Genomic DNA, 144,179 nt, shown 5'->3' with positions numbered 1-144,179 from the left:
AAGACCCGCACTGCTGAGGAGCTCAAAGCTCAGGTGGCTGAGTCCACCCACCATGGTGACTATGCGTTCAAGTCCATTGAAGAGGTCCGCCTGCAGATGCAGACGACCATAGACCTTCAAGCGAAGGAGGTGGCTGCGTTGAGATCTGACAAGGCCGAGCTGCTTAAGAAGATCTTGGCGCAGGACAAGGACATGGTGGCAATGGTCGAGGAAGCCAAGACAGCGGCGGCGGAAATACGGGCGCTTCAGGACCAGTTGCGGGAGTACCCTCAGGTCAAAGAGGCGGCTGAGGAAGCCGAGCATCTTCGTGGGGAGCTAGAGACGGCCAGATCGCAAGTTCGCACCTTGCGTGAGCGTCTTCTGGAATCCTATGATCAGGGGGAACAAGCGACCAAGGACGCTGTTAAGCACGCCTGGGAGAGCCACATGTCAGAGTATGATCTTGGGTGGTTCCAGCGGCGAATGGAGCACAGTGCCGCTGTGTTGGCTGCTGAACGTCTTGGTCAGCCGCCCCCTGAGTTTGTATCATCTGATGACGAGGACGATGCGGCCGCCCCCTGATTTGCTTCCTTTCCTATTTTTTTAAAAAAAATTTTATTCAAGCGTTCCAGTGCCTAAGGGCAAAAACAATTATGTTGTAAAGTTTTGGCGCTGATGGCGTCTGTATCATTGTGCCTGCTGAGCACACAACAATTCTCTTTCTTTTTCCTGGTCAGGAATTCTGAGCTACTTTCACACGCCTTTCTACGGGCGTTGTTTTATAAGTAAATAGATTTTTTGATGTTTCTCCTATCTCGCATTTACTTGCTCTTCATAATTTGATTATTCCTTGATCAATAGGCTTAATAGGCTTAATCAATAGGTATGGTTGCCAAGGTGCATCCGAGTGTACACTAAGCACGTTAATGCCGCAGGCAACTGAGTAGGCGCTAGGCCCTACTTTGGTCGTCACTTTCTTTGGCGAGCGTGTCCATAACGATATTGATTGGCGCAAGTCAATCAACAGGTATGATTGCCGCTAGACATGCTCGTCAAATGGACTGTACAGCCAAACGTTCGTGCCACCTAACTTTGAGCAAACAACCTTTGTTTCGAAGTTAATCGTGCCGCTGAACTTTTGAGCGGACAACCTTTGTTTCCAAGTGGTTGGTGCCGCTGGAAACTGAGCATGCGCTAGGCCCTACTTTGGTCGTCACTTTCTTTGGCGAGCGTGTCTATAACGATATTGATTGACGCAAGTCAATCAATAGGTATGATTGCCGCTAGACATGCTCGTCAAATGGACTGGCCGGCCAAACATTCGTGCCGCCGCGCTTTTTAGCAAGCAACCTTTGTTTCGAAGTTAATCGTGCCGCTGAACTTTTGAGCGGACAACCTTTGTTTCCAAGTGTTTGGTGCCGCTGGCAACTGAGCATGCGCTAGGCCCTACTTTGGTCGTCACTTTCTTTGGCGAGCGTGTCTATAACGATATTGATTGACGCAAGTCAATCAATAGGTATGATTGCCGCTAGACATGCTCGTCAAATGGACTGGCCGGCCAAACATGCGTGCCGCCGCGCTTTTTAGCAAACACCCTATGTTTTAAAGTTTCGAAGTTATACAATTAGGCTTTGTTTCGAAGTTAATCGTGCCGCTGAACTTTTGAGCGGACAACCTTTGTTTCCAAGTGTTTGGTGCCGCTGGCAACTGAGCATGCGCTAGGCCCTACTTTGGTCGTCTAATCTTTGGCGAGCGTGTCTATAACGATATTGATTGACGCAAGTCAATCAATAGGTATGATTGCCGCTAGACATGCTCGTCAAATGGACTGGCCGGCCAAACATTCGTGCCGCCGCGCTTTTTAGCAAACACCCTATGTTTCAAAGTTTGTTCATGCCGCTGGGCTTTTGAGCGAACAACCTATGTTTCAAAGTTGTTCATGCCGCTGGGCTTTTGAGAGAACAACCTATGTTTCAAAGTTGTTCATGCCGCTGGGCTTTTGAGCGAACAACCTATGTTTCAAAGTTGTTCATGCCGCTGGCACGTATTATGCTGTACTGGTCGGCCAGCGGCTTGCTTATATTAGGAGGGTAGTTGGATAGGTGATCAGCCTACAACTTGGTGCTAATCTGGGCCACTACTTAGGCTTCAAACAATTAGTCTTGCTGAGTTTTTGCTAATCTGGGCCACTTCTCAGGCCGTCATACAATTAGGCTTTGGTTATGCATTGGAGTGTATATGTTTATATTCATTGTGCGAACAATAAATATTACGAAACAAATAGAGTAGTATTATTTATAACTTTGCAAGGCGAATTTAGCCGGTTACAAAAGTAATTACTACCCTACTATGACCATTAGAGGCCGCCCCTTGGGCAATGGATCGTGGTAAGTAAGACAAGGCTTAGCACATATCTTAGAAGAAATATTTCTTGAGGTTGTCGGCATTCCAAGTGCGTGAAATAGGGCGGCCTTGCATGTCTTGAATGCGGTAGGTTCCATCTCTAACTTCATCATAGATCTCGTAAGGTCCCTCCCAAGTGGGCGTCAGCTTACCTTGTTCATTTGCTCGTCCTGTGGACTCCATTTTTCTGAGGACAAAATCTCCCACTTTGAGCACTCTATTAGAGACTCTCTTGTTGTATTCTCTTGCCATCCTTATCTTGTACAGCTGTTGCCTGAGCGCTGCATTTCCTCTAACCTCGGGCAGAAAGTCCAAGGCTGCTTTCATTGTCTCCCAGTTAGCATTTTCGTCATACAGCATGACTCTCAACGTTGGCTCACACATTTCTATGGGTAGGACAGCCTCGGCGCCATAGGCTAGCAAGAAGGGTGTTTCACCGGTTGAATTCTTAGCCGTGGTGCGGATGGACCATAAGACATTTGGCAGCTCATCAGCCCATAGACCTTTGGCTTCGTCAAGCTTCTTTTTAATTCCTTCAGAGATAATTTTGTTGAACGCCTCAACCTGACCATTGGCTTGGGGTCGTCCGACTGATGCAAAACAGGTGTGTATACCGTGATCTGCCAGCCACTCTTTCAGCTTAGGCGTCTCAAACTGGGGCCCATTATCGAAGACTATAGCCTGTGGAATCCCAAAGCGAGTCATGATGTTCTTCCAAATGAATGCTCTCACATCAGCAGTTTTTATGTTTTTGAGCGCTTCTGCCTCCACCCATTTGGTGAAGTAATCTACGGCAACGATGACATAACGCCTTCCTCCTGGTGCGGTCGTGAATGGGCCTAGGAGATCCATCCCCCATTTAGCAAATGGAATTGGGCTTATAATGGGCGTCAGAACTCGTGCCGGTTGATGTATTAGGTGAGAAAAGCGCTGACATTTGTCACACTTCTTGACCAGTGAGATTGCGTCCTCCTTAAGGGTCGGCCAGTAATAGCCGGTTCGAAGTGCCTTTTCAGCCAAAGCCCTTCCACCAATATGCGAGCTGCACAACCCCTGATGAAGGTCTTCTAAAATTTCCTGCCCCTTCTCAGGTGTTACACATCTTAACAAAGGACGGGAGTAGGCCTTTTTGTAGAGGGTGCCGTTCCACATTTCAAACCAAGAACATTTCTTTTGAAGTTTTGCCGCTTCCCTTGAGTCTTCGGGCAAGAATCCATTCATTTTGAAGTTTACTATGTCATCCATCCATGTGGACGTTCTGTCAAGAGTTTCCACTTCCATTTGCTCAACACTTTTGTGCTCTTTTACCTCCCAGAACACGTGCCGAGGGGTATCACAAGACGCGGAACTTGCCAACTTTGACAGGGCATCAGCTTGGTTATTTTCCGAGCGAGGGACTTGCCTTACTTCAAAACTTTTCAGTGGCTCTACTTCCTGATGGACGGCCTGCATGTATTTGACCATAGTCGGATCCCTAGCTTCGTAGGTCCCATTAACTTGGCTCACAATCAGTTGGGAGTCAGATAGTGCTACAATCTCCTCGGCGCCTGCCGCCTTACACATTTTAATGCCACAAAGTAGGGCTTCATATTCGGCTTCATTATTTGACGCCTGGAAGTTAAATCGCATAGCATATTCAAAAGTATCTCCTTCTGGGGAGTGACAGATTATCCCTGCTCCACATCCATTCTGTGTGGATGAGCCGTCTACATACACTGTCCACACTGTGCTTGTATTCTTGGCAAAGTCTGGCCTCGTCATTTCAACAATGAAGTCGGCACATGCCTGCCCCTTGACAGCTTTCCTCGGCTCATAGGTGATATCAAAGGCGTTCAGCTCTATTGCCCAATTCAGCATTCGTCCTGACGCCTCCAGCTTTGTGAAGGGCAGTTTGAGCGGCTGATCGGTGTAGATCACTATTTTGTGAGCTAAGAAATAAGGACGGAGCTTTTTGCTGGCCATGAACAGAGCTAAGCCAAACTTTTCCACTGTAGGATATCTAACTTCAGCATTTTGAAGAACATGACTGACAAAGTATACCGGCATCTGTATTCCCTCCCTCTCTGTCAGTAGAACGGCACTCAACGAGTGCTCGGACACGGCGAGATACATGTACAAAGTCTCTCCTAGCAAGGGACTAACAAGACGAGGCAAGGTGTGTAAGTGCTCCTTTAATCTGACCAATGCCGCCTCGGCCTCGTCCGACCATTCAAACTTGGCCTTCTTTCTGACAGATCTAAAAAAGTAGTGGCACTTGTCTCCAGCCCTGGAAAGGAATCTGCCCAGGGCGGCCAAGCAACCTGTGAGCCGCTGGACCTCCTTCACTATCTTTGGTGAGCTCATATCAATTACTGCCTGGATTTTGTCTGGGTTGGCTTCAATTCCTCTTTCATCAATCAAGAAACCTAAGAATTTGCCTGCCGTCACCCCGAACACACACTTCTTAGGATTCAACCTCATGTTGTAAGCTCGAATAGTCTCAAATGTCTCTCTGAGATCAGTAATATGCGCCGCCCTCAGCTTACTTTTTACGATCATATCGTCAATGTAAGCTTCAATATTCCTGCCGAGCTGCTTAATGAACACAGTGTTAATAAGACGCTGAAAAGTGGCCGGTGCATTTTTTAACCCAAACGGCATCACCTTGTAGCAGTAAAGGCCTTGTTCAGTAACAAATGACGTTTTCTCCTGGTCGTCAGGCCACAACGGAATCTGGTGAAACCCTGAGTAGGCATCCATAAAGCTCATCATGGCATGCCCCGCTGTGGAGTCGACGAGCCGGTCAATCTTGGGCAATGGGAAACTGTCCTTTGGACATGCCCTATTGAGGTTGGTGTAATCAACACACATTCTCCAGGTACCATTAGGTTTTTTGACGAGGACCACATTAGCAACCCAGTCGGGGTACTGACTAGGCCTGACGAACCCAGCCTCCATCAACTTCTGTATTTCCGCGGCTGCCGCCTGATTTCTATCTTCCCCATGGTTCCTTTTCTTCTGACGAACCGGTTTAACGTTTGGGTCCACATTCAGCTTATGGACGGCCACAGCAGGGTCAATACCCGGCATTTCGTCCACCGTGAAAGCAAAGATATCTTCAAATTCTCTCAAAAGGTGGACCAATTCTGCCGCCAGCGGGTCGTCAGGAGAAATCCCGATGGGCACTACTCTGTCAGGTTTGTCTGTGTTTAAAACCACATTGAAATGGGCCCCAACAGGCTCTGGGCGTCTCTCTTCCATGTGCCCTGCTGAGATAGTTAATGTTTCTTTGACGACCTTGGGTTGCGTGTCGCCACATTTTCGTTTGTTGCTCGACGTCCCTTTCTCTTCACCCGTCCCCCATGCTTCTGGACTCAAGGTGGTTAGGTAGCAATCTCTAGCTTGTTGCTGGTCACCATGTATAGTGCTGACGCTCCCATCGTCACAAATGATCTTAAGAAGCATCAGATGAGTCACAATGACAGCCTTTGCCCTGTTCAACGTGGGACGCCCCAAGATGATGTTATATGCCGTCAGATCTTTCACTATGAGAAAACGGACATCCATTTGCCGAGATTCCTTTTTATTTCCCATCCTCAGAGGAAGGGTAATTATGCCGACTGGGTGGATGACACTACCTCCGAAGCCTATAATGGGATAGTGGATTTTCTCAATTTTTGAGGGATCATGTTGCAGCCGATTCAAGCACTCTAGACTAATTATGTCCGACGAACTTCCTGTATCAACCAAAATACGCCTAACCCTTAGGTTAGCTACTTTTAACTCAATTACCAAAGGATCGTCATGCGGGGTGGAGATTTTCCCACGGTCGGCCTCGCCGATTTCAACTTTTGGAAACGGGTCAACTGTGGCCTTGCCGGACAGCATCACTTGTCCCAATCGCTTGGCATAATCCTTCTGGCCCCTCATGGTCGGCCCGCCGGCGGCCAATCCTCCTGAGATGACTGCCACGCACTCTGGGTCGGTACGATTCCCATCTTCCTCCGAGGGAGGGGATTTGTTTTTCTTGTAGAAGGGTTTGCCAGAACCTCCCGTGTTCCTGCTGATATAACTTTTTAAGAACCCCTTGGTGGCTAGGCCATCCAATGCCCTTTTCAAGCTCTTACATTCATTGGTGTCATGCCCAATGTCACTGTGAAAGTGACAGTACAGTTTGGGGTCCCTACTTTCTGGTGGTGACTTCATGGGAAATGGACGATCAATGTCATATTTGGACCCGACGTCCATCAGGATTGTGTACATGTCTGTGTTATACTCGAAACGCTCCCGATCATAAGTTCTGGGCCGTTTCTGACCTGCCGCTCCGGGGGCCCTGTCTGATTCTTTTGCAATAGCCCACGTCCCGTTAGGCCGGTTCTTCTTTTCAAATTTCTCCTTTTTTGCCGCTAGCTCGGCGTTATCACTTCCTCTGGGGTCTTTCGGGACGCTGCAAATCTCTGTTGCATGAATGAAGGCCTCCGCCTCATCCAGCACTTCTGCCATTGTTCGGACGCTTTTCTTTACCAGATCAAACTTGAAAGAGCCCTTTTTAAGCCCTCGAATGAAGTTATCGAATGCAACACCATCTGGCAAATCCGGAATTTGCCCTGCCTCTAGATTGAATCTCTTCACATAACTCCTCAGGGACTCGTCCTTCCCTTGCTGAATCCTACTCAGATGCATGCTCGTCTTCTTCTCTTCCTTGTGAGCCATGAACCGAGTAGAGAACAATAGCTCGAGCTCCGAAAAAGAGCGAATAGTTCCGGCTGGAAGTCTCTCGAACCACTTAGAGGCTACTCCTTTGAGTGTGCCCGGGAAATACTTGCACCAAGTTGAGTCAGTTGTTCCTTGGACATACATGTGATGCCGGTAAACCAAGAGGTGCATGTCCGGATCTGTGGTACCATCGTAAGCATCAATGTTGGGCGGCTTGACTTTGGGTTCCCTCGGGGCTCTCATGATAGAGTCTGCAAAAGGGGTGGTGTGCCCTAGGGCCATGTTGGACACCCCCTCCTGAATGTGATATACAGGGTCTTGACGCCTGGAGTAAGGTAGCCGCAGGGAGGACTCGCGTCCGCGAGTTTGACGGGTTGGACGGGTGGCCCCTGGACGTGCCTGGCTCAGATGCGTATAAGTTGGATGAGGGAGAGGTCTATCCGGCATGACGGGGGTTGACCCGGTGTCAGAAAGTTCCGACTCAGAGTCGGGCAACTGCTCTGCGCGTGGCTGCTCACGTCCTCGGGACGTTTCTCCGACCAGCCGCCGTGGCATTCGGCGTGGTAGGTAAGACATGGTCTGATTTGGCTGACTTGTTGGCGGCTGTCTCCTTAGGTCCTCGCCTGTCAGCCTGGTCCAGACATTTGGGGGGCGTAAAGAAAGTGTTGGCCTATTGCTTGCCGGCCTCTCATGATTTGCAGCCACAGCAGTGGTGTAAATCAGCATACTCTTCTGTACCTCAGCATTAACTGTCTTCCCTACATCAGCTTGGAACTCAGCCAAAATAGCCCGAAGAGCACCCACAGAGACAGGCATATCAGGGTTCTCCTCTATTACCGTATCCACCCGAGGATCCAGGTGTCCTCCAGGAGGGGTGCGATTGGCCTGGTCGTCCTCCTCACTGAGCACCTCTACCTCGGCAGTGTGACGAGGGGTGTGCCCGGCCGCAAATGTACGTGCGGCATCTTCAGTGATTCTTGTGGCCGGCGTATGATGTTCAGTCGGCATTTCTCTTTCGAGGGGTGGCCGCTCTACGCGTGTAGGCCGCCCAGCATCGTTGTCCTGTCGTTGATCTTCCATGTTACCGTACCTCCCCACAGACGGCGCCAAATGTTGTGGGGTTTTTCCGGTGAGATACCTGGGAGGTTTCTTGGTAACTTTTACAGATTAAACAAGATTGTATTTTTATAGAGAGAGAAAGTAGAGAGAAGGCAGAGCAGCAATTGCTCTAGAATGTATTGATTGTGACCCCTTTTTCTAGGGAAGTGGGAATATTTATAGTACTAGGTTTTTGGGGGAATGACCTAATATTCCCCTTACATGATTGGCTGGGGAATGGGAGGAGGACACGTGTCCTTTCTCCTTACAATTCTCTGGTCTCTTTTGGCAATAGTGGGCTGTTTGGGCCTATTGTGCTTAGTCATTCACTTGGGATACATACTAATTAAGCCCCTTTCCAGGTATAGGTGTTATACATACATTTATACACACTTAAATACATACATTGTAGATACCTAGATTAATACTCATGCCTCGGAGTAGACTTCGTATGATTTCTGCTTAGGGGGCGCAATACGTGCCATGTGTCACGTCCTCATTGGTACACGAAGGCACGGTAATTTTGCCCACAACAGGAACCATGACGGCCCAAAAACCAAGTATAGAAAGTTCAACAATTTCAAACATAATTAAAGTATAAATGAAATAGTTCAAAATACGAAAACATGCAACTCTCTCGATCATCCCAAGCCACATGATTCCGATCAACCACCTGCTATATTATTCTACTCCCCATCAATGCAAGTGCAAATGATAGATCATCATAGGGTCATTAAGGCAAAGGCCATGACCAAAACACACAAAGCACGTAGTTAACAAAAGCTGAGTACTTACAAGAATAGAGTGAAATAAAACTAAAACATGCATCACTCACTAAGTACTAGTCAACATACGAAAGCCATATAATAATTAACAACCAATCATGAATACAAGACTCGACTCATGACTCGACTCTTGACTCACAATTTAATTAGAATAAGCTTCGAACGGGCCAAAAGAATGTTCCATAAAGGAAAGGTGATGGGAGCCAACCATACACCAAATAATAAATAATAAAATCGGGCCATACCGAGTGTCGGGCCATACCGACGGAATTCCTGCGCATAATATAAATGAAACAACGTCTTGTATCATTAGTATGAGTACGAGCTTTCCGGCAAGACTCCCCCAATTGTTCATACTCAAGGTATATACGTTCCAAGAGTTTTGAAGCTTGTTCAGGTTGCACTTTACGTTTATTAATATTTTATTAAAGGTTAACACAAGACTCGACAAGGTACACACATACAATTAATAAACGACAACCAAACAATCTTATTTTAATGCTTTAGGACTTGTGATCAACCAAGCAAGACTCTTGTGAAATTACTACCATGTTCCTCCTCACCAAAGTGAGATTCCACATCATGCCCATTAACATGAGGGTTGTTCCCTTGCACGATATATCCTAATTCATTTCATATAAAATATTCCCAACTTAACCCTACATTTGCGGTGGCTTACGTGAGCTAACCCTTCACATGTGGTAAAATAAATAGTACAACGTGGTACGAATAATTGGCTCAAAAGTATGCTAGACATCCCGTACAATAGCATAAGAATAAATAATTCATCCCTTGCATGTGAAACAAACCATACATGCATAAATATTGAACAACATGATTGACAATGAAATCCATACTCACAATAGTCCCAACATGCTTGTTCAACCAATAAATCAATAATTCCAATATAATAATCCACATGATCGTTCACCAAAACAAATATGAATCCACGAAGTTCACATAATATAATTCACATCAATAACAATCATGTAATGTCCCTTGATAAATAGTGTGGTCGCCCTAGACTTGTACGTACCTTGAATATCTAAGCGTAGGGGCCACTTTGCAAAACGATCGCTTACATAGAAATCACCTCCTATCATCAAAATAATGAAACTTTAATTATTTCCATGTTCATTAAATTTCTAGCAACTTTATAAAATATAAAACCTTGTTAAATAATTAGAATTCAATCGTTCTTTAATGAAATAATCGTCTCAATTTGCAAAACTAATCCCTAGTACGAAAACATACTTTTTCCACCCTTAAAATCAATAAAAATTGACACTTTGGACCTTTTTATAAATCTGAAAATATAATTGATTATCATAATTAAATTAGTCACCTACTTTTGCTAATCAATTGACCCATTAGGTCTAGGTTAAAACCCTAACTTGAATTTCTCAATAAAACCAAAATAACATCACAAAAATAAATTCTTTATTACATAAACAAATCTGAAAATTCATGCTTTAATAATTAAAATACGCCTCATGAATCAAAACATATAAATCCTCCAAATACGGTGTTCATAACCGATTCCCAGCATTTTAATTATTCAAAACAATAATAATAATGTAATTTAAAATACGGAATTGAAATAGAATAGGTAAGGAAGAAGAGAATTATACCAATCCGGCCTATATCACGGAACAATCACGACTTAATGTGATTGGGCGAAAGAAGTGAACAAACGGAACAAAGCAACACACACACACGCCTTGTGCGTGTGCGCGCGCGAGGGGTAACGAAGAGCAGGGCAGCAGCGCGCTGGCGCGCGGGACGAGAGGGCGCGAGGGCGCTGGGCGCGCAAGAGACGAGAGCGAGAGGGTGAGGGACGTGTGTGGGCGCTGGGCATGAGCACGCACACAGCAGCAGCAACAGAACAGCAGCGCAGGGCACTCGAGTGCGCGTTGCGGCTGCGAGCAAGAGAGGGAGTGGGCGAGAGTGTGGGCGAGCAGCGAGGGCACGGCAGCACACGAGGCACAACGAGTGCTCGTGCTGTGCGTGCGGGTGAGCCGGACAAGAGAGGAGAGAGAAAGAGTGTGGGGCAAGCAAGAGAGGAAAGGCTTAATGAAAAATAAGGGGGATCATTAATGAGGAGAGTCCTATTTATAGGCTCTCATATCCCTAGTGGGCTAGGCTTGGAAATTTGACATTGGGCTTAGCATTTAAATGATTGGGCTAGCCTTAAGCTTAGAATTAAATTCTTTTGATTGTGCTCGATTAATAAAACGAGTTGGACTTTTCATTTAAAACCCAAACCTTTAAAATTACTTGCGACCCATTAAATTTCCCAACTCGAAAATTAAATTCGTTTTGTAATTAATTAAAATAATAAATATTCTAATTAATTAAAATACATTTAAATAACATTTAAATGCGAAATAAATTTTAAAAATCATAAAATGCTTTATAAATATAATAATATAAAAATACGAGGTATTACACTCGATCACCTCCATAGCTCTAGTCACGACAAGTTGCATGAATCTCCCACTAGAAGCAGAATCCAAAATAAGCTTAGAATCATTACCCAGACCATTATAGAATTGTTGAATCAAGAACCACGGTTGCAGACCATGGTGTGGGCACTCTCTCTGTAAATCCTTGAACCTTTCCCAGACCTCGAACAAACTCTCATCTGCCTGTTGAGTAATAGAAATAATCTGGCTCCTCAGACGAGCTGTCTTCTCAGGTATGCAGTATTTTACATAGAACGCAAGGGCTAAAGATTTCCAGTTAGTAATTTTCATAGCCGCTCGATTGATCCCATTGATCCATAACTTTTCTTTTCCACTCAGAGAAAATGGGAAAAGCATCTCCATAGTATGTTATGGGATCACATTCTTCTTCTTGATAGTAGATCAATATTGAATGAAAGACTATATATGGAGATTAGGGTCTTCACCCTTTTCCCCGCCAAACTGATGCCTTTCTTGAAACTGTCAGCATCAATGGTAGGCATGATTGCCTTAGGTAGCACATATAGACTTGGCTTAGAGTAGTCCGTAAGCCTCGGTTCTAGCACGTCCTCATCACCCATATCTGAATCTCTATGAAATAGATCACCAACAATATGTTCAGATTCAGGATCAAAATAGTCTCCCAACTGTTCAATAGATCTGCGTCGTCTACTAAAAGTTTGTTCGGGTTCATGATCAAATGGAAAAATATCACTAGTATCTACGGTCCTAGGCATAGACAATCAAAACTAATAAACAGTTGTGAGATCCGATCTCAAGGAATGGGAGTCCCTTGAGATATAACAATAATCTAGAACAAACAATTATAATAGAAAATAAAACCGTTTCCCCGGCAACGGCGCCAAAATTTGGTAAGTATAGTGGTAAGTATTCCCGCCTGTCACGCGGCTGACCCCGGGTTCGTTCCCCGGCAACGGCGCAAAAATTTGACAGGCGAAAGTCGTATCATCTAATCAAAGATAAAACTAATTCCACTAACCAGGTAGCAAGGGAAGTCAGGATTGAATCCACAGGGAAATGACGTTCTTTCTATTACTAAAATAAGGTCTAGACTATCGGGAAACAAGAGAATGATATGGTAAGGATAATAAAACTACAACGATATAAGTTAGATAATAAAAGGTCTAGGGCATAGGTTCACCAATGAAAAACAATCCAGGATGATAAACAATATTAAAATATCAATAAAACAATTAATTAGACTAGCATGCTCTCTCGAATCGATACTAGTCATAGGCTCAAAATTAACAGGCTCTCGCTATGTATTAATCCCAATTCTACCTATGGAAACAAGCCTAAATATCAAATTGCATCTCTCGAATCTTAATTTGATATTGCTAGACTAATACAATTAGACCTGCGCAAATCTAATCGCATAGTAAATGAAACCAATCAATAGGAATTAACCAATAATACCAACAATCAACAACATTTAATCATCCCTTCATATTAGTTCATGGATTCCCAAACCCTGGAATAAAACTACTCACACATATTTGAAATAAGCAAAACAATGTTAATCAATGGAAACATAGTTAGGGACAATTAATAAAGCAAGTTAATGGATTGAAATTGAATAAACAAGCAAAGAATTGAATTATTACCTAAACGAAGAACGAACGAAGAACTAAAAGGTTGAAACTTTAATTGAGAATAAAATGAAAGTGTTTGATAATTTGAGAGTAAAATAACTAAGTGCAAAATAAACTAAGTCCTTAAAAAGTAGAGAATAAGATGTCTACAATAAACTAAGGGTTTTGTTTATATAGTCTTGCCCAAAGAAAATGATTAAAACGATAAAAGAAGCCGCTCCGCACGCCCAGAGGTTGTCGTCGCCCGATCGGGCGGATGGAAAATGCTCAATAGCTGCTGCAAACTGTAGACACCTACTTTTGTCCCCATTCCCGAAAGGGAAGGTTCGATGATGAAAGCATAAATCTCCACTTGACAACGCATCTCCTATAAAATAACGAATCTCAATTCCCCTTTTCATTTCACCGAAACCTGCTATTTATAGAAACCTGCTATTTATGGAAACCTGCTAAAAATAGTAACTGTCATGGGTAGTTGTTAAAAGTGGCAAGTCATAACAGATAGAAACCTGTCAGAATTAGGTGTTGCACTCCAACATAAATCCTAAATGAGATAGAAATTGCGAGAGAATCCTATTCCTAATATGATTCGAAAGTAAGAGTCACGTATTAATTAAAATCCTAATGAGCCTAGAGTTCGTAACGGGCCCAGACGCATCCCGTCACAAGGTTAATACGCACTAAAGGACTCAATTAAATCTCAAATACTCCGGATTCTAGGAATCCGAATCTGACTAAGAAAAACAGCCCAGACCCTATTTTCAACGCCTGGCTCTGGGCGCCGAAAATACCTGGTACGTGTTTTTTCCTAATTCCTCGTGGATTAGAGTTCTGCAATTCTATCTTTCCACGAACTCTTTTCTATAAATAGGGCCTTAAGTTCGACGTGAAAAGGACAACAACACACAATTATATTCTGAGTATTGACTCTAAACCCCTAAGCCTAAGCCTCACGCTGCAAAACTGATCACGCGTTCTGTCGCAATCGATCCATAAATCGAACAGAACGTATCCCGTCCCATAATTTGAGATTCGTTAAATAAAAGGAGAAATAGCAAAGTCAAAGTGGTTAGTTTTCTGAGAACCGTGACGCACCTCTCAAAGGTGCGTCGTAATGTGTCCGTTTTCCATGGTTTAATTGCTTTCCTCGCCCTTTTATGAACTGTTAAACTAACTAAAATCTGATTGTTCGATCACGCTTAATAAATATGATATTTTTGGGAAATTGGATTATCATGCTAGGTCCCTTAAAACAATCTAAATCAGATAATCGCGTTCGATCTAGTACTATATGTTGCATATTGATAAAATCAACTCATATTAGTTTAATAATTAACGCATGTCCCTTCAATTATTTATGCTGAGCTAGTAAGGATATCCTGCCTCTGGAGTTATCGAAGAGCGAGTACTCCTCTTGGTAGTTACAGTCCCCCGAACCCTCAATCTCTACCCTGCGGGTGTACGTTGAGCGATCCCCACCACCAGGGATCACAAGGGAACGTACGGCCGTCGTGGTCAAACATAATTGCACTCCCTTTATGTCACGATAACCGGATTTTGTCAGTTTTTCTCATTGTCGTTAAAAACTGAATGGCGACTCCTATATTACTAGTAAATTGGGTGTAAACTCATAGGAAATCCAATTACACTTGATTTGACAAAAAGAAGCGTCACACCCACGAGGGACGAGGTCACGCAATAGCCTCGTGCTTTTTCGACCCCCTCACAGTGGCGACTCCCCTGGGGAAAGTGAAGGAAATACTCGTGCTTGTAGGTAATCAAAATAGCCGAAGGGTGAAACGATCCTACCCCGCGTTTATTTCCCCATCAAGTTGGGACGACCTGAAAATCAGCATATTAATGTGAACGGACAGAACCGCATAACGAATCTCGGCTCCCTCAGGAGTTGGGACTAAGGATACCTTTTTCGCCAGTAGGGGGGTGCACACGCCGCGCATGTTGCCCACTCGGTACTTGTGCAGGTAGTACACCTATCCCGAACCCAATCGCTCGCTCATTAGGTCCCTCTCGCCTGCATGCCCCCTTGGCTTGCACTTGCGGGTTGGCCTTCTGGGACGAAATTCGTCTGTTGAAGGCACTACCTCGACCGGGGCATGTGTCGGATCTGCGATAGAAGCGGTACCAAGCCAGGCGCAAATACTACCCATAGAAGCCTATCATAAACTACGTGACATATTTAATTTTCAAATCCATGTTTGTAATGTAGTTATGTGTAGCGAACTATGTGACTATGTTATGATTGTGCGTACGAATAATGCTAGACAAATAATGCTAGAAAACCAACGACCTTAAAAATTGCCCAAACATTCATGAACCAATTGGCCAAAGAGTTATACCAAAATACGTGTTCCGCAAGCCCGAACGATCGCCACAAAAATAAGCGACGCTCGGGATGGCCTGTAACGAATCCCACAAACGCTGCACAACGCGTAAAGGACGTTATTACGCAAGCATGCAAAATCGAAGTCGCATAAACAAAAGTAGACGCAAACAGAAAACGAGAACCAGCCAGGGACGCATTTTCAACGCCCCTGGCTGGGCGCCAGAATTTCTCACGCCCTACGCTGGGCGCTGAAGTTGCTGCTTGGCCTTCTGGTCAGGTGCAGCAGCCTCGGTGCCCGCGCAAAAGGAAAATACGTAGCACAAAAAACCGTTCGTAAAAAGAATTGCTACGAGGGCGTATGAAAAGGCACTCGATTCTAAAAGCGACTTGTAGAAAATAAAATAACTCTTTGTGTCGTTGTTAGGCCTCCTATGACGACAATGTTCGGCTCCAAAACCGAACATGCTAATTAAATGACCTTGAATGTCACATGGGCAAAGTATTCAAAAAATGATGTTCAAATAAAGTTTTCAAAGAAAAAAAAAATAATGTTCAAATGAAAAATAAGTAAATCCGAGTCTAGACTAGGCTATGCCGAAGTACAATCTAAATCCTAAATCTTAGTTGTCTTATCCATAGAATCGGTCCTTATACTTGGTGTTGTTCTGCAAGCTAAAAGGTTAAACCATATTGAGTCTCCCTTCCTAACATTTAAATCAATGAGCACCCATATGTAATTGTCATCCCTTGCTAGGAATCCACGGCCCCAATACTCTCTCTCACCAATAAAAAGAACATATTATAGTATTTGCAAAATGGGAACGGTCACATTCTGGAAATCATTCCCCCATAGTCGCACAACCCCCAAAGTGAACCTAAGGTGTTAATACCATTGGCAAAGAAAAAATTAATGGCCCCAAGGCTTATAATCACATTGGGTCACGACTATCATAGTCCTCTCGAGTCACTCGTTCCTTGAAATACTACTAAGTACGGACTAAAATATTTTCCATGAATGCAACATGACCAACCATGAGAATACCCAAATCGGCATACCATAAGGCTACCATTGGGGTAAAGCAATACACACTAAGAGAGAAGCCGCACTAATGATTCTAGTCTTGCAAAAATAAAAATTCGATCTCCCCAATTAACTACCTTGCCAACATTAAGCAAAATGGCGCATGACAAATGAACACCCAAGGGTTAAAATCTAAAGTGTCAACCAACGAAAGTTATGGTCCAATTAGCCCAAGTCTGAGAGTCGCTTGGTCAAGTGTTATAGGCTTACGCCACGTCATTATTTTGAGTCTAGGCCACCTCCTTGTATTCATACACGGGTTATAATCAGAAAGATTAATGAAAGTTCGAGTCTAAATCACAACTTCTAGTTAAATCCCGGAAACCGGAATCTGAAAAGAAGCAAAAAATCATCTTCGATGTAATTCTTTCGTTAAATTTCAATAAGGTAAAAATAACATTTTGAATCTACGCTATTTGCACATTTTAAGAAACGACTAAATACGCTTGCAAAGTAAGACAATTTAAAGGTCCACCCTAGGCCAACAAAAGTTAAAGGTCCACCCTAGGCCTACTAAAATTAAAGGTCCACTATAGGCCTACCAAACGAGGCTCATTCGGTCTCGCCTCGTGACTCAAAGACCACAACCATCTACCTTTTAGCCTAAATAAAAAAGGGGGGAAATCCCAAGCGAAAAGAAAAAAAGAGAAAAAGAAAAGGGAGAACGAAAAAGCGAGCCATGGAATACTTATCCCGTACCTCCCAAAGTGCAACATTTACCCAAGTAAACGAAGGAAAAGAATTGAGTCAACCAATCCAAATCATAAAATTCTACGATGTCTACCCTTTCCAATCCTTATGCTCTTAGACGCCTTCGCTCTGGGGTCCCTGTTCAGCCCATTTAACCCATCCATGTTCTCATTGCCATAACCCAAGAAACCATTACCTCAACTCTTGTTTTTGAACTTGTTATCAACCGCAAACCACGCACGGCCATTGACACGTGCGTCATGCCCATTATTTCCAAAGCCCCAAAACCTGTTCTTACACCACCATTAGCATAATGACCATATAACTTGTGTGGATACATCCTGTTGATATACCCTTGAGCCGTCCCCATACTACTCATTGGCATTGATTGATGTAAACTCGTGACACTAGCTTGAGGCTGCAAATTGTGAGTCCTAGCAGATATAATCCTCATGCTTGACCAATGCCTATACAAATTATCCTATCTCATTCAACCCATCTTTCAAACCGTCTTGAGTCACGAGTAAAAAAGGAAGACAAATGAAAAGTACAAAAAAAAATGATAAAAAAGCAAACTTTGCAAAGCGCCTTTAAAAGTTCGTCTAAAAAGAAAAAGAAGCATTCACCAAAAAAGATCCTCCCATAAGTCATTTTCAGCGCCCATAGCTGGGCGCCGAAATCTTTAGCGCCCCAGCCTGGGCGCTAAATCTCTCTGCTTGCTAAAATTTGTCCAGAAGTGCTCGTCATTTTATCCGCACATGCACGGAAAAATAACGAACACTTGGAGGGGTACAGCACGTATTCAGATATACGTACCACCAAAGAAATACATGTACTCAATCAAAAAAATGTAAAACAAATTTTTGGCTTACGGCAAAGCAGCAGATTAAAATAATAACAAACTTCATTTATTCTACCGTTTCAAATAATATGTTTTCACCTCAGAACATACTTATCGAATTCGGCATTCTAAGAAACCATTTCCTAGGCTAAGAACTACGCAAGACCTGATTCCAAATTAAATCTATTTAAGGCGGATACGTAGGCAATCCGTGATTCGGTCCAACCAATTTGCAAAAATATTAAAGCCTATAGAAAAACAAGAATAAAAATAGAAGTCCCTTATTGAAATTTAATTACTTGCAACCCAAGTCGAAAGAAAAATTTAAGTCAAAGGAAGAATCCAAGTCATCAAGATGCCAAAATTAATGAGCACACATTGAAAAATAATAAGGACACGTACCCTTGCCAGAAGGAGCACTCACACTCCTAGGCACTTAGCCAAGACTCAAAAGATCGCTTTGCCTCAATTGAATGGGGGCTAGCGCAAGCGTCCATGACCTCTAAAGTACTCGACTTGACCCTCCCTAAAGCGAACTAACTCACTTAAAGACCTTCTTTTACCACTAGACATAGTCGTTCGCTTAAAGACCTTCTTTCACCACTAGACACAGTCATAGTCGCCAACAAGTAGTAAAGGCAGTAAGCTTGCAATGAAGAGGATTGTTCTACGGCATCACCCCATCGTTCCTTCGAACTCAGGGCACCCGTCCATGGTAATTCAAATGCTTGCGAATCCCCTTTGAAAAAAAAACAGACATTGCCAATAGGACTCGGCACTTAACCAAGGCTCACCCTACTCAGACATATGACACGGGCATCTAAAATCGAAATCTAAAAGCATCATTAATGGGAAGACATAATAGCAATTGGGGGCTAAAAATTGAAAATGAAAGAGTGAGGGAAAGAACTAAGTATACCTTGACCTTTTGTACAGACATACACCAAGTAAATCTAAGTCAATTTGAAAACGGTTTATATTCCCGCAATTCTGGAAAAGACGGCCCTAAAAGCCTAAAGCATATGCCGAACGGGCACAAGTATATCTTGACGCCTGCACCCTGGCTTCCAGCAAATCCTTAGACAGCATTCCAAAAATCGTAACAGTATTTTGATTCACTCGTGTAATCCTGTACGAACCCTTCTATAAGTCAACCTACTTAGGACACCTCGGATTGTACACAGTAGGATTCGGATTTTAAATAATTTTCAAAGACTTTTTTCGAACATAATAAAGTGTCGTTGATTTAAGCTAAATATGCGTTTATCTCAATGTTGCAAGTGAGCCAAAAGATTTCCAAATATGATTATGGGTAAAGAAAGGCACCTAGCTTTTGGACAAGGCACACTTCAACATGTGACTACCTTGACCATTGCAATGTCGCACAATACGACATTTACAAGAGAAGCAGCAAAATCACTACTCGAACGTACCTCGCACTATACGAGTCTGGTTCAAACTATTCATGATCCATGTCACCATGAATGCATAAAAACGTATGCAAAGCATTATAGCACTAAGCTAATCCCGTAGCTACAATTGGGGGCTTGAGAAAAACACTCTAAAAAAGCTCAAAATGACGATTTCATCACAAATTCTCGACGCTAATGCTATACATACATCATAGGGGCACAATCCTAAGGTTTGATCGTGTAAAGCGAACCTTAACCCCTCCCAAATTCTAAAGCACTACTTAGAATATATGAAGTCACCCCACTATCAAGGGTAACTGTAAATCGCGAGTCACCAAAACTCCAATCAAACTACTGCACATAACGCTCGCCCTACAAGCGCCCGTTACACAGTCTACCTCGTTCCAAAGCAAAAGCGAAAGAAAAAAATCAAGGATAAGAACTGCCAAAATATACCCAGAAATCATTTTCAACGCCCAGAGCTGGGCGCCGATATCTTTAACGCCCCAGCCTGGGCGCTGAATCTTTCTGTTAGCCAAGTTTTGCCCAGATATAAAAATAAGAAAGAAACACCTATGAATCCTCGCATCGAATGAAGTAATAAGCCGTGCAAACCCACGCAGAAGGTGCTACACTTGTTCGAGCACCTGAACGAGGCGTGATGAAGTACTCCAATGCAATGATATCCCCACACCTGGAGAAATGTTCTAATACATGTTGTTAGGCCACACAAGCCTACGTCGCACCATAAGTTCAGCCATCCCACGGTGCAAGTCTAAAAAACGAGAGTAAGGCATATTGCACTAATGTAGGCACGACCAAGAGCACGTGTAAAAGAGGCAAAGACTACTTATCGCCCAAATTCAAAATGCAAGCCACACGACTTCTACATTAAGGATTAAAGGTAGCAAAATATTACCTACCACGGAAGGGATAGCTCGCACCTACACGAGCGGAACCCCAAGGCATCTTTCTCGAAAGAACCTACAAAAATCGTACTCCGAAAGGAAGCATCCCAACATGCATACTTGGGGGCTCCAAGCTACGAAACGACCATAGCAAAAAAAAATTCGAAGCAAATGTTTGAACAATCGGAAGGGTACGATGTTTGAGCCCACTTCATGAATGGGCCTGAACCCTATCAAGCTTCTAAGCAAACTATTCAAAATCAGTCATTGCTCAAAAAAATGATTCAAGCAAACTGATTAATGGACCGCACACAACGGCCATTCTATAAACGCTAGTTCGCACATACATATCATCATTCTAAGTATCGAACATTCACGAATGCGTTCAAAAGGACAAAATATACAAACAACAAGAGCGGTCAAAGTCTTACGCCTCAAGGTATGTTCCTCGGGCCATATAGACTCGCCCAACTATCGCAATGACTGTACGCCTTAAGAGCAACGGTTCCTTAAAATAAAAACACCGTAGTCCACCAATCGGCTACGGCTTCTCAAGAAAATCATCACGTTCTAAAAACAAAGAAAAAAACAAAAGAAAAGAGAATACATAGAACTTCCAAGTGAAATAAACGAATGAACAAGAGGCCAACTGTGTCATCAAAAGACCAGCCCAAGCAACACTTTCAACGCCCCCACCTGGGCGTGAATTATTTCAACGCCCAGGCCTGGGCGCCGAAAATGAACCCAGGCTCAAAAAAGGCCCTAACTTCTATTGGGCCCTGCCGCATCCATTTGACTCGAAAATTGCCAATTTCCTTACTGAAAGTTGCACCTCACGACTTTGTCAAGAGTAGCACACCACTACGAAGATCGCTCGCACTTACGAGCACGATCCCAAACACAATCAAGGACATTACAAAATGCGTATCCCCAAAGAACCTCTTTGACAAGAACTGACCGCCAAGCACGAGTACTTGGTGGCTCGAAAGGAAAAAATATATCTCAAAAAAAAAGGTATGCAAAGTTAAAACAATATTCCCAGACTACGCTGTACAAAGTCCCGTGTTTGGATAATCTCAAAAGAAAAAGAACCGGTTTACGACCTCAAGACAAAGGTCGCCGTTGATACTTATACATGGTCCCCCAATCAAGGACCCAAGTAGTGGCGAAATTGAGCCGAAAAGACTAGCTCAAAACCATGAAAGATGATAACCACAAGACAATGGTCCGTCTAAGCACGTTGTCAACCCACATTCAGGTTGCAACTAAATCCGAGCATCCCTCGAAAGAATTCTCTCTTGCAAGAATGAACAAAAGAAATTCTCAAAAAAAAAAAAGAAATCACAATGAACAAAAAATAGAGACTTGCCCACCTCAATCAGGCAAGATCGCGCCGCGAACCACGCAAGTTCCGAATCAAGGGAAAAACGAATTCAGGGATGTCCACCATTAGCGGACAGGGTTCGCCCACCTTCAACGGGCGGGGTCTGCGTCACTAGCCGCACAGGTCCTCAGTTTTCCAAAAATGAAATTTTCAAAATTCAAAATGAAACAGGCTCGCCATCTTCAGCCGGCGGGGTCTACGTCACAAGCCGCGTAGGTCCTTATTTTCAAATTTCAAAAATAGATTCGTCCACTTCTATCGAACGGGGTGTCCACCCTTAGCGGACAGGCTCGCCATCTTTAGCCGGCGGGGTCTGCGTCACTAACCGCGCAGGTCCTTAGTCGCTACAGCGATAACCTTTATCGGTTTTCCCTTTTTCCAAAAATTAAAGGATCGGTTTTCCCTTTTTCCAAAAATTAAAGGATCGGTTTTCCCTTTTTCCAAAAATTAAAGGATCGGTTTTCCCTTTTTCCAAAAATTAAAGGATTGGTTTTCCGTTTTTCCAAAAAAGAACGATGTGATTGGTTTTCCCTTTTTTCCAAAAATTAAAGGATTGGTTTTCCGTTTTTCCAAAACAGAACGATGTGCTGGATTTTCCTTCGTTTTAAGTCCTATAAAAAAACAAGGGGGTTTTCTCGTTTAACTAGCCTTGAAAATGAGAATCTTTAAAAACATTTTTACCTTGTGGTTGGGCTTGGCCAGGCCCAATTACACTTTATAGCTTTGATTTCGAAAACATCTGTAGCTACTCCCAATGACAAAGTGAGGGAGTTTCTACGCACCTTTAGATCCTTCCAATGACAAAGTGAGGAAGTTTCTATACTATCCGTTGACAAATCCCAATGACACGTGAGGGATATGTCGACACTTCAAGTCATGACCCTTAAGTCAAATGTTATCACTCGGGGGCTCGTGAGACCCTCGCAAAACAGGTCACCATGACTTGTGTGGCGCACTCCGTCCAATACTTTGACCATCGTCTTACTCCAAGACTCAATCAAAGTGGGGGCTAACTGTAGACACCTACTTTTGTCCCCATTCCCGAAAGGGAAGGTTCGATGATGAAAGCATAAATCTCCACTTGACAACGCATCTCCTATAAAATAACGAATCTCAATTCCCCTTTTCATTTCACCCGAAACCTGCTATTTATAGAAATCTGCTATTTATGGAAACCTGCTAAAAATAGTAACTGCCGTAATGGGTAGTTGTTAAAAGTGGCAAGTCATAAAAGATAGAAACCTGTCAGAATTAGGTGTTGCACTCCAACATAAATCCTAAATGAGATAGAAATTGCGAGAGAATCCTATTCCTAATATGATTCGAAAGTAAGAGTCACGTATTAATTAAAATCCTAACGAGCCTAGAGTTCGTAACGGGCCCAGACGCATCCCGTCACAAGGTTAATACGCACTAAAGGACTCAATTAAATCTCAAATACTCCGGATTCTAGGAATCCGAATCTGACTAAGAAAAACAGCCCAGACCCTATTTTCAACGCCTGGCTCTGGGCGCCGAAAATACCTGGTACGTGTTTTTTCCTAATTCCTCGTGGATTAGAGTTCTGCAATTGTATCTTTCCACGAACTCTTTTCTATAAATAGGGCCTTAAGTTCGACGTGAAAAGGACAAAAACACACAATTATATTCTGAGTATTGACTCTAAACCCCTAAGCCTAAGCCTCACGCTGCAAAACTGATCACGCGTTCTGTCGCAATCGATCCATAAATCGAACAGAACGTATCCCGTCCCTTAATTTGAGATTCGTTAAATAAAAGGAGAAATAGCAAAGTCAAAGTGGTTAGTTTTCTGAGAACCGTGACGCACCTCTCAAGGGTGCGTCGTAATGTGTCCCTTTTCCATGGTTTAATTGCTTTCCTCGCCCTTTTATGAACTGTTAAACTAACTAAAATCTGATTGTTCGATCACGCTTAATAAATATGATATTTTTGGGAAATTGGATTATCATGCTAGGTCCCTTAAAACAATCTAAATCAGATAATCGCGTTCGATCTAGTACTATATGTTGCATATTGATAAAATCAACTCAGATTAGTTTAATAGTTAACGCATGTCCCTTCAATTATTTATGCTGAGCTAGTAAGGATATCCTGCCTCTGGAGTTATCGAAGAGCGAGTACTCCTCTCGGTAGTTACAGTCCCCCGAACCCTCAATCTCTACCCTGCGGGTGTATGTTGAGCGATCCCCACCACCAGGGATCACAAGGGAACCTACGGCCGTCGTGGTCAAACATAATTGCACTCCCTTTATGTCACGATAACCAGGTTTTGTCAGTTTTTCTCATTGTCGTTAAAAACTGAATGGCGACTCCTATATTACTAGTCAATTGGGTGTAAACTCACAGGAAATCCAATTACACTTGATTTGACAAAAAGAAGCGTCACACCCACGAGGGACGAGGTCACGCAATAGCCTCGTTCTTTTTCGACCCCCTCACACAAACTGATCGCCCGATGGGCACCGGGAGACTGGCACGCGCCCGATCGGGCGCGTGCTAAATTCATAATTCTAGCCCGACGGGCGAGTGGCTGCCCTTGGAAACACTGTCGAGTCAAGGGCCCGATGGGCACCGGGCGACGGGCGCCCGATCGAGCGCGTGTTGAAGGTGATAAATCTCCTCTCGCTCGCCCGAGTTGGATTCCTTCGCCCTCCATTCGTAGGGTGTAACACCCCTAAAATTTGGACCTTTTATATAATAAAAAAAAACCCTATTTTTATTTCATAAAATCATCGTCCAAACCTTGGGAGTGTCACTGCTACATTTATTCTCCATAGAAAATAAATGCAAAGCAACAAAATAATTTAAAACTATTAAAGTCAAAATTAACTAAGTGGTCTAAAAGGTGGCCCATAAATTATTACAACCATTTCCCATAAAATAAATAACAAAATCCAACTTAAACTGAAATATAAATTGTCTCTTGACTAGGTGGTTATTCTAAGCGTCTCCTCACTCATAGCCAAATACCTTTGCCAACCTGCAAAAATAGATAGAAAAGAGACAAGAGAGACGACTCCCAAAAATCAGAAAAAACTGAGTAATTCCAACTCCATCCCGTAAAATAAAATAATTTTATTATAAACAATATGTTAGCAAGTAAAATAAATATACACGAACGAGAATAATTTAATAATTTAAATTATTTAAATTATCACATATACAAGATAGTAAAACAAATAGACAAACGGTCACTTATTAAAGTACCACACAAGTCCGGTCCATCTATTAACTAAGGCATGGATAACGAACTCTAGTAGGCCAGGACTAGTCCCTGCAACCACCCACTTCACTCACATGTAGGTCGGGGCTGGCCCCTGGAACCACCTACGATATTAAACAGCTTATGTAGGTCGGGGCTTGCCCCTATAACCACCTACGATACCCAGAATGTTTGTAGGCTGGGGCTTGCCCCTATAACCACCAACTGCAACAACGGTTCCCTAACATCACCTACTCTACGGTCAACAGTGTACGATTCTCACACGACCATCACTATCTCAATCAATCAAACAATTATTTCCATAAAATAACAATAGTAATAGCTTTCATAATTACACATTATCACATAACTATCACATAGTGAGCACATAAACAAGTCCAAAATCATTTTCTTAAGGGAAGCTAGATTGATGGACATTGAAAATTACCTTGTGTGCACTAATTCAAATTAATAGCCTCCTTGCGTAAGACCTAGGTATCCTTTGCCCACTAAAACAGATAACATAACCCTAAGTTAGTATACTAAATAGGAGAAGTAGCTAGTACTTACTAACATATAGGATTGATACTCTGTTAGAATAGTTCTACTCTCTATGATAGCCTTAGTAACCATACAGTATGGGAGTACATATTCATTCGAAAAACACAAGAAATTAAGACGCGTTACTCACAAATACCAATATGCGAAAACGAGAACATACGTGGAAACAACGAAACATTAAAAATATACACCAAACTACTAGTTTTTCTTTTAATACTTTACTTCGTATGAATATATATATATATATAATGTTCCAAAAATTGTGATGTAAAAAGAGAAACAAGTCCAAGGTAAGACTATGTTTTATTTTAAAAAAATAAAAATAAAAATATATAATATACATATTTGAGTAATTTATGTAAAACTTGTGTCGCCCATATGAATCTCATGCGAGAAGAATGAAGAGGAGGAAGAAAATAGTCCAAAGTGAAGTATCGTCAGAACTATCGAAATGGAGCACTAATAGGGCGGCGCTATCGTGAGATAAGGCGCTTCAATGGTGGTCGAGCAATAAGGAAGCAAGGTTATATTAATAATAATTAATTTTCCTTTTTAATTTACTCAACATACATGTAGCAAAGTAAGGAATGATATTGTCATAGTTATTATTTGAAGAATTTATGATACAGTAATCTATGGATAAAGAGTTTGTGATAGGAACTTACCCAATGCTATTGTTGGCTGATGGAGATGGTGGTGACGGCTAAAAGACAATGAGGGCTTCTTTGAAATCAGTGTTTTTCAAGGCATTTTTGGGTTTCTGGAATATTTATAGGTGGGATACTTGGGCTAATTAGGGTACTATTTATTCTAATAATTTAGACTTTAATTCCAGAAAAACAATAAAATTTGAATATCATTATTCCTCCCTTTTTTAAAAAAATTAATAAAATCTTTGTTTTAAACCATTAAATAAATTTAAATTACTAAAATTATTTATCAGAAAATACTCTAAAATTTGGGGTATTACATCTACTCCCCCTAAAAACAAAGTTTGTCCTCGAACTTTAAAGTTAGTTATGAAGAAAATAACTAATTTAGCGAATCAATATGTAGGTATATATTCTACCCCCCTTAAAAAGAGTTTTGCCCCCAAAACTCTAGCGTTCCTTTTCATGTTGTTTGTCATTCTTAGCTTCAAAAGTGTTAAAACCGCATTTGTTCCATTCTGCCCATCTTTCTTTCTTGGACACTCATAAGACTTATGTCCAATTTCTTGACATTCGTAACATATAATTTGGTTACCCTTGCAGTCGTAACCCGGATGCTTCTTGTCACACTTCCTACAATTGCGTTCTCTCTTAATATAAGGTTGTTGGTGTGTTTTCTCTTGACTATGATAGTAGTTGTTGTTTTTCTTGTAGCCATCATCTTGCTTGAAGTATTCACCACTACCACTACCATTAACATTTCCTTCATAGCGAGGTTTCTTATCATACCCCTACTGATTGGAGGTTTCAGCATTGCCCCTCTTCTTGTGCTTATTCTTTACCTCCTCTTCACGTTTCAGGACCCTTTCAGTGTTGCAAGTCCTATCATATGCTTCCTGGAATGTTGCAACTGAGCCAGCTGCTATCACTTTTTTCTGGATCCTGAAAATCAACCCATCTTCAAATTTTGAGGCCTTAGCTGTCTCATCAGGCACCACATTGCGACAAAATCTAGCATATTCATTAAACTTGTCAGCATATTCTTGCACGCTCATGCCACTTGTTTGGTTGAACCTACTGAACTCATTGTATTTCATTCTCCTTATGTGTTCAGGAAAGAAACGTTCCTTAATTTCCAACTTGAAGGCATTCCACTCAAAGTTCTCTTGATTTCTTAGTGTAGGACCTTGTCTTTCCCACCATAAGTCAACATTTTCGCGTAAGCAGAAAGTTGTTTGATCCACCTTTTGAGCATCAGGAGTACCAGCAGCGGTGAAGATCTTGTCAAAATCACGCACCCAGTTCTCAACCAACAATGGATCTTCCTTCCCCATGAATAGTGGGGGTTTTAGTGCGGCTAGCTTCTTAGCCATGGTAGCTTGCGGGTCATTGTCAACATAGTTGGTGTTATTATTTTGCACTTGTTGTTGCAGCAACAACCCCATAGCCTGGTTCATTTGTTCAAGGTTCTTTAACCTAGCAACAAGTTGTTCTGAAGTCTCAACCATTTATTCGTTTCTCCTTCGAGATCTAGTGTATACGTAATCAATCATACGAATTCCTACAAAATACATTGGTGTTACCACCATTCACATTTACACGAATTTCCATGCATGTCACCAACAACTATAATCACGTTTTTATACACTAGCATCACTATTACACGTATTTGCTCCGAGCACCTCATAACAACATAAGTATATAACTTACGTTAACCATTTATTCTCATAGAATTGCATTATGGGTAGCATGTTATAACCATGTCAACCTCACATCATCATAGCAGCTATATATGATACAATAATCGTGGATGAACGTTGTATATAACATCCGTTTCAATTTTTAATTCGCGTAGTCTCCTCCAATATACATAAGGGTTGGTATGGTTGGGCTCATTCTTCAGTTGAGAAATTACCTTTCTCAAGGTCACATACATAACCAGAGAAAAAAAAAGGAAATGACACATAGTAGTACTTGCATCAAGTACTTCACATATTTTCACATATTCGTGTGCTACTCTCACGGCTTAATTATAACTTACTTAATTACTCTAATAATCCTATTTCCATTCACCTTAATCCACCCAATTCAATTTATTAATCCTAAATCTTGGTTATTCAATTTAATCTTAATATAAAACTCGACACTAGGATATGAAGATCCTAGCATCAACAAAACCGAAACCTAAGCTCTGATACCAATTTGTAACACCCCTAAAATTTGGACCTTTTATATAATAAAAAAAAACCCTGTTTTTATTTCATAAAATCATCGTCCAAACCTTGGGAGTGTCACTGCTACATTTATTCTCCGTAGAAAATAAATGCAAAGCAACAAAACAATTTAAAACTATTAAAGTCAAAATTAACTAAGTGGTCTAAAAGGTGGCCCATGTTATGAAATTAGGGAGAAAGGGGGGAGAGAGGAAGAGAGAAACAGACGGTTATCATCTTATTCCAATCAATATAATATGTACATACACACACTATATAGGATAAGTGTTGTGGGCAAAATTACCGTGCCTTCGTGTACCAATGAGGACGTGACACATGGCACGTATTGCGCCCCCTAAGCAGAAATCATACGAAGTCTACTCCGAGGCATGAGTATTAATCTAGGTATCTACAATGTATGTATTTAAGTGTGTATAAATGTATGTATAACACCTATACCTGGAAAGGGGCTTAATTAGTATGTATCCCAAGTGAATGACTAAGCACAATAGGCCCAAACAGCCCACTATTGCCAAAAGAGACCAGAGAATTGTAAGGAGAAAGGACACGTGTCCTCCTCCCATTCCCCAGCCAATCATGTAAGGGGAATATTAGGTCATTCCCCCAAAAACCTAGTACTATAAATATTCCCACTTCCCTAGAAAAAGGGGTCACAATCAATACATTCTAGAGCAATTGCTGCTCTGCCTTCTCTCTACTTTCTCTCTCTATAAAAATACAATCTTGTTTAATCTGTAAAAGTTACCAAGAAACCTCCCAGGTATCTCACCGGAAAAACCCCACAACATTTGGCGCCGTCTGTGGGGAGGTACGGTAACATGGAAGATCAACGACAGGACAACGATGCTGGGCGGCCTACACGCGTAGAGCGGCCACCCCTCGAAAGAGAAATGCCGACTGAACATCATACGCCGGCCACAAGAATCACTGAAGATGCCGCACGTACATTTGCGGCCGGGCACACCCCTCGTCACACTGCCGAGGTAGAGGTGCTCAGTGAGGAGGACGACCAGGCCAATCGCACCCCTCCTGGAGGACACCTGGATCCTCGGGTGGATACGGTAATAGAGGAGAACCCTGATATGCCTGTCTCTGTGGGTGCTCTTCGGGCTATTTTGGCTGAGTTCCAAGCTGATGTAGGGAAGACAGTTAATGCTGAGGTACAGAAGAGTATGCTGATTTACACCACTGCTGTGGCTGCAAATCATGAGAGGCCGGCAAGCAATAGGCCAACACTTTCTTTACGCCCCCCAAATGTCTGGACCAGGCTGACAGGCGAGGACCTAAGGAGACAGCCGCCAACAAGTCAGCCAAATCAGACCATGTCTTACCTACCACGCCGAATGCCACGGCGGCTGGTCGGAGAAACGTCCCGAGGACGTGAGCAGCCACGCGCAGAGCAGTTGCCCGACTCTGAGTCGGAACTTTCTGACACCGGGTCAACCCCCGTCATGCCGGATAGACCTCTCCCTCATCCAACTTATACGCATCTGAGCCAGGCACGTCCAGGGGCCACCCGTCCAACCCGTCAAACTCGCGGACGCGAGTCCTCCCTGCGGCTACCTTACTCCAGGCGTCAAGACCCTGTATATCACATTCAGGAGGGGGTGTCCAACATGGCCCTAGGGCACACCACCCCTTTTGCAGACTCTATCATGAGAGCCCCGAGGGAACCCAAAGTCAAGCCGCCCAACATTGATGCTTACGATGGTACCACAGATCCGGACATGCACCTCTTGGTTTACCGGCATCACATGTATGTCCAAGGAACAACTGACTCAACTTGGTGCAAGTATTTCCCGGGCACACTCAAAGGAGTAGCCTCTAAGTGGTTCGAGAGACTTCCAGCCGGAACTATTCGCTCTTTTTCGGAGCTCGAGCTATTGTTCTCTACTCGGTTCATGGCTCACAAGGAAGAGAAGAAGACGAGCATGCATCTGAGTAGGATTCAGCAAGGGAAGGACGAGTCCCTGAGGAGTTATGTGAAGAGATTCAATCTAGAGGCAGGGCAAATTCCGGATTTGCCAGATGGTGTTGCATTCGATAACTTCATTCGAGGGCTTAAAAAGGGCTCTTTCAAGTTTGATCTGGTAAAGAAAAGCGTCCGAACAATGGCAGAAGTGCTGGATGAGGCGGAGGCCTTCATTCATGCAACAGAGATTTGCAGCGTCCCGAAAGACCCCAGAGGAAGTGATAACGCCGAGCTAGCGGCAAAAAAGGAGAAATTTGAAAAGAAGAACCGGCCTAACGGGACGTGGGCTATTGCAAAAGAATCAGACAGGGCCCCCGGAGCGGCAGGTCAGAAACGGCCCAGAACTTATGATCGGGAGCGTTTCGAGTATAACACAGACATGTACACAATCCTGATGGACGTCGGGTCCAAATATGACATTGATCGTCCATTTCCCATGAAGTCACCACCAGAAAGTAGGGACCCCAAACTGTACTGTCACTTTCACAGTGACATTGGGCATGACACCAATGAATGTAAGAGCTTGAAAAGGGCATTGGATGGCCTAGCCACCAAGGGGTTCTTAAAAAGTTATATCAGCAGGAACACGGGAGGTTCTGGCAAACCCTTCTACAAGAAAAACAAATCCCCTCCCTCGGAGGAAGATGGGAATCGTACCGACCCAGAGTGCGTGGCAGTCATCTCAGGAGGATTGGCCGCCGGCGGGCCGACCATGAGGGGCCAGAAGGATTATGCCAAGCGATTGGGACAAGTGATGCTGTCCGGCAAGGCCACAGTTGACCCGTTTCCAAAAGTTGAAATCGGCGAGGCCGACCGTGGGAAAATCTCCACCCCGCATGACGATCCTTTGGTAATTGAGTTAAAAGTAGCTAACCTAAGGGTTAGGCGTATTTTGGTTGATACAGGAAGTTCGTCGGACATAATTAGTCTAGAGTGCTTGAATCGGCTGCAACATGATCCCTCAAAAATTGAGAAAATCCACTATCCCATTATAGGCTTCGGAGGTAGTGTCATCCACCCAGTCGGCATAATTACCCTTCCTCTGAGGATGGGAAATAAAAAGGAATCTCGGCAAATGGATGTCCGTTTTCTCATAGTGAAAGATCTGACGGCATATAACATCATCTTGGGGCGTCCCACGTTGAACAGGGCAAAGGCTGTCATTGTGACTCATCTGATGCTTCTTAATATCATTTGTGACGATGGGAGCGTCAGCACTATACATGGTGACCAGCAACAAGCTAGAGATTGCTACCTAACCACCTTGAGTCCAGAAGCATGGGGGACGGGTGAAGAGAAAGGGACGTCGAGCAACAAACGAAAATGTGGCGACACGCAACCCAAGGTCGTCAAAGAAACATTAACTATCTCAGCAGGGCACATGGAAGAGAGACGCCCAGAGCCTGTTGGGGCCCATTTCAATGTGGTTTTAAACACAGACAAACCTGACAGAGTAGTGCCCATCGGGATTTCTCCTGACGACCCGCTGGCGGCAGAATTGGTCCACCTTTTGAGAGAATTTGAAGATATCTTTGCTTTCACGGTGGACGAAATGCCGGGTATTGACCCTGCTGTGGCCGTCCATAAGCTGAATGTGGACCCAAACGTTAAACCGGTTCGTCAGAAGAAAAGGAACCATGGGGAAGATAGAAATCAGGCGGCAGCCGCGGAAATACAGAAGTTGATGGAGGCTGGGTTCGTCAGGCCTAGTCAGTACCCCGACTGGGTTGCTAATGTGGTCCTCGTCAAAAAACCTAATGGTACCTGGAGAATGTGTGTTGATTACACCAACCTCAATAGGGCATGTCCAAAGGACAGTTTCCCATTGCCCAAGATTGACCGGCTCGTCGACTCCACAGCGGGGCATGCCATGATGAGCTTTATGGATGCCTACTCAGGGTTTCACCAGATTCCGTTGTGGCCTGACGACCAGGAGAAAACGTCATTTGTTACTGAACAAGGCCTTTACTGCTACAAGGTGATGCCGTTTGGGTTAAAAAATGCACCGGCCACTTTTCAGCGTCTTATTAACACTGTGTTCATTAAGCAGCTCGGCAGGAATATTGAAGCTTACATTGACGATATGATCGTAAAAAGTAAGCTGAGGGCGGCGCATATAACTGATCTCAGAGAGACATTTGAGACTATTCGAGCTTACAACATGAGGTTGAATCCTAAGAAGTGTGTGTTCGGGGTGACGGCAGGCAAATTCTTAGGTTTCTTGATTGATGAAAGAGGAATTGAAGCCAACCCAGACAAAATCCAGGCAGTAATTGATATGAGCTCACCAAAGACAGTGAAGGAGGTCCAGCGGCTCACAGGTTGCTTGGCCGCCCTGGGCAGATTCCTTTCCAGGGCTGGAGACAAGTGCCACTACTTTTTTAGATCTGTCAGAAAGAAGGCCAAGTTTGAATGGTCGGACGAGGCCGAGGCGGCATTGGTCAGATTAAAGGAGCACTTACACACCTTGCCTCGTCTTGTTAGTCCCTTGCTAGGAGAGACTTTGTACATGTATCTCGCCGTGTCCGAGCACTCGTTGAGTGCCGTTCTACTGACAGAGAGGGAGGGAATACAGATGCCGGTATACTTTGTCAGTCATGTTCTTCAAAATGCTGAAGTTAGATATCCTACAGTGGAAAAGTTTGGCTTAGCTCTGTTCATGGCCAGCAAAAAGCTCCGTCCTTATTTCTTAGCTCACAAAATAGTGATCTACACCGATCAGCCGCTCAAACTGCCCTTCACAAAGCTGGAGGCGTCAGGACGAATGCTGAATTGGGCAATAGAGCTGAACGCCTTTGATATCACCTATGAGCCGAGGAAAGCTGTCAAGGGGCAGGCATGTGCCGACTTCATTGTTGAAATGACGAGGCCAGACTTTGCCAAGAATACAAGCACAGTGTGGACAGTGTATGTAGACGGCTCATCCACACAGAATGGATGTGGAGCAGGGATAATCTGTCACTCCCCAGAAGGAGATACTTTTGAATATGCTATGCGATTTAACTTCCAGGCGTCAAATAATGAAGCCGAATATGAAGCCCTGCTTTGTGGCATTAAAATGTGTAAGGCGGCAGGCGCCGAGGAGATTGTAGCACTATCTGACTCCCAACTGATTGTGAGCCAAGTTAATGGGACCTACGAAGCTAGGGATCCGACTATGGTCAAATACATGCAGGCCGTCCATCAGGAAGTAGAGCCACTGAAAAGTTTTGAAGTAAGGCAAGTCCCTCGCTCGGAAAATAACCAAGCTGATGCCCTGTCAAAGTTGGCAAGTTCCGCGTCTTGTGATACCCCTCGGCACGTGTTCTGGGAGGTAAAAGAGCACAAAAGTGTTGAGCAAATGGAAGTGGAAACTCTTGACAGAACGTCCACATGGATGGATGACATAGTAAACTTCAAAATGAATGGATTCTTGCCCGAAGACTCAAGGGAAGCGGCAAAACTTCAAAAGAAATGTTCTTGGTTTGAAATGTGGAACGGCACCCTCTACAAAAAGGCCTACTCCCGTCCTTTGTTAAGATGTGTAACACCTGAGAAGGGGCAGGAAATTTTAGAAGACCTTCATCAGGGGTTGTGCAGCTCGCATATTGGTGGAAGGGCTTTGGCTGAAAAGGCACTTCGAACCGGCTATTACTGGCCGACCCTTAAGGAGGACGCAATCTCACTGGTCAAGAAGTGTGACAAATGTCAGCGCTTTTCTCACCTAATACATCAACCGGCACGAGTTCTGACGCCCATTATAAGCCCAATTCCATTTGCTAAATGGGGGATGGATCTCCTAGGCCCATTCACGACCGCACCAGGAGGAAGGCGTTATGTCATCGTTGCCGTAGATTACTTCACCAAATGGGTGGAGGCAGAAGCGCTCAAAAACATAAAAACTGCTGATGTGAGAGCATTCATTTGGAAGAACATCATGACTCGCTTTGGGATTCCACAGGCTATAGTCTTCGATAATGGGCCCCAGTTTGAGACGCCTAAGCTGAAAGAGTGGCTGGCAGATCACGGTATACACACCTGTTTTGCATCAGTCGGACGACCCCAAGCCAATGGTCAGGTTGAGGCGTTCAACAAAATTATCTCTGAAGGAATTAAAAAGAAGCTTGACGAAGCCAAAGGTCTATGGGCTGATGAGCTGCCAAATGTCTTATGGTCCATCCGCACCACGGCTAAGAATTCAACCGGTGAAACACCCTTCTTGCTAGCCTATGGCGCCGAGGCTGTCCTACCCATAGAAATGTGTGAGCCAACGTTGAGAGTCATGCTGTATGACGAAAATGCTAACTGGGAGACAATGAAAGCAGCCTTGGACTTTCTGCCCGAGGTTAGAGGAAATGCAGCGCTCAGGCAACAGCTGTACAAGATAAGGATGGCAAGAGAATACAACAAGAGAGTCTCTAATAGAGTGCTCAAAGTGGGAGATTTTGTCCTCAGAAAAATGGAGTCCACAGGACGAGCAAATGAACAAGGTAAGCTGACGCCCACTTGGGAGGGACCTTACGAGATCTATGATGAAGTTAGAGATGGAACCTACCGCATTCAAGACATGCAAGGCCGCCCTATTTCACGCACTTGGAATGCCGACAACCTCAAGAAATATTTCTTCTAAGATATGTGCTAAGCCTTGTCTTACTTACCACGATCCATTGCCCAAGGGGCGGCCTCTAATGGTCATAGTAGGGTAGTAATTACTTTTGTAACCGGCTAAATTCGCCTTGCAAAGTTATAAATAATACTACTCTATTTGTTTCGTAATATTTATTGTTCGCACAATGAATATAAACATATACACTCCAATGCATAACCAAAGCCTAATTGTATGACGGCCTGAGAAGTGGCCCAGATTAGCAAAAACTCAGCAAGACTAATTGTTTGAAGCCTAAGTAGTGGCCCAGATTAGCACCAAGTTGTAGGCTGATCACCTATCCAACTACCCTCCTAATATAAGCAAGCCGCTGGCCGACCAGTACAGCATAATACGTGCCAGCGGCATGAACAACTTTGAAACATAGGTTGTTCGCTCAAAAGCCCAGCGGCATGAACAACTTTGAAACATAGGTTGTTCGCTCAAAAGCCCAGCGGCATGAACAACTTTGAAACATAGGTTGTTCGCTCAAAAGCCCAGCGGCATGAACAAACTTTGAAACATAGGGTGTTTGCTAAAAAGCGCGGCGGCACGAATGTTTGGCCGGCCAGTCCATTTGACGAGCATGTCTAGCGGCAATCATACCTATTGATTGACTTGCGTCAATCAATATCGTTATAGACACGCTCGCCAAAGATTAGACGACCAAAGTAGGGCCTAGCGCATGCTCAGTTGCCAGCGGCACCAAACACTTGGAAACAAAGGTTGTCCGCTCAAAAGTTCAGCGGCACGATTAACTTCGAAACAAAGCCTAATTGTATAACTTCGAAACTTTGAAACATAGGGTGTTTGCTAAAAAGCGCGGCGGCACGCATGTTTGGCCGGCCAGTCCATTTGACGAGCATGTCTAGCGGCAATCATACCTATTGATTGACTTGCGTCAATCAATATCGTTATAGACACGCTCGCCAAAGAAAGTGACGACCAAAGTAGGGCCTAGCGCATGCTCAGTTGCCAGCGGCACCAAACACTTGGAAACAAAGGTTGTCCGCTCAAAAGTTCAGCGGCACGATTAACTTCGAAACAAAGGTTGCTTGCTAAAAAGCGCGGCGGCACGAATGTTTGGCCGGCCAGTCCATTTGACGAGCATGTCTAGCGGCAATCATACCTATTGATTGACTTGCGTCAATCAATATCGTTATAGACACGCTCGCCAAAGAAAGTGACGACCAAAGTAGGGCCTAGCGCATGCTCAGTTTCCAGCGGCACCAACCACTTGGAAACAAAGGTTGTCCGCTCAAAAGTTCAGCGGCACGATTAACTTCGAAACAAAGGTTGTTTGCTCAAAGTTAGGTGGCACGAACGTTTGGCTGTACAGTCCATTTGACGAGCATGTCTAGCGGCAATCATACCTGTTGATTGACTTGCGCCAATCAATATCGTTATGGACACGCTCGCCAAAGAAAGTGACGACCAAAGTAGGGCCTAGCGCCTACTCAGTTGCCTGCGGCATTAACGTGCTTAGTGTACACTCGGATGCACCTTGGCAACCATACCTATTGATTAAGCCTATTAAGCCTATTGATCAAGGAATAATCAAATTATGAAGAGCAAGTAAATGCGAGATAGGAGAAACATCAAAAAACCTATTTACTTATAAAACAACGCCCGTAGAAAGGCGTGTGAAAGTAGCTCAGAATTCCTGACCAGGAAAAAGAAAGAGAATTGTTGTGTGCTCAGCAGGCACAATGATACAGACGCCATCAGCGCCAAAACTTTACAACATAATTGTTTTTGCCCTTAGGCACTGGAACGCTTGAATAAAAATTTTTAAAAAAAAATAGGAAAGGAAGCAAATCAGGGGGCGGCCGCATCGTCCTCGTCATCAGATGATACAAACTCAGGGGGCGGCTGACCAAGACGTTCAGCAGCCAACACAGCGGCACTGTGCTCCATTCGCCGCTGGAACCACCCAAGATCATACTCTGACATGTGGCTCTCCCAGGCGTGCTTAACAGCGTCCTTGGTCGCTTGTTCCCCCTGATCATAGGATTCCAGAAGACGCTCACGCAAGGTGCGAACTTGCGATCTGGCCGTCTCTAGCTCCCCACGAAGATGCTCGGCTTCCTCAGCCGCCTCTTTGACCTGAGGGTACTCCCGCAACTGGTCCTGAAGCGCCCGTATTTCCGCCGCCGCTGTCTTGGCTTCCTCGACCATTGCCACCATGTCCTTGTCCTGCGCCAAGATCTTCTTAAGCAGCTCGGCCTTGTCAGATCTCAACGCAGCCACCTCCTTCGCTTGAAGGTCTATGGTCGTCTGCATCTGCAGGCGGACCTCTTCAATGGACTTGAACGCATAGTCACCATGGTGGGTGGACTCAGCCACCTGAGCTTTGAGCTCCTCAGCAGTGCGGGTCTTCCAGCTCTTGCAGAATTCCATGCGGCAGAACAACTGCAGAAGAAGCTACATATTAGTAAATGACTCTAAAAGGGAAGACAAGTACAAGCAAGTTGGAAATAGACTTACGTCGAGAAGAGTGGCCTGGATCGCACCAAATTGGGCGTCAGTCTTGCGGCCAGGAAGAGAAGCAACATACTCAGCGGGGACGGCCTTAAAAACCTTGCGGCATATAGCCACCCTATCCTTTGACGAATAGTGTGGAGTAGCAGGTACGTTCTCATCCTCGGCAGCAGCTGCATCCTTCCCTTTGTCTTTGGCTATAGGAAAAACAATGGCCTTAGGATGACGCGGAGAGTAAGAAGAACTGCCAGAGGAGGCTCGATACGTCTGAACGACGTTCGAATAATACTTACCGCCCGAAGACCTAGCTCGGCGGGCCACCTCCGCCGGTATCTGAGAGCGGACGTCGGCCGGGATTCCCGAAAGAGGGTCCTCCACCAAGTCCACCACCAGAGACGGCTTGTCCACGCCCATCTCTTCGTCATCAGGGCATCCCCCCTCAGCAACCTTCGACTCGTCTTTCTTCACGAGACGGCGAGGTAGGGGTTTTGGCTTCTTGAAGGTACTCGGAGTCTCCGAGCCAGCCGGCACAGCTCTCTTCTTCAGCTGGGACAGAGTCGTCCCCTTCTTCTTCCCTGACGCCCTAGCCGCGTCCTTAGCTTGCTAAAAAAGAAAGGACAGTCAAATATTAGGCCTCGTCATCTATCGCAAGTCACTCACCATGTAGTGGCTCGTCATTTAAAAGGACGCCCGTCTTAAAAATGACGAGGCGTACCTCATCGATCACAAGTCACTCACAAGATAGTGGCTCGTCATTTAAAAGGACGCCCGTCTTAAAAATGACGAGGCGTACCTCATCAATCACAAGTCACTCACAAGATAGTGGCTCGTCATTAAAAAGGACGCCCGTCTTAAAAATGACGAGGCGTACCTTATCAATCACAAGACACTCACAAGATAGTGGCTCGTCATTAAAAAGGACGCCCGTTTTAAAAATGACGAGGCGTACCTTATCAATCACAAGTCACTCACAAGATAGTGGCTCGTCATTAAAAAGGACGCCCGTTTTAAAAATGACGAGGCGTACCTTATCAATCACAAGTCACTCACAAGATAGTGGCTCGTCATTAAAAAGGACGCCCGTCTTAAAAATGACGAGGCGTACCTTATCAATCACAAGTCACTCACAAGATAGTGGCTCGTCATTAAAAAGGACGCCCGTCTTAAAAATGACGAGGCGTACCTTATCAATCACAAGTCACTCAATAAATAGTGGCTCGCCATTAAAAAGGACGCCCGTCTTAAAAATGACGAGGCGTACCTTATCAAGTGCAAGTCAATCGCAGAAAAGTGGCTCGTCATTAAAAAGGACGCCCGTCCCAAAAATGACGAGGCGTACCCTATCAATCACGAGTCACTTGAAAAAACACTAACTAAGGGGCCCGTCAATAAAAAGTGACGAGGCCTACCTTAGCAAACACGGGTCAGATATCAGGATATCGGCTCGTCACTAAAAAGACGTCCACTGTAGACGCTGGACGGGAGAAGTTTAACTTGCAAAAAAAAAAAAAACGACAACCTAAGAGAATACTCACCTTCTCCTCCAACTCGGCCTTGGCTTTCTGCATCTTGGCCTCATAGATGTCCGCCATCCAATCGGTCATATCGCCCTTCCCAATATCCGCCGCCGATAGCTTGCTCATTCCTTCCTCTGTGAACAAAAGAAATCCAAAGTTAGAAAAAATGAATAGACCAACGCGGAACGGCACATAAATTGGCATACAACCTCGAGTCATGGAATATCCTAAGCCTACGGCCGCTAGAAAGGCCTCGTTCCGAAACTGGCTAATGTGCGGCAACCACTCGGCCGGCACATGGAAACTCTTATCCACTGTTAAGTGGTAAGTGTTGGCCCTGAACAGGACCATTATCTGATCCCACTCTTCGGCAGTAAGGGGGGGAAGGGGCTCGTCACGATCCATGAAGTTGGCGTCACAGTTCCAACGGCTCATTCTCTCATACATCTCCTGGTCGTCAGTGTAAAACACGACCCACCTCTTCCTCCACATATGCCACTTGCTGAGCTTGCCGACCACTGTCTGGTAGGTACCACGGCTGCTCAGATTAAACCACCCTTTGGCGGCACTGGGGGAACGAGAGAGGGAGACCAGATGCAGAAAGGCGTTGAAGGACGGCTCCACGTCGTTCAGTGCACATTTGGCAATGTAGCCAAAGATATCCGCCCATGAGTTGGGGGTCAGCTGAGCCACCCCAATATTGAAACCATCTAACACCTCCACAACGAAGGGGTGTGGAGGGAATCTCATGCCGAGTTTGATTGACGCGGCATACACAGGGAATTCTCCCTCGGCAAGCAGGCTGACGGTCGAGTCCAGACCGGCCGGCACGCGCATTTGGTACCCTTCCCCCACGCAGAGGTCATCCCTCATCTTGGCTCCATGCCTGTCTAGCCACCGCATCCAGCCCACGTCTGGGTGAATCTCTGACGGAAGCAATTGGGCCTCCTCCCGTCCTCTGGGCCTAATAAGCTGGGGAGCAGCTTCTTGTTCCTCGGCGGCCGATGACAATGGAGCGACGCTTGGCTCCCCCACTGCCTGGCTCGCTCTACCCTCCGACGAGCTTGCCGCCTGCTCCCCCGCCTCGACGTACTCGTCGATCTCTTGAAAGAGTTCGGCAAATTCTTCGTCGACTGCCGAGGCGGTGGAAGAATATCTCTCCCTATGAGGTGTCGATGCTTCTTCCCGCAAGCGCAGGCGCGTCGGATCTGCCGTTTGCTTGGTTCTAGCCATGCCTTCTGCATAGTGAACGAAGCACGGCTTAGGGGTGACCAACAATGAAGAAAAAGACGCGATTGGACGTCCGCCCCGACAAAAGATGAACGGCGGAAAAATCTTAAATAAAACCTTTAAACCCTTACCTAGTACTAAGAGGTCGGCCGCTAACAAAGAGAAAAATGTCAAGAGGATAACAAAAATGGCGAAAACTAACCTTGAAAGATCTGCGAAGTACTTGGTGAAGAACAGGATGAGTATCGCGAAGAACGGGATGAACTTCACGAAGAACAGGATGAGTGTGACGAGGAAAAGGATGAGTCTCGTGGTGGCCGGAAATCGCCTGATGGTGGTAGGAACACGCCGGAAATCGCCTATGAAAGCTCTGTGAAAATGAAATGTAAAAAATGAAATTTACCCCCCTCACCTCTATATATAGGGAGGGGCAAAATGGAGAAAGGTGACACGTGTCACCATCTCAACACCTGACCCAAAGATGAAGATGCAAAACAAGAGTCAAGAAGCGATACCCGGAATGTGTTTCCAGAAATGCCCTTCTTGAGGGGCAAATGTTGTGGGCAAAATTACCGTGCCTTCGTGTACCAATGAGGACGTGACACATGGCACGTATTGCGCCCCCTAAGCAGAAATCATACGAAGTCTACTCCGAGGCATGAGTATTAATCTAGGTATCTACAATGTATGTATTTAAGTGTGTATAAATGTATGTATAACACCTATACCTGGAAAGGGGCTTAATTAGTATGTATCCCAAGTGAATGACTAAGCACAATAGGCCCAAACAGCCCACTATTGCCAAAAGAGACCAGAGAATTGTAAGGAGAAAGGACACGTGTCCTCCTCCCATTCCCCAGCCAATCATGTAAGGGGAATATTAGGTCATTCCCCCAAAAACCTAGTACTATAAATATTCCCACTTCCCTAGAAAAAGGGGTCACAATCAATACATTCTAGAGCAATTGCTGCTCTGCCTTCTCTCTACTTTCTCTCTCTATAAAAATACAATCTTGTTTAATCTGTAAAAGTTACCAAGAAACCTCCCAGGTATCTCACCGGAAAAACCCCACAACATTTGGCGCCGTCTGTGGGGAGGTACGGTAACATGGAAGATCAACGACAGGACAACGATGCTGGGCGGCCTACACGCGTAGAGCGGCCACCCCTCGAAAGAGAAATGCCGACTGAACATCATACGCCGGCCACAAGAATCACTGAAGATGCCGCACGTACATTTGCGGCCGGGCACACCCCTCGTCACACTGCCGAGGTAGAGGTGCTCAGCGAGGAGGACGACCAGGCCAATCGCACCCCTCCTGGAGGACACCTGGATCCTCGGGTGGATACGGTAATAGAGGAGAACCCTGATATGCCTGTCTCTGTGGGTGCTCTTCGGGCTATTTTGGCTGAGTTCCAAGCTGATGTAGGGAAGACAGTTAATGCTGAGGTACAGAAGAGTATGCTGATTTACACCACTGCTGTGGCTGCAAATCATGAGAGGCCGGCAAGCAATAGGCCAACACTTTCTTTACGCCCCCCAAATGTCTGGACCAGGCTGACAGGCGAGGACCTAAGGAGACAGCCGCCAACAAGTCAGCCAAATCAGACCATGTCTTACCTACCACGCCGAATGCCACGGCGGCTGGTCGGAGAAACGTCCCGAGGACGTGAGCAGCCACGCGCAGAGCAGTTGCCCGACTCTGAGTCGGAACTTTCTGACACCGGGTCAACCCCCGTCATGCCGGATAGACCTCTCCCTCATCCAACTTATACGCATCTGAGCCAGGCACGTCCAGGGGCCACCCGTCCAACCCGTCAAACTCGCGGACGCGAGTCCTCCCTGCGGCTACCTTACTCCAGGCGTCAAGACCCTGTATATCACATTCAGGAGGGGGTGTCCAACATGGCCCTAGGGCACACCACCCCTTTTGCAGACTCTATCATGAGAGCCCCGAGGGAACCCAAAGTCAAGCCGCCCAACATTGATGCTTACGATGGTACCACAGATCCGGACATGCACCTCTTGGTTTACCGGCATCACATGTATGTCCAAGGAACAACTGACTCAACTTGGTGCAAGTATTTCCCGGGCACACTCAAAGGAGTAGCCTCTAAGTGGTTCGAGAGACTTCCAGCCGGAACTATTCGCTCTTTTTCGGAGCTCGAGCTATTGTTCTCTACTCGGTTCATGGCTCACAAGGAAGAGAAGAAGACGAGCATGCATCTGAGTAGGATTCAGCAAGGGAAGGACGAGTCCCTGAGGAGTTATGTGAAGAGATTCAATCTAGAGGCAGGGCAAATTCCGGATTTGCCAGATGGTGTTGCATTCGATAACTTCATTCGAGGGCTTAAAAAGGGCTCTTTCAAGTTTGATCTGGTAAAGAAAAGCGTCCGAACAATGGCAGAAGTGCTGGATGAGGCGGAGGCCTTCATTCATGCGACAGAGATTTGCAGCGTCCCGAAAGACCCCAGAGGAAGTGATAACGCCGAGCTAGCGGCAAAAAAGGAGAAATTTGAAAAGAAGAACCGGCCTAACGGGACGTGGGCTATTGCAAAAGAATCAGACAGGGCCCCCGGAGCGGCAGGTCAGAAACGGCCCAGAACTTATGATCGGGAGCGTTTCGAGTATAACACAGACATGTACACAATCCTGATGGACGTCGGGTCCAAATATGACATTGATCGTCCATTTCCCATGAAGTCACCACCAGAAAGTAGGGACCCCAAACTGTACTGTCACTTTCACAGTGACATTGGGCATGACACCAATGAATGTAAGAGCTTGAAAAGGGCATTGGATGGCCTAGCCACCAAGGGGTTCTTAAAAAGTTATATCAGCAGGAACACGGGAGGTTCTGGCAAACCCTTCTACAAGAAAAACAAATCCCCTCCCTCGGAGGAAGATGGGAATCGTACCGACCCAGAGTGCGTGGCAGTCATCTCAGGAGGATTGGCCGCCGGCGGGCCGACCATTAGGGGCCAGAAGGATTATGCCAAGCGATTGGGACAAGTGATGCTGTCCGGCAAGGCCACAGTTGACCCGTTTCCAAAAGTTGAAATCGGCGAGGCCGACCGTGGGAAAATCTCCACCCCGCATGACGATCCTTTGGTAATTGAGTTAAAAGTAGCTAACCTAAGGGTTAGGCGTATTTTGGTTGATACAGGAAGTTCGTCGGACATAATTAGTCTAGAGTGCTTGAATCGACTGCAACATGATCCCTCAAAAATTGAGAAAATCCACTATCCCATTATAGGCTTCGGAGGTAGTGTCATCCACCCAGTCGGCATAATTACCCTTCCTCTGAGGATGGGAAATAAAAAGGAATCTCGGCAAATGGATGTCCGTTTTCTCATAGTGAAAGATCTGACGGCATATAACATCATCTTGGGGCGTCCCCGTTGAACAGGCAAAGGCTGTCATTGTGACTCATACTGATGCTTCTTAGATCATTTGTGACATGGAGCGTCAGCACTATACATGGTGACCAGCACCAGCTGAGTTGCTACCTAACCACCTTGAGTCCGAAGCATGGGAACGGGTGCAGAGAAAGGGACGTCGAGCAACAAACGAAAATGTGGCGACACCATGCAAGGCCGTCCATCAGGAAGTAGAGCCACTGAAAAGTTTTGAAGTAAGGCAAGTCCCTCGCTCGGAAAATAACCAAGCTGATGCCTGTCAAAGTTGGCAAGTTCCGCGTCTTGTGATACCCCTCGGCACGTGTTCTGGGAGGTAAAAGAGCACAAAAGTGTTGAGCAAATGGAAGTGGAAACTCTTGACAGAACGTCCACATGGTGGATGACATAGTAAACTTCAAAATGAATGGATTCTTGCCCGAAGACTCAAGGGAAGCGGCAAAACTTCAAAAGAATGTTCTTGTTTGAAATGTGGAACGGCACCCTCTACAAAAAGGCCTACTCCCGTCCTTTGTTAAGATGTGTAACACCTGAGAAGGGGCAGGAAATTTTAGAAGACCTTCATCAGGGGTTGTGCAGCTCGCATATTGGTGGAAGGGCTTTGGCTGAAAAGGCACTTCGAACCGGCTATTACTGGCCGACCCTTAAGGAGGACGCAATCTCACTGGTCAAGAAGTGTGACAAATGTCAGCGCTTTTCTCACCTAATACATCAACCGGCACGAGTTCTGACGCCCATTATAAGCCCAATTCCATTTGCTAAATGGGGGATGGATCTCCTAGGCCCATTCACGACCGCACCAGGAGGAAGGCGTTATGTCATCGTTGCCGTAGATTACTTCACCAAATGGGTGGAGGCAGAAGCGCTCAAAAACATAAAAACTGCTGATGTGAGAGCATTCATTTGGAAGAACATCATGACTCGCTTTGGGATTCCACAGGCTATAGTCTTCGATAATGGGCCCCAGTTTGAGACGCCTAAGCTGAAAGAGTGGCTGGCAGATCACGGTATACACACCTGTTTTGCATCAGTCGGACGACCCCAAGCCAATGGTCAGGTTGAGGCGTTCAACAAAATTATCTCTGAAGGAATTAAAAAGAAGCTTGACGAAGCCAAAGGTCTATGGGCTGATGAGCTGCCAAATGTCTTATGGTCCATCCGCACCACGGCTAAGAATTCAACCGGTGAAACACCCTTCTTGCTAGCCTATGGCGCCGAGGCTGTCCTACCCATAGAAATGTGTGAGCCAACGTTGAGAGTCATGCTGTATGACGAAAATGCTAACTGGGAGACAATGAAAGCAGCCTTGGACTTTCTGCCCGAGGTTAGAGGAAATGCAGCGCTCAGGCAACAGCTGTACAAGATAAGGATGGCAAGAGAATACAACAAGAGAGTCTCTAATAGAGTGCTCAAAGTGGGAGATTTTGTCCTCAGAAAAATGGAGTCCACAGGACGAGCAAATGAACAAGGTAAGCTGACGCCCACTTGGGAGGGACCTTACGAGATCTATGATGAAGTTAGAGATGGAACCTACCGCATTCAAGACATGCAAGGCCGCCCTATTTCACGCACTTGGAATGCCGACAACCTCAAGAAATATTTCTTCTAAGATATGTGCTAAGCCTTGTCTTACTTACCACGATCCATTGCCCAAGGGGCGGCCTCTAATGGTCATAGTAGGGTAGTAATTACTTTTGTAACCGGCTAAATTCGCCTTGCAAAGTTATAAATAATACTACTCTATTTGTTTCGTAATATTTATTGTTCGCACAATGAATATAAACATATACACTCCAATGCATAACCAAAGCCTAATTGTATGACGGCCTGAGAAGTGGCCCAGATTAGCAAAAACTCAGCAAGACTAATTGTTTGAAGCCTAAGTAGTGGCCCAGATTAGCACCAAGTTGTAGGCTGATCACCTATCCAACTACCCTCCTAATATAAGCAAGCCGCTGGCCGACCAGTACAGCATAATACGTGCCAGCGGCATGAACAACTTTGAAACATAGGTTGTTCGCTCAAAAGCCCAGCGGCATGAACAACTTTGAAACATAGGTTGTTCGCTCAAAAGCCCAGCGGCATGAACAACTTTGAAACATAGGTTGTTCGCTCAAAAGCCCAGCGGCATGAACAAACTTTGAAACATAGGGTGTTTGCTAAAAAGCGCGGCGGCACGAATGTTTGGCCGGCCAGTCCATTTGACGAGCATGTCTAGCGGCAATCATACCTATTGATTGACTTGCGTCAATCAATATCGTTATAGACACGCTCGCCAAAGATTAGACGACCAAAGTAGGGCCTAGCGCATGCTCAGTTGCCAGCGGCACCAAACACTTGGAAACAAAGGTTGTCCGCTCAAAAGTTCAGCGGCACGATTAACTTCGAAACAAAGCCTAATTGTATAACTTCGAAACTTTGAAACATAGGGTGTTTGCTAAAAAGCGCGGCGGCACGCATGTTTGGCCGGCCAGTCCATTTGACGAGCATGTCTAGCGGCAATCATACCTATTGATTGACTTGCGTCAATCAATATCGTTATAGACACGCTCGCCAAAGAAAGTGACGACCAAAGTAGGGCCTAGCGCATGCTCAGTTGCCAGCGGCACCAAACACTTGGAAACAAAGGTTGTCCGCTCAAAAGTTCAGCGGCACGATTAACTTCGAAACAAAGGTTGCTTGCTAAAAAGCGCGGCGGCACGAATGTTTGGCCGGCCAGTCCATTTGACGAGCATGTCTAGCGGCAATCATACCTATTGATTGACTTGCGTCAATCAATATCGTTATAGACACGCTCGCCAAAGAAAGTGACGACCAAAGTAGGGCCTAGCGCATGCTCAGTTTCCAGCGGCACCAACCACTTGGAAACAAAGGTTGTCCGCTCAAAAGTTCAGCGGCACGATTAACTTCGAAACAAAGGTTGTTTGCTCAAAGTTAGGTGGCACGAACGTTTGGCTGTACAGTCCATTTGACGAGCATGTCTAGCGGCAATCATACCTGTTGATTGACTTGCGCCAATCAATATCGTTATGGACACGCTCGCCAAAGAAAGTGACGACCAAAGTAGGGCCTAGCGCCTACTCAGTTGCCTGCGGCATTAACGTGCTTAGTGTACACTCGGATGCACCTTGGCAACCATACCTATTGATTAAGCCTATTAAGCCTATTGATCAAGGAATAATCAAATTATGAAGAGCAAGTAAATGCGAGATAGGAGAAACATCAAAAAACCTATTTACTTATAAAACAACGCCCGTAGAAAGGCGTGTGAAAGTAGCTCAGAATTCCTGACCAGGAAAAAGAAAGAGAATTGTTGTGTGCTCAGCAGGCACAATGATACAGACGCCATCAGCGCCAAAACTTTACAACATAATTGTTTTTGCCCTTAGGCACTGGAACGCTTGAATAAAATTTTTTAAAAAAAAATAGGAAAGGAAGCAAATCAGGGGGCGGCCGCATCGTCCTCGTCATCAGATGATACAAACTCAGGGGGCGGCTGACCAAGACGTTCAGCAGCCAACACAGCGGCACTGTGCTCCATTCGCCGCTGGAACCACCCAAGATCATACTCTGACATGTGGCTCTCCCAGGCGTGCTTAACAGCGTCCTTGGTCGCTTGTTCCCCCTGATCATAGGATTCCAGAAGACGCTCACGCAAGGTGCGAACTTGCGATCTGGCCGTCTCTAGCTCCCCACGAAGATGCTCGGCTTCCTCAGCCGCCTCTTTGACCTGAGGGTACTCCCGCAACTGGTCCTGAAGCGCCCGTATTTCCGCCGCCGCTGTCTTGGCTTCCTCGACCATTGCCACCATGTCCTTGTCCTGCGCCAAGATCTTCTTAAGCAGCTCGGCCTTGTCAGATCTCAACGCAGCCACCTCCTTCGCTTGAAGGTCTATGGTCGTCTGCATCTGCAGGCGGACCTCTTCAATGGACTTGAACGCATAGTCACCATGGTGGGTGGACTCAGCCACCTGAGCTTTGAGCTCCTCAGCAGTGCGGGTCTTCCATCTCTTGCAGAATTCCATGCGGCAGAACAACTGCAGAAGAAGCTACATATTAGTAAATGACTCTAAAAGGGAAGACAAGTACAAGCAAGTTGGAAATAGACTTACGTCGAGAAGAGTGGCCTGGATCGCACCAAACTGGGCGTCAGTCTTGCGGCCAGGAAGAGAAGCAACATACTCAGCGGGGACGGCCTTAAAAACCTTGCGGCATATAGCCACCCTATCCTTTGACGAATAGTGTGGAGTAGCAGGTACGTTCTCATCCTCGGCAGCAGCTGCATCCTTCCCTTTGTCTTTGGCTATAGGAAAAACAATGGCCTTAGGATGACGCGGAGAGTAAGAAGAACTGCCAGAGGAGGCTCGATACGTCTGAACGACGTTCGAATAATACTTACCACCCGAAGACCTAGCTCGGCGGGCCACCTCCGCCGGTATCTGAGAGCGGACGTCGGCCGGGATTCCCGAAAGAGGGTCCTCCACCAAGTCCACCACCAGAGACGGCTTGTCCACGCCCATCTCTTCGTCATCAGGGCATCCCCCCTCAGCAACCTTCGACTCGTCTTTCTTCACGAGACGGCGAGGTAGGGGTTTTGGCTTCTTGAAGGTACTCGGAGTCTCCGAGCCAGCCGGCACAGCTCTCTTCTTCAGCTGGGACAGAGTCGTCCCCTTCTTCTTCCCTGACGCCCTAGCCGCGTCCTTAGCTTGCTAAAAAAGAAAGGACAGTCAAATATTAGGCCTCGTCATCTATCGCAAGTCACTCACCATGTAGTGGCTCGTCATTTAAAAGGACGCCCGTCTTAAAAATGACGAGGCGTACCTCATCGATCACAAGTCACTCACAAGATAGTGGCTCGTCATTTAAAAGGACGCCCGTCTTAAAAATGACGAGGCGTACCTCATCAATCACAAGTCACTCACAAGATAGTGGCTCGTCATTAAAAAGGACGCCCGTCTTAAAAATGACGAGGCGTACCTTATCAATCACAAGACACTCACAAGATAGTGGCTCGTCATTAAAAAGGACGCCCGTTTTAAAAATGACGAGGCGTACCTTATCAATCACAAGTCACTCACAAGATAGTGGCTCGTCATTAAAAAGGACGCCCGTTTTAAAAATGACGAGGCGTACCTTATCAATCACAAGTCACTCACAAGATAGTGGCTCGTCATTAAAAAGGACGCCCGTCTTAAAAATGACGAGGCGTACCTTATCAATCACAAGTCACTCACAAGATAGTGGCTCGTCATTAAAAAGGACGCCCGTCTTAAAAATGACGAGGCGTACCTTATCAATCACAAGTCACTCAATAAATAGTGGCTCGCCATTAAAAAGGACGCCCGTCTTAAAAATGACGAGGCGTACCTTATCAAGTGCAAGTCAATCGCAGAAAAGTGGCTCGTCATTAAAAAGGACGCCCGTCCCAAAAATGACGAGGCGTACCCTATCAATCACGAGTCACTTGAAAAAACACTAACTAAGGGGCCCGTCAATAAAAAGTGACGAGGCCTACCTTAGCAAACACGGGTCAGATATCAGGATATCGGCTCGTCACTAAAAAGACGTCCACTGTAGACGCTGGACGGGAGAAGTTTAACTTGCAAAAAAAAAAAAACGACAACCTAAGAGAATACTCACCTTCTCCTCCAACTCGGCCTTGGCTTTCTGCATCTTGGCCTCATAGATGTCCGCCATCCAATCGGTCATATCGCCCTTCCCAATATCCGCCGCCGATAGCTTGCTCATTCCTTCCTCTGTGAACAAAAGAAATCCAAAGTTAGAAAAAATGAATAGACCAACGCGGAACGGCACATAAATTGGCATACAACCTCGAGTCATGGAATATCCTAAGCCTACGGCCGCTAGAAAGGCCTCGTTCCGAAACTGGCTAATGTGCGGCAACCACTCGGCCGGCACATGGAAACTCTTATCCACTGTTAAGTGGTAAGTGTTGGCCCTGAACAGGACCATTATCTGATCCCACTCTTCGGCAGTAAGGGGGGGAAGGGGCTCGTCACGATCCATGAAGTTGGCGTCACAGTTCCAACGGCTCATTCTCTCATACATCTCCTGGTCGTCAGTGTAAAACACGACCCACCTCTTCCTCCACATATGCCACTTGCTGAGCTTGCCGACCACTGTCTGGTAGGTACCACGGCTGCTCAGATTAAACCACCCTTTGGCGGCACTGGGGGAACGAGAGAGGGAGACCAGATGCAGAAAGGCGTTGAAGGACGGCTCCACGTCGTTCAGTGCACATTTGGCAATGTAGCCAAAGATATCCGCCCATGAGTTGGGGGTCAGCTGAGCCACCCCAATATTGAAACCATCTAACACCTCCACAACGAAGGGGTGTGGAGGGAATCTCATGCCGAGTTTGATTGACGCGGCATACACAGGGAATTCTCCCTCGGCAAGCAGGCTGACGGTCGAGTCCAGACCGGCCGGCACGCGCATTTGGTACCCTTCCCCCACGCAGAGGTCATCCCTCATCTTGGCTCCATGCCTGTCTAGCCACCGCATCCAGCCCACGTCTGGGTGAATCTCTGACGGAAGCAATTGGGCCTCCTCCCGTCCTCTGGGCCTAATAAGCTGGGGAGCAGCTTCTTGTTCCTCGGCGGCCGATGACAATGGAGCGACGCTTGGCTCCCCCACTGCCTGGCTCGCTCTACCCTCCGACGAGCTTGCCGCCTGCTCCCCCGCCTCGACGTACTCGTCGATCTCTTGAAAGAGTTCGGCAAATTCTTCGTCGACTGCCGAGGCGGTGGAAGAATATCTCTCCCTAGGAGGTGTCGATGCTTCTTCCCGCAAGCGCAGGCGCGTCGGATCTGCCGTTTGCTTGGTTCTAGCCATGCCTTCTGCATAGTGAACGAAGCACGGCTTAGGGGTGACCAACAATGAAGAAAAAGACGCGATTGGACGTCCGCCCCGACAAAAGATGAACGGCGGAAAAATCTTAAATAAAACCTTTAAACCCTTACCTAGTACTAAGAGGTCGGCCGCTAACAAAGAGAAAAATGTCAAGAGGATAACAAAAATGGCGAAAACTAACCTTGAAAGATCTGCGAAGTACTTGGTGAAGAACAGGATGAGTATCGCGAAGAACGGGATGAACTTCACGAAGAACAGGATGAGTGTGACGAGGAAAAGGATGAGTCTCGTGGTGGCCGGAAATCGCCTGATGGTGGTAGGAACACGCCGGAAATCGCCTATGAAAGCTCTGTGAAAATGAAATGTAAAAAATGAAATTTACCCCCCTCACCTCTATATATAGGGAGGGGCAAAATGGAGAAAGGTGACACGTGTCACCATCTCAACACCTGACCCAAAGATGAAGATGCAAAACAAGAGTCAAGAAGCGATACCCGGAATGTGTTTCCAGAAATGCCCTTCTTGAGGGGCAAATGTTGTGGGCAAAATTACCGTGCCTTCGTGTACCAATGAGGACGTGACACATGGCACGTATTGCGCCCCCTAAGCAGAAATCATACGAAGTCTACTCCGAGGCATGAGTATTAATCTAGGTATCTACAATGTATGTATTTAAGTGTGTATAAATGTATGTATAACACCTATACCTGGAAAGGGGCTTAATTAGTATGTATCCCAAGTGAATGACTAAGCACAATAGGCCCAAACAGCCCACTATTGCCAAAAGAGACCAGAGAATTGTAAGGAGAAAGGACACGTGTCCTCCTCCCATTCCCCAGCCAATCATGTAAGGGGAATATTAGGTCATTCCCCCAAAAACCTAGTACTATAAATATTCCCACTTCCCTAGAAAAAGGGGTCACAATCAATACATTCTAGAGCAATTGCTGCTCTGCCTTCTCTCTACTTTCTCTCTCTATAAAAATACAATCTTGTTTAATCTGTAAAAGTTACCAAGAAACCTCCCAGGTATCTCACCGGAAAAACCCCACAACAATAAGGATGTCAGGGGTATAATGGGCATCCACAATACAATATATTTATAACACTCCCCCTTGGATGTCCATTATCTAAAATAATACAATGACTCTGTAATGTACATGAGATGATGCCTCATTAAAAACCTATTCTAGGAAAACCCTGTGGGATAAAAAATCTAGTGAAGGAAAAGAGTACAACACTCATCATAATACGCTTGGGATGTTGCCTCGTTAAAAACCTTACCAGGAAAACCTAATGGGACAAAACCATGGTTAAGGGAAAAAGAGTGCAACGCGTATTTTCTCCCCCTGATGAATACATCACTTGAGATCTTCCAATTCAATGAATCTAATATTGTTGATAACTTTTCAAATGTATCAACATGTAGCTCCTTGAAATTTGATTCTCCACCATTTGACTTGAATTTTCAAATCTTCACTTGTATGCACTATGTGAGTATTTATATCACCAAACTTTTGAAAATAATACCTGAAATAATAATATACTTTCTTCTACATAATATTACAAAATTTATCCTTTCACATTGGACATATATATAACCTTCTTCCAAAGGTTAGAAATAGTAGTAATCATCAATGTTGATCAAAATTTCTCTAGTCATACTTTCATGACAATACATGATAAATAATAATATCATTGTCCAACTTAGGGTATAATGTAATTTATGGTTCTTCTGGACCATAAAATAAAACTCAATGTAAGGACATTACATACTTTTATCTTAAAATTTTGAATCAACTCATATTCGTACAAGAATTTTTCCGTGAATAAATTAATATGTATATTTCGTAATTTTAAAGTACTCAAACTACTGGTTGAGAACTTGAGATGACATTTCAAAACACTCTTCAAGAGTTTTGATTATATCTCATCAATGTTGTGACATTCATATGCAAAACTTAAAGGGCTAGATGTTTAAGAACATCATGTATAAGTTTTTCAGGAACTCTTCTTATTTGCATGATTCATAACATGCTATTAAATCAATGATACATATTTCTTTCGCAATTATTAGCCCAATGGAGTAAGAATCCCCTCTTATAAATTTCCATAAAGTTGCAAATCCATCTTACCATTCTTTGGATGCATATTCATATACAACATCATAATAGTTTTGAAACATGTAATATGAAATTATAGCTAGGTAAATCAATATCATACCATGATAAAACATAAAACAAAATAAATGTATGATGAATGATGCATTTACATATTAACTACACATGTGTATGAGTGTAAGACTCAAATGCAAAACATTATACAATGTAGATATTTCAAATTCATAACTTGTTAGACTTCAGGTCCATGAGCTCATTTGATCATTATAATGATGTCTACATCGAAATAGACATAGATTTACGATCCCTTATTCAAAATCCATTATTTATCGCATATGCATTATATTTCGGTTCCATCCTCTACCGGTATCATCAATATTCTTCAACATATATTTTGCATGCTACTCATCAATGATATCTGAATACTTATTCAATAGGTGCCATTCATCTCTTCTCATGGGCCATCTATTATAGTTCAGATATCTATACCACTTCAAGGGTATTTCATACACTATATAATAGTATTTTCTTTCTTTTCAAAAATATTATCAACTGCATTATCTTGCCTTTTCATATAAATAATTTTGTAACTCATCAGTATGTTGGAACCGTATATATAATCTACACTTCAGGTGTAGAGATTTAAATAAATATTGGCAAGATATATTTCTCAACACTTACTATGTGTAACATCGAGCACTATGACTAACATATACCTTTATGTCTCTAGACATGTAAAACTTAACATAATTAAGTCATAGATATTTATGTCCAAACATACTTTCAGGACATACAATTGGCATTTACACTTACTCATATGGGGATCAATATATTATCTTTCAATTTTGCCAACTTATTCTAGCTCGTCTCCCCCTAAGTTGGAAAAATATTTTCAATATATTTATGGGGCATAAAATCTTTCACCAACTAATATTACACTTTTCAACGTGTATTTTAATAAATGTTTCATATTTTCATTCTCTTCTGGAGATCAACATTAATCACGGGGAGTAGATGCACTGTGCAGTTTTTTTTTTTCCTTCATATTTTCTCATTTCGTGCTGACGTATGATTGCCCCAATCAAGAGATTTATGATATTTAAATCAATCACAAAACACTTGTAAACTTCTTGGTGATCTTCAAGTCACTTACTATCATTTTTGGTGAACTTCAGGTCACTTACTATCATGGTGAATTTCAAGTCACCTATCATATAACTATACAAGTTTTCAAAGTCATTAATATCTCTTGTATTTATTTTCTCAATCGACATTTGATTGAAATACAACTCAACCTCATCAATATGTCTTGCCTTTGAATATATATACAACATATGAGGGAATGTCAGCACATAAATTTTTATTTAACAAGAATTTTCAAATTCTCATGACGGGCGTTCTTAAACCCGGATGGCCTGAATTATCACATCATACGTATATAATATCATATAAAATATTTCACTAGATAATTACTGGTTATCTTCCCAAAGTGATCACTGTAATTATGAAATACTATAATTTGAACATATTGTGATGTGATATAACGACACAAACTGGTGTCTCATTTGTAATAGCAAGACAATCTAACAAAACTTATGGAAAGATAGCTTATACTCTTCTGGAGTATTCGTTTCAATTGTGGTACATATCAATTTCAATAAACATATTCATCTTTATTCATCTTCAGGATGATATCAATATCATAAACTCATACTCGTGTTCATAATTTATGAACAAAAACCTGTACCACATTTATCATCCATGTACCATTTTAATCCATATATCACTATTTTGTAAAGTTAAAAGCTATCTCCCCCTGATTTTTGCATATATTCTGTTCTTAACTATTGTGGGAACTATTTTACCTACCCACTAAACATATCTCTTCATAATCTATTGTCATATATATGAGAGAAATTTGTTAGACTTTTATAACATAATGACTAGTTATTTCCTCCATGAGAGGTGATCAAACAATCAACCATGTTCAAATGATTGTTCAAAACCAATTTCAGCAAATTCATAAACAACATTATCATAATATATAGAAAGCAACGTTAAGTGAGTATTATCAACAGAATCAAAATCACATCAACTTATCAGTTACAATCATCAAAGCAATCAATATTATTACAATCCTAAAAAATAGAAATTACAATAAAAACTTTATATTGCCGCATGAAACAAAAATGTGAATGACGCATGATATTGCTTTTGAAGAGCAATCAATACTTAACTTTAATGTCACAATATAATAACCGCATGAAAAAAAATGAATGCCACAGTATAGTAACCGCATGAAAAAGAACGGTTACTAAAATAACTGATATGGACCGCAGTGCATCAATTAATATTGCTACATTACCATACGCATTAAATGATCAAAAAAAAAAATTGCAAATCATACAAGATAGACTACATGCATATGCAATTATGCATAACCGCTTCTTACATATTAGCGAAACTTTGTAAACACATAGATATTATTTGTAATTTCTAATTCCAAAAATTCAAAAGTAACTGAAACCAATCTAAAAGTTATGGTAGAGTACAAAATTATAATTCAAACAAAGTGTAATATTGAAACATGATACTCGTATATAGTACTGACACAAATTCATGGTGATAAATACTACGCATCATACTGACATAATACTACGCAAATATCACAAACTGACTAATTTTAACACACTAGTCACAATATATTAATTCATGTACATTGTATGAATTTATTTACTAACCATAATTTGGAATTTGCGTACCTTTTGATTGGTGTTGAGATCTAATTCTAATTACCGCGTAGAACAATACATGTTATGAATAATACTAGTGATAATTCCCTTGCTTGTCGCTCACATTGTTATCTATCTCCCGTCGATTAGCAATGGTGCTGATAACGTGTTATGAAATTAGGGAGAAAGGGGGGAGAGAGGAAGAAAGAAACAGACGGTTATCATCTTATTCCAATCAATATAATATGTACATACACACATTATATAGGATAAGGATGTCAGGGGTATAATGGGCATCCACAATACAATATATTTATAACAGCCCATAAAATATTACAACCAATTCCCATAAAATAAATAACAAAATCCAACTTAAACTAAAATAGAAATTGTCTCTTGACTAGGTGGTTATTCTAAGCGTCTCCTCACTCATAGCCAAATACCTTTACCAACCTGCAAAAATAGATAGAAAAGAGACAAGAGAGACGACTCCCAAAAATCAGAAAAAACTGAGTAATTCCAACTCCATCCCGTAAAATAATAAAAAATTATTTTAAACAATATTTTAGCAAGTAAAATAAATATACACGAACGAGAATAATTTAATAATTTAAATTATTTAAATTATCACATATACAAGATAGTAAAACAAATAGACAAACGGTCACTTATTAAAGTACCACACAAGTCCGATCCATCTATTAACTAAGGCATGGATAACGAACTCTAGTAGGCTGGGACTAGTCCCTGTAACCACCCACTTCACTCACATGTAGGCCGGGGCTGGCCCCTGGAACCACCTACGATATTAAACAGCTTATGTAGGTCGGGGCTTGCCCCTATAACCACCTACGATACCCAGAATGTTTGTAGGTTGGGGCTTGCCCCTATAACCACCCACTGCAACAACGGTTCCCTAACATCACCTACTCTATGGTCAACAGTGTACGATTCTCACACGACCATCACTATCTCAATCAATCAAACAATTATTTCCATAAAATAACAATAGTAATAGCTTTCATAATTACACATTATCACATAACTATCACATAGTGAGCACATAAACAAGTCCAAAATCATTTTCTTAAGGGAAGCTAGATTGATGGACATTGAAATTTACCTTGTGTGCACTAATTCAAATTAATAGCCTCCTTGCGTAAGACCTAGATATCCTTTGTCCACTAAAACAGATAACATAACCCTAAGTTAGTATACTAAATAGGAGAAGTAGCTAGTACTTACTAACATATAGGATTGATACTCTGTTAGAATAGTTCTACTCTCTATGATAGCCTTAGTAACCATACAGTATAGGAGTACATATTTATTCGAAAAACACAAGAAATTAAGACGCGTTACTCACAAATACCAATATGCGAAAACGAGAACGTACGTGGAAACAACGAAACATTAAAAATATACACCAAACTACTAGTTTTTCTTTTAATACTTTACTTCGTATATATATATATATATATATATATATATATATATATATATATATATATATATATATATATATATATATATATATATATATATAATGTTCCAAAAATTGTGATGTAAAACAAGAAACAAGTCCAAGGTAAGACTATGTTTTATTTAAAAAAAATAAAAATAAAAATATATAATATACATATTTGAGTAATTTATGTAAAACTTGTGTCACCCATATGAATCTCGTGCGAGAAGAATGAAGAGGAGGAAGAAAATAGTCCAAAGTGAAGTATCGTCAGAACTATTGAAATGGAGCACTAATAGGGCGACGCTATCGTGAGATAAGGCGCTTCAATGATGGTCAAGCAATAAGCAAGCAAAGTTATATTAATACTAATTAATTTTCCTTTTTAATTTACTCAACATACATGTAGCAAAGTAAGGAATGATATTGTCATAGTTATTATTTGAAGAATTTATGATACAGTAATCTATGGATAAAGAGTTTGTGATAGGAACTTACCCAATGCTATTGTTGGTTGATGGAGATGGTGGTGACGGCTAAAAGACAATGAGGGCTTCTTTGAAATCAGTGTTTTTCAAGGCATTTTTGAGTTTCTGGAATATTTATAGGTGGGGGATACTTGGGCTAATTAGGGTACTATTTATTCTAATAATTCAGACTTTAATTCCAGAAAAACAATAAAATTTGAATATCATTATTCCTTCATTTTTTAAAAAAAATTAATAAAATCTTTGTTTTAAACCATTAAATAATTTTAAATTACTAAAATTATTTATTAGAAAATACTCTAAAATTTGGGGTATTACATAGGGCGACTGGTTTCACGCATCCATCTTCAACTTGACCATCGAGTCTAACTCTTGGGGCTCAAATGTAAGCATCCTAGGCTCCCAAGAATCGACAATAATCGTCTCGATCCCACTCGGGATCATGCAGTGACCCATATCATCACGAAACGAGCCTAAAAATGCCAATTTTCCAGTAAACAATCCTGAAACTCAAGGCACACTCAATAACACATATTAGTACTAAAAATGACTCCTAATAGCTCCTTTAACATAGAAAAGTACTAAGGGACGGAGGTAAAAACTCTTTATAAAATGCACATATCACATGAATCACAATAATAACATATCACATGAATCCTCATGAAACGGTTGTCACCCTAGACATGTACGTACCTTGAATACCTATTAAATGGGCCACTTTGTGATTCAAGTCTCTATATTAGAAATCTCCTCTTATCATTAAAATAATGAAATTCAATTATAATTCATGTTCATTAAATTTCCGGCAACTTTATTAACTTTTAAAACACTAGAATTAATTAGAAATCAATCGTTTATTAATAAAATAATAGTCTCAATTGAACGATTAAAACCCTAGCATGAAATTAATTTATTTTCATGCTAAAAACCATCAAAAGTTGACACTTTAGGTCTTTATAATAATCTGAAAAATATAATTGATTATCATAATCAAAATCATCATCTAATTATGTTAATTAATTAGTCATTAGGTTAATGTTAAAACCCTAACCCTAAATCACCATTAAAATTAATTTAAACCTTCAAAAATCAACACTTTATTTAATATTTCAAATCTGAAATTATAATACTCCAGATCAAAATATTCTTCAATAATCTAAACACATAAATCCTCAAAATTTTGGTGTTCATAACCAATTCCAGCAATATAGTCAATCATAATTCAATATTGACAATAAAAATTCATAATTTAAAAACATAATTTGAAATAGAATAGATTATGAAGAAGAGAATTATACCAAAGCGGCCTGTAGCACGGTACCATCACGAATTAAATGTGACCGGGCAAAAAAGGGAACAATTGTATGGAGTAATGGTGCGCGGCACACACGAGTGTTGTTGTGTGTATGCGGGTGTGCGACGAAGGCAGCAGGAGCGTGAGCAGAGAAGCAACAACACTCGGCAGTGGGCGCGAGACTGTGCGGGTGTGCGAGGAACGCCACGCACGAGAGGCGAGGGCACGCGTGTTCGTGGCTGGCGTCGAATGAGGGGGCGAAGGGAAGCAGCGAGCAAGGGTGTGCTCGGTTGGGCAGCGGAGCAAGGGGTACGAGGGAAGGGGTGCTTGGCTAGGCTGTGTGACGAGAGGAAGGGAGCAAGAGAAAGAGAGAGTGTCGTGGGGTGCAAGAGAGAGGGAGAGAAAATAATGTGAGGGTTTAATAACGTGGGGATCCAATTGAAATATAAGGGGTATTTATAGGCTTCCATAATCCTAGTGAGCTAGGAATAGTAAATTGAGTATTGAGATTGCCTTAAAGATTGGGTTTGAATTAGGATTCTAATTTGGATTCCTTGATTGGGCTTAATCATGAAAACGAGTTGGACTTTAAATTAATTCAAACCTTTTTAAAATCAAAACCTAAATAATTTCCCGATTTCGAATAATAAATTCGTCTCGTAATTAATTATAATAATAAATATTTTAATTAATAAAAATACATTTAAACAATATTTAAATGCGATTTAAATTCTAAAAAAAATCATAAAAATGCTTTATAAATATAATAAAGTATATTTATAAATACGAAAAAATACGAGGTATTACAGATGAGTGGTCCATGACAATGGCAGATCCAGGAATTTATAAAAGGGGGTCCAAAAAAGTAATACACAACGACACTATTTTAAACGATTATGAGGCATTGTGCTACGGAGAATTATGTAACTAGGTCATGATGATTTTCAAAGAAACTATTAAATAAAAACACAGTACCAATATCTCATTGCAATAAGGAACAATCACTTGTGTAAAAGCCTACTCAATTAAGCATTGTCTAATAATTATTATTTTGTACGCATATTTGCAAGTAAAAAATTGCAAAATCATTATAAAAATACCAATACTAGTACTAGTTATAATTGTTATATAACTATAAATTTCCATTGTTTATATAATTGTACGTTATATTGTGGAGTGTGGAGTACTAGTTAAAAAAAAAAAAAAAGAGAGAGAAAAAAAAGACCACGGCCAAGTCAAAAAAAATTTAAAGAATGAAACATACACCGAAGAGTATCTTTGGTCGGATTCAAACTGAAGACCTTGAGGTCAAGAGGTAGAGTTTCACACATAGTATATACCACTGAGCTACTTTTATATTTGTTGTTTCTAGTGAACATTAATTGTAAATATATCTTAGTTTATGAGTTTTTCTTTTTCTACAATCCCCTCTAAAGCCATGTAGGTCCACCCATGGTTTATGAGTAACCTGATTGAATGGTGGGCGCGTCGCTTGATGAATTCAGAAAGTAAATGAATTATTTTCCTTCTAAAAGAGTTATTGGACTTGGGGACGATGGACATTCGTGGGTTGGGCTTTGTTTTAAAGATGACTAATAGTTAACATTTATCTATACTAATATATTAAAAGGCTTTCTTAAGAGCGTATACGTGTCACGTATATCTCTCATTATTACGCCACGTCACCAATAATCAACATTTTGACATGTCATTTACAACTAAAAAAACCGTGTAGCAAGGATCGAACACCATACCTCATTTGTTAAAAGTTACACTTCCTACCATCTTAACCAACTACAAACTTATGTTGTGTCTTTCCATATAAACATATATATATTCTTTTTACAATAAATAATAAATTTAATAGAAGTGAGTGCAAAATAAAAGGAAATGATTTATAAATGTAAAATTATTACTTTCCTAGCTTGGGACTCAAATTACAAAAAGTCCGGGGTAATAGAATTTAATAATGAGTAAGAGGGAAAATATTGACGGAAATTAAGTAATTAATCAACTAATGATGAATAAAAGGATTCAGCTTTGTTTTGATTTTCTAATGTGGGGTTTCAGATTGGAAAAGTTGTTGGTCGGTCACTAATCTTGTGTCATCATCGCCAATTCGATGAAGACACCATCCATATGGGCACATATTTACAAAAAAAAACTCGAATTAAATGTCAAAACCTGGGGCAACGCCCGGACCACACACTAGTTTGGATTTACAACCGATTCCACCAGATAATATCCGGTGATACCAGGTTCCTAAATTTTGAATCCGAAATTGGCCATCGAGACCAATTCCGAATCTGAACCTGCCGGTTTTTATGGAGTTTTACGACTGATGCTGAGTAGGCAGTTTTTTTTCTCACCCCTAATTATCACTTTTATTTTGGTAGAAAAATTATCATTTTATCCAAGTTATTTTTTGTAGGAAGTTAGGAGCTCGGAAGTTGGAAGTGATTGTAGGGTTTTAGAGTGGGTGTGTGACAGTGTGAGTGTGTGGGAAATAGTGTGGCGGGCTAGTAACCCAAATAACAATATTGCTAAATTACAAATAGTAGCAACCATAGTATTCCTTTGATGTCTGCTGCCGGTTTCGCTTACAACTTTCTTAACGCAGCATCTTCTTCGCTCACCCGCCCTTATCTCACTTCCTCTCGCATTCTCCCCATCCTCTCTTTCTCTCTTCTTCCGCGGCCGCCGCCGCCACCACCTAGGTAAACCACCTCCTCCGGTGCTGCTATTTTTCGATGCAAATTTTGGTTTTTCGACTTAGGTTTGACTTTTTTTTCCAGGTACTTTTTCAGTTGTTGTAGAAGAATTTTCTCCATGGCTGGTGATTCCAAGGCCAAAACGGGTGATCCAAAGGCTAAAACTGGTGATTCTAAGGCTAAAACTGGTGATCCAAAGGCTAAAAATGGTGAGTTTGTGATTTTACGGTGTCAATTACTAAGTATATTATTATTAATGCAGTTGTTGATAACTTGGAATTTTTCTGGAAGTGTAGCTCAGAAGAAGAAGAAGGAAGTGAAGAAAGAGACTGGATTAGGGTTAACTTACAAGAAAGATGAGAATTTTGGGGAGTGGTATTCTGAGGTATTCGATTTAAGGTTTTATTTTTGGTTGATATATTTGGCAATGATTATTTGGGTTGAAATGTTATGTATGATTGATAATGCAGGTTGTCGTGAATGCTGAAATGATCGAGTATTACGACATTTCTGGATGTTACATTCTGAGGCCGTGGACTATGTCGATTTGGGAGGCTATGCAAGTGAGTAGTTGTTACCTTTTATTTCAATATGATGCAGAAACTTGTTGGAAAAAGAAACTGTGGATACCTTTAGCAATCGACCTTACTTGAGGAGGGGTGGGGGATCTTATGTTGCTGAGAAAGTCTCGGGGTTCCACGAGCTTGTCTGTGAAATGAGTTGGAATATTGTCAAAGCTTTATTGAATGTTTTTCCCCAATCCATTTTTTACTTTGTTAACTTTTGGTTAATAGTGGAATTGAGAAAATGGTGGGACTAAATGTATTTCATGTGAGAGTACCCAGGTGACCATTTAGGATGGAGGCAATATTTTGGGGACGGGTCAAAACGAGCCAAACAAAATGGGATTAAGGGGGTACTTATTGTTATAAACTTATAATATTTTTTTCTTATGCACTGATGTTATTATACGGCCAATATTCAATATGTCCATGATAATGTTATTTGACTGTAAACTGTAAAGACTGACATTCTGACCGACCAAACCGGACTAAACTTCAAAAAAACTAGTACTGCTCCCGACACAGCTGTTTTTTATGTTTTAAAGGTGAGTTTAATTTTTCAATTCATCATATAACTAAAAGAGTAAATGCATTTCATTTCGTGTTTCACTAAGAAAACAGTGAAAATAGTAACATAAGTTGGCATACTACTGGAAAAAATTAAAATATAGGGCACAAGTTGGCATACTACTTGAAATTCATCATATAACTAAGGGAGGGGAAGGGGCATGAATTTGTTTTTTTTTTTGTGGTGAAGAGACATGAAATTGGAGAAGGAAGGGGCATGGATTTTAAAGAAAATAAAATGGGAAGATGTTTTCAAGGAGGGACACGTGACATTCTATATTTCTTGTAAATTTTCATGTTATTAAATATTAGTATAGATCACCGTATTTCAACTTAGGAGAACATAGCCTAAATTTGTTATTTTTCTTTCTCAATATGTAATATCACAAGGCTAGTGGGGTTTGATCTAAGGTTGCAAGATTTTTTAAGTATTTCTTTTGGGAAGGAAGATATGGTATGCTATTCGGCATAGGCTTTGCTGGAGGGATTTCACTTGCTATCTCACCCAATCCTTGGTTAATACTTTTGGGCAAATTATGTTTGGGGTTTGAGGTTCCTCTTATTTTCTCCCCCCTATGTTTGGACGTAAGTGATGGGAGGTCCTGATGAGATCACACAGGGAGCCCTTTTTTAAATGCACGTTAGCATGATGTATTAATTTAAGGACAGTGTACATGATAAATTATACTCCCTCCGCCCTTAATATAGAGCCCGTTTGACCTTTTTCACGGGAATTAAGGTATTTAGAAAATTGCATGATTAACAACTAATGTTCTTGTACTTTACTAGAAAAGTACATAATTTATTTTATCTTTTAAACAAAAAACAAAAAGAAATAAAAAGAGAGGAAATTGTTGAATAGAAAAATGAAAAAAATTTCCATGGTACGAATGTTAATTATGCACATGTTTTGTAGTTAAAAGTGGGACAATTTGGGTGTTTAATTTGTTTGATAAGGGTATATTGAGCAAAAATCAATTAATTAAATAGGAAATTGTCAAACTAGGCACAATATTTTGGGACAACAAAATGGAAAACATACACTATATTATGGGATGGAGGGAGTACCGGAGTAGGATGTTTGAGAAGGACATAAAGTAAAAACCTTCAGGAATTCGCCAAAGTGATTTAAGGAAGGATTCAGCTATTTAATTTTTGATTGCAAGTGATATAAGTGGAGTATATGATTCGTTCGTCCTCATTTCTTCTCTTACATTATTAATGATAGTCTAGGATTTTTCAATCGTGTTGGACAAATGTCCAGGGTCAATTTGGAATTTTTTTTGTTGCAACAAGAATTCAAAGTGTTTGTTGATGAAATCCAATATGACTTTTCGCTAACTTTACCTTACTCAAAGCAACTCCTATCTTAGTCTCTTTTCTCTCCTTAACCTCATCTCGTTTAGAACGACAATTGGTGACTGATAAGAGTGGTGTCTGCCAGAAACCATTAGGGGAAGTTTCAAATTTTGTCAATCTAGAAGAGTAGAGAACTAGAGACAGTATAAAACAAGCTGATTTTATGCTTTTTCTGTCACCTTAAAATGTAGGTTTCAGGATTATAATATTTAGATTAGTTTACAAAAGGGTCAATTCTTTTAGATAAGTTCATACTTCCTCCCTTCTTTTTCTATTACAACTTATGAGTTATTATGATTGCCAATGCACAATTCAACCATGATATCTTTAATTGCCTTAATTGCTCTTCATTATTGCGTTATTAATTGTCTTACTTATGTAAAAGCGAAGTAATAGGATGACAGTACAACTATTATCTATTCTTTCCGTTTTTTTAATTACTTTAATTTATCAATGTAGTGAGGGTATTTTAGTCTTTTTTTGTGGACACCAATCCTTAAGCTCCCTTATCGAATAGAGATAAAAAGTTGATGTTTTGGAAGTGTATATTGACACGAATCTAACAAGACGGCACATGAGTACATGACTGTATTTTTCCGTGCGTAAAAATATCAACAGACGGTGAAAAGGTAGTGCGTGAATAGTGTAAAAACTCATGTGTTACGATAGAAAAAGAACCGGAGGAAGTATAAGATTATTGTGCACCTTGAAGAGAATTCAGTTTAGTTCAATTCAAGTTAGTTCTGACTTGTATAGTAAATTAAATTTGGATATGAGTTGTCAGGTTTAAAGAACAAAGCTTTAGTGAGGAAGATTGCATTTAATTACAGAGACTACTATGTTCATCTTCCCTGATTATTTTCAAAATCTCAGGAATTTTTTGATGCGGAAATCAAGAAGATGAAGATCAAGAATTGCTATTTCCCGCTGTTCGTCTCACCTGGTGTTTTGGAGAAGGAAAAGGATCACATTGAGGGTTTTGCCCCCGAGGTAAATTCATATGCGCACATTTGTCTAATTGAGCTATGGGAGAGGGAGACTGAGAGAGTTCAGACGATAAAGCAAAGCTGGCTCTGTTTCCAGTTTGATCAGAATGGAGAGCTGTTAGTTGAATTTCTAGGGTTTTTCTGCTCATTGCTTTCAACTTTTTGGATCATTGCATGCTTCTGATTATTGATTTTTTTTCTTCAGGTTGCATGGGTAACAAAGTCTGGACAATCTGACTTGGAGGTTCCTATTGCTATTCGTCCCACTAGTGAGACTGTTATGTACCCATACTATTCAAAGTGGATCAGGGGACACCGTGACTTGCCTCTAAGACTGAATCAGTGGTGTAATGTAGTCCGCTGGGAGTTCAGCAATCCTACTCCTTTTATCAGGTACTTTTACAAAATGCTTTCATATGCTCTTTTTACGTGGTTTCTATTTTTCCTGTTCCTTTTTTTACCTTAGTGTGTTATGCTTGATGGCTCTATTGGGACAGTACAATTATTTTGTCTTGTCATTTTTATTTTAAATATAAAGACTCGTGTAATGATAAAGAGTTGTTAAACTGAAGGTCTGGTAACTATGAAAGTATTACGAAGTATGTTGTATTCATGTTTTTTAGTTACCTTTGGTTGGTTGTTCAATTATACCATCCCACTAAGTTGTTAATTTAAGATCAAGACAACTATATGTAGAAGTGTTTGTATGTATAGAAGTGAATACTTGTCTTAGTCAAGAATTTAAGTTCTCCTTTTTGAGGCAGTTGTAACTTGTATAGTTGGAGTAAATTTTGCATTTAGAGTGAGCACTTGCCTATTCTTGATTTTTCTGGATAGAATTCTACCTGGTGGTTGGAAAAAATGATTATTGATTTGGCCATACTACTCTAAATGATCTATACTTCACACTCCCTTGGTATCTAATCAATGTATTGTTTCACCTGTTAAAACAAAGGCAAAAGTTCTATGGAAAGGAAGAAATGTACTCCTCTTTTTCAATATTATTATTGCACTATTTGGTATTTACCTATTAAGGAAGTTTCACAAATATTGCACCATACCCATTTTAGAAAATAAAATATTCACACTGCAATAAACCGTTACATGTTAACACTTGTTGCTTTATTTATTGTTTGCAATCATATGAGCTAGTTTGTATTTTTGCCTTTCTTTTTCTTCCTTTTTTCCACTACCTAAATTCTGTTCCAATATTATTATTGCACTATTTACCTTTTAAGGTAGTTTCACAATATTGCACCATACCCATTTGAGAAAATACAATTATTTGCTTTCACACTACGAGTACCCAATATACCGTTATATGTTAGCACTTGCTATTTTTAGCTTTGCAATCAGATGGGGTAGTTTGTATTTTTGCCTTTCTCTTTCTTCCTTTTTCCCACTACCTAAATTCTTGTGCAAAACTTGCATGGTTCAATAATATTGGAACGGAGGAAGTACAATGAAGCTGCTTTTCAAAGAAATCATTCTAGTGAGAGAAGAATGCTTTTCATAACTATTGTAGTTAGTTGTAGATGATCCTTTATATAGCAGCTAATTAAGGCTTGCTCATGTGTTTGTAGGAGTCGTGAATTTCTCTGGCAAGAAGGCCATACAGCTTTTGCAACACTGGAAGAGGCAGATGTTGAGGTATGAGTGTATGCACTGTACTTTGCTAACTATAAGAAAATTTAACTAAATACCTTATGCTACATCTCTAAAATTATACTTAAGGTGTTTGTTATGTCGTAGTCGTATACCGTTGTTATCTTTTGTCTCCCTCTCATTAGAAAGACGATTTATTTCACATTTTGAGTTGCTGTATATATGTCAGACCATAGCAAAAAGGCCCAAAACCTTAAAAGATTTGCATGTTACATTAAGTTGAAAGTATTATTTGTTTGTTTGTTTGGGGGGGGGGGGGGGGTCAGTGACCTAAGATGAAAATTGGATGCTAGGCAGCTAGGGCGAGGTAGATGAAGTGTCACCAAAAGATGATGTGAGGAGGAGACGTGGTTGATACTCGATGATGGACGTCAGAAGATATTCCAGGGAAGAAGTGCAGAAAGAGAAGAAAGAATTGATGTTACCATCTGGTTTTACTTGTTCTTAGTCTCCATGAACTTTAGCTGGAAGCTCTGTTTGCAGAATCTTTGACTACCCCCTCATACTCTGCAAGTGCTGCCATACTGGCATTGGTGGATAATATTAAAGAAATCTTGACTTTCTTAGTTGTGATGTAGTGTCCCAAATTCCATGATGGGAGCACCTGTAAATTACCCTGATTTCTGAAACACCCTAACCTGCCAGGACATATATGATAGGATTTTAGTATTTTAGATTTCTTAGTAGTCTGTACTCTCCGTAGAACATTTCAGATATGGAACCTCACTCCTAGCTTCACTAAGCTAAGCTAGGATGCTTCCATCGGATTCAGAGAGAGGGGCTCTTCCTTCTCTTTAGAATCCGTAGCCCCAAATCAGGAAAAACCCCTAAAGCCTGCTTCCCCTTTTTCTGTCTCTCACCATCAAATTCAAAGTCCTTCCGTAGCCAACTCTTGCTAGATCGTCACTTATTCTTCAATGCTCGTATTAAGCTCTAAGGTTCATTTCAGAACTAAATTAAATGGTTTTTCTTCTTTCCTTAAACAATGTCGCCCTTTTCCGTTCTCACCGCCTGCGGAATCAGATCCAAGGTTTGGTTACCTGGCTTTGATGATCTATCAGTTATCCTCTCTGTCTATTTTATGGATTGTGAGTTTAGTCTGAAAGTTCAAGAAAGGAATTCCTTGATGGTTGACTTTACCAACTGGCTTTGATAAATTCAGTGGTTTCTTTCCCATGAATTGGACTATAATCTCTGTTGGAGATTTATCTGATACAGTTAAAGATTTTCCTTGCCTTTTCTGAAGTTGCATATGCCTGTTGACTCTTTGTTCGATTCCCCTCTTGAATTTTACTGATTTGGATTTCTCACTTTTTTCCGCATTAAGTCAGAAATTTAAAGAAGCTTTTACTTGTTCATTTATAGTTCTGGAGTTGTTTAGGAGTGTGTTCTTATGACGGAGTTTATCCTTTTCATCTTTCGTTTGGTCCTTTTCTTAGTCTCCTTTTTAGTTTGTCTCGGCTACGTTTCTATGCATCTTTTCCTCTATTAATTTATTTTCCGTATGTAAAATTGTCCGGTCTTTAATCATCAATGTATGTTCAATAGATATTTCTTGCTGATTCTATCTCAGGATAGAACAAAAGATATTCCAACACTTTCTTGTCATTCCTCCCCCTTCTAAAAGCAAGGGATAAAACTATTCACAATCCTATTGAATTACTAGCCCTCTTTTAACTTCTTAAGCAGATGATCTTTTTCTTGTTGACCGCTTTTAATGGCTTTAATGAGCATCATGGCTGATAGAGTCTCCTTGAGTCAAAACACCCCTAGTATGCAGCTGATGATGAAAAATAAAAGGGACTTGCAGATCCTTCTCCTAATGTTCACCAAGATTATCTCGAAATTTTTATCGTATCTGAAGCATTTGAAGACATTCTAGGTTTTTCTTCTCCAAAGTTCTGATCAAAGGCGTCATTCACACTTTATATTGGTATGGGGAATTAGTTACCAATGCTCTAATGGAATAAATAAATACTTAAAAAAGAGAAGGTATGTTTTAGGGAGAGAGAACCATGATTTGATGTTGGGATTTAATCGTACCTCACATCAATGGATGACTTCTCCCAACTGAAATTGTGTTTGCTGCTCATTGAACCATGTTTTCAAGTGTTTGTAGCATACTGTCAAAAATTACATAGTCTAGTACTCTAGTGCTTAATTTTAAAAGGCGTGAGGCGCACCAACGCGCAAAAGTCTCTGGAGCCTAGCGGCAAGGCGAAGGCATGTGCCTTTCGCATGCAAGGCGCGCAAATTTTGAATTTTTTGTGATACTTATTTTCTGAAAGAATTTCAAATTAGTACTCCCTCCGTCCTAGAATAGTCATTACACTCTCCTAGGCACACAATTTAATGCGATAAGTAGTAGTGTGCTTATCAATTATTATTTTATTAAAAAGCAGATGTGATGGAAAGAGAATGTATGATATTTTTATATTGAAGGATAGGAGAGTTGAAATTAAAATATTTGTGTGGTGGGCCAAAGTGAGAAAGGGACATCTATTAAAATATAATAAAAACTTTCTTAAAATGGATTGGAAAAAAAAGTGTAACGAGATTCTGGGACGGAGGGAGTATTACATTTTGTCACAAAGGGTTAAAATAGCAATTATAGTAAAATCAAAAGCCTTTTTGAGGAAAAACCAAACAAAAAAGGGACTAAGGAAAGTTCAATTAACTTTTTAATCATTGGCTTTTCATTTAGATTATCAAAAGAAGTGCCGCACATCTTACATAAATCAATTACTTTAAAATAGAAAAAGGAGGAGTTTGCATGACCTGTCTCTTAAAGAGACATCGAAAAAATGGAAAAAGTTTAGTGTTTTCTCTCTCTTTTCTATATAGTAAATTCTAACGGTTAGGGTGTCATTAAAGTCATGTGGTTTTGGTCTTTTTTTTCTAAAAAATATTTCCCTTGGAGCCTTATACCATAAGGCTCGTAGAACCCTGGGCAAAAGGCGCAAAGGCGCGCTCCCTTTGGAGGGGGCCTGGAGCCTAGGCACGCTTTCTAAAACTAAGGTCTGGTGTTTGCTCTTTGTACTCTAATTCTGTTGGATGTTGATGGGTAACCAATAGAATTAATTTTTGCCTTTCTGAAGAACAAAAGTGAAATGAATCCTTTTGTATTTTTTTATAATCGTATAGTTGTGAAGTGGTATTGATCCACTAGTGGTTAAATGAGTAACTTAATGTTATCTTATTTTTTGATTTGCTGCATTAGGTTCTCGATATATTGGAACTCTACCGGCGAATATATGAAGAGTTTTTGGCTGTTCCGGTTGTCAAGGGAAAGAAAAGTGAATTGGAGAAGTTTGCAGGTGGATACTACACAACAAGTGTTGAGGTAGTCACTGTTTTTCAGTGAGCTGAAACTTCTTTTCATATAACTTCTTCTATGTTGATTATAAGGATCTCGAAGAGAGTTGTAATATGTTTTTGAGATGTAGTTTTGTCTTGTTGCACTCTAAAAAAAGATTCCGAAATTATATATTCTCTTCTATTCCAGGCATTTATTCCAAACACTGGACGTGGTGTTCAAGGTGCAACCTCACATTGTTTGGGTCAAAATTTTGCAAAGATGTTTGAAATCACTTATGAAAACGAGAAAGGAGAGAAGGCAATGGTCTGGCAGAACTCATGGGCGTACAGTACCAGAACGGTTTGCTTTCCACCCTTCATTTTCTTGCTATTACTGTTATTTTTGTTTTAGTGGAACTTGCTTTTGTGCGACTTTTCTTCTTGCAGCACCGTAGTTTAATTCGTTTATGGACCTTGTTGGAACACAGTAGACTGTTGCCAACTAGATAAAAGAGCTGATCAGCTAATGCATTTCTCTGTTCCTAAGTTTAAACATATGCTACGAATCGACAAAGTTGGGATAAATGAAGAGATGAAATGTGAAGCTTAAGAGTGTGTTCTCTTCATCTTATAGGACTTGAAATCATCTTAACTTATAAGACCTTATTTAACTTATAGGAGTTTATAAGACCTTATTTAACTTATTGGACCTAATAAGACTTTATAAGACCTTATCAAACCTTGTTGGACCTTATTTAAAGTTTATTAGATTATTTATGAATATTTAGCCATTGGAATTTTCATAACAGTTGATTGCAAATATTAATAAATACTACCTCCGTTCCCAAATGATCTTTCCACTTACTATTTGCACGTTAATTAGGAACTTTGATGAACATGTGATGGTGGGGATAACAAATGGGAAAATGAGTGGCCGTAAATTGCCAAACAATGTAAGTGGGTGAAAATTAATATTAGGTGCGCCTCACTTCAGTGAGGTGCACCAAGGCGAGCCTAAGGCGCAGGGAACCCCAAATCGTCTAGGTGCATCTTGGGCCTTTTTGGATATGGTGGAAATTACGATTTATTTGTATGGCAATATTTATTGTTTGTTTGGTGAATTCTTGCCATTATTTGGTTCTTAAGTTGCTCTTTTTTTGTACGTATACTCATTTGATTCACTGTGGATCTTGTTATTGTACATTCGCAATGAGGAATATATCATTACGTTTTTGGTCACCCTCCAATGAGATTTTTAGGGAGCAAGAGGCGGTAATATTGTTCTAATATAAGAGGAATTGAGTGTCACTTGTTTGTTGAATATGAAGGGTTCCTCACGGCTTCTTTTAGATTTGATTTTCTTTTTTCCTGTCAATTTGCAGATAGGGGTCATGGTGATGACACATGGTGATGACAAAGGCTTAGTTTTGCCACCTAAAGTAGCAGCTGTCCAAGTCATTGTGGTACCTGTTCCTTTCAAAGATGCTGATACACAAGGAATCATTGATGCTTGTGCTGCTACTGTCAAAACTTTAACTGAAGCAGGCATTCGGGCTGAGGGAGATCTTAGGGATAACTATTCTCCAGGCTGGAAGTACTCACACTGGGAGATGAAAGGTGTTCCTTTGAGGCTTGAGATTGGACCAAAAGATTTGGCCAATAATCAGGTAGATGCCGTAAATCTAATGCATGTCTCTTGTAAACCCTGAGCTATCATTTTCAGTCTGTGAAAGTCTCAAGTTGGTCAATTTTATGATTTAGTTTTTTCTTATCTTAATATTTCTATGTTTGGCTTATCTGTTTAATAGTTCAAATGTGATGGTGTTGCTTATCTGTGTAATATTTTTCTTATCTTATGTTTTTCATCATTGCTATATCTGCTGAGTTCCTCTGTCCCTTTGAGGCTTTGATACTGGAATAGTTTGCAATACATTCAAAAATACCCGAAGCGAATACAGATATGCGGTCACTGAGTTGACCGAAATAGCATCATAACTGAACAAGAATCTTACAATTTTCCTTGGTGATTGTGATGGCTGATGTAGTAATGTAATGGCCTACAGTAGACATTGTGTTGTTATAGAAAGCGCATTCCTATGCACACTGGTCTATTGCCTGAAAGAGATTTGATTTAGTGATTATTGTTCTGATATGTTTCTTAGTGATCCACTGAATAGGTTTCGTACATGGTCCCATTGGACTAACTTCAGCATGGTTGTACAGGATCTTTGTGGCAAACTGTTTACCTGCACAGACCCCTTACTTCCCCTTTCTAAATAATCACTGAAATCTAATACTCCCTCCACCCTTAGTTTTAAAAGGCGCGAAGCTCACCGAAACTCGAAAGTCCCTGGACCCTAGGTGCAAGGCAAAGGCGCACAATTTTTTTAATTTTTGTGGTATTTATTTACTGAAAAAAATTCGAGTAATATTACTTTTTGTGACAAAGGGTTAGAATAGTAATTACACTAAAATAAAAGCCTTTTGAGGGGAAAAAACAAACAAAAAGGGGACGAAGGAAGGTTTTTTAGTCATTGGCTATTCATTTAAATTCTCAAAAACATAAAAAGTTACATTAAAATAGAAAAAGGAGGAGTTTACATGACTTATCACTAAAAGAGACAAGGGAAAATGAAAAAAGTTAGGATTTTCTCTCTTCTGCTTTCAATATAGTAATTCTAACCGTTAGGGAGCCATTAAAGTCACGTGGTTTTGGCCTTTAAAAAAAAAATATCTGTCAACAATTGGAGCCTTATACTATAAGGCTCATAAAGCGCTCCGCCTTGAGCCTGGAGGCACATAAAGCGCTCCGCCTTAGCCTGGGAAAAGGCGCGCGCCTGTGCCTTGAGCCTAGGCGCGCGCCTGCGCCTTGAGCCTAGGCGCGCTTTTTAAAACTAAGCCTCCATTCCTTAATGTTTACCCTAGTTTCTCTTTCTGTTTGTCCCTTTGAGTTTGCCCCATACCATTTGTGGCCTTTTTTGTCCCCACTTGTCTCCGGATGTCTCCACTCTGCTAATTAATGCAGGAAAAAGACAAACAGAATACATAAATGCACAATTTTGCCCACCTCTTAAAAAAGTGAAATTGTTTGCTACGAGGGAAACAATAAGGGGTGGAGGGAGGAGTTCAGACACTGTTCCTTTGGCATTTTAACTCATATTTTGGTGGAGGACTGCCTCACCAAAATGTGCTCATTCATGCTTTTATTTTTATGTTGACAACATGTTTCTCCAGGAGAACTTAAACAGTGATGCATCGCTTGTGCTTCATATGTAGCCATTGGCCACATCAGTTTCATTGTTAGTTTCATAATTTGTAGAAGACAACTTAGGTTGAGATTAACAAATTTATCAATTTTAGGCTCGTGCTGTTCGACGTGACAATTCGGCCAAGAAGGATCTACCCATGGCAAATTTGGTCGATCAGGTGAAAGAATTGTTGGATACAATTCAACAGAACATGTTTGATCTTGCGAAGGAGAAGAGAGATGCGTGTGTTAAAGAAGTTAGGACATGGGATGAGTTTGTGGAAGCGTTGGCACAGAAGAAACTGATTTTAGCTCCTTGGTGTGATGAAGAGGTATCATGGTTTTACTTTAAAACTTACTTTTGAGTTTAAATTTAGCATTGAAAAGTTCTCCACTGTGTCTTGATTCTCGTTTCTGATCTTTTTTTCTTAATGTAGATGTTACTTTCTCATGATAGGGACATTCATCTTGATCGTTTTCTTTACATGGACTCGATGATAATTTGATGTTATCTAAGTAAATCCAACTTAAGTAAAATCTAATATTTCTTTCCACCACACTAAAAAGAAGGGTACAATCTAATATATGCTGTTTTCTTACAAGAAAGTTGTGACTTTACTCACTGCAATCACGTGATGTTAAGCTTTAGATATTGACTTGCTCAAGTATTTAATTCTTGTGTTAGTATGGGTATACTTTGTGAGTACTGTGCAGTTTTCCATAGTGATGTACTAATGTGCGACCTGTAGAGGTATTTGGATGAATACTAGTAGAGGAACTGAAATTTCAATGCCTACACAGTTGTAAAATGGTTATTTGTAAAATCCTGTTCTCTCCTAATAACTGTGACTTAAACAGTAAATTAGAAACCAGGTTTTCCAACCTTTCACCAAAAAGGACCCCTTAGTTTCTGTTTCACCGTTTGGGACCTCAAGTTAATTTCTCGGCAACTAAACCCGAGTTTAACCAAACATTGTGTTCCTAATAACTGTGACTTAAACAGTAAATTAGAAACCAGGTTTTCCAACCTTTCACCAAAAAGGACCCCTTAGTTTCTGTTTCACCGTTTGGGACCTCAAGTTAATTTCTCGGCAACTAAACCCGAGTTTAACCAAACAATGTGTTACAAAACTTTAGTCCTTCAAAAAAGTTCACAAAAAAAAAGAAGGAAAACATAGCCATTGTATTGGGGTGGATAAAACGTGAAGAATATACAAATCCCCTCCCCCCCTCAAGAAGAGAAGCACAAGATCCACCAGATGTGTATTTTGGAAGGCCTGCAAAATCTTGAATTGTATGTGATAATTTCCTTTGTAGACAATTGATGCATCGTTTTTAATCTCTTCAGGAAGTTGAGAAAGATGTCAAAGCTCGAACAAAAGGAGAGATAGGGGCTGCTAAGACTCTGTGTTCACCATTTGACCAGCCAGCACTGGAAGAAGGTACGGAATTTCTTGGCAAATTAAATTATATAACCTCCATACTGCATTACTGTCACATGCTAGTTTTGAAGTATTTTTCGTCACTTGTTTAGACAACTCATCATATAGGTTTCCTGTATAGTATACGATTCTAAGCTCCTGCATTGTAACCCAACACTGTCTAGTCTTTTTTTTTTTTTTTTTGACATAGGCTAAACGTGCATAAATAAAATAGAGTTTACATATTACATCTACATACTAATTAAAATAGGGTCGCTAGAGACCTTTACATCCATACTACGATCAAACCTCTCATAATCCCACAGCATAAAACATGAAAAATATAAAAAACTTCATCTTCAAATTGCCAAGATTGCTTGAACGATCCTTCACCACATTTAGAAGGTTGCACTTGAAAAACCAACAACTTGTGTTCCCCAAAACCGAAAGAACTTGGGTGATTGCGAAACAGAGGATGGAGCTAACACTATGAAAGTATGAAGTAAGGTTGAGCTAACACTATGAAGTAAGGTTAAGGGAAGGTGTGGAATGAACCAATTGTCACAGTCTAATTGCCTAACCAGAGTCACAATTACATGTAGCTCGGTACCCTGAACTTTGGGTACACTCTTGGTTGACAAGCTATAAATCCCCAAAAATTTCATTTGGGGAGCTGCCTTCGGATAACTGATTTTCAAAGCAACAGAACAAGCCATTGCTAAGCTAAAATGAAAACTAAACAAGTTTAGTTCCCCACTCATCTTTCGATTTAAGGAGTCAAAAGAAAACGCAGATGGACCATAAAACCCAATTTGAACGTTCACCACACAAACAAGGAAAACCACTAACTTCAACCAACACAAACCCTTTAAATCCTCTTACAATCCCTAAGCCCCTTACCCACAAACCTAACTCAGGTCCTTCATCCTCCGACAACAACCACAATTGAAAAACTAAATCCAAAACCCACCTTTGACAACTAACAAACCAAGCAATCCCATAAAGGCCCAATTCAAGGGAGAAAACGAAGAACCAACTTAAGAACATAATTAAGTTATAAAAACATAACAACACTGTCTAGTCCCGGAACTGATTATCATTTTTTCTAAAGTCATCATGTAATAATGTAGAAGTCATCTTCTTTCTAAAACATTCCTACACGCTCAGTTATGTACTTTAGACGTCTTAGACATTCCTACACCTAAAGTGTTTTTTTTCTATTTCTCTCTCTTTCTAGGTACCCTTTGCTTTGCCTCTGGAAAGCCGGCTAAGAAATGGACATATTGGGGCAGAAGCTACTAGATTACTATCTTTGTTGTTCTCATATTTTCGTACATCACTGATAATATTGTGTGTTTTCTCCAAGTACTCTCTTTATATTGTAGACAGGTGTTCGACGTTTTCATAGTCTACCAGAACGGGTAGCTGTTGTTCGAGACTTCGTAAAACATGTCAATGCCTCGAGATCTTGATTTGAGGAAAAAAAAGATTTTTTTTACAGTACATTCCTATGTACTTCCTTTGTTTCACAATAGATGCATAATTTTACTTCTCACATTATCCAGTTACTAATTTTGACCATATTTATTACGGAGTACTAATACTAAAGACAAATTTTGTGTTTTTTATTTGTTATTGGGTTAACCTCAATATGTATTTTAAAAATATCTAATTTTAAAATTTATATAATATGTAATTAAAAATATGAATGGTCAAACTTGGTATATAAAGTGTATAAAGTAAAAAAAAAATCAATCTATTGTGAAATAAAGAAAGTATTAATATAGGCACAATAGTTAAGGGAGCTACCAACTATTTGATGAAAAATAATTGTAGCGTAGCTGAATATAAAAGATCTTAGCCGTCCATTTTTAAATTGCTTAATCTGAGTCACTTAAAGTAAGAAGAACTAATTTAAACGATAAAATTCGCTTAAAGAGCTGGTTGGTTGTTTGAATGCTTTCAAGACACTTATACTGAAAACAAAAGCTTTTGTGTAAGACCGTCTAATGGTTATACCACTTTTTGGCACTAATTAAACTAGTGTAAAACATTAGTCATAAGTAATAAAATCATAACTAATTAAATAACAAAATAGTTAAGGAATAAAGACAAATAGTTAAATTTATGAGTCGAATCTAATACATATATAAATAAAGGGGAGTTTTTTTAGGGAGCGTCCACGTAGGATATCCACGTCATCACGTATAATTAACTTATTAACTAATTAAATAAATAAAATTAGAGTCTTGACATGATTAAATTTTTATTAGACACCACCTAATATAATAAGATGGTAAATAATATAATAATGATAGATTTTAACTAAAATTTATCCTACTTCTCTTCTATCTTTTTACTACGTGTATATATACATATAAGTTTTTGATAGAAATTGCCAATAATCCAACGCTGAGTGGAAGGAGTAGCAGCAACGCTATTATGAAGTTTGTCAATTCCATGGCTTCCGAAAAGAATGATAATGGGCCCTCTATAAAGGGTCACTATGGTTCCTATGATCTTTGCTTTGGCTTGGTATCTTTCTTATGTCAACTTTCTCCAGCCTAAACCCAACATAAAAAATTATAAATTATGTTATTCATAAATTCATCACAACTCCAAGCCCAAGCCAAGGGACTCACGGGTGATCGACTGCTGCCATATTTCTAATGTTCTTCATCTATTTGCATGTTTATGTATATGTATATACTCCCTCTGTATTTATTTAAGGGATACACTTGCCTTTTCCGGTCGTATTTATTTAAGAGATACACTTGCCATTTTTAGTAACTTATCAACCCCACCATCTACTTAAATAATACATCTAATTTACCCTATGACCCACCATCCTATTAAACAAATAATTTCATAACCCCACCCCCATCTCCCACCCACCAAAATGACATGGTCCCCACTTGTTTACTTATTAAAATATCTACCCAACCCCACTTACTTTATTATTTTATTTTATTCAATTCTTCTTCTTAATACCCGTGCCCGACCAAGTGTATCTCTTACATAAATACGGAGGGAGTATGTATTATATGTTCAATTAGTATTTTACTGTGTTGGGGAGATGTGATTCATTGAAAAATCCACAAAAAATCCCAACCTCACCAAATAATATATGAAAAAAAAAATTGTACACAATTATCAGGCAAATTGCTCTATCTTTCTTCATCGTTTGTTGTGTTTGATTTTATATTTCTTAACTAACTCACGTACATTAATTTTTTACTGTGTTTCAATGTAAAAGTCGATGATGGAGTATTACACATATAGGTTGCACACAAGAAATATATAAAAGGGGTTTTTTTGGAGAGCATTTAGAGCGTCCACGTAAGATTTTCACGTCATCAGGTATAATTAACTTATTAACTAATTAAATAAATAATATTAGAGTCTTGTCATGACTAAGATAAAGATAGATTCCAACTAAAATGTATCCTAATTCTCTTGGGAGCGTCCACGTACGAACAATCATTAAATCGAATATTAATTATTTATAAAAATAGTAAATGGATAAATGTGGTAAAAAGATAAAATTCACTTCATAATATATTAAGATAGAAAAAGTAAATAGATAGAGTTTTGAGAAAAATAAAATTCTAATTTTATCAATTTATATAAACTCAATTTTCTTCTTAAAAAAATGTACAATTTTAATTAAGTTATTTTATTCATTTCGATATATTATGGTTCTCAAGTTTTCAATGCATAAAATATTATCGTACAACCCGGGCAACGACCGGGCTTCACAACTAGTAGTTATTATTTTCGAACAAATTTATTAATAACTAAAACTCATAAAATCTTAACTAATTGATCTCATTGCTTAACTAATCAGTTTCATTATTCAACTAATTGGTTCAGTGCTTAACTAATTAGTTCGGTGGCATAACTAATTTGTTTCGTTGCTTAACTAATTGAATTTCAAACTTAACTAATTGGTTTCAGCGGTTAACTAATTAGTAATGCATGCATAAAAGTGGTCTAACCGTTAGACCGTCTTTCCTAAAAGTTTGTATACTGACAATCCCCTCTAATGTTGTCTAGGGAGTAAAATTAATGTTTTTACAAAAACCATTAGGGTGCGTTCTGTTCACCTTAAAAAAATATGTTTCAGGTCCAATAAGTTCAGATAAGTTTCAATAAGTTTCAATAAGTTCCAATAAGTTCAGATAAGTTCCAATAAGTTCCAATAAATGCCAATAAGTTCAGATAAGTTCAAATAAGTTTCAATAAGTTTCAATAAGTTTCAATAAGTTACAATAAGTTCCCATGAGTTCCAAATTATTTATTATTTATTATTTATTATTTATTATTTATTATTTATGATTTATTATTTATTATTTATTATTATTATTTATTATTTATTATTTAATATTTATTATTTATTATTTATTATTTATTATTTATTATTTATTATTTATTATTTATTATTTATTATTTATTATTTATTATATTATTATTATTATTTATTATTTATTATTTATTATTTATTATTTATTATTTATTATTTATTATTATTATTTATTATTTATTATTTATTATTTATTATTTATTATTTATTATTTATTATTTATTATTTATTATTTATTATTTATTATTTATTATTTATTATTTATTATTTATTATTTATTATTTATTATTTATTATTTATTATTTATTATTTATTATTTATTATTTATTATTATTATTTATTATTTATTATTTATTATTTATTATTTATTATTTATTATTTATTATTTATTATTTATTATTTATTATTTATTATTTATTATTTATTATTTATTATTTATTATTTATTATTTATTATTTATTATTTATTATTTATTATTTATTATTTATTATTTATTATTTATTATTTATTATTTATTATTTATTATTTATTATTTATTATTTATTATTTATTATTTATTATTTATTATTTATTATTTATTATTTATTATTTATTATTTATTATTTATTATTTATTTATTATTATTATTATTATTATTATTTATTATTATTATTTATTATTTATTATTTATTATTTATTATTTATTATTTATTATTTATTATTTATTATTTATTATTTATTATTTATTATTTATTATTATTATTTATTATTTATTATTTATTATTTATTATTTATTATTTATTATTTATTATTTATTATTTATTATTTATTATTTATTATTTATTATTTATTATTTATTATTTCTTATTTATTATTTATTATTTATTATTTATTATTTATTATTTATTATTTATTATTTATTATTTATTATTTATTATTTATTATTATTATTTATTATTTATTATTTATTATTTATTATTTATTATTTATTATTTATTATTTATTATTTATTATTTATTATTTATTATTTATTATTTATTATTTATTATTTATTATTTATTATTTATTATTTATCACTCCCTCCGTTTCAAAATGTTTGTTACGTATTCCTTTTAGGGTGTTTCATAATGTTTGTTACATGGGAGAATATTTCCTTTTATAAACTTATTCTATTATCATTTTTTGTGCCAACTTTTAATTCTAATTGGTCTAATTTTTTCAACTCATTAAATTTTTCTACAATTTCCCAAGTATGTTAAGTTAGCAATCTTTGTGATTATCAATTTTTGGTTCATTTTGATAAATAATACAATCTTATTGGTTGTTGTAGTGATTAGTGGATTGAGATTTTATTTGGGTTTATTTTTTTAATAAAAAAGAAAAAGAATCTTTGTTATAAGTTAATAAACGTGCAAAAGTCCAAACGTAACAAACAAAATGAAACGGAGGGAGTATTTATTATTTATTATTTATTATTTATTATTTATTATTTATTATTTATTATTTATTATTTATTATTATTATTTATTATTTATTATTTATTATTTATTATTTATTATTTATTATTTATTATTTATTATTTATTATTTATTATTATTATTTATTATTTATTATTTATTATTTATTATTTATTATTTATTATTTATTATTTATTATTTATTATTTATTATTTATTATTTATTATTTATTATTTATTATTTATTATTTATTATTTATTATTTATTATTTATTATTTATTATTTATTATTTATTATTTATTATTTATTATTTATTATTTATTATTAATTATTTATTATTGATTATTGATTATAAATTATTAATTGTTTATTATTTATTATTTTTTATGAATATTATTTATTATGTATTATTTATTATTTATTATTATTATTTATTATTTATTATTTATTATTTATTATTTATTATTTATTATGTATTATTTATTATTTATTATTTATTATTTATTATTTATTATTTATTATTTATTATTTATTATTTATTATTTATTATTTATTATTTATTATTTATTATTTATTATTTATTATTTATTATTTATTATTTATTATTTATTATTTATTATTTATTATTTATTATTTATTATTTATTATTTATTATTTATTATTTATTATTTATTATTTATTATTTATTATTTATTATTTATTATTTATTATTATTATTTATTATTTATTATTTATTATTTATTATTTATTATTTATTATTTATTATTTATTATTATTATTTATTATTTATTATTTATTATTTATTATTTATTATTTATTATTATTATTATTATTATTTATTATTATTATTTATTATTATTATTTATTATTATTTATTATTATTATTATTATTTATTATTTATTATTTATTATTTATTATTTATTATTTATTATTTATTATTTATTATTATTATTTATTATTATTATTATTTATTATTTATTATTTATTATTTATTATTTATTATTATTATTTATTATTTATTATTTATTATTTATTATTTATTATTTATTATTTATTATTATTATTTATTATTTATTATTTATTATTTATTATTTATTATTTATTATTTATTATTTATTATTTATTATTTATTATTTATTATTTATTATTTATTATTTATTATTTATTATTTATTATTTATTATTTATTATTTATTATTATTATTTATTATTTATTATTTATTATTTATTATTTATTATTTATTATTATTATTTATTATTTATTATTTATTATTATTATTTATTATTTATTATTTATTATTTATTATTTATTATTTATTATTATTATTTATTATTTATTATTTATTATTTATTATTTATTATTTATTATTTATTATTTATTATTTATTATTTATTATTTATTATTTATTATTTATTATTTATTATTTATTATTATATTATTATTTATTATTTATTATTTATTATTATTATTTATTATTATTATTTATTATTTATATTTATTATTTATTATTTATTATTTATTATTTATTATTTATTATTTATTATTTATTATTTATTATTTATTATTTATTATTTATTATTATTATTTATTATTTATTATTTATTATTTATTATTTATTATTATTATTTATTATTTATTATTTATTATTATTATTTATTATTATTTATTATTTATTATTTTTATTTATTATTTATTATTTATTATTTATTATTATTATTAATTATTATTATATTATTATTTTAATTATTAATTATTAATTATTAATTTTTAAATATTAAATATTATTAAATATTAATTATATTATTAATTATTAATTATTAATTATTAGTTATTAATTATTAAAATTAATTATTAACTATTAACTATTAACTATTAACTATTAACTATTAATATTAATTATTAATTATTAATTATTATTATTTATTATTTATATATTATTATTTATTATTAATTATTTATTATTTATTTTTATTATTTATTATTTATTATTTATTTTTTATTTTTTATTTATTATTTATTATTTATTATTTATTATTTATTATTTATTATTTTTATTTATTATTTATTTTATTTATTATTTATTATTTATTATTTATATTTATTTTTATTTATTATTTATTATTTATTATTTATATATTTTATTTATTATTTATTATTTATTATTTATTATTATTATTTTATTTATTATTTATTATTTATTATTTATTATTTATTATTTATTATTTATTATTTATTATTTATTATTATTATTATTATTATTTATTATTTATTATTTATTATTTAGTATTTATTATTTATTATTTATTATTAATTATTTATTATTTATTATTTATTTTTTTTTTTTTTTTGGCAAATAAAAATTTTATTAACCAAAAGGAAAGAGCAACAGCTCAAATATTACAAGCACCAGAACAACTGGAGCACTAGTTCCCCAACAGGAACAAAACAGAGCCACCTAGACTAGAACCTGACAGCAACAGGCCTAATACAGCAACAAAGCAATGTCTGAATCTCTACATCTGCAAGCAACCTTAAACACAATTTCTTTAACAATTTGCTCAGCTGATTGAACATGACCAGCAAAGACTCTTTGATTCCTTTGAATCCACAGGCAATAGACTGCTTCAGCAAAACCAGCAAGGAGAAGTTTGCTCACAGCAGTGCATTTTTTACTCATCCTCATAGCAAAATGGAGCTCCTGATCAAAAGCTTGGCTGCTCCTATTGATATTTAGAATCTGCAGGAATTTCTGCCAGACTTGTCTAGCATAAGAACACTGAAAGAACAAGTGCTGCACTGATTCTGGATCAACACCACATAAACTGCAAACACCATCAGTAACTATGCCCCACTGCAAGAGTCTGTCTTTGGTAGAAAGCCTCCCATGAACAGCTAGCCACAAAATGAAAAGACTCTTAGGGCTAGCAAAGTTATTACAAACCACTCTCCTCCACTGAACTTTAGGAAACTGACCCAACAAACATAGGTACATCTTCTTGATAGAGTAACCACCAGTAGCAAAAAACAGTTGCTTGCACATAGGATCCCTTTTCAGCAAATCTCTACACCCCCAAATCTTCTTAAGAACCCAGGAAGCAGAACCTGGCAGAGCCATGGTGAACAAATCCTTGCCCTTGATATAGTATGCATTGACCCATTTAACCCATAGAGCATCAGGTTTGAAAGCCAAAGCCCACAAAAGCTTCAGAATAGCAGCTTTGTTCCAAAGATAGAAGTTTTTCACATTTTGCCCACCAGCAACTCTAGGTTTACACACTGAATCCCAAGCAATGGGAGCTTTCCTAGAGGTTTTGGTGTCACCAGTCCACAGATAGGTCCTACAAATTCTTTCTATCTCTCTGAGAACCTTTTTTGGGAGCATAAATATTTGGCTCCAGTAGGTTTGAAGGCTAAACAAGATCACCTTCACCAACTGTAACCTTCCAGCATAGGACAATTTCTTAGCAACCCAAGAAGAAACTCTAGAGTAGAATTTATCAATGAGAGGTTTACACTGGTTAATGGTAAGTTTGGCACTAGAAAGTGGAACTCCTAAGTATTTAAAAGGAAGACTGCCTTTAGAAATACCAAGAGAAACCATAATTGCATCTTGTTCCCACTGAGGAACACCAGAAAAATAGATCTCAGTTTTCTCCATATTAGCTACCAACCCAGAAGCTTGAGAAAAACAGGAAAAAGCTTTAAACATAAGCTGCAGGGAGATAATGTCACCTCTAGCAAAAAACAACAAATCATCTGCAAACATGAGATGAGTGAGCTTGATCTTCTCACATTTAGGATGATAATTGAAATCAGGATTGGTAGCCAAGTTCTTCATACATCTACTCAGATACTCCATGCAAATGGCAAACAAGAAAGTAGAGAGAGGGTCCCCTTGTCTAAGGCCTTTCTTTGCAGGAAAAGGCAGCATAGGTTTGCCATTAACAAGAATTGAATAGCTCACAGAAGTAACACAGGAGTGCACCCACTGAATGAACTGCCCAGGGAAGCCAAGCTCCTGTAACACCATGAAGAGAAAAGGCCATTCAACAGAATCATATGCTTTTCTCAAATCTACCTTAACCATACACCTAGGGGACATATGAGCCCTATTATATCCCCTAATCAGCTCAGTTGCAACAATAATGTTATCAGATATGTTCCTACCTGGCACAAAACCAGCTTGATATTCAGAAACCACTTCAGACACCACCCTTTGAAGCCTAGCAGTCAAGATTTTAGAAATAATCTTGTACATGGTAGAACAACAAGCAATGGGCCTAAACTGAGCAACAGAAGTAGGACATGGGACTTTAGGGACCAAAGTCACTGCAGTACAGTTAAACTTGCCATACAGAAAACCAGAATCAAAGAAATCCATCACTGCTCTATAAATATCATGTTTTATAATAGGCCAACTTTTCTTAAAAAAGAATGAGTTGAAACCATCCAAACCTGGGGCTTTGGAAGAGTCAATGCTAGCCAAAGCATCATCAATTCCACCTACAGTAACAGGCAAGCAAAGCAAAGCTCTAGAATCAGAAGATAAGACATTTCCATTTCTGATAGTAGGCACATCCAAGCCAGGCAGAGAAGAAGCAGCTGAACCCAGAAGCTGTTTATAGAAATCAATGATCTTGGACTGAATCTCAGTAAGATCAGTGATCTCCACTCCCCCATCTCCATGAAGCAGATGCACTTTATTTATACAGAATCTCTCTTTCATAGAAGAGTAAAAGAACTGGTGGTTAGAATCTCCCACTTTAACCCACTGAACCCTAGACTTCTGCTTAAGAGCTTGTTCTTCAATAGCTAACCACTTTCTGAGATTGCAAATAAGCTCTTTTTCAGTACTAAGCAAGTGAGGACTGTTATCACTCCTCATCTGAGTTTGCAGATTGTCTAACTCACTTCTATAATACTCAATTTTCTCAGCTGTATGAGAAAACTCCTCCTTATGTAAAACCTTTAGCTTGTGCTTAACTCTATTCAGCTTAAACCAGATTTGAGCCATTGGTCTACCCCTATCCTCACTATTCCAACACTCACCCACAATATTCTCAAAAGAGGAGTGATCTGCTAAATAGTTCAAAAATTTGAAAGGTCTCCCACCAGAAGAAGGGTTAGTAATGCAAGGAATGATAATAGGAGAATGATCAGATAAGGAAGGATTCAAGTATTTAGTAGACAACTCAGAAAAAGAGTCCATCCACTTCATGTTTCCAAATGCCCTGTCAATCCTGCTCCATACTCTAGGGTCATCTGTACCCTTGCTAGACCAAGAAAAAAACCATCCAGTGCTATGCAGTTCATTTAGGTCACAATCTGAAATACATTGATTAAAATCCCTAGTTTCTGCATTACTCACAGCATTTCCATTAATTCTATCCCCAGAATAAAGGATAGAATTGAAGTCACCAGCAACCAGCCAAGGACTAGCTGAACTGCTAGTACTCAGATGGTTCAACTCATCCCACAAAGCTTGCCTATGCCCAACACTATGCAAGCCATAAACAGCAGTAAAGAAAGAAGAAAATTTATGGTCCTTAGTGTGGATCCAACAATGAACATTTTGAGAGGAACTACTAAGAATCTGTAAGTCCACATCAGCAGTCCTCCAACCAACCCATATTCTACCTTTTGGAGAGTGAGGATAGTTGCAGAACCAAGTCCACACCCCCCCAAATCTCTTCTGAACCTTCTCCTTATTTCCAAGCCTTACTCTTGTTTCTAATAAAGCTACTACATGAATACTATGATTATTAAGGAACCTCCTAACTTCATTAGCTTTGAGAGGCTCATTAAGCCCTCTTATGTTCCAAGTACAGATATTCATGGATTAGGAATTTAGGAGGATCTTTTCCAGAACCAACTACCCCATTCCCAACATTCTCATCTCCCTCACAATCAGATAAGTCCTCATCAGACTCTTGTTCCAACACAGAAAAAGAGTTCTCTACTCCCACAGCTGTACCACCTCCCTTGCTCTGAGTCTTCCTGGTAACAACCTTCCATCCAGTGTTTGAGTCTGGAGTAGGAAGACCTTGATTACAAGGAGTGACAACTTGAGCAGCAGCAGTAACAGGGTTCACTGGTTGAACCTTCTTTGGCACCCATACTCTCTTAGGTTTCCCAACCTGTTGAGGTTTCACAGGAGCTGTCTTAGCACAGTCATGCCCCACCTTGTTGCAGGATTTACAAAAGGGGGGGAGTCCAATCATAAACAACCTGTTGTTTCATCAGTTTACCTAGCTCATCTTCTATCCAGACACAATCAGGCAATGCCAAAGTGACATCCATTTCGATTAAAACCCTGGCAAAAGAGATTCTGTCCTGTCTAGTTGTGCAAGCATCAACAAATAAAGGAACACCCAAGCTGCTACCTATCCTACTCAACGAGTCAGAACTCCAACAATTGAGAGGAAGATTAGGGAACTTCACCCAAATGGGAATCACCCTAAGAATTTCTTCACAGAAATCAAAGTTTGCCTTCCATGGCTTAATAATCATGGCCTTGCCAAAGAAGAGGTGTGGACCATCTGCTAACACTGCATTCTTATCATCCATAGACATGAATTTCACCACAAAATATCCATCATCATGAAGAAAAATCTTAGGCGTGCTCACATAAGACCAATTTGCAGCAACATACTTAGACAAAGAAGCTATAGTAGGGGTATATCCTACAACATACAACACAATAGATTGCTGCCAGTGCTCATTCAATTTATCCAATTCTGAGGGTTGCAACTTAATCACTTTCTTTCCATCCTTAATAACAGGAGCAATAAAAGAGAGAGGAACTCCTTTACCTGCAAGTTTCGACCCTGCAACAACAGAGGACCACGACGGAGGCTTCTCAGGTTGTTCCATCTCCAATCTCCGATTAACTGGAGCATGCTGACCAGAAGCTCTCTGATACTCCGCAATCACCTCAAGCAACTCACGAGTGACAGGTCCAGTACTTGGATGAGGAAGGAATTTTGGATCTATATTAGAGGTATCAACAATCTCCTCCCCTCTAGCTTGATTCTCAATACTACGTTCAAGAGAAAGAGCTACTCTCCTTATGCGTGCCGCTGTTGTCTCCTGTAACATCTCCATAGAAGAAGCAGCTTGAAATCCAGTTGAAGGGGGAAACCCAAAATTCAACCCAGAGGTCGAGCTCAGACCCCCAACCCCTCTCATGGCATTATTCGACCGATTTTGATTACCAGAAGAAGATGACAAACCTTCCTGATTAGTTTTGTTAGAGTGAAGCTTCTTCCTCCCTCCCATTAATGGCGAAACGGTTCACGTTAGCTGAACACCCTAAACGTGCGCCGAGAGCATTTCTTGAGAGAGAAGAAAAGCGTATCACAAATTAGTTTTATTATTATTTATTATTTATTATTTATTATTTATTATTTATTATTGATTATTTATTATTTATTATTTATTATTTATTATTTATTATTTATTATTTATTATTTATTATTTATTATTTATTATTTATTATTTATTATTTATTATTTATTATTTATTATTTATTATTTATTATTTATTATTTATTATTTATTATTTATTATTTATTATTTATTATTTATTATTTATTATTTATTATTTATTATTTATTATTTATTATTTATTATTTATTATTTATTATTTATTATTTATTATTTATTATTTATTATTTATTATTTATTATTTATTATTTATTATTATTATTTTATATTATTATTATTTATTATTTATTATTTATTATTATTATTATTATTTATTATTTATTTTTTATCATTTAATTTTTATCATTTATCATTTATCATTTATCTTTTATCATTTGTCATTTATCATTTATTATTTATTTTTTATCATTTATCATTTATCATTTATCATTTATCATTTATCATTTATCATTTATCATTTATTATTTATCATTTATCATTTATTATTTATTATTTATTATTTATCATTTATTATTTATTATTTATTATTTATTATTTATTATTTATTATTTATTATTAATTTATTATTTATTATTTATTATTTATTATTTATTATTTATTATTTATTATTTATTATTATTATTTATTATTTATTATTTATTATTTATTATTTATTATTTATTATTTATTTTATTATTTATTATTTATTATTTATTATTTATTATTTATTATTTATTATTTATTATTTATTATTTATTATTTATTATTTATTATTTATTATTTATTATTTATTATTTATTATTTATTATTTATTATTATATTATTATTTATTATTTATTATTTATTATTTATTATTTATTATTTATTATTTATTATTTATTATTTATTATTTATTATTTATTATTTATTATTTATTACTCCCTCCGTCCCTTAATACTTGCACCGTTTTGACCGGACACGTTTGCCAATGCACAACTTTGACCACCAATATCTCTAACTACATATTATAAAAACTTATAAAAATATTAATATTTTGAAAATATATATTAAGATGAAGGCAACAATATATTATATACTAACATTTGTTTTCATATATTATAAATAATATAGGGTCAAAGTGAATTATGTGAATAGTGCAAAAGTCAAAACGGTGCGAGTATTAAGGGACAGAGGGAGTATTAGTAATAAGTTTCAAGAAGTTCCAATAAGTTTCAATAAGTTCCAATAAGTTCAGATAAGTTCAGATCAGATAAGTTCAGATAAGTTCAGATAAGTTCAGATAAGTTCAGATAAGATCAGATAAGTTCAGATAAGTTCAGGTCAAATAAGTTGAACAAAACGCACCCTTAATCCATTCTAATATTTAATAGCAGGGAGGTTTGAGTGCCACGTGGCCCCCTTCTGAAATTTCGATATTTTATTATACAAAAAAATAAAAATAAAGCAAACAAATAAAACACACGGAGTAAACATTAGAAGATCTGAAGTCATTGTCTTCTCCAACTTCAACTCTCTCTTTCAACCTTCTGATCTTTAAGATCACTAAAACCAAATTGCATGAATTCATCCATTCATGTATCAAAAGTTGATTGTCGATCTACAAAGCTTTTAATTTCAAAAAAAAAAAAAAACCAGCATCATCACCATCAACGAGTTCGTCGGCATCATCATCAACAACCTCGAGTTCGTCGGCAATTTGGTCGCTAATTCTCTCTCCTCTGACCACCGACATCTTCATCATCAACTATGGATTTCGTCGGCATCATCATCAACTATCTCGGTTAGAAATAAATCGTCTTGGTAATTCTCTCTTCTCTAACCACCGACATCATCATCATCAAATCCCAGCAAATTAATCCCAACAATCTTACCATCACTCAAGAATTAAGAAGTATGAATCCTCCCCATGAGTGAGAAAGAAGATGATTGTTGATTGGTTTCATATTAATCAGTCCATTTTGTCCATCAATTCTCAATTCGATACTCTTATTGGAGATGGCTAACTTGAGTGAAGGACTCTGTAACAGTGATAAACTGGTATATTTTATTAGTTTTCTTTATTTTCTCTATTAAAAAAAAAGTTTCGACTCTAATTTACACTAAGGTGACGATTCAATTTCAATCCTAATTTACACTAAGGTGACGATTCAATTGGATTTTTTTTGAATAAAAGTAACTGCCTTTTCTAAACTTCTAATATATATATATATATATATATATATATATATATATATATATATATATATATATATATATATATATATATATATATATATATATATATATATATATATATATATATAATATATATATATATTATATATATATATATATATATATATATATATATATATATATATATATATATATATATATATATATATATATATATTATATATATATATATATATATAAGGTTCAAGCTATAAGCATAATTCATATTAAATATTAGAATAGATTAGAATAGATATCAATCTTAACTTCCTTTTCTTCATCCCAATACAGTCCTTTTGTATTTTTCTCTCCTACGGGACTCTCATTTTCTCGACAAAATTGCTGATAATATTTCTTTTTTAGTTTACATTCTTACAATTTGTTTATATTACATTTAAATCGAACTACGTTATACAAATTTGGATTTTTTAATTTATGTTTCATTTTTAAATTATGAAGAATAATGCCTCAACTTTGAACTTTCAGTGAATTAACAGAGTTTGTTGATTGTGAATTTATTTTAAGAATGGCTATACAAATTTGGGTTGTTTAATTTTGTTTCAATTTCAAATTATGAAGAATAGTGGCTCAATTTAAGAAATAATTTTTTACCCAGAATTTAAGCGTTTCCCCTATTTTCTTTGTTTATGAATTAATGAATTGGGTATGTTCAATTCTCCATCGTGTTTCATGCCAAATTGTTGAATTGGTAAAGAATTTCTTTTGTCCGATATTTACATTAGCGTAATTTTGCAATACATGTGATTTTATTTTGTTGGTTTAAATTGGTTGAGCAAAATGATTGAAAAATATTGTTTCTAATTCATGTAATTATGCAATAGTCATGATTTTATTTCCGCCTTTAATTGGTTCAATACTGGTTATTTTGAGTAATGTTTGAGAATGTTGTTAAAATTCATGTAAATGTGCAATGCCTTTGATCGACTCGTACAAGATTCATGATTTTTTTCTAGGTAAAATTTGATGGAACCTGTTTCTTTCGTGTAGCAGGAGGATAACATTTTCAAGTTTGCAAAGAAGGACCTTACCAGATTGGTGTGAGTCTTAGGGATTCATACGGTTAGGAGAAGTGTTACCTGGTTCGCCCCTAACCCCCGCAAACCGCGAACCGGTTCGCCTGTACAGATTCGCGGTTCTCCGGCGATCCAATTCACGATTTTTCACGAATCAAACCAAAACCCTAGTTTTAACGATTGAAAGTCCGGGAAGGCGATAGAAGATAAAATATGTTGGGGCTTTTGTTTGAGAAGTACATACGTGTTGATTCCTACCGTCAATTGTTGTTTTTGTTGTTATTTCTTCTTGCTGGAAATAATAGCCATGGATGAGGTCGAGGTGAAGAAATGAACAGCTGAAGAATGAAGATGGTGGTTGATTTTTATTTGTTTTATTTCTTTTTACTTATTTTGTACTTTTTGTTTTATTCTTGTACTTTTTGTTTGTACATGAGTCACTATTTTATTAAATGTGGGCCCATTATTCTATTACTGTTTTTTCTTGTACTTTAAATGTAGACATGAGTCAGTATATTTTATTTTTTTGCATTGACTTTGAGGGGACCTATTACATGCGTGTGTAAGCAGCTACATAGGAGTACTATTCTACATAGGAGTACTATTCTTATTATTATTTTTGCTCAAATTTTTATCAACTTTAATACTTTTATTATCAACTTTAGAACCATTATTATTTCTTCTATCGCATATTACACTTCATACTTTAAGACAAACGTAACAACTACGGAGCATAATAACGGACAATGCCAAAATAAGAGGGGACTAATAACTTTAGCATCTCATGGCCATCACCGGGAATATAACCCGGAGGGAACTGAACTTCTTCTGAATCAGGAACGAAATATTTGTTGCGCGGCTCTTCATCCTCCTCTTTGAAAGACACTTGAATTTTTTCTTTTTACCAAAGTTGTTCATCAAGACAACCTTATTTCTGCTTCTCCTTATCTTTTCAGATAGAAGTGTAGACCTCTTGTGTTTTGGAGTTTCTGGCACCACCAACTCTGGCGGCGGCGGCGACAACAAAAAGATAGAATCGGTAAACGAAGCCCAACCAGAGGCCTCATTATCGAAAGCAGTGACAGGAGGTCGAGATGGAGTTTTAGGAGAAGTAGGGACGGGGGGGTGTTGGGTACGAATTCTTCACCCTCTTCAACATCAGAATCATAAGTATAAACCCAAGGATCCATTAGCAAAAGTCCAAAGTTTAAAAACCTTACCTCAGTATAAAAAACTCAATTAAGACAAGAACCACCACCCCCATGTAATTGAACTTACAATGTTTAACTTAAACAACCAAATATTTGAATTCAATATGAATATAAATTAAAGATATTCATTCCTTCTTATCAAACCAAACAAAAGGGAAACAAAATAATTGAAAGAAATGTTACATGCCAAATTGTGTTAGTTGTGAGCTTTAACTTACTACTATAACGATATTAACCGATTGATTATATGTTAGACCGACCGATATCGACTGAAAGATGTGTACGAAGTTACTACATATTAAATTAATACATAGACCTTTTTTAGTAATGTATAGTACGCAAATCATGTTAAAAAAGCAAAGTATATGCAAAATCGTATTTAAAAGCTAATTATATGCATATTATGTGAAAACAGCCAAATTCCATCATAATAAAAGTACTATGCTAAGTATATGCATATTATAGTATCACATGAAAAGGCTAGTTATATGCATATTATTCCAAGTATATGCATATTATAGTATCATCGTTTTTAAAAGCTAATTATATGCATATTATGCTAAGTATATGCATATTATAGTATCACGTTTAAAAGCTAAGAATCATAGAATATAGTAGAATAGAATATAGTAGAATAGAATGTAACAAATAATAAGGAAAAATTTTAGGATTCTAAATGACTCTAACACTATATGCATATTATGTACAAACTAAAGATCGGTAGAATAGAATATAGTAGAATAAAATAATAGTAGAATATAATATAGCAAATTTTTAGGACTCTAAATGACTAAATCTTTAGGATTCATGATCAGCTGATTTGCAAAGTAAAGATATCACACGACTGATTATATGCACCGCATATTATGTAATGATTCACACAGCTGATTTCACTCTAAAGTATAAGGAAACTACACAACTTCACACCTATATAATGAATAAACTATAACCAATTTAAGGCACACAAATATCTTTTTCTACCTAATTTATCTTTCTTTGTAAGTCTATATTCTACAACTTCATATGGCTTTTGGAAAAAAAATATCAGTCAACAACCACTTGAGGAAGATGATGATCAATATCCCATATTATCCAATGATGATAACGTGGGATTCGAAAGCGAAGAAGATGATTCTGAGCATGAACTAACGCCTCCACCACAACATGAGGTGAAAAGTAGTCAAAGTACTTATTTTCCTTTATTGAATGGTGAAATAACAATCCTGGCAATAAAAGTAGAAGGTAAGAATCTGGGAGGTTCAAAGTGGTGGACTTGCAACCATTGCAAGAAAACATATAAAAACTCTTATACCAGAATGCATGTCCATATTTTTGGACCGCGCCACGGTATAAAAGCGGACGTTAAACGTTGTCCGGTACTCCTGACAACTGTGATGCATATAGAAAGGTGATGCAGAAAGTTAAAGATGCAGAAAGTTCAGGGCAAGTGTTAGCAAGATTGAAGAACTCTATCCTCATAAAACATACAACACCGACTCCTAGCAGATCTCCACTTGAAATAGAATTCGGGACCATGGAGAGGGCAGCAGTTGATTTGAAAATCATGAGGTGTATTTGTGAAAATGCCATAGCTTTTAATTGTCTAAGAAGCCCTCAGTTACAAGAGATGGCGCATGCTATTTATAATGCTCCAAAAGGTTACAAATCACCATCTTTTGAGAAGGTACGTACCACTTTGCTAGATGAATGTAAGAGGAGCCTTGAAAAGGATTTGGCTCCAGTAAAAGATACCTGGTACACTCATGGGGTATCTGTTGTCTCAGATGGTTGGTCTAATTGCAAAAGTGATCAACTTATGAACGTCATTGCAACAAACAGTCCAAGTGCCATGGTTATGTATGTTGGAGTAATTAATGTGGTGGAGAAAACAAGGAAGGTGATAGCTGATTATTTGCTCTTAGCAGTTAAAGAGATTGACCCCTCAAATGTACTACACGTGGTGAAAGACAATGCAAAAAATTGCATAGCTGCTGGAAGAGAAATAAAAAAGGTACATAAACACATCTTTTGGTCTCCATGTGTTTGTTATACTTTTAACTTAGTATTTGAAGATCTTGCTGCTACTTTTGATTGGATGAAAGGCATTTATAAATGTGGAAAAGCAGTAGTGAATTTTTCACTAGTCACAAATATTTGTTAGCATTGTTTAAAGCACGTTCAACTAGAATTTTTATTGAAGGTAGCGAAGACAAGATTTGGCTCTCACTACATAATGCTGAAGAGGTTACTCTCTTGTAGAGAGGCACTTGAAACTACTATTGTCTTCAAGGCATGTAGAGGGTGGTTGAAGAAACAAGATACGGATACAAGAGTTATGGGTGAATGGATAACACGAACTATTCAAGATCCACATTTTTGGAGTGAAGCTCAAGAAATTGTAAGTTTCACCAAACCACTTTACAAATTACTGAAGTTATGTGATGGTGATGGTCCTAAGATGGGGGAGATATATGAGACAATGGATAACATGATTGGTGAAATAAAAGATATTATGAGTGATAGAAAATATGTCTATGAGTTTGCTAAGGTAGAAGTAATATTGGTAACAAGGTGGAATAAGATGACCATTCCTCTTCATTGTTTAGGTTTTGCTCTTTCACCTCGTTTTTATGACCAGATTTACTTGGAATCTCTTGCTCCTGGGGGGTATACTAGAATGGCTCCTAATCTTGATAAAGAGGTGGTTATGGGTTGCATGGAGGAATTTGAAAAAATAAATGAAGACAAATATGAAGAAAAGAATTTACGTGATCAACTTACTGAATTTCAATTGAAAAAAGGGCTATACTCACCGCCACAAGCCCAAATGGATGCTGTCACCATGGAAGCTATTGATTGGTGGTCTATGTATGGATCACAAACACCGGAATTAGCATAGGTGGCTAAGAAGGTGTTAGCTCAACCCATTAATAGCTCTTCGGCAGAGAGGGCTTGGAATACATTTGAGCTTGTTCATAGCTTGAAAATAAACAGATTAAATTGTTCAACGACGGATAAGTTAGTTTACATATCCACTCTAATATTCGTCTTTTGTCTAGGTTCTCTGAAAGTTACAATCAAGGTCCCTTTAGAAAATGGGATATTGATCCTGAAAATTCTTGTCTTGAAGACTCACCTGCAGAATTAGAGGACATGAGATGGGTTGGATTGAATACAAATGTTGAAGATGAAGAGGATCTCGTGATAGTAGATAACCCATATAAAAGAGTAAAAGTGGAAGCAAGTGAAATAAAATGTCAGAAGGCAAAGGGAAAGAAACAAATGCAGTAGAGTAGTAGACAATTGTGTCTTTGTTTTTAAAGTACTCCGTATTTAAGCTTCTTTTTTTTGTTGGAAAAATTGATATTATCGGTCCCAACTATGGCCGATTTACTTTAAAAGGTCCCAACTTTTGATTATGTCAGGGTGGTCCCAACTATAGAGAGTGTTTTCCAAAAATGGTCCCTTAGTTAAAATTAAGTGCTAAATAACTTAATTAACACTCATATCTCTCGTGCAATAATCATATTTTTTAATTAAATGAAGTAAATGGAACAGTATGATATGCTTAAATCAACTTAATTAATAGTTTAATAAATCAAAGGACCATTCTTGGAAAACACACCTTAAAGTTGAGACCACTCTAGAATAATCAAAAGTTGGGACCTTTAAAAGTTAAACGGCCATAGTTGAAACTGTCAATATCAATTTTTCCTTTTTTGTTTCTAGTTCTTTGTTTTTTGTCTTTTCTAATGAATTTTATTTAGTCAACTTTATATTTTATGTTGTGTTATTTGAGCATCTGTATTACTACATGAAATTAGTACATTAATCCAAGATTCCAAGTAATAAATTAGTTGATAATCAAGTCAGTAGCAACAAATTTTTTTTTTTTAATTGTCGTGCAGCTAATTCGTTTAATTGATCTGGTAGACATCAATTCGTTTCTTAATCAGTAAGTAGTCAGTAGTAGCTAGACTGACTTTGATCTTTAATTGATGTTTAGGCGTTAATTTGAATTACAAAAAAAAATAAAAAAAATTCCATACCCCTCTCGCGAACCTAAATCAGCTACCCCGAACCGCGAACCCGAACTTGTACACCGTACCGAAGAGAACCACGAACCAGGTAACTCTGGTTAGGAGTGTCACTGGCAGCAAGATCCACCGCATCCTTAAGGGTACGAGTATTCACTCTCTTTGTTCTGAAATTTTGGATTTATCAAGTAATATGACATTATTATTAATGTGTCGTGATTATAAGTTGTGACAATAACTAATTGTGATATACTGACTATTATTTCATATGTGGTTTTGTTTTTTAACACATTGCTGACAATCTGACACTGTGTTGTATCCAAACAATTAAATATGGATATTTTAATGTCATATTAATTTGAGTGATTTTGAACGAAAGTTAGTGAATGCTTTATGTGTTATATTTTTTATGGGTTTCTTGTGTTTTATAATTTCCAACTTTTGGTGTAGGCTTAATTGGGGTAGTCGGAAATTAAATATGTGGTATGATTCGTAACTCAAGGACCTACCTTTAAAACCAAAATCGACTTTGGCTCATTCCTTCTTCCTTCAAAGAGCATTGAATTCAACTGGATTTACTTACATCATACATTTTGAATATTTTAATAATAGATCAAGTATTCAAATAAATGATTTTATTTGATGGTTTAGTTTTTTAACACATTGCTGACAATCTGACATTGTGTTGTATCCAAACAATTAAATATGGAGATTTTAATGTCATATTTGAGTGATTTGGATACAACACAATGTCAGATTTATTAGGTCAAAATACTCGATCTAGATAGGTTCAACATGGGCTTATGAGTAATGATACATGCATCATGTACTATGTAGTTTGGAATAAAAGTAATACTCAAATACAATTGTTTTATTGATAGGTTGGGTGTGGAAAGTTGATGCTTCTAAAGCTCTATTGAAATGTTATTTGTTACTATTCATTTATCGAGTTCTTAGTAATCAATTAATCACGCAATAAAAAAACTTGATGTACGTGCTTCTTTTAAAAGCATATTTCTCCGCAAGAACATTTCATTCAACCGCAAAAAACCATGAATAGGAGAGAATTCTGATCTAGAAGTATACATGTGTTGTTGGAAAAATCAGGATCAAGTTTGTGAGTAGTATATTTTAGTTAGGAACTTTATCTTTCTCTTTTACGTAGAATTATAGCAAAATCTTAGTTAGGAACTTTGCCTTACCCTTTGACTAAGGAAGGTATTACAATTAGATAGTTTAACTCCTGGATTGGCCATTCATAGACTAATCAACTCATGTCCCTATAGACAATAAAATAGGCTATCACTAATGTAATTTCTGAATGCCCATCAATTTCATGTTGCAACGAAACAACTAAAACACTACCATAAGTAGAATCCGTGGCTCCCTGCTCATTTTGCACCATTAAAGAGTATTCAATAGGTTTCCTAGAAGAGAAATAAAAGGTAATGATTGAGTAATGAGGGAAATGGAGTACATTTTTGCACACATTTATGATTTATGTCATTTATGTAAAAGTGGGACGAAATTCAATAGTGTTCTTGTGTATTTGGCTCATGGTTGTGATCTGAATTGTTCTTCTGAGGTTTTTTTGATGTTTTATTGATCTTCTGTAAGTGATTTGGCTACGTGAAATAACTGATTTTGTTTTTCGTCAGGTGTTCTAGGAATTTGCTAAAGGTTGCAATTGATCTGTGTTGTAGGATTTGCAGGTAATCTTTTGATCTTTTTGATGGACAATCTGTCTTTTTTTTATTTTAAAATGTGGGTGTGATAAAACCGGGGAGTTTTTGTTTAGAAATGTGTAGACACCTACTTTTGTCCCCGTTCTCGAAAGGGAAAGGTTCGATGATGAAAACATAAATCTCCACTTGACAACGCATCTCCTATAAAATAAACGAATCTCGATTCCCCATTTCATTTCACCCGAAACCTGCTATTTATGGAAACCTGCTAAAAATAGTAACTGCCGTAAAAGGTAGCTTCTAAAAGTGGCAAATCATAAAGGATAGAAACCTGTCAGAATTAGGTGTTGCATTCCAACATAAATCCTAAATGAGATAGAAAACCGCGAGAATCCTATTCCTAATAGGATTCGGAAATAAGAGTTACGTATTAATTAAAATCCTAACGAGCCTAGAGTTCGTAACGGGCCCAGACCCATTCCGTCAGAAAATTGATACGCGCTAAAAGACTCGATTAAATCTCAAACTCTACGGATTTCAGGAATCCGAATCTGACTAAAGAAAACAGCCCAGACCCAATTTTCAACGCCTGGCTCTGGGCGCCGAAATCTTCGGCGCCCAAGCCTGGGCGCTGAAAATACCTGGGTACGTGTTTTTTCCTAATTCTTTGTGGATTAGAACTCTGCAATTCTATCTTTCCACGAACTCTTCCCTATAAATAGACCCCTAGATTCGACGTGAAAAACACACACAACACATAATTATATTCTGAGTATTGACTCCAACCCTTAGCCTAAGCCTCTCGCTGCGAAATTGTTCACGCGTTCTGTCGCAATCGATCCATAAATCGAACAGAACGTATCCTGTCCCATAATTGAGATTCGTTAAATAAAAAGGAGAAATAGCAAAGTCAAAGCGGTTAGTTTTCTGAGAACCGTGACGCACCTCTCAAGGGTGCGTCGTAATGTGTCCCTTTTCGATGATTTAACTGCTTTCCTCGCCCTTTTTATGAACTGTTAAACTAACCTAATCTGATTGTTCTATCACGCCTAACAAATATAATATTTTTGGGAAATCGGATTATCATGCTAGGTCCCTTAATGCTATTTAAATCAGATAATCACGATCGAATTAGTATTATATGTTGCATATTGCTAAAATCAATTCAGATTAGTTTAATAGTTAACGCATGTCCCTTCAATTATTTATGCTGAGCTAGTAAGGATATCCTGCCTCTGGAGTTATCGACGAGAGAATTACTCCTCTCGGTAGTTACAGTCCCCCGAACCCTCAATCTCTACCTTGCGGGTGTATGTTGAGAGATCCCCACACCAGGGATCACAAGGGAACCTACGACCGTCGTGGTCAAACATAATTGCACTCCCTTTATGTCACGATAACCGGGTTTTGTCAGTTTTTCTCATTGTCGTTAAAAACTGAATGGTGACTCCTATATTACTAGTCAATTGGGTGTAAACTCACAGGAAATCCAATTACACTTGATTGAATAAAAAGAATCGTCACACCCACGAAGGACGAGGTCATGCATTAGCCTCGTGCTTTTTCGACCCCCTCACACAATGTTGCCACTAGAACTGGTAAAACCTAGACAGAATTTTGTAGAGGATGGATGTGCTTCCAGAATACACTTTGATACCAGTTTTGTCCATTAAGCTTTTTGGATGAATTGTATCGAAGAGTATGAGCTGTTAAATAGGCTTTTCAACGAGTAACCAATTACAGATAAATATATAAGAGTATATCTAACTAAGTATAACAAACTAACAAACTCAAAAGATAGAATTATTATTAGAGATAAATATAGAAGTGTATATCTACCTAAGTATAAAAAACTAACAAACTCAAAAAATAGAATTATTAATAGCTTTGACTAAGTAATATGACTAGGATTTTATCTTCTACTATGTATTGCCAATTCTTAAATTGTTTGCCTTTGTTTTATTTACGTTTGTGGTTGGAATTTCGTTTTAATTGGAATTTGTTTAATGAGCTTATGAATTATATTTTAATAAATGTATGTTTGATCTAGGAAAGTTTTGTAGATGTTGTTTCTATGGTTGTACTTTTTTAAATTAAAAAATCCTCATTTGAGAGAAGGCGTAAAATTACATACAATAAGGGTATTATATATGAATGTTAGTTTTTTTTTTTTTGTGAGGTGAAGTTAAGTAATTTACGTTATTAAAGTAATCATACAAGCATGTTAATTTACTTTTTTGATAATCAGAATTCAGAAATTGGGAAGTCTTAATGTCTCATTGTAGACACCTACTTTTGTCCCCATTCCCGCAAGGGAAAGGTTCGATGATGAAAGCATAAAAACTCCACTTGACAACGCATCTCCTATAAAATAAACGAATCTCGATTCCCCATTTCATTTCACCCGAAACCTGCTATTTATGGAAACCTGCTAAAAATAGTAATTGCCGTAAAATGTAGCTTCTAAAAGTGGCAAATCATAAAAGATAGAAACCTGTCAGAATTAGGTGTTGCACTCCAACGTAAATCCTAAATGAGATAGAAAACCGCGAGAATCCTATTCCTAATAGGATTCGGAAATAAGAGTTACGTATTAATTAAAATCCTAACGAGCCTAGAGTTCGTAACGGGCCCAGATGCTTTCCGTCATAAAATTGATACGCGCTAAAAGACTCGAATTAATCTCAAACTCTACGGATTTTAGGAATCCGAATCTGACTAAACAAAACTGCCAGACCCTATTTTCAACGCCCAGCCCTGGGCGCCGAAAATTCCAGCGCCCAGAGCTGGGCGCCGAAAGTACCTGGGACGGATTCTTTTCCTAATCCGTTTCGTATTCAAAATCCTGAAAAACTATCTTTCTACGCCACTTTTTCCTATAAATAGACCCCTAAGTTCGACGTGAAAAGGACACAACAACACATAATATATTCTGAGTATTGACTCTAAACCCCTTAGCCTAAGCCTCTCGCTGCGAAACTGTTCACGCGTTCTGTCGCAATCGATCCATAAATCGAACAGAACGTATCCTGTCCCATAATCGAGATTCGTTAAATAAAAAGGAGAAATAGCAAAGTCAAAGTGGTTAGTTTTCTGAGAACCGTGACGCACCTCTCAAGGGTGCGTCGTAATGTGTCCCTTTTCGATGATTTAACTGCTTTCCTCGCCCTTTTTATGAACTGTTAAACTAACATAATATGATTGTTCTATCACGCCTAACAAATATAATATTTTTGGGAAGTCGGATTATCATGCTAGGTCCCTTAATGCTATTTAAATCAGATAATCACGATCGAATTAGTATTATATGTTGCATATTGCTAAAATCAACTCAGATTAGTTTAATAGTTAACGCATGTCCCTTCAATTATTTATGCTAAGCTAGTAAGGATATCCTGCCTCTGGAGTTATCGACGAGCGAATTACTTCTCTCGGTAGTTACAGTCCCCCGAACCCTCAATCTCTATCTTGCGGGTGTATATTGAGAGATCCCCACACCAGGGATCACAAGGGAACCTACGGCCGTCGTGGTCAAACATAATTGCACTCCCTTCATGTCACGATAACCGGGTTTTATCAGTTTTTCTCATTGTCATTAAAAACTGAATGGCGACTCCTATATTACTAGTCAATTGAGTGTATACTCACAGGAAATCCAATTACACTTGATTGAATAAAAAGAATCGTCACACCCACGAGGGACAGGTCACGCATTAGCCTCGCGCTTTTTCGACCCCCTCACAGTGGCGACTCCACTGGGGATAGTGAAGGAAATACTCGTGCTTGTAGGTAATCAAAATAGCCGAAGGGTGAAATGATCCTACCCCGCGTTTATTTCCCCATCAAGTTGGGACGACCTGAAAATCAGCATATTAATGTGAACGGGCAGAACATCATAACGAATCTCGGCTCCCTCGGGAGTTGGGACTAAGGATACCTTTTTTCGCCAATAGGGGGGTGCATACGCCGCGCATGTTTCCCACTCGGTACTTGTGCAGGTAGTACACCTATCCTGAACCCAATCGCTCGCCCATTAGGTCCCTCTCGCCTGCCTGCCCCCTTGGCTTGCACTTGCGAGTTGACCTCAACCGGGGCATGTGTTGGATCTACGATAGAAGCGGTACCAAGCCAGGCGCAAATACTACCCATAGAAACCTATCATAAACTACATGGCACATTTAATTTTCAAATCCATGTTTGTAATGTAGTTATGTGTAGCGAAATACGTGATTGTGTGTGACAAACTATCCTAGAAAACCAATGACCTTAAAAATTGCCCAAACATTCATAGACTAATTTGCCAAAGAGTTATACCGAAACACGTGTTCCGCAAACCCGAATGATCGCCACAAAATAAGCGACGCTCGGGATGGCCTGTAACGAATCCCACAAACGCTGCCACGCGTAAAGGACGTTATTAGGCAAGCACGCAAGTCGAAATCGCATAAACAAAAGACAGAAAAACGAGAACCAGCCAGGGACGCATTTTCAACGCCCCTGGGTGGGCGCCAAAATTTCTCACGCCCACGTCTGGGCGCCGAAGTTGCTGCCGGGCCTTTTGGTCAGGCACAGCAGCCTCGGTGCCCGCGCATAAAAAAATATATACGTAGTAATAAAAAAAGACTTTTCAAAAATTGATACGAGGGCGTAAGAAAAGCATTCGATTTCAAAAGTGACTCGTAAAAAATTAATAACTCTTTGCGTCGTTGTTAGGCCTCCTACGACGACAATGCTCGGCACTAAAAACCGAACATGCTAATAATTATGAATGTCACATGGGCGAAGTATTCAAAAAATAATGTTCGAATAAAGTCTTCAAGAAAAAATAAATGTTCAAATAGAAAATGAATAAATCCGAGTCTAGACTAGGCTATGCCAAAGTACAATCCAAATCCTAAGTCTTAGTTGTCTTATCCATAGAATCGGTCCTAATGCTTGGTGTCGTTCTGCAAGTTAAAAGGTTAAACCATATTGAGTCTCCCTTCCTAACATTTAAATCAATAAGCACCCATATGTAATTGTCATCCCTTGCCTAGAATCTACGGCCTCAATACTCTCTCTCGCCAATAAAAGGAATATATTATAGTATTTGCAAAATGGAAATAGTCACATTCTGAAAATCATTCCCCCATAGTCGCACAACCCCCAAAGTGAACCTAAGGTATCAACACCATTGGCAAAGAAAAAATTAATGGCCTCAAGGCTTATAATCACATTGGGTCACGACTATCATAGTCCTCTCGAGTCACTCACTCCTTGAAATACTACTAAGTACGGACTAAAAGATTTTCCATGAATGCAACATGACCAACCATGAAAATACCCAAATCGGCATACCATAAGGCTACCATTGGGGTAAGAGCGATACACACTAAGAGAGAAGCCGCACTAATGATTCTAGTCTTGCAAAAAAAAATTCGATCTCCCCAATTAACACCTTGCCAACATTAAGCGAAATGGCGCGTGACAAATAAACACCCAAGGGTTAAAATCTAAAGTGTTAACCAACGAAAGTTATGGTCCAATTAGCCTAAGTCTGAGAGTCGCTTGGTCAAGTATTGTAGGCTTACGCCACGTCATTATTTTGAGTCTAGGCCACCTCCTTGTATTCATACCCGGGTTATAATCAGAAAGATTAATGAAAGTTTGAGTCTAAATCACAACTTCCAATTAAATCCCAGAAACTGGAATCTGAAAAGAAGCAAAAAAATTATCTTCGATGTAATTCTTTCGTTAAATTTCAATAAGGTAAAAATAACATTTTGAATCTACGCTATTTGCACATTTTAAGAAACGACTAAATACGCTTGCAAAGTAAGACAATTTAAAAGGTCCACCCTAGGCCTACTAAAGTTAAAGGTCCACTATAGGCCTACCAAACGAGGCTCACTCAGTCTCACCTCGTGACTCAAAGACCACAACCATCTACCTTTTAGCCCAAATTGATTGAAGGATTTATGTTAGGGAGAAATCCCGAGCGAAAAGAAAAAAAAATAGAAAGAGAGAAGGGAGAGCGAAAAGAGCGAGCCATGAAATACTTAGCCTGTACCTCCCCAAAGTGCGAAATTTACCTAAGTAAAAGAAGGAAAAGAATTGAGTCAACCAATCCAAATCATAAAGTTCTACGATGTCTACCCTTTCCAATCCTTATGTTCTTAGACGCCTTCGCTCTGAGGTCCCTGTTAAGCTCATTTAACCCATCCATGTTCTCATTGCCATAATCCAAGAAACCATTACCTCAACTCTTGTTTTGAACTTGTTATCAACCGCAAACCACGCACGACCATTGACACGTGCGTCATACCCATTATTTCCAAAGCCCAAAACCTGTTTTTATACCACCATTAGCATAATGACCATATAACTTGTGTGGATACATCCTGTTGATATACCCTTGAGCCGTCCCCATGCTGCTCATTGGCCTTGGTTAATATAAACTCGTGACACTAGCACGAAGCTGCAAATTGTGAGCCCTAGCAGATATAATCCTCATGCTTGACCAACACCTATACAAATTCTCCTATCTCATTCAGCCCATCTTTCAAGCCGTCTTGAGTCACAAACAAAAAAAGGAAACAAATGAAAAGTGCAAAAAAAAAATAATAAAATGTGAATAATAAAAAAGAAACTTTGCAAAAGGGCCTCTAAAGTTAGTCTAAAAAGAAAAATAAAGAAGCATTTAGCGCACCAAAAAATATCCGCCCAGAAACCATTTTCAGCGCCCAGAGCTGGGCGCCGAAATCTTTAGCGCCCAAGCCTGGGCGCCGAAATCTTTAGCGCCCAAGCCTGGGCGCCGATTCTCTCTGCTTGCTGAAAAATTTGTCCAGAAGTGCTCGTCATTTTATCTGCACATGCACGGAAAAATAACGAACACTTGGAGGGGTACAACACGTATTCAGGTATACATACCAAAAAAAAACACATGAAAAGAAAATACATGTACTCAAAAATATAAAACAATTTTTTTGGCTTACGGCAAGGCAGCGGATTTAAATAATAATAAACTTCACTTATTCTACCGTTCCAAATAATATGTTTCCACCTCAGAACGTACTTGTTTAAAATCGGCATTCTAAGAAACCATTTTCTAGGCTAAGAACTACGCAAGACCTGATTCCAAATTAAATCTATTTAAGGCGGATACGTAGGCAATCCATGATTCGGTCCAGCCAATTTGCAAAAATATTAAAGCCTATAGAATAACAAGAATAAAAATAGAAGTCCCTTATTAAAATTTAATTACTTGCAACCCAAGTCGAAAGAAAAAATTTAAGTCAAAGGAAGAATCCAAGTCACCAAGATGCCAAATTAATGAGCACACATCGAAAAATAATAAAGGCACGTACCCTTGCCAGAAGGAGCACTCACACTCCTAGGCACTTAGCCAAGACTCAAAAGACCGCTTTGCCTCAATTGAATGGGGGCTAGCGCAAGCGTCCATGACCTCTAAAATACTCGACTTGACCCTCCCTAAAGCGAACTAACTCACCTAAAGACTTTCTTTCACCACTAGACACAGTCATAATCGCCAACAAGTAGTAAAGGCAGTAAGCTTGCAATGAAGAGGATTGTTCTACGGCATCACCCCATCGTTCCTTCGAACTCAGGGCACCCGTTTACGGTAATTCGAATGCTTGCTAATCCCCTTTGAAAAAAATCATACATTGTCAATAAGACTTGGAACTTAACCAAGGCTCACCCTACTCAGACATATGACACGGGCATCTAAAATCGAAATCTGAAAACATTATTAATGGGAAGGCATAATAGCAACTGGGGGCTAAAAAAAATTGAAGTGAAAGAGCTAGGGAAAGAACTAAGTATACCTTGACCTTTTGTACGGACATACACCAAGTAAATCTAAGTCAATTTGACAACGGTTTATATTTCCGCAATTCTGGAAAAGATGGCCCTACAAGCCTAAAGCATATGCCAAACGGGCACAAGTAATATCTTGACGCCTGCACCCTGGCTTCCAGCAAATCCTTAGACAACATTCCGAAAATCGTAACATATTCACTCACGTAATCCTGTACGAACCCTTCTATAAGTCAACTTACTTAGGACACCTCGGACTGTACACGATAGGATTCGGATTTCAAATAATTTTCAAATGATTTTTAAAGACTTCTTCGGACAAATAAAGTGTCGTTGGTTTAAGCTCAGTGTGCGTCCATCTCAACGTTGCAAGTGAGTCAAAAAGATTTTTAAATATGATTATGGGTAAAGAAAGGCACCTAGCTTTTGGTCAAGGCACACTTCAACATGTGACTACCTTGACCATGGCAATGTCGCACAATATGACATTTACAAGAGAAGTAGCAAAATCACTACTCGAACATACCTCGCACTAAACGAGTCTGGTTCAAACTATTCATGATCCGTGTCACCATGAATGCATAAAAACGTGTGCAAAGCATTATAGCACCAAGCCAATCCCGTAGCTACAATTGGGGGTTTGAGAAAAACACTCTAAAAATGCTCGAAATGACGATTTCATCGCAAATTCTCGACGCTAATGCTATACATATGTCATAGGGGCACAATCCTAAGCTTTAATCATGTAAAACCAACCTTAGAATGGCTACAACCCCTCCCAAATTCTAAGCATTACTTAGAGTATATAAAGTCGCCCCACTAACAAGGATAACTGAAAATCGCGAGTCACCAAAACTCCGATCAAACCACTGCACATAACGCTCGCCCTATAAAGCGCCCGTTACACAGTCTACATCGTTCCAAAGCAAAAGCGAAAGAAAAAAAGAGAATAAAAAAAAACTGTCAAAATTCTGCCCAGAAATCATTTTCAACGCCCAGAGTTGGGCGCCGATATCTTTAACGCCCCAGCCTGGGCGCTGAATCGTTCTGCTAGCCAAGTTTTGCCCAGATATAAAAATAAGAAAGAAACACCTACGAATCCTCGCATCGAACGAAGTAATAAGCCGTGCAAACCCATGCAGAAAATGCCACACTTGTTCGGACACCTGAACAAGGCATGATGAAATACTCCATTGCAAAAAATAATAATATCCCAACACCTGGAGAAATGTTCTAAGACACGCCGTTAGGCCACACAAGCCTACGTCGCACCATAAGTTCAACCGTCCCACGGTACAATTCTAAAGAAGAGTAAGGCATGTTGCACTAATGTAGGCACGACCAAGAGCACGTGTAAAAGAGGCAGAGACTACTTATCGCCCATGCAAGCCACACGACTTTTACATTAAGGATTAAAGGTAGCAAAATATTACCTACCACGGAAGGGATAGCTCGCACCTACACGAGCGGAACCCCAAGGCATCTTTCTCGAAAGAACCTACAAAAATCGTACGCCAAAAGGAAGCTTGGGAGCTCCAAGCTACGAAACAACCATAGCAAAATAAAAAATCTCGAAGCAAATGTTTGAACAATCGAAAAGGGCATGATGTTTGAGCCCACTCCATGAATGGACCTGACCCCTATTAAGCTTCTAAGAAAACTATTCAAAATCAGTCATTGCTAAAAAAAACAATAAAAAAAATGATTCAAGCAAACCGATTAATGGACCGCACACAACGGCCATTCTATGAACGCTCGTTCGCACATACATATCATCATTCACGAACACGTTCAAAAAATATAAGAGAAATCAAAGTCTTACACCTCAAGGTATGTTCCTCGGGCCATATAGACTCGCCCAACTATCGCAATAACTGTACGCCTTGAGAGCAACAGTTCGTTAAAATAATCGCCCAAAAGCAACAAGCACCGTAGTCCACCAATCGGCTACGGCTTCTCAAGAAAATCATCACGTTCTAAAAACAAAGAAAAAACAAAAGAAAAGAGAATACATAGAACTTCCAAGTGAATGAACAAGAGGCCAACTGTGTCATCAAAAGACCAGCCCAAACAACACTTTCAACGCCCCACCTGGGCGTGAATTATTTCAACGCCCAGGCCTGGGCGCCGAAAATGAATCCAGGCTCAAAAGGCCATAACTTCTATTGGGACCTGCCATATTTCGGCTTGAAAATTGCCGATTTCTTCACTGAAAGTCGCACCTCACGGCTTTGTTAAGAGTAGCACACTACTATAGAAGGTCGCTCGCACATACGAGCGTGACCCCAAACATGATTACAAGACGCGAAAAACAACCGACGAGCCCCAACGCTTGGGGGCTCGCAAAAAGTAGACTCCGACAAGGAGCGCGCAATCAAAACCACATTCCTAGACTGCGCCACACGCCATATCATGTGTGGATATATCGTTAAACAAAAATATACACAATGTGGACCCACTTATAGGACACATCAAATCAGGAAATATTACGACCCACCAACAGGTTGTAATCACAAAAGCCCTTCTACATAGGCAAAATAAGAAATTCAAAATGGGCTCGCCCACCCTCAGCGGGCGGGGTCTGCGTCACTAGCCGCGCAGGTCCTCAGTTTTCGAAAAATAAAGTCTTCAAATTTAAAATAGGTTCGCCACCTTCAGCGGGCGGGGTCTACGTCAAAAACCACGTAGGTCCTTATTTTCAAAAAAAAAAAACAACAAAATAGAATTTCAAAACAGATTCGTCCACTTCTATCGGACGGGGTGTCCACCCTCAGCGGACAAGGTTCGCCACCTTCAGCGGGCGGGGTATACGTCACAAACCACGTAGGTTCTTGTTTTCAATTTTTTTTTTCAAACAGATTCGTCCACTTCAGCGGACGGGGAGTCCCCCTCAGAGGACAGGTTCGCCACCTTCAGCGGGCGGGGTCTACGTCACAAACCGCGTAGGTCCTTATTTTCAAAAGCATCAAACAGATTCGTCCACTTCTATCGGACGGGGGGTCCCCCTCAGAGGACAGGCTCGCCCACCTTCGGCGGGCGGGGTCTGCGTCACTAACAGCGCAGGTCCTTAGTCGCTGCAGCCATAACTTTTACTGGATTTTTCTTCGTTTTACTTCCTATAAAAAACAAGGGTACTGGATTTTCCTTCGTTTTACATCCTATAAAAACAAGGGGGTTTTCTCGTTTAGCCAGCCCTGAAAATGAGAATCTTTAAAAACGTTTTACCTCGTGATTGGGCTTGGCCAGGCCCAATTACACTTTACAGCTTTAATTTTGAAAACATCTGTAGTTACTCTCAATGACAAAGTGAGGGAGTTTTCTACGCATCTTTAGATCCTTCCAATGACAAAGTGAGGAAGTTTCTATACTATCAGTTGACAAATCCCAATGACACGTGAGGGATATGTCGACACTTCAAGTGATGACCCTTAAGTCAAATGTTATCACTCGGGGGCTCGTGAGACCCTCGCAAAACAGGTCACATATACCATGGCTTGTGTGACGCACTCCGTCTAAAACTTTGACCATCGTCTTACTCCAAGACTCAGTCAAAGTGGGGGCTAACTGTAGACACCTACTTTTGTCCCCATTCCCGCAAGGGAAAGGTTCGATGATGAAAGCATAAAAACTCCACTTGACAACGCATCTCCTATAAAATAAACGAATCTCGATTCCCTATTTCATTTCACCCGAAACCTGCTATTTATGGAAACATGCTAAAAATAGTAATTGCCGTAAAAGGTAGCTTCTAAAAGTGGCAAATCATAAAAGATAGAAACATGTCAGAATTAGGTGTTGCACTCCAACGTAAATCCTAAATGAGATAGAAAACCGCGAGAATCCTATTCCTAATAGGATTCGGAAATAAGAGTTACGTATTAATTAAAATCCTAACGAGCCTAGAGTTCGTAACGGGCCCAGATGCATTCCGTCATAAAATTGATACGCGCTAAAAGACTCGAATTAATCTCAAACTCTACGGATTTTAGGAATCCGAATCTGACTAAACAAAACTGCCAGACCCTATTTTCAACGCCCAGCCCTGGGCGCCGAAAATTCCAGGGCCCAGAGCTGGGCGCCGAAAGTACCTGGGACGGATTCTTTTCCTAATCCGTTTCGTATTCAAAATCCTGAAAAACTATCTTTCTACGCCACTTTTTCCTATAAATAGACCCCTAAGTTCGACGTGAAAAGGACACAACAACACATAATATATTCTGAGTATTGACTCTAAACCCCTTAGCCTAAGCCTCTCGCTGCGAAACTATTCACGCTTTCTGTCGCAATCGATCCATAAATCGAACAGAACGTATCCTGTCCCATAATCGAGATTCGTTAAATAAAAAGGAGAAATAGCAAAGTCAAAGTGGTTAGTTTTCTGAGAACCGTGACGCACCTCTCAATGGTGCGTCGTAATGTGTCCCTTTTCGATGATTTAACTGCTTTCCTCGCCCTTTTTATGAACTGTTAAACTAACATAATATGATTGTTCTATCACGCCTAACAAATTTTTTTTTTTTTGGAAATCGGATTATCATGCTAGGTCCCTTAATGCTATTTAAATCAGATAATCACGATCGAATTAGTATTATATGTTGCATATTGCTAAAATCAACTCAGATTAGTTTAATAGTTAACGCATGTCCCTTCAATTATTTATGCTGAGCTAGTAAGGATATCCTGCCTCTGGAGTTATCGACGAGCGAATTACTCCTCTCGTTAGTTACAGTCCCCCGAACCCTCAATCTCTACCTTGCGGGTGTATATTGAGAGATCCCCACACCAGGGATCACAAGGGAACCTACGGCCGTCGTGGTCAAACATAATTGCACTCCCTTTATGTCACGATAACCGGGTTTTGTCAGTTTTTCTCATTGTCGTTAAAAACTGAATGGCGACTCCTATATTACTAGTCAATTGAGTGTATACTCATAGGAAATCCAATTACACTTGATTGAATAAAAAGAATCGTCACACCCACGAGGGACAGGTCACGCATTAGCCTCGCGCTTTTTCGACCCCCTCACACTCATATACATCAGTAATTTTTCGTTTCTTCTTGACTCAATCCAAGTGTATTTGGTGTCTCTACAATTCTTGCATAATTTGACCCTTTGTTACCGTTCCATATTTTTTTAACCCAAGTTCTTTTTTCTTCCGCTGAAGTGTCAAGTGTCAAAACATGTTATGGTTTAACTATTTCTGTGCATTTTAATTGATTATTTAGAACTCCGCGTTGGTATGCTTAATTATCTTTTTTCAATTCAATTTTTAATGAGGTTTATCTTAATTTTTATTTGGTTTTTGAACATCTCTTGGATCTTATGTTTTTTGGTCTGTTTTATTGGTTCGTGTTATTGGTGTTCATGTTTTATCGTTTTGTTCTTTCATTCATTTTATTGAGCTACGAAGTACATACTGTCATATATATGCCCATTTTGCAGGTGTAAAAGGGAAATGTCGTAGGGAAAAAATAATAGTACCCCGAATAACATGTTTTTGCTGAATAGAGACATGAAAAAGTGTGACGAAACAAAGGCAATTAAGTACCTCTTCAACTATTTGGACAAAGGATCAATCGGAATTATGCCAAGAGTAGGTGATGAAACTAAGGGTGATGATATGATATGAAAGAAATGTTGCGATTAAAGCGAAAATTAGAACAAACTTATCTGATTCGATGAACTGAACGAAGAACAATTGTTGCGTCGTGGACACCCACTGTCCTAAAAGACGATTCCGCGCTACCTCCCGGTGCAGTAGAACAGAATGCGGTCGCCCTCCAGGATTAGCGCAACTCCGACGTTGTGTGCACTCACAAAGCCGGATGGAGTCAGAACGTATGCCCAAAACCGAGAGCAATTTTGTGTGAGAGTAAGAATGTGTTTTCGTATTTTGTGTGTATGATTTTTTTGTGAGAAGGGAACTGAAACTCTGATTTAAATAATTAGAAGGAAAGCATTGCAACAGACAAAAACGGCTGAGGGAATGAATGTTGCAACAGCCAGAAAACGGTCAAAAACATTGATCAGTAACGGACGTAATTAATGGCATTTAATCCAACGGTTACGTAATCAATACAGATTCCCGTAACAGTGACTTGCGCAAACCGGTCCAGTTACCAAAAAGAACAGGGTTGACCCACAAAACCCACCCCACCCCACCCCACGCCCAAGTACCAAGGTCCACGGCCCGCGGCCCGCGCCCGGCCCGGCGCGCGCGCGCGTGTGTGTGATGTGTCCACCCATACCATTCTCACACTTTCTTAAACAAGAGTTACACTCATTCCCCAATTAATAAACAAGAGGAATATGAAGAGTTTTTCCAATGTGGGACTCTTGAATTTTCACTCACCCTTTTTTCCTTTGTGTTTCCCAATGAGAATTTCCAACAATCCCCCACAGGTTCGAATATGCGGAAAAGAAAGAAAAGAAAGGAGAAGGATATTGGTTTTGGGCAAACAAAACAATTGAATAGGTGTCAATGTCTTTCGACTTGAATTAACACTTAGTGACATTTAAGCTATGATCTCTTTCCTACCAAGTGACTTTCGTATTGAACTTGATAGGGAGATAGAAACCCGTCACTTAAAGCACGCAACTGAATATGTATGACATTCTGACTCCGCGAATAAAGTGACGCCTTATACTGGCCATACGTCCGACCTGGATATGCTCATAGGTGCTCTAGAGAATAGCCCACATCGCAATTCTCATAGGAAGCGGCCACACTTCCACACCTACGTAGGTGAATCCCATCAAGTGTGAGCTACATTCACACCACCAAACATATGGTATGGGTTCATTAAGAGCCGTATGCTCAACCTCTTTCCTATTGTAGCAAGCACATTATAACATCTAGGGGATGGACAAAAAATAAAATTTTGTGCTTCCGAATTATAACAATAATGTCGTCCTTTGAACTCTGTGAGTAGGAGTTCATTATTTTACAATTCATTCAACGGGCTTCAGGCCCATCCCTTCCGATGTTTCCAAAACTAGTTTTCTACATAGGCCTTTCGTTATCGGATCCGCAATGTTCATTTCAGACTTTACATAGTCTAGTGATATCACCCCACTTGACAACAATTCTTTGATGGCCTTGTGCCTCAAACGAATGTGCCTTTTCTTCCCATTGTAGGCATGGTTGTTTGCCACAGCAATAGCCGCTTGCGAATCACAATGAAGTGCAACTGAAGGAGCTGGCTTCCCCCACAGCGGAATATCTGCAAGCACATTTCTCAACCATTCTGCCTCATGACCTGCCAATTCAAGAGCAATAAACTCAGATTCCATAGTAGACATAGCAGTACAAGATTGTTTACAAGATTTCCAAGACACAGCTCCACCCCCTAGGGTGAAAACATAACCACTGGTAGAGTTAATTTCATCATTGCCAGAAACCCAGTTAGCATCACAATAGCCTTCCAAAACTCCTGGAAACTTGGAGTAGTGCAAACTCCAATCCATGGTACCCTTAAGGTACCTGAGCAATCTCTTCAAAGCATCCCAATGTTCATGACTTGGGTTATGAGTATACCTGCTTAATCTACTCACAGAATAAGCAATGTCAGGTCTAGTGTAGTTCATCAGAAACATAACACTACCAATAATCTTAGCATATTCAGATTGGCTAACAGGATCACCATTATTTTTCCTTAAGTGGATGCTTGGATCATAGGGAGTCCTAACTGGATCGACGTCAAAAGAGTTAAATTTTTTAAGTAACTTTTCAACATAGTGAGCTTGGCTAAGACAAATGCCATTTGGAGTTCTCTTGATTTTCACTCCTAAAATCACATCTGCCTCACCCATATCTTTCATTTCAAACTTAGAACTTAGAAAACTTTTTGTCTCATTTACTCGATCCAAATTAGTCCCAAAAATTAACATATCATCCACATAAAGACAAATAATCACACAACCATCAGAATCATGCTTAGAGTAAACACAAGAATCACCTTCATTTACATGGAACCCATTACCTGTCATAGTCTTGTCAAATTTGTCATGCCATTGCTTTGGAGCTTGCTTAAGCCCATACAAGCACTTGACTAATTTACAAACCTTATTCTCTTGACCAGGAACAACAAACCCTTCCGGTTGAACCATGTAAATTTCCTCATCCAAATCACCATTTAAAAATGCAGTTTTAACATCCATTTGATGCACAACAAGATCATGAATGCAAGCAAGAGCAACCAAAGTTCTAATAGTAGCAATTTTAGTGACAGGAGAATAAGTATCAAAATAATCAATACCATGCCTTTGGGTGAATCCCCTTACCACAATTCTAGCCTTATACTTGTCAATGGATCCAGTGGATTTCAATTTTTTCCTAAAGATCCATTTACAAGTAATGGGCTTGCAACCCCTAGGCAGATCAACCAACTCCCAAGTATTGTTACTTAGGATTGACTGAAGTTCACTATCTATTGCCTCTTTCCAAAACACTGCATCAACAGATTTCATAGCCTCTTCATAGGTCCTAGGATCATCTTCCAAAATAAAGACATAAACAAAGTCATCATCAATCAAGTAAGGTTCAGTTAAGAAAGCAGTAATAAAATCATCACCATAACTGGTTTCCTTTCTTGCCCTCTTGCTCCTCCTTGGCTCCAATTCAGAATTCACATCAGAGGTGGGAGGAGCAACAACAGGCATACTAGAAGAAGTGCTAGAAGAAGGCACATCATTGATACAAGATATTTTCAAAGGAAATACTGTTTCAAAAAACTCGGCATCTCTTGCCTCAATGATGTTACCACCTGCATAAGAATTGTTAGCACCTTTAACAAGAAAACGATATGCAGCACTTTGGTAAGCATAACCAATAAAAATACAATCAACCGTTTTAGGACCAATCTTGTCCCTTTTGAAGCTGGGTATAGCCACCTTTGCTAGACACCCCCACACTTTCAAATAACTTAGGTTAGGTGCACGACCCTTCCATATTTCGTATGGAGTCTTGTCTAGCTTCTTTTGAGGTACCCTGTTTAAAACATGACAAGCAGATAATATAGCTTCCCCCCACATGTTATCAGAAAACCCAGAACTAATAAGCATAGAATTCATCATGTTCTTCAATGTTCTGTTCTTCCTTTCAGCAATCCCGTTCTGCTCGGGTGTGTAGGGAGCCGTTGTCTCATGAATGATCCCATTCTGCTCACAAAATGCCTTAAGAGTGTTAGGGTCATATTCACCACCCCTATCACTCCTAAGTCTCTTGATCTTCCTATCAAGTTGGTTCTCCACTTCGGCCTTGTATTTGAGGAACATTTCCTCAGCCTCATCTTTTGACCCGAGAAGATAAACCATGGTGAATCTTGAGCAGTCATCAACAAAAGTAATATAATACCTTTTACCACCCCTGCTCTCATAATTTTTAAAATCCCCCAAGTCACTATGAACAAGCTCTAGTACTTTAGTTTGTCTATCTATTGATTTAAATGGCTTCTTTGCAAACTTGGCCTCAACACATACTTCACATTTTGCAAAATCAGTTTTAGAAAAACTGGGAATCAAGTTAAGTTGTTTAAGCCTTTTAATTGAAGCAATGTTAAGATGACCCAACCTTGCATGCCATAAATCAATAGACTCAGCAATATAAACAGAAGAAGTACTAGCATTCTTATTCATAATTTCAAGTTTGACATCAAGAGTAAATAAACCCCCATTACAGAAACCCTTTCCCACAAACTCCCCATTATGAGTAATAACAAGCCTATCAGAATCAAATGAAAGCTTCAATCCAGCCTTAATTAGCAAGCTACCAGAAATCAGGTTCCTACGCATTTCTGGAACATGCAACACATTGGTAAGAGTAATAAGTTTTCCAGAGGTAAGAGTGAGAACGATCTTCCCTTTGCCTTGAACAGTTGCAGAAGCTGAATTACCCATGAAGACATTTTCACCATCAGTTTTTTCGTAGGTAGTGAACATGTCTTTGTTGGTGCAGATATGTCTCGTTGCTCCAGTATCAACGATCCATTCAGCAACATTACCTGTCAAGTTAGCTTCTGAAACAACAGCAACAAAATGGTTAGGATTAGAAACTTCATTAGCTTCAGCAAGGTTGGCTTGGTTCTGATCCGACTTCTTCTTGGATCTGCAATTTACAGACTTGTGACCAGTTTTCCCACATTCAAAACACTTGCCCTTGAACTTATACTTCATTGGTTTCCCTTGAGGCTTGAAAGGACTTCCCTTTCCCTTAAACTTTTCAGAATATGCATGAGGCTTAGGTTCTACAAGGTTAGCCTTAGCAGACCCGGAAAACACAGATTGACCCTTATCCTTAATACGATTTTCCTCCTCAATTTTCAGGTGACCTACAAGCTCCTCTAAGGTAAGGTCCTTTTTCTTATGCATTAACTGATTACGAAAATCTTTCCAAGAGGGTGGGAGTTTCTCAATTAAAACTATAGCAAGGGTAATATCACAAATACTCAAACCCTCGGCAGCCATAGCAATGCAAATATTTTCATAAGCATGAATCTGATCAATAATTGGTTTATCATCTTGGACTTGAAAAGCTAACCACTTACTGACACAATAACGCTTAGTACCAGCATCATCAGTTCCATATTTCTTTTCTAATGCATCCCAAATATCCCTAGCATGATTAAACCCCATATAGATATCAAGCAAAGTATTCGACATATGATGCAGCAACATGCCCTTACATGTCCTATCATCTTTAGCAAATTTCAACTCAAAAGCATGCAATTCAGTTTCATCATCAGGTTCGACAACATCATCAAGCACATAAGCAATCTCAATTTGTTCTAAATAGAATCGCATCCTAACAGCCCAACGTTTATAATTCTTGCCATCAAGAGGTTCTAACTTAGACATATCAGGAATCATGAATTTGGAAGTCAAAGCCATAATAATCGTCTTTTAGATTGTTGCGATTAAAGCGAAAATTAGAACAAACTTATCTGATTCGATGAACTGAACGAAGAACAATTGTTGCGTCGTGGACACCCACTGTCCTAAAAGACGATTCCGCGCTACCTCCCGGTGCAGTAGAACAGAATGCGGTCGCCCTCCAGGATTAGCGCAACTCCGACGTTGTGTGCACTCACAAAGCCGGATGGAGTCAGAACGTATGCCCAAAACCGAGAGCAATTTTGTGTGAGAGTAAGAATGTGTTTTCGTATTTTGTGTGTATGATTTTTTTGTGAGAAGGGAACTGAAACTCTGATTTAAATAATTAGAAGGAAAGCATTGCAACAGACAAAAACGGCTGAGGGAATGAATGTTGCAACAGCCAGAAAACGGTCAAAAACATTGATCATAGTAACGGACGTAATTAATGGCATTTAATCCAACGGTTACGTAATCAATACAGATTCCCGTAACAGTGACTTGCGCAAACCGGTCCAGTTACCAAAAAGAACAGGGTTGACCCACAAAACCCACCCCACCCCACCCCACCCCACGCCCAAGTACCAAGGCCCGCGGCCCGCGGCCCGCGCCCGGCCCGGCGCGCGCGCGCGTGTGTGTGATGTGTCCACCCATACCATTCTCACACTTTCTTAAACAAGAGTTACACTCATTCCCCAATTAATAAACAAGAGGAATATGAAGAGTTTTTCCAATGTGGGACTCTTGAATTTTCACTCACCCTTTTTTCCTTTGTGTTTCCCAATGAGAATTTCCAACAAGAAATTCAATTGAAATGCAATATTTGATTATGGCACTCGATAAAGTATCGATAATGTAGGTTGAAATGTATTATATTAGCAACTTAACTCTAAATAGAAGTAAAAATATATTGGTATTAATTAGTGATGCTTATACTCTATATATTGAGTACTCCGTATTTTTTTTTAGTGGAATAGTGTTATAATTATGTATGGGGTATGTCATTATTCCTATAAAAGTTGGAATATTGATGATTGTAATGTGTTATTTGACTTAAATAAGTAGTGTATTTTTCTGAATTTCATTATTTTCCATTATAAATCACTACTTATTATTATTCAAAAACATAAATTTCACACAAACAAATAATCCCTATACATTACAATACAATTTTTATTATGATTGCTACAAATATTTAATTTTTATAATCATGTCCAGGTACAAATGCGAGACAAAGAAGTGGAATGCAACAGGATTAGAAGCTCCAACTCCAATATAAACACACCAAGCACCTAAGAAGATAAACCAAGAAAAATAAGCTTATAATAACCAAATAAAAATAAACATGTGTATCAAATGAAAAACTAATAATACCATTCTTTTGCAGGTTGAAGGGAAAAAATTCAGATGAAAAAACATCGATGAAGTACTAAAGGAATAGGGTCATGGGTGTGGAATGCTGGACATCAACAGAACAAGGACAAAAAGTTTGTTTCTTATATTAGGTGTACAGTGTACTACACACATTGAAAATTAAAAAAATGTATAAGTTTAAATTGTAGCTATTATGTTTGGTATATAAAAAATGTAATGCTAAAACTTGCATTGTGTATTGTACAAAGAAATTAACTTCTATGTAACTATTAGATACAATCAAACTTCTATGTAAATACTAAAAATTATTGTTCAATAAAATTTATAAAAAGAAAATTAAAAAATATCCTTCTCTTTAGAGACTTTATTTTTTCAAATTTACTCCTAACACTTATTCTTTTTATTCGTACATTATGGCTATTTTGTGTGGCACATTTTGTCACAAATAAAATTAAAATGATACTCGGTTGAGATTATAATGGTTGTTCTTCAAACTACGAAATAATAAAGCGCTCTGTGCATCACACGGGCTTAAAACTAGTTTATTTTATTTGCAACTAACTACAACGACACCAGTAAAAAAAAATGAAAAGTCATTCACCGCCTGCTCTATCATAAAATAAACAACTTCCAACTCCATTGCTTCTTCAACCTTGAGTTAAACCTTCATTATATTAACATTCATCTACAACCTCGATTGTTAACAATCTTCAATATTCATCTTCAACATCATCCTCTTAGAACCTCAAACTCACCAACATATGTATACAAATAGGATAAAACAATGTTCGGTAATACGTGTAGGTTGTTATTTAGTTTGGAACTTTTACAGTTTAAGATTAATTAATTATGATTTTGACATTTCCATTAAAAGACTCGCGTAATTTATTTATTAACAATTTTCATGCGCTGTGAAGGATCGTTGATTGAAGATTAATGCCGCCATTGATAAACTTTGAAGTTATAACAATGGTGCAATTTCAATGTTCAAAATGCGTGCGAATATCCGGATACTTTTTTGATTTGCGCATCATTACAAGGATAAGTTTTGATTTGTTTTTCAAATAATTTCTAGTTCTGAAATACTAATCCGTGTCTTACATCTATATACACTGTATTATTAAATAGCAAAAGGTCTTGCGCGTACAAGGTGTACAATAAATTTATTGTACACCAAGATAACTTTTATGCAGTTTTTCGTAACTTTAACCTATTTTTCTGTAACTTTTATATTATAAAATAAAAAGGTTGATAGATAAACATTTTAAAGGGTTAAATGATTAATTTATACATTATTAGTGATTTTGAAGAAATAATATTTATTCAAATGAAAAAATTAATCATTAAAAAATAGATAACTTTTACATATATAAATGTAACTTTTAAGCATTTTGAGTCAACTTTTACTTCGGTGTACAATATTTATTGTACACCCATTGTAAATAAGAATTTGTGATTAAATAATCCAAATACCTTTTTTAAGCGTAAAATATAAAACAAATACAACGGGGTTTTTGAAATACTGAAGTATTTTTTAAATACGCTTTTATTTTAAATTATGGAATTACTTTTGAAATACATAATTTCCTTTTTGAAGGTTTTAGGCAAGTAATAAGTTTAATACGAAGTGCTATCAATATTTATAAATATATTTTATAGTTCATATTAAAACGGACTACTACTAGTACCTATTACTTCACAGTATATGTTATGTCGTTTGTTTGCTATGTTATTAATTTCTTTACCTCTCGAAGTCGACGATAGTTTCATGGATATGTGGAACACCTTCTTATTAATATGTTTAATCCTGTTTTGGAATGGGAGAAATTTAATAATAATAATAAGAATTAAATTTAAAAGTAAAATAAAATTAGTTCGATCCCCAAGCCAGGTTACCATATCTGCTCACTCAAAAGAGGAGAACTTGCAAAGGGGAACAATTTTTTGAACACTGATTGAAGAAGGCTTCGTCGTTGAAGGCAAGCAATATTGGGGCTTCGCAGGAAGGAAGTTGACGAGCATATCCTGATCTAATTAATTCAAATAACATCATCTATTGTTAATGAAAATTTTATGAAAATGGTGTTTCTTAAGAGCGGAGAATGAATGGAGAGTAGTAAATAATCGGTTTTTTTTTCTTATTGATCGGTTGTTCTGAATCGTAAATAAACAAAATCGATAAAGTTAGTAAAAAAAAGACATTTGATTACTGTGTGCATACATTTAAAGATGTTGAAATTTTATTTTAAATCACATTTGGAACATCTATAAATCCTGAAAACACACAACTTAAGAGTCTTACTAACACGTTCCCACACAAGAAATCAACCCCGAAAAGAAATAAATTAAGTTTGAGAACTTAAACAAATTCAATGCACAAGTACATGCTTAATCATCAATCATGATGCAATTAGTCACATGAAGCAAAACAAAACATGATAAAAGCTTAAATAAATTCAAATAAGTAAACACTTTAGCACATAAAAGACACTTAAAATGCATACTTAATCTAAATATGCCATTCTTAATCTACCCTTTCCTCACTTAGAATAAATAATAATTTTCGAAAATAATTAAGAAATAACTCCTAAATATTCGAAATTATTTAAATTAAAATCGAAAATTATAACTCTCTCCGTCTCAGATTAGTTGTTACACTTTCTTTTTATGCCCGTCCCAGATTAGTTGTTACACTTCTAAATTAGGAATGATCTCACAATTATTATATTGTCTCTCTCTTCCCACTAATTTTTTTGTCCCCACACCCTCTCTCATTCAATTAAAAAAAATACCCCACTAACTCCTATCACATCTACCTTTTTAATAAAATAACAATTGATAACCCAACAACTACTTATCACCTAAAACTTTGTGCAAAGGTAAGTGTAACGACTAAATTGGGGCGGAGGGAGTATTTAATAATCGAATAATTGGAATAATTAATTCGAATTTAAATAAATATTTTTCCGAAATTAAAATAATTAAATAATAAAATAAAATTGGTTTTTTTTAAATTTTTTTAGGTAATTCGAAATAAATTCAAATTAAATTTTCAAAATTAAATCAAAATTTCGAAAATTACAAAAAATGAATAATATTAATTAAATTTAAAAATTCAACTCGTTTTAAATAAACTTAAATAAATGTTATTTGACTTTTAAAATATTGAGTACTCAAAATATTGTTTTGACTTTAGGAAAATAAATTTTCAAATATCCAAAAGTTCTGCAAACCACTCAAATAGTATGAATCACTATTAAGTAGCTTTTTTAACTGTATCTTAAGGAATTACCACTTTGCACTATTATTTAATGCAAAGCAGCTCTTAAACTATAGCTTTGCAAATACCCCTTTGTAGTATTCATTACTACAAGTAGCATAAGCTCCCGAATACCACTTTGCCTAGGATAACCTAAGACTTCGGGAATACCACTTTGTAACACCCTAATAATTCCTTACATTTATAAAACCATTTTCCAACTTAAAATAAAGGAATTACTAAAGTATTACCGCCACCGTGATTACGGTTAAGGCTAGTACCAGAATTACGCAGCGGAAATAACTAACTTTTAAAATATAATTAAATAGTAGTTAATGGTCTTACTACAAGTTGGAACCATAACAACCCAAACCAAAATACTTTAAAACGAATCCATTAACTAAATTTGAAATAGTTATGATCTAGACTAATTAAATAATTATAGTTTAAAACAATGCAAGTAAATACACTCCCTCGTTTAACCCTTGAAAAATTACTTGGCCTGCAGCAAGTCACCTATTATTGATAACTACTCCCCAACAATGCAAGTGCAAATGATGGTGATCATAGGGTCATTGTGGCAAAGGCCCTGACCAAAACACAAAGCATGTAATCAGCAAAAAACTGAGTACAACAAGCTAGAACGAATCCTAAACTAACATGCTTCATTCCAACAGTAATAATAATTGAAAACACATGCAAAAGCCAACTAATAAACAATTAATCATGATGACAAGACTCGACTCAAAACACGATTCTTGACTCATAGATTCATTAGAATAAGCATCGAATGAGCCCAAAAGTAAAAGTCCAATCGGACGGGTGTTGGGAGCCAACCAAACACAAAAAGCATAAAAGTAACCCATGTCGGGCTATACTAACGAAATTCCAGCGCATAAAAAGAATTAAACAACTTCTTGTATCATTTGTAGGAGTAAAACCCCTTGGCGTGATACTCCCCCCGTAGTTCATACTCAAGGTATCTACGTTCCAAGAGTTTTGAACCTTATTCGGATTGCACATTACGTTCATTAATATTTTATTTGAAAGCCGAAACGAGACACAGCCAAATAAGGCACTTAGTAAACGAACAATCAAACAATTCTTCTTTTAGAACCATTAGGACTTGTGATCAATACATTCAAGACTCAAATGAAATTACTACAGGTTTCCCACTCAACATAATGTTGAGTCCCGACATGCCTGTTAACATGCGGGTTGTGCACTAGGCACGAACGTTTCCTAATTCAATTCACCTTGATTCTTTAATGTATACCCTACATATGCGGTGGCTTATGATATGCTAAAGTCGTATCGCCTAATCAAAGATAACATAAATTCACTGACCAAATAGCAAGGGAAGTCAGGATCAAATCCACAGGGAAACAACTTTCTTTTCACTACCAAAATAAAGGTATAGACTATGGTAACAAGAAAATGGGTTGGTTTGAGTATTACCTACGACAATAATTAAACAATGAGAAAAGTTAATAATAAAAGGCCTAGGCTATAGGTTCACCAATGAATAGTATTACGGGATGAAACACAGCAATTAACAGTCAATGAAACGATTGATCAGACTAACATGCTCTCTCGAATCCTTAACAATCATAGAATTAGAAATAATAGGCTCTTGCAATTTATTAAAACTAATTCTACCTATTGAAACCAGCCTTAGCATCAAGTTGCATCTCTCGATTCTTAACTCAATATTGCGCAACTATAAAAATTAAACCTGGGAAAATCTAATAGCATAGTAATTAAATCAATCAATAGGAATCAACCAACAACACCAGCAATCAACAGTAATAATTCATCCCTTCATATTAATTCATGGATATCCAAACCCTAGAAAATAAACTACTCACTCATGATAATAATAAAAGCAATTAAAATTAATGAAAACATGGAAAACATAATTAATCAATAATATAAATTGAAATAGAATAGAAAAGTACTAATCTTAAGAAACAAAGATTGAGTCTTGAATTGAATTCACCAAAGTAATCGACAAAAGTTTAAACCGAAATTAGGTACCAAAAAACTACAGAACTTTTAATGCTAGAAACTAATACGGAATTCAAGATGTCTCTAAGAAAAACTAAGTTTTATTTACAGCTTCCCCCCTAAAACTTACGGAGAAAAGCGATTAAAGAAGGGGGATGCACCGAAAACCGCTCAGTTTTCGGCACACAGGCCTGCTTCGGATTTCTTCATCTTCAAAACAGGTGTGGCAGGTTTACAAAAGCCGGTCGGATACTAATGCAATTGATAATTCCCCTTATTCTCAAAATCGGCCGGTTTGCGAAAAGCGGTGCCACCAGTTTTGAGCACACCTTGCCGTTTTTCCATGAGCCTTGAACATTGAGGCCCAAACCTAACTCCTTGGCTATAATTTTCCGTTTCTGGCCCCTTGAAGGTTGCTAGTGTGAGGGGGTCGAAAAAGCACGAGGCTAATACGTGACTTCGTCCCTCGTGGGTGTGACGATTCTTTTATTCAATCAAGTGTAATTGGATTTCCTGTGAGTTTACACCCAATTGACTAGTAATATAGGAGTCACCATTCAGTTTTTAACGACAATGAGAAAAACTGACAAAATCCGGTTATCGTGACATAAAGGGAGTGCAATTATGTTTGACCACGACGGCCGTAGATTCCCTTGTGATCCCTGGTGTGGGGATCTCTCAACATACACCCGCAAGGTAGAGATTGAGGGTTCGGGGGACTGTAACTACCGAGAGGAGAACTCGCTCGTCGATAACTCCAGAGGCAGGATATCCTTACTAGCTCAGCATAAATAATTGAAGGGACATGCGTTAACTATTAAACTAATCTGAGTTGATTTTAACAATATGCAACATATAATACTAGATCGATCGCGATTATCTGATTTAAATAGCATTAAGGGACCTAGCATGATAATCTAATTTCCCAAAAATATTATATTTGTTAGGCGTGGTAGGACAATCAGATTTAGTTAGTTTAATAGTTCATAAAAAGGGCGAGGAAAGCAATTAAATCATCGAAAAGGGACACATTACGACGCACCCTTGAGAGGTGCGTCACGGTTCTCAGAAAACTAACCACTTTGACTTTGCTATTTCTCCTTTTTATTTAACGAATCTCAAATTATGGGACAGGATAAGTTCTGTTCGATTTATGGATCGATTGCGACAGAACGCGTGAACAATTTCGCAGCGTGAGGCTTAGGCTAGGGGTTGGAGTCAATACTCAGAATATGAATTGTGTGTTGTTCTTTTTTCACGTCGAACATGGGCTATATTTATAGAAAAGAGTTCGTGGAAAGATAGAATTGTAGAACTCTAGTCCACAAAGAATTAGGAAAAAACATGTACCAGGTATTTTCAGCGCCCAAGGCTGGGCGCCGAAGATTTCGGCGCCCAGAGCCAGGCGTTAAAAATAGGATCTGGGCAATTTCAGCGCCCATGGCTGGGCGTTGAAATTGATGTTTTGGCCGTTTCTTTGTCAGATTCGGACTCTTAGAATCCGGAGCGTATGAGACTTAATCGAGTCTTTCAGCGCGTATTAATTTTATGACGGAATGCGTCTGGGCCCGTTACGAACTCTAGGCTCGTTAGGATTTCAATCAATACGTGACTCTTATTTTCGAATCGTATTAGGAATAGGATTCTCTCGCAATTTCTATCTCATTTAGGATTTATGTTGGAGTGCAACACCTAATTCTGACAGGTTTCTATCTTTTATGAATTGCCACTTTTAACAACTACCATTACGACAGTTACAATTTTTAGCAGGTTTTCATAAATAGCAGGTTTCTATAAATAGCAGGTTTCGGGTGAAACGAGAAGGGTGATTGAGATTCGTTATTTTATAGGAGATGCGTTGTCAAGTGGAGATTTATGTTTTCATCATCGAACCTTCCCTTTCGGGAATGGGGACAAAAGTAGGTGTCTACAGTTAGCCCCCACTTTTACTGAGTCTCGGGATGAGACGACGGTCAAAGTACTGGACGGAGTGCGTCACACAAGCCATGGTGTATGTGACCTGTTTTGCGAGGGTCTCACGAGCCCCCGAGTGATAACATTTGACTTAAGGGTCATCACTTGAAGTGTCGACATATCCCTCACGTGTCATTGGGATTTGTCAACTGATAGTATAGAAACTCCCTCACTTTGTCATTGGAAGTATCTAAAGATGCGTAGAAACTCCCTCACTTTGTCATTGGGAGTAGCTACAGATGTTTTTGAAATCAAAGCTATAAAGTGTAATTGGGCCTGGCCAAGCCCAATCACGAGGTACAAATGTTTTTAAAGATTCTCATTTTCAGGGTTAGCTAAACGAGAAAACCCCCTTGTTTTTATAGGATGTAAAACGAAGGAAAATCCAGCACATCGTTCTTTTTAGAAAAAACGGAAAACCAATACTTTAATTTTTGGGAAAAAGGAAAAACTATTCACATCGCTCTTTTTTTGGAAAAACGGAAAACCAATAACTACTCACATCGCTCTTTTTTGGAAAAACGGAAAACCAAAAGCTACTCACATCGTTTTTGGGAAAAACGGAAAACCAAAGGCTACTCACATCGTTTTTGGGAAAAGCGGAAAACCAAAAGCTACTCACATCGTTTTTGGGAAAAACGGAAAACCAAAGGCTACTCACATCGTTTTTGGGAAAAACGGAAAACCAAAGGCTACTCACATCGTTTTTGGGAAAAAACGGAAAACCAAAGGCTACTCACATCGTTTTTGGGAAAAACGGAAAACCAAAGGCTACTCACATCGTTTTTGGGAAAAACGGAAAACCAAAAAAAGTTATCGCTGCAGCGACTAAGGACCTGCGCGGTTAGTGACGCAGTCTTGCCCGCTGAAGATGGGCAAGTTCCTATTGCTTTTGTTCATCGTGATTTCTTTTGAGTATTTCTTTTCTTATTCATTCTCGCAGGAGAGAATTCTTTCGAGGGATGCTTGGATTTAGTTGTAACCTGAATGTGGGTTGACAACGTGCTTAGACGGACCATTGTTTTGTGGTCATCTTCTTTCGTGGTTTTGAGCTAGTCTTTTCGGCTCAATTTTGCCACTACCTGGGTCCTTGATTAGGAGACTATGTACGAGTGTCAACGGCGACCTTTCCTTGAGGTCGAAACCCGTTCTTTTGTGCTTACCCAAACATGGGACTGCGTATAGCGTAGTCCGGAAATATGATTTTGACTCCGCACACTCTTTGTTGGAGTATATATTTTTTCCGCGAGCCCCCAAGCACTTGGGCTTGTCGGTTACTTTTCGCCAAGAGGGGGACGTTTATAACGTCTTTTAATCATATTTGGGGTCGCGCTCGTACGTGCGAGGGGCCTTTACAGTGGTGTGCTATTTTGGCGAAGTCGTGGAGTGCGACTTCAGTTTTCGGGCGACAAAGTTTATTTTCAAATAACATCCGGTTTAGCTTGGCCCGGATTAATCTTTTGACAAACAAACATTTTTCTTTTTGAGAAACCAACGACTTAACAATATTTTTTGGTGTTTCGAAGAATGACCTTGATATTTATTTTGTTCATATTTGGTTTGAAAAGTGTACACATATTCCTTGAGACAAGTCTAAGTTTCGACCAAGTTCTAACATTCATTTTTGCTATTTGGGAGCTAAAGGTGCTTTTGGGCTTAATCTTAATTGCAATGGGGCCTCGTGTCTGGCAACACGGTTTTAAGTCCTTTCCTGCTCCGCGTTTTGTGAAATCTGGGCCTTGGGCTGCATTTTTGGCGCCCAAGGCTGGGCGTTAATTATTTCGGCGCCCAGCTTCAGGCGTTGAAAGTCCTTTCCTGGCGAATTTTGAATTTCGGATTTCTTAACGCGTTTCCGAATGGGATAAGGATGTCACTTGATGCGTTCAGCTATATATAGGGGCTAGATGCGTCCCTATTTTCCACCACTCTCAATTTCCTTCTCTCTTTTTTTACTGTGTTTTAATTACTCATTGCTTTTGCCATGTCGATCCCTACTTTCTCACTCCAACGGACTGTTAGGCGTTGGCTACGGGCCCTTACTCCCACAGAAAAGGCTTTGTTAAAAGAATACCACTTAGAGGCACTTTTAGGCTTACAACAAATTAATATTGATTATAACTTTCTGCATGCTGCCCTAAGCTTTTGGGATTCCGATCATCATGTTTTTGTCTTTCGGGGCAACGAAATATGTCCTTTGCCAGATGAATTTGCTGCGATCCTTGGTTATCATACTAATGCTACCCCTGCCACTCCTGGCACTATTGAAGAGAGTAAAACAACCATAGGGGCTTTCCTAGGACTAGATGCTAACATGCTTGCTGAAGTTGTTGTAGGTGATGAGGTTAATTTGGTAAAACTTGTAAAACATCACTTTAGGCCTAGTAAGAATATGACCGAACAGAAATTGAATATTCGAGCCCTTGTATTTTGCTAGTTGAATCATTATTTGCTGTTGAATAACAATGGTGAGTTCGGTGACATAAGGTTGATCCCTTTGATTAGCCAGATGGAAAGTTGCTATTCTATTATGCCGTTGGTGGTTGCCGAGACTTTGCTGAGTGCGGATGAGTTGAAGAAGGATGCCAAATCTGAATATTTTAAGGGAAGCCCCCTATTACTGCAGGTAATCGATTTTTTTTCTTTGTGCATGTATACGTTTTTTTTGCATATATATTTTCATTCGCCCTGCCTTGGGGCTGAGTTTCAGCGCCCAGGGCTGGGCGCTAGAATTATCGGCGCCTGGTCCTGGGCGTTGAAACTGCGCCCCAGAAACCGTTTTCTTTTTTTTTTTTTTTTTTGATCGTACCCGTTTTTTGCAGATTTGGCTCGTGGAACGGATTAGGCTCTTGGAAGCTCCTGCCGATCCTAAACATTATCGCCCTATAGCCTTGGGTAACCGAAAATATTTGCACCGAGGCCAGGACGAGGCCGAATGGGCCTCCTTTTTTACTCATGGCATCTGTTCTATTAAGTGGGTGGTACCATGGTGGGGTTTGACTACTATGACGGGGGGTTCTGATGTATCGGTTTATGTTTCATTGTTGGGGCTATCTCGGCCCACTTATATTTTCCCTTACCGAGTCATGCGTCAATACGGTTTAAGGCAGACTATCCCTTTTTCTGATACGGTACCACCTAAAGTAGCGGCCTTTTCACAAGCACGGGTTCTAGCGTGGGCTAAGTATTATGATGGTCTCCCGCGTTGGGCCGTAGCTACAAATGGCTTTGTGGGTCTTTCTGAAAACAACAAGTTGTGGATGATCTCCGATGATAAAGCTGTGAGGACCGAGGCTCGAAATGGGGAGCCGGCTGAGCTTTTGATACCTCGTATTCGTGTTAAGTATGAGGGTCCTGATTCTGCCAAACCTCGTACCCATGGTATTAAGACTGTGAAAGCTCGTCCTGATCGAAAGCGAAAGGAAGTTCCTCCCCGTTCCAGTTCTAGGCCTAAAAAGGTGCCTAACATGAAGGGGCCTGCTGTTGCTAAAAGAAGTACAAGCTCTCGCGGAGATCGTCGCCGGAACAATGTATGGGTTAGGAAGGCTCAGCCGCATGTAGAAACAGTGACTAGTCTAGTTGATGATAATAACCCTTCTCCCACCATTGTCTGTGCCCTTGAGGCTGAGCGGGCTATAACTGAGAATGTTTCTGAAGCTTTGGCATCTTTGGAAGTTAGTGTCCAGGAGCCGGTTCTTAAGGAGATTGATATAGGGGCAGCGCAGAAGACTGTGGGGGTGGATCCTGCGAACATTGCCCTATACAAGACTTTATTTGCTGATCCGGAAGAACTAGAGTAGTGTAGTTCTTACTAGGGTGTAGGTGCCCTTTATTTATTTCAGTTGTGTTTGTTTTTTCATTTCTTAGCACTTTGTTTTCCTTCTTATTATCTTTCAATAAAGGCGTATTTTATTTTTCATTTTCATTTTTTTGTTTCTCCTCTTTTTTATATTTTTATATGTCTAACACTTTTTGCACAGTTTATATATGTTTTTTTTATTTGACCGAATCCTTGGTAAGGATTGCCTACGTATCTTGTCAGAATCAGGTCGCGCGTAGTTCTGGATAGAATAAGTTCTAGGATGCCGGATTTTAATGGATATGCCCTTGGGTGGTAGCATATTACTTAATCGGTCAAATGAGTGAAGTATTATCATTATTTTCGCCTCGTCTACCGTTTTTTTCCGTAAGTATTATGTAAAAACGAAATTCGACTTTTTTGTATGGCTATATTTTTTGGTAAGCCTGTTTGGATACGTGCTGTACCCCCCAAGTGTTCGTTGTTTTTCCGTTATGTGCGGATAAAATGACGAGCACTTCTAAAAATTAGGCAGGCAGAGAGTTTCAACGCCCAGGCTGGGGCGTCAAAGATTTCGGCGCCCAGCCCTGGGCGCTGAAAATGACTTGGGCGGTCAATTTTGACGCTTTGCTTCACGTGTTCTTGAATTTCTTTTTTTTTGTTTTGTTTTAGTGCTTTGATTTTTGCTCGTATTTAAAATCAATTTTGAGGCTACTTTGGAGACTTTTTTTACTGTTAGCGTGAGATGCATTTTTGTCCGGATTTTTTTTTTTTTTTTTTCTATTCGTGACTCGAAACAGTTTTGAGAATGGGGTTAGTGTGTGGAAGATATGAAGATTCTTGTATAGGCTTTTGGATGGGCTGAGGTGCGTGTTGATGCGGGGGGCGCTGTCTATTTTTTATGAGTTTTTTTCTTGAGCAACCTTCGTATTGTTTGAATTTGATTTCCTTTTGATTTCTTTGGGTTGCGTGGGTTAGACCCTCATGTTTTGGTAATATGATAATGTGGTTCTCTTTTGGGGTTTGATGAATTTCGATGTCACGATTCAAGACCGAGTGGGCCTTGTTTTATTGGGCCTAGAGTGGGCCGCCTCTTTGCAAGTACGTTTGGTGCTCTTTTAGTGTTAGAAATAAAGTTTTTTAGGAGGAATATTACGCCTTTATTAATTTGGAAAGTAAGGAAAACACACTGAAATAAACTTGACCTATATTCTAAGGGGTCTTAGGACCATCTAAAGTCTTTATTATTTTTCTACCAATCTAAAGAACTACTAGGCGCTTTTTATCAAGGTGCTCTATGTGGCTCAAGCCTTGGGTTTAGTCTCGTAAAACTTTGGTCCTTCACCGGTACTCATCTTGAATTCTATTGACCCACTCATATGTCTTCACCCATCCGTTCCCGATCTCTTCTAGTGTTGATGCAGGAGCGATTAACCGGGTTGGATCGAAACCTTCATCTTGTAAAGCCAGGGTAGTCATCACAGTCTCGTCCTCCATGGGCCTCGATTCGTTAAACAATGTCCATAGAGCCTGGTCGTCCAATATTTCAGCTGTTTTAGTCTTGGTGAGGTGGGTTGCCTCATCCAAGGTGTGGCAGTCATAGGAAACTTCAAATCTGGGCCAAGTTTCAATAAAGAGGTCCTGGCCCGATTCTTGAGACAGGTAGATATCTTCAGCATCATCATCCCACACACTGCATACTTCTCTCTCGATCCGATCTATAGGGACCACAGCGAGTGGTGCACTTTGAGGTGTAATGTACACCGTAGGGTCGAAGTTCTCATTTTCTGGTAGGTCGAGAGAGATGTTACAAGAGTCGAGTGGGCTCTTGTTGTTGTTGGGTTTGCCAACGTTGGGGAGAGGTTTTATTTCCTCTATCATATCCTGGATCGTGTTTATTAGGTTCCAGCAGTTTTCGGTGTCATGCCCATTTCCTTGATGGAACTTGCAATAAGTACCTTCGACCCAATATTTTCTCTTGACAGGAGGGTCACGGGTGGGGCCTATAGGTCTCAACTTTCCTTGATTGGTTAGTCTTTCGAAGTCTTGTACCAAAGTCGACCCGAGTGGGGCAAACTTTCGATTTCGGGTCCACCTTCCCGGGCTCCTTCGGGTTACAGCATGGACCTTTTGGACTTGCGGCATGGGGCCCCTGCGGTAGGTGCTACTCTTGTATGCAGGTTTGCTTTGTACTGTTTTTGTGGGGTCATCCTCGATCTGTATTCCCATATTATAAACCCTCTTGAAGGTATCAAGGCTCAAGTATCTAAGATGTTATTTGTAAGTTGGGTCCAGATTGTCAATGAATTTTTGGGCTAATTCGGTTTCAGGAGGCCAAATGACCAGTAATGCAAAATGTTCGGCTTGCGCAGCCGCTAAGGATTCGTTTTCCATTTTTAGTTGGTTCACGAGCAGGGTCATTTGGGTTATTTGGTTCTGTAGCTCTTCTATAGACATGTTTGAGGGTGCGAATCGAGTTTGGGGGAGCGGAGATCCTTGAAATGGGGAATGACGGACGGAGCTTGGAGTCACTAAACCTGATGTTGGCGATGTATCTTCGAGACGCACTAACCGTTGATTCCCTGATCGGCACCAAGTGGCAGGACTAGTCCTAGGCATAAGATAAGCTAAAGTTTAGGTTCCCAAAGTTTCAAGCATTACTTAGTCTAGACTTCGACTCTCTCTATTGGTTTTTTTGCTCTTTCTTTTATTGGTACACTTTTTGGTTTTTTTTTGGTCATTCTTTGAATTTTCGAAACACTTGCCCGTGTGACATTCATAGTTATCAGCGTGTTCGGTTTTGGTGCCGAACATTGTCGTCGTAGGAGGCCTATCAACAACACAAAGAGTTATTTATTATTTGTTATTTTTTTTGAGTCGCCTTCGTAGCAATTCTTTTTTTAAGAACGTTTTTTGGTGCTACGTGTTTTTTCTTTTGCGCGGGCACCGAGGCCGCTGCGCCTGACCAGAAGGCCAAGCAGCAACTTCAGCGCCCAGCGTCGGGCGTGAGAAATTCTGGCAGCCCAGCCAGGGGCGTTGAAAATGCGCCCCTGGCTGATTCACGTTTTCTGTTTGCGTCTACTTTTGTTTATGCGACTTTGATTTGCGTGCTTGCCTAATAACGTCCTTTACGCGTTGTGCAGCGTTTGTGGGATTCGTTACAGGCCATCCCGAGCGTCGCTTATTTTTGCGGCGATCATTCGGGTTTGCGGAGCACGTATTTCGGTATAACTCTTTGGCAAATTAGTCTATGAATGTTTGGGCAATTTTTAAGGTCGTTGGTTTTCTAGGATAGTTTGTCACACACAATCACATATTTCGCTACACATAACTAACATTCATCATGAGGCGATAATAACATGTCATGTAGTTTATGATAGGCTTCTATGGGTAGTTATTTGCGCCTGGTTTGGTACCGCTTCTATCATAGATCCAACACATGCCCCGGTCGAGGTAGTGTCTTCAACAGACGAATTTCGCCCCAAGAGGCCAACCCACAAGTGCAAGCCAAGGGGGCATGCAGGCGAGAGGGACCTAGTGGGCGAGCGATTGGGTTTGGGACGGGTGTACTACTAGCGAAAGTGCCGAGTGGATAACATTCGAAGCGTATGCACCCCCCGATTGGCGATGGGTATCCTTAGTCCAAACTCCCTGAGGGAGCCAAGATTCATTATGCGGTTCTGCCCGTTCACATTAATATGCTGATTTTCAGGTCGTCCCAACTTGATGGGGAAATAAACGCGGGGTAGGATCGTTTCACCCTTCGGCTATTTTGATTACCTACAAGCACGAGTATTTCCTTCACTATCCCCAGTGGAGTCGCCACTGTGAGGGGGTCGAAAAAGCACGAGGCTAATGCGTGACTTCGTCCCTCGTGGGTGTGACGATTCTTTTATTCAATCAAGTGTAATTGGATTTCCTGTGAGTTTACACCCAATTGACTAGTAATATAGGAGTCGCCATTCAGTTTTTAACGACAATGAGAAAAACTGACAAAACCCGGTTATCGTGACATAAAGGGAGTGCAATTATGTTTGACCACAACGGTCGTAGGTTCCCTTGTGATCCCTGGTGTGGGGATCTCTCAACATACACCCGCAAGGTAGATATTGAGGGTTCGGGGGACTGTAACTACCGAGAGGAGCACTCGCTCGTCGATAACTCCAAAGGCAGGATATCCTTACTAGCTCAGCATAAATAATTGAAGGGACATGCGTTAACTATTAAACTAATCTGAGTTGATTTTAGCAATATGCAACATATAATACTAGATCGATCGCGATTATCTGATTTAAATAGCATTAGGGACCTAGCATGATAATCCAATTTCCCAAAAATATTATATTTGTTAGGCGTGGTAGGACAATCAGATTTAGTTGGTTTAACAGTTCATAAAAAGGGCGAGGAAAGCAATTAAATCATCGAAAAGGGACACATTACGACGCACCCTTGAGAGGTGCGTCACGGTTCTCTGAAAACTAACCACTTTGACTTTGCTATTTCTCCTTTTTATTTAACGAATCTCAAATTATGGGACAGGATACGTTCTGTTCGATTTATGGATCGATTGCGACAGAACGCGTGAACAATTTCGCAGCGTGAGGCTTAGGCTAGGGGTTGGAGTCAATACTCAGAATATGAATTGTGTATTGTTCTTTTTTCACGTCGAACATGGGCTATATTTATAGAAAAGAGTTCGTGGAAAGATAGAATTGTAGAACTCTAATCCACAAAGAATTAGGAAAAAACACGTACCAGGTATTTTTAGCGCCCAGGGCTGGGCGCCGAAGATTTCGGCGCCCAGAGCCAGGCGTTGAAAATAGGATCTGGGCAATTTCAGCGCCCATGGCTGGGCGTTGAAATTGATGTTTTGGCCATTTCATTGTCAGATTCGGACTCTTAGAATCCGGAGCGTATGACACTTAATCGAGTCTTTCAGTGCGTATCAATTTTATGACGGAATGCGTCTGGGCCGGTTACGAACTCTAGGCTCGTTAGGATTTCAATCAATACGTGACTCTTATTTTCGAATCGTATTAGGAATAGGATTCTCTCGCAATTTCTATCTCATTTAGGATTTATGTTGGAGTGCAACACCTAATTCTGACAGGTTTCTATCTTTTATGACTTGCCACTTTTAACAACTACCATTACGACAGTTACTATTTTTAGCAGGTTTTCATAAATAGCAGGTTTCTATAAATAGCAGGTTTCGGGTGAAACGAGAAGGGTGATTGAGATTCGTTATTTTATAGGAGATGCGTTGTCAAGTGGAGATTTATGTTTTCATCATCGAACCTTCCCTTTCGGGAATGGGGACAAAAGTAGGTGTCTACAGCTAGAACATCCTGTACATACTCGGGATCTGTGTAGTCATCCATAAATAATAGAAAACGGGTCTCAAAAGACCAATGTTAATATTAAACCCAATATGGCAATGATTTCAGTTATGGTATATTACTAGATATTTATTTAGGAGATATATTATGTTATTGTATTCCTATTTTATGAGTTGTATTTTAGGGATAGATTTGTTAGTATATTGGTTTCTCCTAAATTATAATATTCTAGTAATATTGTGTTTCCTAATACTAGGGCTAGGGTTAGGAAGTTGGGGTATATAAATAGGGATTTATATACCATTATGATTGACATGCTTGAGATCCCGAGCTTGAGCATAGTTTGAGAGAAACACCTGTGAGGTTGATTGATTGTATTATTAATAACGGTTTTGATTAATAATACAAGTTGGGACGTGGGTTACCACGTTATTAATATTGTGTGTGCTTTGTCTAGATTGTTATATCGTACTATTCCTAACAAGTGGTATCAAGAGCTAAGGTTCGTGATGGAGAAATTTGGTGGAAGGTTCGAGATTCAATTGTTCAATAGAAGGAACAATTTTGCCTTATGGCAGAGCACGGTGAAAGATCTCCTAATCCAACAAGGGTTGTATGGAACCCTTGAAGACAAGAAGCCTACCGAAATAGAAAAGGCAAAGTGGGAAGACATGAAGTTACGTGCGGCATCGACAATCTGGTTGGCCCTTGCGCCGGAAATTAAGTATGATGTTCTTGAAGAAGATAACCCTAAAAGTTTGTGGGAAAAGTTGACAAAGACATATCAGTCCAAGTCTTTGGCCAACAAGTTATTTCTCAAGAGAGATTTGTTCGGACTCGAGATGGAAGAAGATGGAGATTTGAGAGATCATCTGAATCGTTTCAATGGCTTGATAAACCAACTTAATAATTTGGATGAAAAATTAAAGGATGAGGACAAAGCTATTCTTCTACTTGTGTCTCTTCCAAAGAAGTATAATACTGTGATTACTTCTTTTTTGGTGGGAAAAACGAAGTTGGCTTTGGAAGAGACTATTGTTGTTCTTCTAGAGAACGAAAAATTGATGAAGCAAGGATCGGATGACTCATCGGATGGAGGAGCATTCGTGGTAGATGCACGTGACAAGAGAAAGAAATTTGGTAAGAAACATAACCCTAATATTAAGTGTTTCTATTATGGAGAGTTGGGCCATATACAAAATATGTGTCCTAAAGCAAAAGAAGAGTTGAAGGAGTTGAAGAAAACTCGCGAGAAGGGACGTGTTTCGTATGCGGAAGGAGATGATGATGATGTTGGTGATTCTCTTTTGGTTCAAGAAGATAAGGGGCCAAAAGACGGTTGGGTGCTTGACTCGGGAAGTTCTCATCACATATGTGCTAGGAGGGAATGGTTCTCATCCTATGAAGAGTGTGAAGGGAAGATGGTTACTTTTCCGGATGGTAAGAAGGTCGTACGGCATTGGTGAGGTTGTGGTAAAACTTTGCAATGGTCGTGTGAGGTACGTACCAAAGTTAGAACGGAATCTAATTTCATTGGGTAGATTAGATGGTTTGGGTTATACTGTTATGGTGAAACACAGTAGTTTGGAGGTCACTAAAAAGGGTTTGGTGATACTCAAAGGTTGGAAGAATAAAAGAAATCTATTTGTGTTAGATGGAGATGTTCTTGTTCGAGGGGAGGCATTGTCGGATGGACGACGGTGTTTCAATAGTGTCCGTTAAATCGGTTGTGGCCATATTGGGTTGAAGGGGAGGAATTGTTAATAATAAACCCAATATGGCAATGAGTTTCAGTTATGGTATATTACTAGATATTTATTTAGGAGATATATTATGTTATTGTATTCCTATTTTATGAGTTGTATTTTAGGGATAGATTTGTTAGTATATTGGTTTCTCCTAAATTGTAATATTCTAGTAATATTGTGTTTCCTAATACTAGGGCTAGGGTTAGGAAGTTGGGGTATATAAATAGGGATTTATATACCATTATGATTGACATGCTTGAGATCCTGAACTTGAGCATAGTTTGAGAGAAACACCTGTGAGGTTGATTGATTGTATTATTAATAACGGTTTTGATTAATAATACAAGTTGGGACGTGGGTATACCACGTTATTAATATTGTGTGTGCTTTGTTTAGATTGTTATCTCGTACTATTCCTAACAACCAATTATCACCAAAAAGCGATCCTGCAACTAAGTATACTACACAACACATATTAACACTAAAATTGCCTCCGAAGAGCTCAAATGAGATGAAAAGTGCCTACGAGACGGGGGTAAAAACTCTATAAAATATGAAATAAATCAAACTCCCCCTAGCTAGGCCTTTGCTTTTCCCTAAGCAAAGATATCATTGATGAATAAATAGATCAAGACCTTAGCCCAAATATATTTCAAAACAATAGATACGATTCAAGGAAAATCCAATTAATATGCATCAATGTCAACCAATCAAATCCATCCGACTACTAATATTCCCTAGAAATTGTCAAGCAGAGAAAACCACAAGTGCATATGCAATTCATGACTAGCGCTCGCACATTCTTCACTCATTTATGTGGCGGATAAAAGATGTACCCGATCGCTCTCCTTCCCACAGTTTATGTGAACAATGCCCTCCCAAACTCACAACACCCGTGTATTTAAAAAGACATGCACTCAACCTAATAGTAGACTCGAAATACGTCACGTGCTTACTTGCATTGATAAAAAACTAAATTCACATTAATATAACTCTATGCACAAAGGTCGGAAGGTCTTTAAAGCTTGTAATGTAAGGCTTAGGTAAGGGTATGGTAAATTTGGGGAAAACGTGAGCGTAAAGCTTTAACTTTGGGGAGCCAAAATCCTAACATAACCTGTGATCAAAGATAATAGTGACCACAAACTCTCCCACTCAACACATGAATATTCATCAAATAAACCACACCAAAATTTTCCACTTCTTCCATCCTTACAACCGTTCACCAACATGAATATAGAATTGCAACACCTTGAGTGAAAACATGCCTTGATTTTTTTTCTTCTTCTTTGAAAGTAATGAATTCTTTTCCTTATTTTTTTTTTCAATTTCTCTCATTTTTCCCTTTTGAGGAACCTTCACTTAGAAACATTTGAACAATTGTAATTCTTCTCATTTTTGCTCATATTTTTTTTTTCTTTTCAACTGATCATACAAAAATAAGAACAACATTTATTTTACCAGTAACCAAATCAAATATATACCTAAATCCACTAACTGAATAGCAAGGGAAGTCAGGATCGAATCCATAGGGAAACAATGTTCTTCCTATTACTAATTAACATGTCTACACTATCGGTAACAGATAAATAGGGTTGGTTTATATGATTAAACTACGACAATAATTAAATAGGAAAAATGTCAATATTAAAGGAATCTAGAGCAACAGTTCACCACAAATGTAGACTAGGATTGGACGACGGAAAATAATAAACAATTAACAATCATAACGAAGAAATCATGCATCTCTCGAATCTTATGAATTCCTTAAGAAAAACAACTAGCAGACTCTCGCAATTTACTAGAAATAATTCTTGTCTAATAGCCACAGATCATGAACATCAGACTTATACCTCTCGGCGCATAATCTAAGATTCATCAAACTCAATCAAAATAGTCCGGCCGAACAGAATTGACGAACAATTAAAACAAGCTATAGAAATTATAATTGAAAATCAAGCATTAATTAAAACCAATCCAATCCCAATCAAGCATTCATGGATCCCCTAAACCCTAGAAATTAAGCTACTCGCTCATATTAAAATTAAACAAAGAAAATATGATAATTGAATGCATAATTGAATTTAGGAAAATGAAATTATGATTAGAATAATACCGAATTGAAGATAAAAGGTTGAAACTTGAATTGAATTAACGAATTAAAGTAATCGACAGAAGTTTAGAGAAAAAAATAGGTACCAAAAACTACATAACTTTTTAATACTAGAAAACTAATACGGAATTAAAAGATGTCCACTAAGAAAAATAAGTTTAATAATATAGGATCCCCCTAAAACATACGGAGGAAACCGATTAAAACAGGGAAAATCACCGAAAAGCGGCCGGTTTTTGTGAGGGGGTCGAAAAAGCGCGAGGCTAATGCGTGACCTGTCCCTCGTGGGTGTGACGATTCTTTTTATTCAATCAAGTGTAATTGGATTTCCTGTGAGCATACACTCAATTGACTAGTAATATAGGAGTCGCCATTCAGTTTTTAACGACAATGAGAAAAACTGACAAAACCCGGTTATCGTGACATAAAGGGAGTGCAATTATGTTTGACCATGACGGTCGTAGGTTCCCTTGTGATCCCTGGTGTGGGGATCTCTCAATATACACCCGCAAGGTAGAGATTGAGGGTTCGGGGGACTGTAACTACCGAGAGGAGTAATTCGCTCGTCTATAACTCCAGAGGCAGGATATCCTTACTAGCTCAGCATAAATAATTGAAGGGACATGCGTTAACTATTAAACTAATCTGAGTTGATTTTAGCAATATGCAACATATAATACTAATTCGATCGTGATTATCTGATTTAAATAGCATTAAGGGACCTAGCATGATAATCCGATTTCCCAAAAATATTATATTTGTTAGGCGTGATAGAACAATCATATTATGTTAGTTTAACAGTTCATAAAAAGGGCGAGGAAAGCAGTTAAATCATCGAAAAGGGACACATTACGACGCACCCTTGAGAGGTGCTTCACAGTTCTCAGAAAACTAACCACTTTGACTTTGCTATTTATCCTTTTTATTTACCGAATCTCGATTATGGGACAGGATACGTTCTGTTCGGTTTATGGATCGATTGCGACAGAACGCGTGAACAGTTTCGCAGCGAGAGGCTTAGGCTAAGGGGTTTAGAGTCAATACTCAGAATATATTATGTGTTGTTGTGTCCTTTTCACGTCGAACTTAGGGGTCTATTTATAGGAAAAAGTGGCGTAGAAAGATAGTTTTTCAGGATTTTGAATACGAAACGGATTAGGAAAAGAATCCGTCCCAGGTACTTTCAGCGCCCAGCTCTGGGCGCTGGAATTTTCGGCGCCCAGGGCTGGGCGTTGAAAATAGGGTCTGGCAGTTTTGTTTAGTCAGATTCGGATTCCTAAAATCCGTAGAGTTTGAGATTAATTCGAGTCTTTTAGCGCGTATCAATTTTATGACGGAATGCGTCTGGGCCCGTTACGAACTCTAGGCTCGTTAGGATTTTAATTAATACGTAACTCTTATTTCCGAATCCTATTAGGAATAGGATTCTCGCGGTTTTCTATCTCATTTAGGATTTACGTTGGAGTGCAACACCTAATTCTGACAGGTTTCTATCTTTTATGATTTGCCACTTTTAGAAGCTACCTTTTACGTTAATTACTATTTTTAGCAGGTTTCCATAAATAGCAGGTTTCGGGTGAAATGAAATAGGGAATCGAGATTCGTTTATTTTATAGGAGATGCGTTGTCAAGTGGAGTTTTTATGCTTTCATCGTCGAACCTTTCCCTTGCGGGAATGGGGACAAAAGTAGGTGTCTACAGTTGGCCCCCACTTTGACTGAGTCTTGGAGTAAGACGATGGTCAAAGTTTTAGACGGAGTGCGTCACACAAGCCATGGTGTATGTGACCTGTTTTGCGAGGGTCTCACGAGCCCCCGAGTGATAACATTTGACTTAAGGGTCATCACTTGAAGTGTCGACATATCCCTCACGTGTCATTGGGATTTGTCAACTGATAGTATAGAAACTTCCTCACTTTGTCATTGGAAGGATCTAAAGATGCGTAGAAAACTCCCTCACTTTGTCATTGGGAGTAACTACAGATATTTTCAAAATTAAAGCTGTAAAGTGTAATTGGGCCTGGCCAAGCCCAATCACGAGGTAAAACGTTTTTAAAGATTCTCATTTTCAGGGCTGGCTAAACGAGAAAACCCCCTTGTTTTTATAGGATGTAAAACGAAGGAAAATCCAGTACCCTTGTTTTTTATAGGAAGTAAAACGAAGGAAAATCCAGTAAAAGTTATCGCTGCAGCGACTAAGGACCTGCGCTGTTAGTGACGCAGACCCCGCCCGCTGAAGGTGGGCGAGCCTGTCCTCTGAGGGGGACCCCCCGTCCGATAGAAGTGGACGAATCTGTTTAATGCTTTTGAAAATAAGGACCTACGCGGTTTGTTACGTAGACCCCGCCCGCTGAAGGTGGCGAACCTGTCCTCTGAGGGGGACTCCCCGTCCGCTGAAGTGGACGAATATGTTTGAAATTTTTTTTTTGAAAATAAGAACCTACGTGGTTTGTGACGTAGACCCCGCCCGCTGAAGGTGGCGAACCTATTTTAAATTTGAAGACTTTATTTTCCGAAAACTGAGGACCTGCGCGGCTAGTGACGCAGACCCCGCCCGCTGAGGGTGGGCGAGCCCATTTTGAATTTCTTATTTTGCCTATGTAGAAGGGCTTTTGTGATTACGACCTGTTGGTGGGTCGTAATATTTCCTGATTAGATGTGTCCTATAAGTGGGTCCACATTGTGTATATTTTTGTTTAACGATATATCCACACATGATATGGCGTGTGGCGCAGTCTAGGAATGTGGTTTTGATTGCGCGCTCCTTGTCGGAGTCTACTTTTTGCGAGCCCCCAAGCGTTGGGGCTCGTCGGTTGTTTTTCGCGTCTTGTAATCATGTTTGGGGTCACGCTCGTATGTGCGAGCGACCTTCTATAGTAGTGTGCTACTCTTAACAAAGTCGTGAGGTGCGACTTTCAGTGAAGAAATCGGCAATTTTCAAGCCGAAATATGGCAGGGCCCAATAGAAGTTATGGCCTTTTGAGCCTGGATTCATTTTCGGCGCCCAGGCCTGGGCGTTGAAATAATTCGCGCCCAGGTGAGGCGTTGAAAGTGTTGTTTGGGCTGGTCTTTTGATGACACAGTTGGCCTCTTGTTCATTCACTTGGAAGTTCTATGTATTCTCTTTTCTTTTGTATTTTCTTTGTTTTTAGAACGTGATGATTTTCTTGAGAAGCCGTAGCCGATTGGTGGACTACGGTGCTTGTTGCTTTGGGGCGATTATTTTAAGGAACTGTTGCTCTCAAGGCGTACAGTTATTGCGATAGTTGGGCGAGTCTATATGGCCCGAGGAACATACCTTAAGGTGTAAGACTTTGATTGCTCTTATATTTTTTGAACGTGTTCGTGAATGATGATATGTATGTGCGAACGAGCGTTCATAGAATGGCCGTTGTGTGCGGTCCATTAATCAGTTTGCTTGAATCATTTTTTTTATTATTTTTTTTAGCATTGACTGATTTTGAATAGTTTGCTTAGAAGCTTGATAGGGGTCAGGTCCATTCATGGAGTGGGCTCAAACATCGTGCCCTTTTCGATTGTTCAAACATTTGCTTCGAGATTTTTTATTTTGCTATGGTTGTTTCGTAGCTTGGAGCTCCCAAGCTTCCTTTTGGCGTACGATTTTTGTAGGTTCTTTCGAGAAAGATGCCTTGGGGTTCCGCTCGTGTAGGTGCGAGCTATCCCTTCCGTGGTAGGTAATATTTTGCTACCTTTAATCCTTAATGTAAAAGTCGTGTGGCTTGCATGGGCGATAAGTAGTCTCTGCCTCTTTTACACGTGCTCTTGGTCGTGCCTACATTAGTGCAACATGCCTTACTCTTCTTTTAGACTTGTACCGTGGGACGGTTGAACTTATGGTGCGACGTAGGCTTGTGTGGCCTAACGGCGTGTCTTAGAACATTTCTCCAGGTGTTGGGATATTATTATTTTTTGCATTGGAGTATTTCATCATGCCTTGTTCAGGTGTCCGAACAAGTGTGGCATTTTCTGCATGGGTTTGCACGGCTTATTACTTCGTTCGATGCGAGGATTCGTAGGTGTTTCTTTCTTATTTTTATATCTGGGCAAAACTTGGCTAGCAGAACGATTCAGCGCCCAGGCTGGGGCGTTAAAGATATCGGCGCCCAACTCTGGGCGTTGAAAATGATTTCTGGGCAGAATTTTGACAGTTTTTTTTTTATTCTCTTTTTTTCTTTCGCTTTTGCTTTGGAACGATGTAGACTGTGTAACGGGCGCTTTATAGGGCGAGCGTTATGTGCAGTGGTTTGATCGGAGTTTTGGTGACTCGCGATTTTCAGTTATCCTTGTTAGTGGGGCGACTTTATATACTCTAAGTAATGCTTAGAATTTGGGAGGGGTTGTAGCCATTCTAAGGTTGGTTTTACATGATTAAAGCTTAGGATTGTGCCCCTATGACATATGTATAGAATTAGCGTCGAGAATTTGCGATGAAATCGTCATTTCGAGCATTTTTAGAGTGTTTTTCTCAAACCCCCAATTGTAGCTACGGGATTGGCTTGGTGCTATAATGCTTTGCACACGTTTTTATGCATTCATGGTGACACGGATCATGAATAGTTTGAACCAGACTCGTTTAGTGCGAGGTATGTTCGAGTAGTGATTTTGCTACTTCTCTTGTAAATGTCGTATTGTGCGACATTGCCATGGTCAAGGTAGTCACATGTTGAAGTGTGCCTTGACCAAAAGCTAGGTGCCTTTCTTTACCCATAATCATATTTAAAAATCTTTTTGACTCATTTGCAACGTTGAGATGGACGCACACTAAGCTTAAACCAACGACACTTTATTTGTCCGAAGAAGTCTTTAAAAATCATTTGAAAATTATTTAAAATCCGAATCCTATTGTGTACAGTCCGAGGTGTCCTAAGTAAGTTGACTTATAGAAGGGTTCGTACAGGATTACATGAGTGAATATGTTACGATTTTCGGAATGCTGTCTAAGGATTTGCTGGAAGCCAGGGTGCAGGCGTTAAGATATTACTTGTGCCCGTTTGGCATATGCTTTAGGCTTTTTGGGCCATCTTTTCCAGAATTGCGGAAATATAAACCGTTGTCAAATTGACTTAGATTTACTTGGTGTATGTCCGTACAAAAGGTCAAGGTATACTTAGTTCTTTCCCTAGCTCTTTCACTTCAATTTTTTTTAGCCCCCAGTTGCTATTATGCCTTCCCATTAATAATGTTTTCAGATTTCGATTTTAGATGCCCGTGTCATATGTCTGAGTAGGGTGAGCCTTGGTTAAGTGCCAAGTCTTATTGACAATGTCGGATTTTTTTCAAAGGGGATTAGCAAGCATTCGAATTACCGTAAACGGGTGCCCTGAGTTCGAAGGAACGATGGGGTGATGCCGTAGAACAATCCTCTTCATTGCAAGCTTACTGCCTTTACTACTTGTTGGCGATTATGACTGTGTCTAGTGGTGAAAGAAAGTCTTTAGCTGAGTTAGTTCGCTTTAGGGAGGGTCAAGTCGAGTATTTTAGAGGTCATGGACGCTTGCGCTAGCCCCCATTCAATTGAGGCAAAGCGGTCTTTTGAGTCTTGGCTAAGTGCCTAGGAGTGTGAGTGCTCCTTCTGGCAAGGGTACGTGCCTTTATTATTTTTCGATGTGTGCTCATTAATTTGGCATCTTGGTGACTTGGATTCTTCCTTTGACTTAAATTTTTTCTTTCGACTTGGGTTGCAAGTAATTAAATTTTAATAAGGGACTTCTATTTTTATTCTTGTTATTCTATAGGCTTTAATATTTTTGCAAATTGGCTGGACCGAATCATGGATTGCCTACGTATCCGCCTTAAATAGATTTAATTTGGAATCAGGTCTTGCGTAGTTCTTAGCCTAGAAAATGGTTTCTTAGAATGCCGATTTTAAACAAGTACGTTCTGAGGTGGAAACATATTATTTGGAACGGTAGAATAAGTGAAGTTTATTATTATTTAAATCCGCTGCCTTGCCGTAAGCCAAAAAATTTGTTTTATATTTTTGAGTACATGTATTTTCTTTTCATGTGTTTTTTTTTTTGGTACGTATACCTGAATACGTGTTGTACCCCTCCAAGTGTTC

At 38.9% G+C, this 144,179-nt stretch overlaps 7 protein-coding genes and 1 non-coding gene across 10 annotated transcripts in view; 3 read left to right on the top strand and 5 right to left on the bottom strand.

Moving 5' to 3' along the window:
- The window catches only part of LOC130461069 (uncharacterized), a 1,356-nt gene extending 773 nt beyond the window's left edge, over positions 1–583 (top strand). For both annotated transcript variants that reach the window (XM_056828975.1, XM_056828974.1), the window contains one exon: positions 1–583. This exon is cut by the window's left edge and continues 33 nt beyond it. In XM_056828975.1, the coding sequence (XP_056684953.1) occupies positions 1–561 (561 nt within the window). In that variant the 3' untranslated portion in view covers positions 562–583.
- A 10,954-nt stretch (positions 584–11,537) lies between these two features.
- On the top strand, positions 11,538–11,644 carry LOC130462199 (small nucleolar RNA R71). Its single transcript, XR_008922323.1, has one exon. It is a non-coding gene; the product is annotated as a small nucleolar RNA R71 (small nucleolar RNA).
- A 15,279-nt stretch (positions 11,645–26,923) lies between these two features.
- LOC110798452 (uncharacterized) lies at positions 26,924–27,640 on the bottom strand. The gene has a single exon (XM_022003627.1). It carries the CDS (start codon positions 27,638–27,640, stop codon positions 26,924–26,926), a length of 717 nt encoding a protein of 238 aa, XP_021859319.1.
- A 9,420-nt stretch (positions 27,641–37,060) lies between these two features.
- LOC130461116 (uncharacterized) lies at positions 37,061–38,114 on the bottom strand. Its single transcript, XM_056829058.1, has 2 exons — positions 37,737–38,114; positions 37,061–37,640 (listed from the first exon to the last, which is right to left on the bottom strand). Exons 1-2 carry the CDS (start codon positions 37,855–37,857, stop codon positions 37,387–37,389), a joined length of 375 nt encoding a protein of 124 aa, XP_056685036.1. The 5' UTR covers positions 37,858–38,114; the 3' UTR covers positions 37,061–37,386.
- A 554-nt stretch (positions 38,115–38,668) lies between these two features.
- LOC130462060 (uncharacterized) lies at positions 38,669–41,515 on the bottom strand. The gene is made up of 3 exons (XM_056830414.1): positions 40,706–41,515; positions 40,393–40,560; positions 38,669–39,094 (listed from the first exon to the last, which is right to left on the bottom strand). The coding sequence occupies exons 1-3, from the start codon at positions 40,795–40,797 to the stop codon at positions 39,019–39,021; spliced, it is 336 nt and encodes a 111-aa protein (XP_056686392.1). The 5' UTR covers positions 40,798–41,515; the 3' UTR covers positions 38,669–39,018.
- A 7,423-nt stretch (positions 41,516–48,938) lies between these two features.
- Positions 48,939–51,523, bottom strand: LOC130460904 (uncharacterized). The gene is made up of 3 exons (XM_056828710.1): positions 50,974–51,523; positions 50,661–50,828; positions 48,939–49,362 (listed from the first exon to the last, which is right to left on the bottom strand). Exons 1-3 carry the CDS (start codon positions 51,063–51,065, stop codon positions 49,287–49,289), a joined length of 336 nt encoding a protein of 111 aa, XP_056684688.1. The 5' UTR covers positions 51,066–51,523; the 3' UTR covers positions 48,939–49,286.
- A 9,615-nt stretch (positions 51,524–61,138) lies between these two features.
- On the top strand, positions 61,139–75,897 carry LOC110798449 (proline--tRNA ligase, cytoplasmic). Of its 2 annotated transcripts, none has more exons than XM_022003622.2 (13): positions 61,139–61,295; positions 61,374–61,498; positions 61,586–61,674; positions 61,760–61,852; positions 64,652–64,768; positions 64,970–65,157; positions 66,348–66,414; positions 69,650–69,772; positions 69,935–70,087; positions 71,109–71,393; positions 73,087–73,305; positions 74,322–74,415; positions 75,632–75,897. In XM_022003622.2, exons 1-13 carry the CDS (start codon positions 61,159–61,161, stop codon positions 75,694–75,696), a joined length of 1,755 nt encoding a protein of 584 aa, XP_021859314.1. In that variant the 5' UTR covers positions 61,139–61,158; the 3' UTR covers positions 75,697–75,897. The 2 variants fall into 2 exon arrangements, with proteins under 2 accessions (XP_021859314.1, XP_021859315.1); XM_022003623.2 differs by having other exon boundaries at positions 61,142–61,295; positions 61,386–61,498.
- Positions 75,898–82,676: 6,779 nt separating this feature from the next.
- Positions 82,677–87,472, bottom strand: LOC130461486 (uncharacterized). Its single transcript, XM_056829604.1, has 3 exons — positions 86,423–87,472; positions 86,021–86,331; positions 82,677–85,968 (listed from the first exon to the last, which is right to left on the bottom strand). Exons 1-3 carry the CDS (start codon positions 87,470–87,472, stop codon positions 82,677–82,679), a joined length of 4,653 nt encoding a protein of 1,550 aa, XP_056685582.1.
- Between the last annotated feature and the right edge of the window lie 56,707 nt (positions 87,473–144,179).

This window comes from Spinacia oleracea, chromosome 5 (assembly GCF_020520425.1).
Source record: "Spinacia oleracea cultivar Varoflay chromosome 5, BTI_SOV_V1, whole genome shotgun sequence".
NCBI lineage: Eukaryota > Viridiplantae > Streptophyta > Magnoliopsida > Caryophyllales > Amaranthaceae > Spinacia > Spinacia oleracea.
The sequence above is the reverse complement of the archived record's forward strand: the minus strand, read 5'-3'. Positions and strand labels throughout refer to the sequence as shown.

Coding starts and splice junctions, on each gene's coding strand:
- LOC110798452 (XM_022003627.1), bottom strand. CDS start 27,640: ATGGTTGAGACTTCAGAACAACTTGTTGCTAGGTTAAAGAACCTTGAA.
- LOC130461116 (XM_056829058.1), bottom strand. CDS start 37,857: ATGGGCGTGGACAAGCCGTCTCTGGTGGTGGACTTGGTGGAGGACCCT. Junction 37,641..37,736: donor CCGAGCTAGGTCTTCGGGCG/GTAAGTATTATT, acceptor TTTTTCCTATAG/CCAAAGACAAAGGGAAGGAT.
- LOC130462060 (XM_056830414.1), bottom strand. CDS start 40,797: ATGTGTCACGTCCTCATTGGTACACGAAGGCACGGTAATTTTGCCCAC. Junction 40,561..40,705: donor TTTCTGGAAACACATTCCGG/GTATCGCTTCTT, acceptor TCATTTTCACAG/AGCTTTCATAGGCGATTTCC. Junction 39,095..40,392: donor TACTTCGCAGATCTTTCAAG/GTTAGTTTTCGC, acceptor TTTTGTTCACAG/AGGAAGGAATGAGCAAGCTA.
- LOC130460904 (XM_056828710.1), bottom strand. CDS start 51,065: ATGTGTCACGTCCTCATTGGTACACGAAGGCACGGTAATTTTGCCCAC. Junction 50,829..50,973: donor TTTCTGGAAACACATTCCGG/GTATCGCTTCTT, acceptor TCATTTTCACAG/AGCTTTCATAGGCGATTTCC. Junction 49,363..50,660: donor TACTTCGCAGATCTTTCAAG/GTTAGTTTTCGC, acceptor TTTTGTTCACAG/AGGAAGGAATGAGCAAGCTA.
- LOC110798449 (XM_022003622.2), top strand. CDS start 61,159: ATGTCTGCTGCCGGTTTCGCTTACAACTTTCTTAACGCAGCATCTTCT. Junction 61,499..61,585: donor TGATCCAAAGGCTAAAAATG/GTGAGTTTGTGA, acceptor CTGGAAGTGTAG/CTCAGAAGAAGAAGAAGGAA. Junction 71,394..73,086: donor AAGATTTGGCCAATAATCAG/GTAGATGCCGTA, acceptor TATCAATTTTAG/GCTCGTGCTGTTCGACGTGA.
- LOC130461486 (XM_056829604.1), bottom strand. CDS start 87,472: ATGGGAGGGAGGAAGAAGCTTCACTCTAACAAAACTAATCAGGAAGGT. Junction 86,332..86,422: donor GTAAACTGATGAAACAACAG/GTTGTTTATGAT, acceptor AAACCTCAACAG/GTTGGGAAACCTAAGAGAGT. Junction 85,969..86,020: donor TTCCTAATCCATGAATATCT/GTACTTGGAACA, acceptor TAATGAAGTTAG/GAGGTTCCTTAATAATCATA.